This window comes from Wyeomyia smithii, chromosome 1 (assembly GCF_029784165.1).
Source record: "Wyeomyia smithii strain HCP4-BCI-WySm-NY-G18 chromosome 1, ASM2978416v1, whole genome shotgun sequence".
In the NCBI taxonomy this organism is placed as follows: Eukaryota; Metazoa; Arthropoda; class Insecta; order Diptera; family Culicidae; genus Wyeomyia; species Wyeomyia smithii.
This window is the reverse complement of record NC_073694.1, coordinates 33,865,159-34,002,471: the sequence shown is the minus strand read 5'-3', so window position 1 is coordinate 34,002,471 and position 137,313 is coordinate 33,865,159. Positions and strand designations below refer to the sequence as shown.

The 137,313-nt window shown below is 39.2% G+C and overlaps 1 protein-coding gene across 3 annotated transcripts; it reads right to left on the bottom strand.

Annotated features, from left to right (window-relative positions):
* Nucleotides 1-26,988: 26,988 nt before the first annotated feature.
* Nucleotides 26,989-126,305, bottom strand: LOC129724342 (uncharacterized). 3 transcript variants are annotated; one of them, XM_055679116.1, is made up of 6 exons: nucleotides 125,119-126,305; nucleotides 104,144-104,176; nucleotides 68,641-68,701; nucleotides 29,259-29,474; nucleotides 28,618-29,197; nucleotides 26,989-28,553 (listed from the first exon to the last, which is right to left on the bottom strand). In XM_055679116.1, the coding sequence occupies exons 4-6, from the start codon at nucleotides 29,305-29,307 to the stop codon at nucleotides 27,659-27,661; spliced, it is 1,524 nt and encodes a 507-aa protein (XP_055535091.1). In that variant the 5' UTR covers nucleotides 29,308-29,474; nucleotides 68,641-68,701; nucleotides 104,144-104,176; nucleotides 125,119-126,305; the 3' UTR covers nucleotides 26,989-27,658. The 3 variants fall into 3 exon arrangements, with proteins under 3 accessions (XP_055535091.1, XP_055535099.1, XP_055535108.1); XM_055679124.1 differs by lacking the exon at nucleotides 104,144-104,176; XM_055679133.1 differs by lacking the exons at nucleotides 104,144-104,176; nucleotides 125,119-126,305 and adding an exon at nucleotides 103,422-103,595.
* Nucleotides 126,306-137,313: the final 11,008 nt, after the last annotated feature.

Genomic DNA, 137,313 nt, shown 5'->3' with positions numbered 1-137,313 from the left:
GGCCGAATCGTTTCGAGGTCTCTGGGCAACATCCCCCCTTGGTTCGGCTGGATAGCGGTCGAAGGTCTTTTAAATTGTGGGGGGGACATCTCTACTTTTGTTTCAGAAAGTGAACTGTAAGTAAATAGCGTGCTTCACCTAGTGTTATGTATTTGTCCGCCCGCTGTTGTGCACCAAATTGGTTATCTTTGTGAGCTGCGGGCCAGAGTGCTTCAAAATTTACAGTCCTCAAGGAGATCACAATCTTGCATAAAGTTATAATCACGAGTCCCTTGTGTTCCATTCGGCGCATTGCATCAACATCATGGAGTCTGAGTATACTTAGGATGTTGTTTCGCAACGGCCCACATAGGAGTACGTAGAACAAAAACCTGGCCAAAATTATTTTAATGAGTTTTCAGATAGCAAATGTGTCTTGACGTGGTTTTATCTCTGTTAAGCTTCATAATTAGACATAAAAACTTATTATTAACAAGATTTCATCAAGATCTAATCACCTAGCAGTGATGTATCAACTTCCCTGTGCTATTACTCTGCAATTCTAAAAAGTACAAATATAGTAAGAGCTTGTTCTGGTCAATACTTTTTTGTCAATAATATCTATTATCTACTACTTTTAAAGCGTCTTTTCAATCACTCGCTTTCAAAGGATCGACTGATATGGTCTTAATAATGTTGGAGACCGCAGTGCTCCCAGTAGATCATTGAGTCATGGGACTGCGTAACTGAACTCATCCAATGGTACAATTTCTCGTTTGCGTTTTGCGTCTCTTGCTTCGATCACTGCCATCAATCCTTTGCTTGGACGACATGAATGCGAAGCTTCAGACCAACTTTACAACATTATGGTTAAGCTCAATGATGGTGATCGGCGATAAAATCGGCGATAAACATTCGATCTTTTTCAGCGTGTGAGTCAACCTTGTCTCTCAGTCGGTTCTAACATTTATCGTACGATATGCCAGTCCGAGTGTCCAATTCGGAGATTCGCTGAGATAATTCATTCTCTCTCAGAGATAGAATTTCCAATAGCTCTACAAACCGATGATTCACTCTTCGGTGATAGAATCCAAGTGTCAAAACAAAAGGGAAGAATCGCGAGACGATAATTATCGGAAAAGAGAAGCGATTGCGATCGCTTAAACAATTATCCCCCTTTCTTTCTGAGTCGCAAGTGTTGACAGTAAAATAGGTTTTTCATCGTATCACAAATTCATACCTACTGTTGTCATAGTCAACTCAATGTTCCTTTGTTCGTCGGTTTTATTTGCATCGAAGGTTTGTTCGCTGTTGTATGTTGGCCGATATCAAAGTTTTTCTTAAACAAGCAAATAACCTGCACAAATTTTGGAAAAAAAATCCGCAAATATAAATAGATTCGAAAAAAGCTTGCAAGCTATGCACAAAGTAACAACGAATATTTGCCATTTGAAAAAAAAAACGGCAACGGACTCTGAATATCTGCATTTCACAGAAAATTCTGTAAATCTGGTATCCCTGTTTTGTGCTGCCTTTTAGTTGGTCTAACGCTTGCAGTTTTTTTCCTCTCTGAGTTTTTGGTTTGCGATACAATTTTACGATTATCGGGACACTCTCACTCACAAGGTGATCCAAACCAAAGATTATCGTTCCACGGCTCGATCGAATCGGGAGGCGATAATGAATTACCTATTGAAACCGATGAGAGAATCGAGAAAGCGTATGAACAAGCGACGATAAACTTGCATACAGTTAACAGGCTATAAAGTTCACGGAGTATTCTTTCGGCAGTTTATTTGTCACACAAGTTCTCTTCTCGAGAGACTATACAAAACATCGCGTATTATGAGTGATCAGTATCCAATAGGATTCTCTCATGATAATTCTCTGATACGATTTTTACCATCCTTGATTAAGCTATAGGGGAAAGTAGGTAAAGACGGACACCCTAAGGTTTAATCTAAATAATTACTTAGGTATTGCTATTTAGATCGCAGTAGTCATACAAATTGAAACTTAAGGTCATTTGTTTTCATAATCATTTTTGGTATTAGTGAACTTCCTCCAAGTTTTATGTGTTTTGGGTCTTCAAAAATAAGACTACAAATTGCTGTTTTTTGACATGGTTGGGAAAGACGGACACTTGGGGTGGGTAAGATGGACACTACGAAGGTAACGGTGGACACTCACAAAAAAGATGTAGTACGTTAAGTATTCTTTTGATTTATGTGTTAAGTGATGGCCATACATTACTCTACGTTATTAGAGTCCATCTATACACCACGTGAACAGTTTGAGAGGATGGGTTTCGATGAAGGCGAAAATTCTCCGCCTATATGGCCTGTTCTAACTGCTAAGTGATTAATATCTGCTGGTTTCTCTCGCGGGTGTACTTTGTGAACATCTGTAGTACACAACAGATGCTGCATGTGAACATTCTTGGGAAATTTGTGTGTCCATCTTTCCCTGCCTTAGTGTGTCCGTCTTGCCCGACCTGGTTGTAAATTTTTCAAACGATCGTAGCTCTTCATCGGAACATCGAAAATCTGCTGGATTTTCACTAGAAAACCGAGGAAAGACTAATTTATCACTTTACTATTGTGAACGAATGAAAACACGTAAGTTTCACGAGTTTTTCACTATTTTTCGTGGAATAAAAATTACATGAAATTGCGCGTTCACGAAAATGTTCTTTGTTTTACTTACAAATTTGACAGTTTGCTTGCTGAAAACCGATAATGCAACTCAAAAGCATTAACACACTATAAAGACGGTATTCGCATCACTTAACTATCATAATACATTCTAGTTTGTGAAATATTAAAAGTGTCCATCTTACCCGCAGTGTCCGTCTTTACCTACTTTCCCCTACTAATTTTGTCATGTTTCGAAGCTGTCAATTTTATATAAACTAACTTTTGAAGCGACTCTGTTGACATCTTAAGATCGTGAGTTTCTTGGAGGGCATTTGGGTTTTTTGTGAGACTGTTACCACTCGGTCACTATTTTGATCTTTTGTGGTGACAATTGAGAGTTTCTTTAAGTTTTTCCTCCAGAATCAGGAACTTTTTAATTATCGAATGTTCATAGCATTGCGCAATCAACCCGAATAGGGTATTTCTCGGCAAGTTATCACAAAATCTGAAGAAACTAATCAAATTTTTACAATCGATGTAAGACAAAGGCATGATAAATGCACTCATTCAATAAAAATAAAAATTCAGCAAATCTGAATGTTCCAACTTCGCATTGGTCGCAATTACGAATGGGTGAGCATGGGGTAGATTTTTTTTCTGGTACTTATTAAGAAACACATAACTTTTCCAATGGTGGGTGAGTTTTTGCTGGGACTTGCCGGGAACCTAAACAAAAATCCTTTTTTGTAAAAAAAAAGTGTCGATCAAAAGAAACTGAAACACACGTGTATGGCATGGCCTTGTTTTTAACAAGTTTTTTCAACCTATACAACACATTACCGACACAAATTTACTTAACATACCTTCGTTGTTACCGACCATATTAAATTTACGCTCAAGAATCACTTTAAAGTTATAATGATATGAATGGAAGTTTATAGTGTTCGTACAACAATTTGTGACTTATTCATGGGCTCTAATTAATAACAAGGTTATAATAGTTACTGTAGTTTGTAAAAAACTCAGATACTTTCAAGATGGCCTGCATACGAAGTAGTAAGTATCAGTGACCCAAAAAGGATCAATAGCACGAAGAACACTTGAATATTTTTTTTTTCGTATTTTGGCCAGGTTTTCGACTGAAATACTCCTATGTGCGGCTTCGCACTGGGTTGCCATCACACTATTTCTTTGCAATGAACAGAGTTTTCAGCCTAGATCCGTCGATTTCCGTCTTTTTTCTAGTCCAGTGTACGGCACTCCTTTTTATGTGACCAGGCTTTTGGCCATGATTGTCTTCGAAACTGATTCCAAACGCATGATTGATTCGCCACGACTAGATTTTACGTTTCGTTACCATATATCGTGAGTTTTGCCTCCGGGTGACTCTCTAAAGTCATACATAGCGTTTCGAAAACCGCCGGCAGATTCCTGGAGCCAAGCACCGCCTAAAGATTTTCGTCCAACTCTCATTTCGCATTCTTCAACTGTTGAAATATGTCCTCAGTTTCGTGAATGCTCATATCGTTTTCATATTTTATTTATATATTTATTTATTAAAGTGACTTAGTCATACGTCATTCCTACTCCGTTTTTTTGTTATACATTAGAATGACAATACTTTTCAAGATCGATACCTTTTAGTGAGCGACGTCGTTAACCGGTACATTCGCCAGGGCGGAAGAAAACATGCGTGTAGGCTAATCGTCAGCCACCTCAGTACCTTCTTGGAGAACTTGGTGTGTGAAATGAACTTCACCTGGGAGCTCACTTTCTTCGCAGGGGAAGTAAAATAAGAAGTGCCCTGTCAGTCGTTGCCATCCAGAGTGAAATGGGTCTCGCCGTTCAACACTACCGCCAAGCCACGATTCGCCATTTCATTCAGCCGCTGCCGCTGCGTCATTGCCTGCAGCTCCTAGACCAGTGGACGGGACTGCCGCTTCCTGACATGTATGCCTATATCCACCAAGTACTTTTTCACTGCATCGATCTCCCGGCCAAGCGCACGAAACGTTGTAGACACTTTTTCGTTGGTCTTCCGACCGTTCGGAAACGGGTTTTCGATGCTATAATTGTTTTACAATAGTGCCAAGATGTTGTAGATGCAGGAACGGGCGTTCCTGGCATCCACAAAGTGCCGCACGATTTCCGTTTTCGACGCAGCAGCGTACCCGTTCTTTGATCGCACACACTTATGAACTGTTTTCGTCATCACGGTTTAAGTTTGACTGATAGAGCTGTCAATTTTTTCTGCTGTCTCATGGGTTACCATGATTGATGCTGCATGGGTAGTTTCATCAGTGAGTGTTAGAGTAAACCCATGAAAATTCGACAATTTTTGTCCATTTTTTTGATGCCAACATTGGTTATCGAAGGACTGCATTCTTCTAGATTCAGGCAACGGAAAACAAAAAAAAACTTGTTTGTTGCCTCTACATAGCACCATCTAGCAAATGATAGCTTGCTTATTCCTTGTTCGTCGCAATCTCCCACGGACTGGAATAGACTAGACCTAAGAGCAGAGCCTTTAGGCTTCCTCCTTTGCTTCTTTACTTTGTAATCTCTAATATTTTTTGGAATGATAACTGTTCCTCTTATTTTTTTTCCTTCACATAACATTTATTTGACACGGCACAAATACAATTTAATGTTTAACGGCGCCAATTATATCTGATGACTTAAAAACTAAAGCAAATTTTTTATCCTCGCTGCCGACTACGAGCTGAAATTAAGTCTAACTTAAAACTAGCATGGGATTTCCAATCAGTGTTTTGTTGTTCAATGGTCGTCTGATAATCGTCGAATGGCATGTATGGATTCGTTCTGCTGAGCCACGATGTCGTGAGTTGGGACAGAGGCTCGTAGTCCTTGGGTCCTGGTTCTGTTGTGCGGGGTCTGGTTGCTGGTTTTGTGCTTAAGGTTCAAACGTGTTCTTGTCGTTTTGTTGGGTGTAGACGGAGGGGAACGGGACTAGACTGGGGCGTGGATGGATTTCAGGAAAACGTATATAAGGGACATGTAGGATAGGTCCGGGTCGCCAAGACATCACGAACAGGAACAGCCGGCTGTCTACCCTCGGCCTGCAGGGAAGCTATTAATTTAGACCTGGCGTCACGGTGTACAGGGCATGACCAAACCACATGCTCTATGTCGTGATAACCTTCACCACAGGCACAGATACCACTTTCCCCGAGCCCAACACGACGGAGGAGCGCGTCAAATCTACTGTGATTGGACATAAGCCGGGACATCACGCAAATGAAATCCCGACCTACATCCAACCCCTTGAACCACGGGTTCGTCGATACTTTGGGGATTATGGAATGTAACCACCTTCCCAATTCCCCTCTGGTCCAAGCATTTTGCCAACTGATGATCGTATTCTGACGTACAAGTGCGAAAAATTCATTAAAGGCAATTGGTCTTTCATAAATATCACCGTTTGTTGCGCCCACCTTAGCCAAAGAGTCCGCTTTCTCATTACCCGGTATCGAGCAGTGAGAAGGGACCCACGCTAAGGTAATCTGAGTAGATTTTTCGGATAAAGCACTCAGATGTTCCCGTATTTTCCCCAGGAAATACGGAGAGTGCTTAACATCTTTCATCGATCGGAGAGCCTCAATGGAACTGAGACTGTCCGTAAAGATGAAATAATGGTCCGTGGGCATTTTTTCGATAATCCCTAGGGTGTACTGAATTGCAGCTAATTCTGCGACGTAAACAGAAGCAGGATTATCGAGCTTATGGGAGACGGTTAAATTGTTATTGAAGATACCGAAGCCAGTGGACCCATCAAGAAGTGATCCGTCAGTGTAGTACATATTGTCGCAGTTGATGTTACGATATTTATTGGAAAAAATTTTAGGGATCTGCTGCACGCGTAAATGATCCGGGATTCCACGAGTTTCTTCTATCATGGATGTATCGAAAAACACAGTAGAATCAGAAGTATTTGATAAGTCGACACGATTTGGAATATTCGAAGAAGGGTTAATATTTTGGGACATGTGATTGAAATACAATGTCATAAAACGGGTTTGAGAATTAAGTTCGATTAACCTTTCAAAATTTTCAATCACGGGACGGTTCAAGACCTCACATTTGATTAGAATACGAGAAGACAGGCTCCAGAAGCGGTTTTTCAATGGTAGTACTCCAGCTAAAACCTCCAAACTCATCGTATGGGTCGACTGCATGCAACCTAAGGCGATACGCAAACAACGATATTGTATTCGCTCCAGTTTGATAAAATGTGTGTTTGCTGCGGAGCGGAAGCAGAAACACCCGTATTCAATAACAGACAATATCGTTGTTTGGTAAAGCCTTATAAGGTCTCCTGGATGGGCTCCCCACCATTGTCCGGTTATTGTACGAAGAAAATTCACTCTTTGTTGACATTTTTTCATCAGATACCTCACGTGACAACCCCAGGTGCCTTTAGAGTCGAACCAGACACCAAGATATTTGTGTACCAAAACCTGAGAAATCGTTTTACCCATTAATTGTGTTTGAAGCTGAGCAGGTTCATGCTTCCTAGAAAAAACTACTATCTCAGTCTTCTCCGGAGAGAATTCGATACCTAGCTGTAAAGCCCAAGCAGACAAATTGTCCAAGGTATCTTGCAATGGTCCTTGCAAATCGGCAGCTTTGGCTCCTGTAACAGAGATTACACTGTCGTCTGCAAGTTGTCTTATCGTGCATGAATTTGCCAGACATTCGTCGATGTCATTTACATAAAAGTTGTAAAGAAGGGGGCTTAAACATGAGCCCTGGGGAAGACCCATGTAGCTAATGCGAAAAGTTGCCAGATCGCCATGCGTAAAATGCATGTGCTTTTCGGACAACAAGTTGTGCAAAAAATTGTTCAAAATTGGAGAAAATCCTTGTCGGTGAAGTTTACCCGAAAGAATGTCAATAGAAACGGAATCAAAAGCCCCCTTAATGTCCAAAAACGCAGACGCCATTTGTTCTTTACGAGCATACGCCAGCTGAATATCTGTTGAAAGCAACGCAAGACAATCATTCGTCCCTTTGGCACGGCGGAAGCCAAATTGAGTTTCTGATAGTAGACCATTTGATTCGACCCAGTGGTCTAAACGACGGAGTATCATTTTTTCCATCAATTTCCGGATACAGGATAGCATTGCAATCGGCCTATAAGAGTTGTGATTAGAAGCTGGTTTCCCTGGTTTTTGGATGGCGATCACCTTCACTTGCCTCCAATCCTGCGGTACAATGTTTTGCTCCAGGAACTTATTGAACAAGTTCAACAAGCGCCTCTTGGCATTGCCGGGTAGATTCTTCAACAAGTTGAATTTGATTCTATCTAATCCAGGCGCGTTATTGTTACAGGACAGGAGGGCAACTGAAAGTTCTGCCATCGTAAAAGGTGATTCTATCGCGTCGTGGCCCGGAGACGCATCGCGAACAATATTTTGCTCAGGAACAGAGTCCGGACATACTTTCCTGGCAAAATCAAATATCCACCTACTTGAAGACTCCTCGCTTTCGTTGACCGTTACGCGATTCCGCATTCTTCGGGCTGTGTTCCAAAGAGTGCTCATCGATGTCTCCCTCGACGTCTCGTTCACGAACCGACGCCAATATCCACGTTTCTTTGCTTTAGCCAAGCTTTTAAGCTTGGTATCAAGCTCCGAATACCGTAAATAGTCGCCAGGTATACCTCCCGTCTGGTAGGCCTTAAACGCGTCGGATCTTTGCGTGTAGACATCGGAGCACTCTTGGTCCCACCACGGAGTGGGAGGCCGTTCTTTGATCGTTACGCCGGGATATTTCTTCGTTTGGGCTTGCAACGCGGCGTCGAGAATCAAGCCCGCGAGGAGGTTGTATTCTTCAAGTGGTGAATGATGTTGAATCGACTCGACCGCTTTTGAAATCATTTCCTCGTATAACTTCCAATCGACATTTCGTGTGAGGTCATACGGAATGTCAATTGGTCGCATGCGAGTTGACCCGTTAGTAATTGAAATAAGAATAGGCAGATGGTCGCTACCGTGAGGATCGAGGATTACCTTCCATGTGCAATCCAACCGTAGCGACGTCGAACATAAGGATAGATCCAAAGCGCTTGGGCGCGCTGGAGGTTTCGGGATACGTGTCATTTCACCGTTGTTTAAAATAGTCATGTCGAAGTCATCGCAAAGGTTATAGATTAAAGAGGAGCGGTTATCATTGTATGGGGAACCCCAAGCCACGCCATGAGAGTTGAAGTCTCCCAAAATCAAACGTGGCGAGGGAAGAAGTTCTATTAAATCAAAGAGCAGCCGTTGCCCAACCTGTGCTCTGGGGGGAATATATATTGAGGCAATACAAAGCTCTTTACCTTGTATTGTCATTTGACATGCGACAACTTCGATGCCTGGAATCGAGGGGAGGTTAATACGATAGAAAGAATAGCACTTTTTAATCCCTAAAAGTACTCCTCCATATGGGGTGTCTCGATCAAGGCGAATAATATTAAAATCATGGAAGTTGAGATCAATATTTGAAGTAAGCCAAGTTTCACAAAGGGAAAATGCATCGCATTTGTTTTTATTTATCAAAACTTTAAACGAATCAATTTTTGGTAAAATACTTCTACAATTCCACTGTAAGACAGAGATAGAATCCTTCATATACGCAGTTGAATTAGGCATCGAAGGATACAATCGCTGCAAGGAGAGGCCATTGGGCAGTCAACTGCTTCAAAAATGATCTAACTGTTGGGAGGAATGCTGTAAAAAAAATTTTAATTGGATCGGGTACATTGAAAGTTTCAAAAATCCAGTCCACAATGTCAGAAAATTTCACTAATCCAGAGTTTGTTTCATCAACTGGGAGTGTAAAAGGAGCAACTGGGGTTTTAGATGTTCCTGGCAGTGCTGGGAACTCCTTCTGGGACTTTAAATTTGCCAGCCCAGGAGGAGTTTGCTTCGGTTTTTCCGCAGCACTGTTTGGTTTGTTTGTAACCTTCATTTCACTTTGAGAAATCTTAGGACCTTTTCTGGGAAGTTTAGGAGAGGAAACACTTTTCCTCTTTCTAGACTCCCCAGGATTGGCGTAAGATGCTCCCGCTGGTGAATCGTCAGAATCGGTTTCCTCAGAGGGCAACAGATCGAAGGGGTTCGAAGTAACGGGAGAAGTGGTAACGGTCTTCTTCAGCATGTCAGCGTAGGAACGCTTTGAACGCTCTTTGAGAGACCGTTTAATTTTATCCCTGCGCTGCATGTACACCGCACATGTCGAGAGCTCATGCAGACACTTTTCAGCGTTAACACTGCAAGAATCTTCCGCATGAGACTCCCCACACTTGCCACAACGTGCCTTATTGCAGCAGTAGGCGGCTGTATGGCCTAACTGCTTGCAATTCAGGCAGTTCATGACGCGGGGCACGTAGAGCCTCACAGGGAGACGAACCCGGTGGATCGAGACGTGGCTTGGTAGTGCAGACCCGGCGAACGTAACTCGAAACGAGTCTGACGGAGTGTATACTGTTTTGCCACCGATGATCGATGCTGACCGCAATTGCTTGCAGTCGAGCACCTTTACTTCGGGACACGTTTTGTTCTTAAAGCACCCTTTGGCACTTTGCAGTATACACTCGACGGACAGACTCGAATCGGTTATGACACCGTCGATCTCCACGTCTCGTGCGGGTATGTAAACGCGATACTCGCGTGTGAAGAGCTCAGAGCAAGCTATATCGTTGGCCTCTTTCAGGTTACCGACCACGACACGGAGCTTGTTAGGCCGGACCTTGGAAATTTCGGTCACGCCCTTGTACTCCTTCGTCAGGTCTTTAGAAATCTGCAAGAGGTTCAACTTTTTCGATTTCGGTCCTGCCTTTGGCCGAAAATAAACAGTATAGCTGCCCTGGGCTCCGTCTGGGTAAAGCCTGGGGCGAGGGGGGACTGAAGAATGAACAGGGGAGGGGGTAACAGAAGGGTCAGGGTCAGAGGGGTTCGGGGATGGTGGCGCGGGAGGCGAGGGATCTACATCCATCGCGCTATGTTTAGCGCACTAGCGCTGACAAGAACACGTACCTTTTTATTTCTCCCTTCCAGTAAGGTTGGTTGTCCGATCGTTCGAAGTAGCAGCCGTTACAGCCAGCAGCACCAATACAGCAGCACCAAACAGCCACCAGCAGCGAGCCAGGTGTGAGATCACTCCACACAGCGATACGACTCGCTGACACTGATGGCTTCTTCTTTTTCCTCGTTTGTGTCTCGTCCACTGCTGTAGCACAATCCAGCCAGCAGCCAAATCGGCTTACGCACCAGCTGGCAGTCACGATGCGAAACAGTTGCACAAAGGAACGACCTTGAACCCGGATTTATTTCACTCGACCAGGCAAACAATGCCAACACTTGTTCACACGTCTTTTGTTTTATACTCTATCGGACCGATCACCAAACACGTCCAGTACTGATGCGTGTTCGGCACAGAATGTACTGTTCCTCTTATGTATTGTAGAATTTTACGAAATTCTAAATATTGATACCCCATATCTCTAGCTTCCGCATTCTGGATAATTTTTCAGCATATTTTTTTTTCACTTTTAACTTATTAGCTCTTGGATGAATATTCGCAGTTTCCATGCGGTTTTTGTTTTTTTTTTTTTACCTTCATGTTCTAAAGATTTGAACTTCTTCAAATTTAGATTAATTATTGAACCACAGAATACAACACTTTGAACAAATATTCAATAAAATCGACGTTCGGATGATACCAGTACTTTACGATAGTAACACTAGCTGCCGTGTTCGCGCTGTCTCATGTTTTTCGATATCAGCGCTAACGTACGTACATGTGTCAAATTGGGAACCACAAAATATGTAAAAGATTACATGACAGCGCCCCAGACGGTGTTGTTGCGCAATGTCTGTTATTGGATTAGAAACCAAAAGAACCAAAGGTTTCAGTGCTACAATTGCTACTGTGCTTTAAATTAATTAAAGGCTAATATCCAACGGCCTTTTAATAAAAAAATCTTGAGTCTAAATAATTTATACACTCGCAAAAAATTCTGAGTTTACTGAATCAAACCCGTGAGAAAAGTTTCATTCAACTTCGATAAAAACTAAAATGATTTTTGTATCTCGAAATCTGTCTAAAAAAAAAATTCATACTCGAATTCAAAGTCTGGGGATTAGAAAACAGAAAAGCACCGACAGACGACGAAACACAGACAATTTCATATTTCATTAATCCTCCCCCGTGCTCCAGCAGCAGAGTGGGTGAAGCAAATCTTCAATTTTGAATTCTAATTTCACAACCAACGTTGACATGGATCGAGAAGCAGTTTCGGGGTAAAAATTCCTTCAGTTATGAATCCGAATATGGTATTTGGCGAAAAACTTCAACTCCTCTTCTGCAGCGTCTACGGTTCAGGTTGGATCGTTGGTTGATGGGAAATCTTTCCCTAGCTAATTTTCCCGTATGAACGCATCATCTCATCTTATCTTCTATGGGAAGGTGAGGAGTTTCGTTATTTCAAGAAAATTGTATGCGAATGTGTCAGGGAGAGTATTCTGCAAAAAGATTCGAAGCAAGATTCACATTTCCAGTCTGAAAATTTAGCTTCCTCGACGCGGGAGATTGGATTAACAAATTTTATACAATTTGCATAGAATACATCAAGACTGGGATATTGAATTGAAACAGAGTTTAGTGTCCACAAAACTATAATAATGAGAAATAAAAAGTCACACCAGTACGTGAATCAATACAAGCTACATCGTTTTTCAAAAAAAAAAAAAAAATAGACGCAGTACAGTGATGGAAACGAAACGAATATGATGCAATCGTCGTTTATTCATCATGTGTGCACTTTACGAAGAGTACAGGCCGCGACTAAACTCGAATCCTCTCAACCCATAATGAAATGATGATAGGGTGCATAGGTTTCTGGGAGAAAACAAACACATGACTAGACTACATCAGCTCTGAGAAGCGATTCGATCGTTGCGTTTGTCTCTCCATAGGCCGGTAGTTACGGGAAGAAAGGATAGCAACAGGAGAAAATCATGTCGCCTGAACAGCAGCAGAGGTGGGTGCGGTGAGAGGGAATGTGTGGGGGAAGGAACTACTTCGGCAGCGGTTGAGTTTAAGCGAAAGTAGGAGAGCATACACTGTCATTTTCTTTCTTTTTCTGACAAAAAATCATATTCATGAGTCAAAAGAATAAGGATATAACAAGTTCTGATCGCTCTCTGTAACAGAGACGAATAACTTCATATACCGAGTTGTGCACATTGAGAACTACGTAATGTGGTGTACACTAATGAATAGAAATATATCGTAAAGAGGAAAGCAAAAAGAGTGCACCAGCACCGATACTTTGTTTTTCGCATACTGACGACGATGTCAACGCATCCTGAGCTTGTTTTATATGTATTCATTAATCGCTAGAGGTGATTTTTTTCCTTCGCTGGACGCAGATTGGAATGGAATTTTTTTCTGCGACGGCGATGATTTTCGGTAGGCAGTATGAAGAATAGAGCTTTGTCGCAAAATTGCTTTCATACGGCTGCTTTTATACGGATTAAATGGAACTGTCCTGAAAATAATAAATTTTCTCCCTGGTTTTGATATCAGTGGAAAAAGATAGAAAGAAATTTGCTGGTTCTTATCTTCTGTCGGAATCCAGCCTTCTATACAGAGTAATCATTGAATCGGCTTTTTATTCTTGGGACCAGGCAAAAATTCAACTAAAAAAATATTTTAAGTTAATATAATTGCTTCTATCAGAAATGAAAAAATAGAAATAAACGGCAGAGTCAATCAATAAACGATGATATTGTACATTATTGGATTATTTGGACGTTGAAATTTAGTCATATGGGGAAAGAAATTTTTGTCTTTTTTTTACCAAGACAACGCTGCACCTCATTCGTGACTGTTTATAAATGACATTGATTATTTGAACAGCAAAACAGTAAAATGAAAATAATGAAATTTTTGTTAAATAAATCTGGACATGGTGATGTTGCAAGAATAAAAGTGTGGTATTTGGCAAAACTAAATTTTTAATTTTCAATCACTGATTTCGCTGGTTTCATCTCATCGCATTAAGAGTAAAGCAACAGCAGTCGTAAGTTTGAGCTTCTCTTAGAAGTTCATCAACAGTCGTATCTCAGATACGCATACGCAACTCGACCCTTCGTTGCCGTTGTCCTCCAATTCCATGCTCGCTCACACACACACACGCACGCAAGAAGATCGCATGAAATTAGGCGAAATGTGCACTCGCATTTGAATATATTTTCTACGAAATTTATTCTGATTGTTATTAGTTTTGTCTATTACGCTCTGCTAGCTCGAAACAAACGACACAAAACTGTATATAAATTCATTCCACCGGCAGCGAACGCATCTCGGAGGAGGGGTGGCGAAAGGAAATCCGACCGACTGTGTCGCTGTCGCTGAATTGCCACACAGGATCCGACCCGACCAGTATGTCCTCACACACAAGATGCTCGCTCGACCCAACCCCTCCTCGGTTGCTCTGGGTGCTATGCTCTGGGTAAGGTGGGCGGAAAAACTATACGAAATTGGATGACACCCACGGTGGGTTTTGTGTCGAAGGAAGCAAAGCAAGTAGAAGCATCCTTGCACGAATGCGTATGTAACACCGGGAAAGTGAATCTTGTATTCTGCGCCCGGAGCCAGCCGGAGATATCAGCAAATTTGTGTGCCATACAAAATTATACACTTCAATGGGTTTTCGCGTCTGCTGGCTCTTCCTATATCTCTAGTTCGTAGCACGTTTCCGAAAAAAGTACGGTGTTTCAAGGTGCGGACTTTGGGTGAAATCGATTCGAAAATATGTTCTAACGATTTTTACTAAGCAACAACCGCTGGGGGTGCCGTGTGCGACTGTCTATTTTTGTCGGGTCGATTGGTTAAGGCAGATTGCGTAGCACACATTTCCCATTTGTGCCAATCCTCTTAGTATTATTGGCGACAGAGGAACCCCGGAAGGATCGTAGAGAAATTGCTGCTTGATAAGGTTCAGGTCTCAAATGAAACAGAACGAAGGATGCTGCCACTGTTTTCCGGCGGTATGCTCCGATACACTCTTAGTAGGAGTAGGTAGATAGAGAAAAATAAATAGGTGATTGTTATAATTTAGCAAATGAGTCCGGTAAATGAAAGTAAAATGAGAGTTTATGAAATAGTGCACTTGGTGCAAATTTGCATTAGTCGTGCCTGGGTAGCTGCTGTTTGAAGTAAATAAGAAAGTAATGCGGTAAGACAATTCCATATATTCTAATACACAAATTAATAGCAACAATGATTTGTTTATGAGAAGGAATTTCTCTTGCTCGTGAGCAGCGACATGAAATTTGTATCATTTAGTGTCACGCACAAAGTCAAGCTACTTATTACAATAGCTTATATCTGTAACACTTGCAATTTTAATTATTTCAAAAATTGTTTTTTTTTTTGTGAAACATACTTCAAAATCGAACACCGACGTAACACTGGAACCTAGCTTCATTACCACAATAAACGATCATTTCAAATTTCCAATCAAATACCAGTCATCAGGGTTGCCACATTTAAATCTATATTTTCTTTTGAAAAAATCTGAGCATCTGTATCTGGAATATCTGTAAAAAAACTGTATTGTCTAAACATGAACAACTTTGCATTTTTCAAATTTTTATGATACATACACCCAACGCAAACGGGGAACATTTTATTACTTAAGGGCAATTTTTTATTACTTATTGTGTCTTATGACTGCGCATTATACACAAATAGTAATAACCGAAAAGTAACAAAAATTATGACGGGCACACGCTTGTATGTGTTTCTGCAGGAGAACATACAGCCAAGCACCGCAGTGCATGTGTTAGCAAGACTTCACTCGCTGCATTTGTATTGATGCAACGATCAGATTCATTTTTGCTTCCCTTCATCCTCACATAATGAGAATCTCACCCGTCAACCTCAAATGTCTAATTAGAAACACTTTCGTTTCGTCCCCCAGTGTTTACATGAAATGAAAATATGTCATACTCTCTGAACAGAGTTGCCGAAGTTGCGAATATTGTTCTGGATGGGCACGAGTTTTGTATTTTCAAACAGGTGCAAATGAGTTTCCATGAACCAATGAGTATGTGTTTTAAATAGCTTGAAAGAAAGCGAATGTTTTTGTTTTTCTCTAACGCAGTTTACAGATCGTGATGTCATTTAAAGACGCATTTCAAGTCTTTGAAATCATCAACGTTTGCATACTCTATGACGGGAAAAATGCTGCTTGGCAGCTCTTGTCATATTCTTCCTCTACCAAGGATGGAAAAAATCGTGTCACATAACAATCATTCAAGTATCATTTCTGAACTTGCTATTCATAAGCTTTCAATCCCAGCAAACCATCGCTATTAAAAGTTACACATTCTCACGCATGCAAGAGACAACTTATAGCAAAGAAATATATGGTAGCTACCTTTGATGATTTTGTTTCAGTATTGCCCGCTTTAGGTGGAGCTAACAACATATAGCGAGTGTTTCACGAAAGAATCGTAAACGATTGCACTCCAGCGATCGCAACGATTCTTTCAAATATTGGTTGCTTGCAGGCGTAATTCGGCTGCTCCACGTCGTGCTTTCACCGTGATATACCGCGATGTTTCCTAGTGATTTCAGATATCACATGCTAATGCACCATGCTACCATTTCCGTAAGCATTGATGATACCTACTTGCTCCGGTAAGCAAACAGTTGAACGTAATCTAACGTTCATTTGGATTCATAATTTTGTATCACTGGCGATAAAAGCTCAAAGATTCTCGCGATACCGTTGAATGCGAGTGAACTTGGACACAATAAATACTATCGTGTTTGTATCATTCAATCTCCTTCTATGGTATTCGGAACTTTTATAAGCGAAAAACAATCAGCAGCGTTTCTATGGAAAACTTGAACGCGAGTGGAAACAATTCAACGATACCTGATGAATCAAAGAACACATTTGCATGGAATATTACTAGTGAGTGAAAATTTCCATGCTTGTCCTCTACTCCGTATGCATACAACGAGCGAACTAATACACGCTCACCGGATGAATTGGAGATTGAAGAAACTTGTAACATGTGCAACATATGCGACGGTGTGTGATTTTTTTTTAACTTGAGATGGAAAGGGAGCAGTTTATGACAGAAAAAATCTTGCATGTGGTTGCACGACCATTATTAGATGGTCGTACTCCCGTAACACGGGCTAAATATATGATCATGTGTTGTTACTTGAATGGGGAAGAATTTTATTGCCTTTTTAGTAATAGGTTTGTTACCTTAAAGGCAATTTTGCGCTATTGCTTCTAAGGTAATAAGGAAAAGTTTTGCGTGTATGCAAATTCCATTGAGGTGAAATGTGTGAGGAATCGGAAAAATTCTCAATTTGCTTTATATTTAATGCATTAGAATTTTGAGTGTTCATAACAATTATTGTCAATTTGGAAAAATCTGTAAATCTGTATTTTTTGACGAAAAACTATATATCTGTATATTAGAGTGGCCATTTTTGTAACATCATGCGATGTCGATGAGCGCCGAGCGGAAAAAGTTTCCTTTTTACTGTAAAAATAAGCCATGAAAATTTGAAGTTGATCAGAGTTCATTTAATGGACCCACGAAAAATTATTTCTCATAAGAATTGCTGTTTTTTTTATCTCTTTATGAAGTTTTTTGCCTCAGTTTCTTAAAATAGATGTGTATTTTGCGTCGAAATACTTATTAATCATAAAACCATACCATTAGGGACATTCGCATGTTACGTAACGCTAAATTTTAGTAATTTTGAATACCTTCCATCCCTGAATAACACTATTTTGCATGAGGGCCTCGCACAATGGAACTCTTTATTGAATATTCCCTTCTTCTGAGTACGTTACGTAATAAATAAATGACCTCTTGTATTCGTTAGAGGATTTGAAGCTGCCATCCAATAATTATATCCCTAGTGAACCGTAACATTCGGATTGGTGAAAGAAAATTATTAAAGTCATTAAGAGCTTTTTGTATGGATTTAATGTTAGTTCTAGTATTATTATTATTATTATTTTTTCTATGGAACAGTGGAGCACTAGTTATCTAAATTCACTAGGATGGTTTTTTATTTAAAATATAGTCGGTAGATCTCATGTTGATCGATTTGCAATTCTTATGAGTTACGATGGAACAGCACGCGCTTAAAATTGATTCAAGCTCCGGCAAAAATATCGCCTAAGAAGTTCATAATACGCTAGTGGAATGGAATATTTCGGAAAAGTTTCGAAAACGAAATCATTCACAGCTTCAATGATCCAAAAGTTCGCTCGAAGTGGTTCGATGAAGATTGCAATCAAATCAAGCAATTTTAAGCAATCAAGTTCGCAGTGATTATGAAGTGCTCTTGGAGTTAGCATTCACATTTCTTGGTTGTAAAGTGACCCTTTTTCACTCATCACACGCAAGATTCATGGTAGAAAAAATTTTTTGCCTGAGAAAAATTTGCTCTGATCATTGACCCTAAATTGCATTCGAGACATGTCTTTTTTATAGTCAAACTTCACATTCAGATGTTTTTCGGGTGTACGAATGCTATCCAACGTATGATTCAAGTTTCAAATTATCTACGTGATGCTTTCGCATATATCAAAATTGAAAGTTGTTTCAGACGCTCTAACTGAAAAGATGAAGAATCGCTTGTGGCATTTAAGCGCAGAATAAGTTGGATTGGCTAGATATCCCGCTTGAAATTAAACAAAAAATGATCAGGCGATTAAAAGCGGATGGTTCTTAAAGTAAAACGGCATTGAAGCCACAAATAGCCAATTTCGAGCCACCACTTTGAATTTTTCAGAAGCAAAAGGCTCGGAAATAGATAACGCATTCCCTGTGAAAACGCTATTTTATGTTTGCTTCACCGCAGCAAACATAAAACAGCGTTTTCACAGATGACGCATAACTTGTTACCGAGTCTATGTGCTTTTGAAAATTCAAAGTGGTGGCTCGAAGTCGGACATTTTTGGTTTCAATACCGATTTGCCTTAAATAGCTGCTGTCGAATGTCGCAAGCATTAAAATCCTGAACATACATAACCAATGCTTTCTTTTCGAGTTTTGAATTTAATATTGATTTTTTCGACCGTGACCCAGCCGAATAGAAAAATAATGAGGAATAGCAAACTTCTGTCAATAATTATTCGCTATAAACGACGCCACAGAATATGGTGTTCAATTTATGGAAAATTCTAACCGTGTTCCAACACATAATGAAGACGAACTTCAGTTTATATTGCATGTTGTTGATTCATACCGTAAAAATATCCACCTCATTCAAAATCCGAACTTTTTAACAACCACCAAGAGCTTAAGATCATTTTAAACTTAAATTAGAGTAATAATATAACGGTTTTGTAAAAATACAAGTGTATTCGAATACGTTTATCGAGAGATATATGTTGAAAAAAGTAAAAACTCCGTACAATTTTCATGTAAATCGATTTCTAGAATATTAGCGCTTTGTGGGTCCATTAAATAAACTCCGATCAACTTCAAATTTTTATGGCTTATTCTAGAGGTCAAAAGAAAACTTTTTCAGCCCGGCGCTCACTAATATCGATAGTTTCAAAAACGGCCATATAAAATATGGCCACTCTACTGTATATACAAATTCTGTAACGTTACTTCGGCCCAAAAATCTGTAAAATACAGATTAATCTGTATATGTGGCTTCCCTGCCAGTCATCGCGCGACAACACTCCCTGGGGGGTTGTTATGCAATCTCATACATATGTTGTGGTTCCCAATTTGAAACATACTCTTATGCTAGCGCTGATGTCGAAATACAAGACGCAGCGCAAACATGACAGCAGATGGTGCTAGTGTCACTAACGTAGAGTACTGGTTTAATCCGAACAATGATTTTATTGAAAATTGGTTCAAAGTGTTATGTCTGTTAGTCTGTGATCAAAGAATCATCAATCACAAGCGAATCATGATATTGGCGATTCCAATATTTTGATGACTTGTACTGTTCCTTTCCAACTTTTTTGCGGAGATAAAAATAATAGACCACACGGTGCTCCCACGGACCGTTATTAGAAAACAAAATGCACCAAAGATTCTGAGCACACCATTTGATTTATTATGTCGTCCAGAATCTCTGGTCAAAATTTCAAAATCATCGTACGGTACATTTTTGAGTAGTTCCATTTTTAAGGTGGTAAAGTACAGAAAAGTGATAGAAAAACGTCGAAATACTCAATGTAAAGCACGTTTTCAACTACCATTTTATGAAATAATTTCCAAAATAGTTTCCATACATTCCAACTATTATATTGCAAGACCTTAACAATTGGTGAAAAGATTTATTCGGAAATCCCACAGTTCACAGTGGTCTAAATCCGAAAAATCGTGATCGCTTTAGATTTGACAGTGAAAAATTGATTTTATGTACTCAATGAAAATTGTTTCATAGTCAATGAAAATTGTTTCATAGAACAAGGTCTTACTTTTGGCGAAAAAATTATAGAGAAAAAACTGATTTTAAGGAGGGGTGTTCCACAAAAAACTCTATTTTGTCGTGTTCAACGTACAGATAGGACACCGCAGTATTCAGCAATTGTTTTTCTTTTAAAATTTTCCACAAATTGGCTGAAGGAAGCAATCCAGTATATTGAAAATTAGAAAAAGTATTTTTTTTATCTAACTGTTAGGTGGATTGATCGAAAAACCAAAAACGCCAAAAGTAAGGCCTTGTTCCATGAAACAATTTTGCTGGAGACATTGAATACATAAAATCAATTTTTCATAGTCAAATCTAGAACGATCACGATTTTTCAAATTTAGATCACTGTGCACTGTGGTATTTTCAAATAAATTCTCCCGCCAATTGTAAATGTCTTGAAATATAATACTTGGAGTGTGTAGAAACTATTTTGGAAGTTGTTTCATAAAATTATGGCTAAAAAACGTGCTTTACATTGAGTATTTCGTCGTTTTAATATCACTTTTTTGTACTTTACGACCTTCAAAAGGGCATTACTCAAAAATGTACCGTACGATGATTTTGAAATTTTGACCACAGATTCTGGACGTCATAACGAATCGAATGGTGTACTCTTATTCTTTGGTGCATTTTTTTTTTATAATAACGGTCTGTGGGAGCACCGTGAAATATATTTCACCGTGAAGTTATGCCCGTAATAAGTACCGCTTAATGAAATGAAATTGAGTGAAAATGAGAAAAAGACAAGTGAAATTAGATTCGCAGCTCGTAAATTTTTATGTCAATGAAAGTCGATTTATCCCGAATGTTTTTTTTTAGATAACACCAGATCTCGACGTTTTATGAATTTACAAGAGATTTGGCATTAAAAAAACAAATTTCGATCGACAATTGCCTGTGCCTTTCGTCATCAGTCGAACAAATGAAACTTTAATCGCTTTAAGGCACAACTTCCCTAAGTCCGATTGAGTTGAAATTTTGTATAAGGACGTTTTTCGAGAAGACGAAACTTTTGAGTCCTACCACTAAACGAAATTCAAAAATCAATTCTCCCATACGTTCGATTGGCCACAGTTAAAAATTGGTGTAAGTCCCGGAGTGTCGTTTTTTTTTTTCAAAAATAAATGATTCGTCATGTTACTGAACTAAAAATCCGAAAATTGGATTACAAATCAATCGATATTTATGCCTTTCCCGTCTTCGTGAAATGATTTCACCGTTCAAAGTTTTCGTGAAATAATTCCACGTGCAACGTCGCTTTTTTTCACTTCAGTGATATGACACTCATAATAACCTAAATTTCACGGAAGATGTCACTTTACGACGTCTTTCTCACTTACGTGAGTCCCGTAAAAGGACTTCATTCACTTTGCATTGATTTCACCGTGTGAGGACTCCCGTAATAAGCACCATTTTGTCCAAATTTTGGCTGAGATTTTCTCGAAAAGTTAACAGACTTTTGCCTGCGCGAGCGATTTTTGAAGTAAAATACTTCTCTCAGGAAGTTCGGCTGCATAGGGATGTGAAATGAAAATCTAAAACCGAAAAAAGTGAAAAATATGTCCAATTTCATATGCTAATAAATCGGTTAGTATTCGAAGGATTTCCTTCGTTCTTGCAGCAATTGATTGGAAAATCTTTTAAGATTCTTCCCAAAAGAAGATAATTGTAATTTTATTATTTACACTATTGTACTATTGAAAATAGTCAAGCCTTGTTAAAATAAAAAATTCGACCTCTGATTGGTCATTTTATGATTGCTTCCCAAGCACGGTCGACAGAATCATATACCTTGCAATTGAAAACATGCTATTTGGCCTATATAAGAGCCTGTTTTAGCCGAAGCCGCTAATAATAGTTCTAAACAGCGACAACTGCAGTCGTCCTCCCTTAGCAGCAGCACTAGCAGTGCAGTGGATACCAGCGATGGCGGAAAGCGGCCAAAGCTGTGACGTAGCAATGGATGCAGCGGATTCCAGCAACGATAGCAGCTGGGCCAGCTGATGCAGGGACAGTGGATATCAATGGCAGCGTATAGCGGCCACAACTGTGGCCGAACTAGTTACAGCGGATCTCAGCATCGATAGCGGCTGATGCAGTGAGGCACTTTAGTGGCACTAGTAAATGCATTCAATAAAAAGTTGACTCATTTTGACAACACGTGAGCCGTCTAGTTTTGAGTGTTATATCAGCATTTCATTGTTTACTTTATCACAAGGAATATTTTATTCGCCCTGTCAGTGATAACGCAAAGATGTGATCGGCATCTTATCCGATACTAAAATGAACAACAAATTGTCCTTTTTCAGGATGAAATGAAAACTTGATTGAAGAGTTAATATTTTCTAATGAGATAGTTCACATTTTTAAATTTGTAAAAGTTATAAATTTACTTCATCTCCGTGTCTCAAAACGTACTGAAATATTTTTTCCTTCAGTCATGAGCACGACATCCGAAAAAATTTCATCTCAAAATTTAAAAATTGTCAAGCCTTAACCATGACAAGCAACTTACTATATTATTGAAAATGGTCAATCCTTATTAAAGCGCAAAATTCGATTGGTCTGATTAGTCAACGTTTATTTACTAGAAAAAATGACTGACACGCAAGCAGCCGGGTTATCTTTCTTGTAAAAGTATTTTACTTCAACCTTGCGGTCGTGGATTTGCACACAACCCTCCTGTTTTTTTTTTCAAATTACGGATGAATGTTTGTTAGATTTCAAGCAAATTTTTCTCATTTTCCGAGCACTTGCAGACAATTTTTCAAAAACATCTGCTCCAAGATTTGAAATGCAACATGCTCTTTGAATTTAAGTCAAGTGATAGCACAAATTATTATTCTCTGCATATATAAAAATACTTCTCAACAAATTTTTCCGGTCATGTAAGGGAGCATCCATAAATGACGTTGCTTTTTTAAGGTTTTGATGACCCCCGCCTCCCCTATCGTACCATTTCGTTACAAAGTTGCAGACCCTACCCCTCCTCTAGATAATATCGTAGCTTTATACCACCCCTCTTTCTCCACGTGACCTTTTTTTACAAATTTTATTATCAAAACAACAATTTTATTATCAAAACAACGAGGTTAGCCGTGAGATAAAGAGGCGGATAGCAGCCGCAAACAGGGCCTTTTACGGACTACGTAACCAGCTAAGGTCCCGCAGTCTGCAAATCCGTACTAAACTTGCACTCTATAAAACACTGATTCTTCCGGTGGCTCTCTACGGCCATGATTCATGGACGCTGAAAGAGGCTGATCGGCGAGCTCTTGGTGTTTTTGAGCGTAGGATTTTGCGTTCAATCCTTGGCGGCAAACTAGAAAATGGTGTTTGGCGCAGACGCATGAACCATGAAGTGTACCAGGCATACAAATCGGTGGATATAGTCAAGTGGATAAAACGCGGCAGGCTTCAGTGGGCTGGGCATGTAGCGAGAATGCCGGATGAGCGTCGAGCGAAGGCTATATTTAGCAGGAATCCCGATAGAGGTCGACGACTTCGGGGTAGACCCCGCACTCGTTGGATGTGTGCTGTCGACGAGGATGCACGCGAAATAGGTGTTAGGGGCGATTGGAGGATAGCAGCCCAAGACCGAGGGACATGGCGACGTATTCTGGATTCGGCACTGGATCGATAACCGGTCTGTCGCCTTAAAAGTAAAAGTAAAGTAAGTATTATCAAAAGCATAGCGGTAATGAACAAGAGAAGACAAGTATTGCAAATGACCCAAAAAATTGTTTCTTCAGTGAAAAATGCAGTAACAGTTTTTTCTATTATATCTTTCAAACTTGAAATTTTATTTAGAATTTAATTTAATCAAAACCATACCTACTTCGAAGAAAATTTGCGATATCGATATAAATTCTTAAAAGATAAAATACAGGGCGTTAGGGAGCTCATTGAAAATCCTTTAAATGGTAATAGAGGTCCCTATTAGATGAAAAAAATCCTTCTACACATATGGCCAACATTTAACTACTGCAGTGTTATTCACAGTTCTTAAATTTTGGTTATGTTTGCCTTTAACGAAGGGTAGCACAAGAAGCATGATAGCTAGCTCAACTTTGTTGGTATCGTTGGAAAGCTAAGAAAATTTCTTAATTGATAGTGTCATAAAAACGTCGCATTAGAGGAAATAAGAAGCACTTAGAAAGGAACAAATGTGAAATCAAATGTTGAAATTTTCTCTCTGAAAGGTAAGATAAACATGCGTTTTGTTGTTAACCAAATTAAACCATTAAACATTAAAGTCTACTCTACAAGTTGTTCTTTGACACCAAACATCTAACTCTTTTAATTCAGTTGCTATTTCACTTTAGAAGCAAAAAGCTGCACCTTTATTTATTGTAGTAAGATTCAAAATTTCTGCTTCTGTGTTTACGTAAACGCGTCATTGACGTCTTGTACACAACATGCACTGTATACTAGATCAGTGATTGAAATATCTCTCGAGAAATGGAATTTAACCGATAGCATTTTCAACGCAATATTATCCACCCACGACCTCTGCCTGCCATTACTGCACAATATTAAAACTATATAAAATATCATCATCATGCCGCAGATCCATTCACAACTTCATTCTACAGATGGAACTGCATGTCTCTATGTTTCACCAAAAGAGAGCAGCACACCAGCCGCTGATCGCAGCGCTGTCTAGTGTGGTTTTCTTATCCATGTAATCAACTGTGGTAATAGCATGCGCCAAGGGGCGCTCAACAGCATTTGTTATACTGTCATTCGTGCAGACGAAAGTCGTTATTAGGGGTACGAGAAACTTTAATTCAAGTGATTGATATGAGTAAAATAATAATAACAAGTGAAATACTTATTTTCACTTTTTGATGATCAAACTTATAACTAAAGCGAATACTTTTAAAATGCTCCCGTTAACGATTTACGATAATGTGTTGTATGCGTCCGATGTTAAGGTATTCTATGCGCTTTAAAAATATTTTTTCTTTGCAAATTAATATCTTCCTAAGTATTAAACCTTAATTCGAAAAAAAAAAGATCTAGGCTTATGAGGAAAAATTATCAATCAAGTTTTAGAATTTTCCATTTCTGCAAACAAGTAGAGAAAATATCTAAGCGTTCCTTGAATTCCCGGTTATGTCTGAGTCAGTGCATTAGCACGCAAAACTTTACCGTTAATTTTTTCTTAATAGGAATGTAGAATATGAGCGACTAATAAATCATACTAACTTTTAATCCCAGAGAGGTTTTCTGAGCCTGTTATAGAATAAAAGTCATTTTTTTGCCAAGGGAAATAATACGTGCTTACAGAAAAGAATCAAAGCAAGCGTGAGCATGCGTTCGCGTTTTTGAAGAAAAAAACTAAATTCTGGAAGGCAAAGCAACTAAATATCGACAATGTACAGATTAATTTATTCAGTCATTTATATTGTGAGTGCCAAATGTGTATTTATATCGGAGGAATCCAAATTTGTTGTGAAAATAAGCCAGGAAAATTTCGACTGCTCTGACCATGTGAAGGAAGTAAGATTGTGGAAAAAAGGGTTAGATAAGACTTAGAGGGCAAATTTTGTTTCAAGTGGAGGGTAAGTATTCTTGTTTAAATTTTGTTTGTTCTCGCATATACTGGTAGTTTTTGCGTCGTTTGCATATAGTTTTTGCGTCAACAAGCAGGGGAACTGTGTATGAAATGCCCAGCCGCTCAATGATCGGAGACTGGAAAAAGACTTAAAATTTGTATGTCAATATTTTTGATGATCCGCGATTTTTGACACTCTTAGCATCTTTTTCGATTTCTAGCAGCACTTTGAATGTTGCTGTGACAGTTTAGTACTTGAGTTAATACTCAAGTTCCAACCGTAGCAGTTGAAGCGAGTAAAGGTGCTATATCCTTGGTTTCGAAACCCGAACATAAGAAAGAAATACATACTTATGTTCCATCTCAGAAGATTGGTCAACAAACCAGTGTACTTTCTTAGCTTGGTCACCCCAAACAAAATATATTGCTTCTTACATACGGATCGGTTGGTACGGAATGTCCCCGTTCTTAGATTATATTATGGGTATTCATGTCGAGCTCGTAAACAAATACCCAGCCGTAAAAATACTCACCTCAATTGACGAGTATTGGAAGATACACAGTTTACGGCTGGGTATTCGTATACGAGCTCGATGTGAAGACCCCTATTGTATTATATTTCGCTACGCAGTAGGCCAGGCCGTGGACAAGAAAAATGTATGGAAATCCCGCCAAACATGTGAAAAGGGCCCATGTGCCATATGTAAACAAGCCAAATTTTCTCGTTTTTTGATTAATACAAGCGAAATCTGCTTTTACCAATAAGCTTTATTGATAAAAGAATTTACTGTTAATCAAACAATCTTGTTTGTACGGGTAGATTAAGCTTGCATTTATTGAAAAACGTGAAATTGTGGCTTGTTTACATATGGCACATGGGCCCTTTTCACATGTTTGGCGAGAAATATTTTTTTTTAAATGGTGGATATCATTTTCGAGGATCCTTTCAAGTACTGGCTGTGTTAGCGTAGACTAGAGTAGACTAGGGAAATAGTACGTGCTTACAGGAGACGAGAGGGGGTGTATACTGAAAATTTATTAAGCACCCGAGATTATTGAGTGCGCAAGCACAAAATCGCACGAGAGCTTGCATGCAAGTTGACTTCTGTAAAGATTTCAAAATTTGTTAAAACTACTGAGCTGAAATAGATTGAAAATACAGCAATTTCCGGGAATGTATTGGTAGTGTAACAGCAAATGGAAAATCCTCAAGTTGATCAGGTTCTAGAACAAACCACTGAGCGATGTCAGAAAAGCAGTTAGTCTCTTAGGGAATTTGTTCACGTCAGAATGAACAAAACATGCCACCAATCCAATTCAGTGTGATGTTTATTTTCACAAAAAAAGAGTTAAGTAATTAGAAAGAGTTGTACAATTCTCATGACACAACGACAGTTGTAGCCGCGGTACTTCCTCTCCACTACACAAAAAGTACGCATTCTAAGTACTTTGATTTTATGATGTTTTGTTCACTGTTTTTTACTTACAATCGAATTTGAACCACATATGAGACGCAACAATTCACGCATTTACTCTTACTTTAGTCAGCTTTGCAAAGTCAGATATAAAAAATAAAAACCCTTCCTCCGGTTGTTTGCTGCCAATTCATACCTATAAATATATATGTGGGTGTTGCTGTTTTCCACTTCAATTTTAAGTCTACATCTCTATACCAACCGTGGATCACAACTTCAAACCGTTCTGTTCTGTCTTTTCTCCAGCACTTAAACGACCGGTTGGAATGTAAAGTTAAAACGAGGTAACCGAAAATGAAAGGAAACACATTTCTGCTGCTCTGAAAGTTGTCCATCACTAATGCTAAACTCAGTAACTAAGTGTTAATTATTATCTTCAATCACTATTAGGGACGGCTTACGATAGAACGATTGCAAAAAATTGTAATCTATAAATAACGTAGGTACTAAAGTGTGTAAAATATAATGTTCACAGTTTACAGATTATTTTGTTTTAGTCGAAAGCCTTACAACTTGGTATGTTTCACGTTATCGGTCCAGTAGTTCTGAATTGTCATTGCTTCGAGCGAGTTCAGGAAGGAATCGTTATCCAGGCTGTACATCTCGTCCGAATTGTCACGAATGGTGCTGTCGTCGATGTAGCCGCTCGAGTCCGGTTCGCTTAGGGTTTGCGGTTTGTTGATGTACAGATACCTCCGGTAGAGGATAATCAGCGCTGCCGATAAGCCGGACAGTACTCCCAACGAAGCCAAGCAGATGCCGGAAATGGCGCCCACATTCAACCGCTGCTGAGCCCGCGAGCTGCGCCGATAATCGTCATCCTCCAGAGGGTGATCCTGATCGTCAATTCCCTCCTGTAGGTTCTGGGTGGAAAACGCAATCGCTCTCGAGATGTAACTGCTGGCGTTCGGGTTGGTACCGCTGCCAATGAAGTCCCGAAAATCGGATGACAGAATTTTTCCAATCCGTCGATCGCTTGCACTCGGGACGCTGCCTGTCTCTCCTTCTCCTTCACTGCTCGTACTATCACTATGGCTAGCATCGGGAATATCCCGGTCACTATTGCTACTATCACTACTGCTACTAAAGCTACTATTACTACTACCAGTATTAAAGCTACTGCGGTTGTCCCTGGAGGACAGCGAGGGCGCGTCATCATCGATCGGTACGGACGGGAGGACCGCCAATGTCGCATTATCATCGTCGGGAGACTCGTCCGGGTTGTTAGTGACACGAACGATGGTACCGTTGCCGGTGTCCTCGTCCACCAACTCTACCCGTTCCGTTCCGTGCTCGAGGGTCAGTAGGGCGGCATCAGTGCTGTTATCGACGGCCGTCAGTAGCAGCGTTTCCACCAAACGGGTGCCACGGTCCGGTACGCGGGGCGGTTCCTTGAGATCACTAAAACGGAAATTAAGTGAGTCAGATATTCTTTTTTTTTTCAAACAGGTAAATTCACACTTACTCCCGTTCCATTCCTCGGTTGTAATTCTTCAGCTTAAGGGTTGTGATGTTCTGCTCATTACGGGTGAAAATTGTGCCGTTCTTCTTGAACCGCCGATCGGAACCGGTGACGACCGCAGCTGTGGCGGTCGTACTGGATACCACCGTTTCCTCGGTAACCCCGGCACTCGGTGCCGTACTGCTACCTGCTTCGGCATCTTTCCGCGTGTATGTCATGACACCCGGTGCGAAATCTGTACCAGCCAAGCTTCCACCGGCGAAAGTGTCATCGATGTCCGTTTGATGCTCCGGAACGAAAGCTTCGTCCGATACGATACTGTTGACGGTCGGTGCTGTCTGCGAGCCGCCATTGGAGGGCGAAGGCAGCACTCCACTGGAAGCGGCTGCCATCGGCGGAAGTGATGATATGAAATGAGGGCCAGGTCTCCCGCTGACATTTCCGCCGCCGCCTCCGGCGGTCATACTGGAGAACTCACCAGCCCGCTTCAGATATGTTGATTTGTTACTATTTTCCTCTAATTTGGCCAATTTGCTGGGATAGGAATCAATCGAACTGAGTGGGGTACATTCTATCAGGACCACTAAAATGACGAAAATATTAATGTTAAAAATCAATCACAATTAAAGGCCAGTTATACTCACCACCGCAGACGGTGATCCAGAACCAGTGATTCCACCAGTAGAGCGTCATTTTAATAGTGGAATATCTTTCCCGTTTTGTACCCACGATGATGCTCGGTTCGGTACCAGGATATTGTCTTCCTCGGGCTTTGTCGGCCTACCAAAGCTGTTCTAATTTATTGGCTGCCGCCTGTGCTGCTATCATTTCCGCTCATTTAAAAATGTTCCTCAGTCGATCTGCAACAAGAAACCGGAGATGAAAATCAGCGTTAGCGAAGGGTTTTTTTTCTTCTTTTTTTTTCTTTCTCCAGCTTGTCAAGCAAACGCGTAACAAGAAACGGAAACGAGTCAAATCGTGCAAGCTTTTCAATTTCCAGTGAATTCAATTATAATATAAAGCAAGACGCCCAAGATGTAGGGGAGGATTGTACAAAACGCACCAGTTAAGCATTTGCGCGATTTACAGCGCTTCAAATCATTTCAAAGCGACATTGAACGTGTAGGATGATTGTAGGATCTATTTATTGTATGTTTATGACGAAGGTTTTTATAGAATACTCGATTTCAATGTCTTTTTTGGTAAAACATACCATTGCCGCCAAACAAGCCCGTGATCAAAACGCACCACAACAAAGGTCAGTATGCTCCAAAGCAGTAGGCTAATATGCCACTAGCAGAAATCAGCACGCGAAGTGGTAGCGCTTGAAGTCTCGAAAGTAAAATCGAAAATAATGGAACATGCTCTAAGTTGTCAAGCAATCTCCTACAAGCTCTTCATAGTGCATTCTGCCCTAATTTTAATTTTGATTGTTTTTAGGTAAAAGTTGACGAAAGTTAGTGAAATAATTTGAAATACTCATAGTATTATAAACTCCGAAAGTTTAAAGGTTAGGGAAACCATAGTTTTTCGCTTAAATAAAATTCATGAATAATTACATGTTGGACAGAGCCACAGCCAATTGCACAGTATTTTGAGTATTTTAGTCATTACGGCACACTTTATTTATATGAGAACTGTAGAGAAGCTGGGTTTTTATGAGAAAAGCGAAAAATTTCGTCATAAAAAGCCACACGTGTAAGTATTTTGGGGAATTAATAGCATGAGCCATCTTACCCAACTGGTGCGTCTTTTACGGTTCTCCCCTACGGATTCTTATCCAGTCGTGTCTTCTGCTTGGGTCCGTGTGCTGCTCTATTCGTGATTCGGTTGTGTCAGAAAATAATTCTTCCGAATCACAATTCATACAAACTTTGATCATTAATTGTGGAAGCAGGGTCGCTAATTTTAGTATTTGATTGATGCTTTAATGATGAATTTTTACTTTTTTTACATGAAAACGTTTCGACAAGCAAACTGACTGACACTATAAACACAGAAAGTAAAAAGAAATATTTTCAATTTCAACTTTAAGAAAATCCAAAAAAAAATCTGCAGCATCAGGAAAAGCCAAAAACTACTATCAAAAATTTATCCCCAAATTAACCACAAAAACTTTAAAATGTCTCTAAAAGGTAGATAGAAAGCATACAAAAGTTTATGCAGAAAATCTTCCCCAAAATCCGGCAGAAGTAGAAAAAAAAATTGAATATAACTTCAAGTGGCACGTTGAGGAAAAAAACAAAAATTTTAAAAACGCATCGAAGGCAAGATAAATAAAAATTGAAAGAAATTATAAATTTTCGTCGAACCGGTTGAAACATTTTCTGAACAAATTGAAATTCTGAGTGTAGTAAAAAAAAAGAAATTACCTTTAAAAACTAGTTGAAACCAAAAATCAAAATAATCTTAAATTTGGTTCATATTAATAAAGTAGGGTATCGAACGTCTTCGTCAGTGGTTTTCTTCGGCCCCCTTTTGCATAAGATTGCTGCAGAAAAACTGCCGAAGAAAACCACTGCCGAAGACGTTCGATACCCTAGGTAATTCTAACGAGAGGAAAAATTCAAAAGGAAAATGATTCACATTTAAGCTTTTAAACGCTTCTAAATAAAACAAAAGAACAAAGCATAAATTGGATCCAAATTTGGCTAGAAGTGATTTTACAGATAGATGAGATTTGTTCCAAAACTTAATCCGAATATAGCTATGAGCTTAGTTGAAAGCGCCTGGATGAGTTAACACAAATAAAACTACCTTTGTTAACCCGAGAAAACAAGAAAAATCCTTATTTATGAAATGTTCTCAACCTGCCCTCAACATGTATGAATAATCTTTTTCAAAAAACGAAGAGGTCACGAATAGTTAGACTGATTTCAAATTTATCTCAAATATACCTGACAATGACTCTTAAATCCATATCTTGAAATTTTTTAATAGGCAATCCATCATTCCACAAGCGGTAATGGCGGAAAGTGCACGCAGCCCATTTTGACGTTTTCTGTAGGTCAGGGAAATTTCAATCGCAGTAACGGAGTAGAAAAAATAACAACGTCGTAACGTAGCATAGCAACTTCAACAAACAATGGGCGTTTTGTTGTTTCAATTTCGTCGTGCGCATGCACGAATCGAAATGAACAAAACTGTTTATTAAAGTTGCTATGCTACGTTGCAAAATTTTTATGTTTCCACTCCGTAAAAATGGGCTGCGTGCACTGTCCGCCATTACCGCTCGCGGAAAGCTGGATGTATTTTTTGGCAGATTTCCATTTTATTGGGAAAAACGAGTCCACGTGGACATCATCATTACCCTCCCTTCGTCTCCCGTGGACAAGCGTGTACATTTGTGTACCCCCTACCCCCTATGTTGTCCACGTGGAATGTGGACGGCCCCTAAAGCATTTTAACGAATCGACATACCATCATTACTCTTCAAACTGCAAACAAATTAACAAGGGTTGTGTGCGCAGCCACGACTAGGTTTACTAGGTATACAGTAGCGAACCTATACATTAGAGAAATGACAAGACACTCACCGTTAAGGAAACTGTCAACATCAAAACGGGCGAGCTGTATAAATTTGCATTGCCGTTATCCGTTTTGATGTTGACAGTTGCCTTAACGGTGAGTGTCTTGTCATTTCTCTAATGTATAGGTTCGCTAGTATACAGGGTGTTAGGTAGCTCACTTAAAATCCTTTAAGGGGTGATGGAGGACCCTATTTGATGAAAAAAATCCTCCTACGCATATGGTCCAAATTCAACTACTGCAGAGTTATTCACTTTTCCAGTTTTCGGTTATGTTTGCATTTAACAAGGTCTATCACAAAAAGTGTGGTAGCTAGCTCATTTCTGTTGATTTCGTTGGTAAGCTGAGAAAGTTTTGTAATCAATAGTGTCTTAAAAACGTCCAACTAGAGAAAGTAAGAAACACTTAGAGAATAACAAATGTGAAATCAAATGTTTTTTGAGAACTAAACTGCAATTTTTTCTCTGAAATGTGTGATAAACATGGATTTTGTTGTTAACTAAATTAAACATTGAAATCCACTCTACAAGTTGTTCTTAGACATTAAGCTTCTAGCTCTATTAGTTTAGCTACTATTTCACTTTAAAAGCAATAAGTCGCGCCTTCATTCAGTGTTGTAAGGACCACCATTTTCTGCTTCACCGTGTTAACGTAGACGCGTCGTTGAATGAAAAGCTTATTGCTTTTAAAGTGAAATAGCAGCTAAATTGAAAGAGTTAGGTGCTTGGTGTTAAAGAACAACTTGTAGAGTAAACTTCAATGTTCAATTTGGTCAACAACAAAACTCATGTTTATCACACATTTCAGAAAGAAAATTGCATTTCAGTTCTCAAAAAAACATTTGATTTCACATTTGTTCCTTTCTAAGTGCTTCTTTATTTCTTTAGTTTGACATTTTTAAGACGCTATTGATTACGAAATTTTCTCAAAATTCCATCGAAATCAACAGAAATAAGCAAGCTATCACACTTCTTTTGATAGACCTCGTTAAAGGCAAACATAACCGAATTAACTCTGCAGTAGTTGAATTTGGACCATTTGCGTAGAAGGATTTTTTCATCATTTTAAGATTTTAAGTGAGCTACCTAACACCCTGTTCTGAATGCGACCAATCAGAAGCCGAATTCTGCATTTTAAACAGGCTTGACAAATTTTCAATAGTACAATAGTTCGAGTAATCAAATCAGAATTTTCTGCATTTGGGCAAATGCATAAAAGATTTTCCAATCGATTGTTGCAAGAACGAAGGAAATCCATTGAAAACTAACCGACTTATTATCATTCAAAAATGGACATATTTCTCGCTTTTTCCGTTATTTCATTTAACATCTTTATGTAGCCGAATCTCCCAAATGGTCTCGAGGTACGATGCTGGCCTAACAAGCCAGTTGCCGTAGGTTCGAGTCTCGGCTCGGGAGAGACTGTTAGTGTCAGTAGGATCGTAGCGCTAACCCCGCAATTGTCTTGTACACTAAACAGCCGGCTGCGAAGTCTGTGCATGAAAAAAAAAATAGTACGAGGGTGGTATCCAAGATACGACCGCATGTTTGACGTAGGACTACGATAGTTTTATATTTTATTTAGAGAATTTAGACTTTGTTCGATTTGACCACGTTTCACTCTCGACACGGCACACAAAAGCCAAAAACGAGCGGTTATGTTTAATCATAATTTATAGTTTTCTTGTTTTGGTTTTAAACAATTCAAACTCAACAACCACCAAGAGAAAGGCATTTTGTCCATTATGTTGCCGAAACCGAAACCAAAATAGACATGATCAAAGCAATGCCGTGCTATACCTCTAATTACTCGGAAGGGTCATATCAAGTGTCTAGGTCGTTGAAGGCTTCATGCGGACGTTGCGTTCCGAATACTTTCAGATTATTGAGCCTTAATCCATCAAACGACACCTCTAACAACTTACAATCCTAAAACTAGTTCATTGGTGGCCACATATTGTTAAGGTCATATGCCACCAGAAAGTCATAAAAAGAAAAGCGTTTATTTTTAAAAATAATTTAGATTATTTGTTTGCAGACATCTATTTAAGAAGAAATAAACACTGTTTTTAACATTGATGAATACCTTTCATCCTAATGCAGTCAAATTTCTTCAACACGCGCAAAGGCAATTTTTTATATAGGTCTTAATTAAGAACGATTTAGTAGAAAGCAAACTTACTTTCATCTTCAATTGCGCCTGTAAAAGATAGCTCACTCACCGATTTCAAAGCAGTATCATTGTCAGTTTCATGCAACTGCTTAGCAAAGAAGTCACATGAAAAAATCCTGTATTTACAAGTTCGTTGGAAAAGTGACGATAAAGAGTTGCAGTTTTTAGTAGAAAATCTATATTCACAAAAATTTTGAAATTGACATTGGAATTTATGAGGATGTAACATGTCACAGTCATTTTTTTCATTTTTGGCCAATTGAAACATTTATTCATTAGGCAGAACCAGAAAAAAATTAATCAGTTTTATGATACCAATGAAAAAACAAACAACAAAATGCCATATTTAAAAGTCATCCGGCTGTTTCCTTCAAGAATAAACCTAGCTCGGTTTGATAAACAACATTAACCTCTCCAACTCCAATTACAAGTCTGGCAATGACAGGTTGTGTTCATATGTTTAGTATCTTTACACGGTTGTGTTTATATGTTGTGTTGTGCGACAGGTTGTCTTTATATGTTTAGTAATATTTTCTTGCAGATGCTGATGTAATATTTTTGTAATTGAAAAATACGAATATGAATGTTTGAAACCTAACGTCAAGATGCATATAATTTGGGTTTTCTCTATACCACAACCGCGTAATGCAACTAGGATTGTCATATTGAATTAAATTTATTTAACTGGAAAAATAAAACCATCAGTACAGCTTAAACGAGCTATCTGAACTATCTGTTTAAAAATCTCTACGAAGCATATTGGTTTTCTGTTGTCTTGCAAATAGACTATAGTTGGTCATTTAAATAAATCTGAGAAAAACAGAGTGTAGAATTCAAAAAGACAGCAACCCAATGCAACTTCTAATTTTAGGAATTTGAAAGAAGTTTTTATCATTAAACATGTATAAGAAAATCACTACGGTTGCAGTTCAAATGCCATCTACTCGTCACGACAACCAAAAGGAAACGAGCAACGGGGTAGCAAGCTTCTGATTAGTAGAATGTTAACACAACTTTTGTTGAAGAGATATTTTAATTATTATATAACAATCTTTCGCAATATTCTACCTGTCGATTAAGACATCGGTGTTTGAAATCTGTTCAGGGGTAGTAACACAATAAGCACTTTAAAACGATGACAAAACATCTGTTGCAGCTATATAAAGCGAGCTCGTGATTGGTTGAAAGCTGCGAAACTGAACTAGAAGTAGTGGATTTCAACTGAACTTTTTACTAATTTATGTTCATCGTACAATATACAATGATATGCCAATTATTGTATCACATGCTTTGGCAACCGTCGTCGTTCGATCAAGGTCAAAATCCGTTCAGTTGTAATCACATATTGGATGCAACATCCAATATCGTGATATACTGTTGCGTACAGAATTATTTTATCCCCGGTCGCACAGCGTAGTGTGCGAACACGCACCACTGTACGTCGACAGCAGCTACATTGTTTCCACTTGGCTTGACTGCACACAAATGGCAATCGAGTGCTACTGCACTGACGACGAGCGACCGTCTTCTCATACATGGCTCGGTGCAGTACTGTTGCCTGTGTATGAACTTTCCGAAAGAGCTTTACTTTCAAGACATCAAAATAGTCTAGGTTCATAGAAGCAAATATCAGTTGACCTGTTGGGACGGGGAGGTTCTGTCCAATTTTTTTTTGCCACTGAATAGAGGTTGTCATAGCAAGCAGTTGGTGTCCACTCATGAAGTCTGTGCCAGGAGTGCTCGCATGTGATTGGTACATTGTTCGTAAAAATACGACCTTGAAACTTTTCATCAAGTTTCACTGTTTAACAATTAAGTAACAATGATATATGAAGAATCACAAAATTGTCCATCATTTTATCAATCCAACGACATATTGATTATTGTGATCCATCATGTGGTTACATCAGTATTACCGTTTGAAATCTTTCATTCCGACGTTACATATTGGTTTTTAGTTTCCTCAGAATGTATCTCGATATAGTGCGGTTAGACGTAGTCCTACGTCAAAAAAAACAGAAGGGCAAGTTCCGAATCGGAATGAAGCACCAAGACTTTGCTTTATGTCGCCAAACTTCCCGAGAGACGTAGTTCTACGTCAGAACTGGATTGGTGTTTCACTTCTGTGTTGGCTCCAGTCATATCTAACAAATCACAAACAAATACTACGCTTTCAAAACACACTCTCATAACACATTGAAATGGCCTCTGAGGTGCCCCAGGGTTCGCATTTGGATCCATTTCTTTTTATGTTGTATGTAAAAAACATTTCCCTCATACTAAGAAAATTAAAATAATAATTTACGCAGATGACATGAAACTCTTCATGGAAATCAACAACTCTAGCGACACAGGAAAATTTCAGGAGGAAGTTAATTCTACATTTAATGCAACAAAAGCCTCCTTCAACTCAATGTCAAAAAATAATACGCAATAACATTAAATCGAAAAATTTAAACACCACATATTGTAATATCCCTAAGAAATTAAACTGTACGAATATGCAAGATTGTTAGGGACTTGGGAGTAATCCTAGGCACCAAGTAAATATTTGCAGCACACTATAACTCCATTTTAAGAAAAGATGGACTTCTTCTTATACTTTCGAAGGAACAAATTAAAAAATATCTGAAATACACTGTTAATAATGCTTAGAACGTAAGAAAAACATTGTAAACATTATAAGTAACAACTGTAACGAAATATTGTATGTAGTCTACATTTACGAAATAAATAAATAAATAAATAGATTTTTCAGTTTTTTTAATACATTTTGGACGCGACACCTTAATGACTGTTAGTGCTACCATCAGATGACTTAAATACACATTAAACTGAGATTAGTAGCAAAATCGATTTATCGTGCATAAGCCGCCAGATGAAAATGAAAATTGGATGACAGCACCGTACAAGGACATTGAAAATTTAATGGCAGCATCGTTCAACGGTATTGGAAAAAAATGCTTCACCATCCATCATCCATATTATGACTTTGTCATAATTCCAAAATTAACAGTGTACAAATTAGTTCGGCTTTCGTTCACGCGCAGCGACATTCGTGTCCGCTGCATATTACAAGAGTCACGTGTCCTGTACGAGTCATATTTGACAACAGCAAGCAGAGCAAATTTGACAGAATTCCAGCAACTAAGAAGAGAGAAGCAGGAGGGAAACCAGATTTTAGTTTTCCTACAAAAACTATGGAAAATGCGTCAATATCTCAATTAACATGAAACTTTTTCAAGACGTATAGAGAAAGGAATAAAATACATAATCTAGAACAGATTCAACTCACCAGAATCAAAATAACAGTTTTCACAGAGAGATAATAAAAATGAAGAATTAAAATTTCATTCTATTTGACAATATAAGTGAAATATATACTCTACTCTGGAAGGTCGGAAATTAATGCATGAATGAATGGATGAAGTGAATTTTCGTATTTTTTTCAGATGCTTGGAGTAAAGTGATGTGTTCGGGTATTGTGGCTATTGATTGAGGTATATTTGAAGATTTAGTTTGCATGTCCCAGGTACAAATATAATGAGTATTACGCTGTTGGCAGTGTTTTTCTCGAAAGCATGTTTTTCAACTAGTAGTACGTTTTTCTCAGCATCTACCGAGCCGACTTGGCTAAATTTTTTTTTAGCATGTAAAAATAGATTATTCAGCTTGTAACATATCTGTTTTGGAAAATTCCATAAATTGCCCAAATGGTGGCCTTTTACTAAAAAAAGTAATTTTTTTCATGAAAAATGACTGTAAAAAAATTCATACAACATTAAATAAATCAGATATAGGAAAACGGCTATGTTAGATAATCCATTCTTACATGCTGAAGTAAAAGTCAGCCAAATCGGTTCAGTAGATGCTGAGAAAAACGTACCACCAGTTGAAAAACATGGTTTCGAGAAAAACGCTGTCAACAGCGTAATATTCACTTAAATCCACGACATGCAAAATACATCTTCGAATATACCTGATTCAATAGCAAAAATACTCGAACACTTCATTTTACTCTAAACATCCGAAAAAAATCACGAAAAATTCATTATTTTTCGATCTGCCAGCGTAGGGTCCCCACTTAAACCAAATGAATTAAAAAGAATTATGTGCGAAAGACCCCTTTATTTTCAAATTAATAAAAAAATATTCAATAAACCGTTAAAGAGAGAAGGAGGAAAGTCAAACGAAAAATAAAATCAACAAAGTTGGTAAACGGTTTGGCAGACAGCTGTGTGGCATAAAATACAGGGTGCGGCGGAAAAAAATGCGAAAATTTCATATTTTATTCAAAGTACTTTTAGGCAATAATATCAACATTTCCGAATTTAGTTTTCTGTATAAGGTCCTAGCCAACAAATTTACTCCTCGCCTTTCGAACGTAGTCCTCCCGCATCGACCGCCATGTTCACGTTATGTTAGACTTTAGGGTGTTCATATTGGAGTGAGAAGTTTTGCAGGCTCTTGCTTCAATGTATGCCCAAATCGAATACTTCAACTGGTTAAGGTTCATGCTGCTAGGGGGCCACAAATATTTCGGCCTGAACTTCAAATTTTCCATTAGTGAGTGTTGTGTCCGATTAGACGTATGACGTATGTAGCACAACGTATTGATCCTCAGAGAAGCCTTCACTCAGGAGAGCACTCGGTCCTTCAAAATATCGATGTATACTTCGGAATTGATTTCAACACCAGAATTAATGAAAACTGGCGGCATTTTCAAATCGTTGGACGCTACCAAGCCAAGCATCATTACACCAGCTGGATGTTTGGTTTGGGACTTGAACTTTACTTTCCCACGAACATCCTCAACTTTTTTCGGTAAAATGTACCGCTTTGTGCGGTTGTTGGACACAGCATCGATCATATAACGTACCGGGTTGCAAGCGATCTTTGCACGGACCGGTTTGATCACGATTTGCATACGTGCAAAGTGAGGACATCCACTTTCTGACTTTCACTGCCAAAGACTATCCTGTATGGACTGTTTTATGCGATAAACTGTGGCCAAATGACATCCAACGGCCTCGGCAATCTCATCCGGTGCCTTTTGGGCGAACAATAAACTCGTTATCACTTCTTTGGCGCTCTTTTTCACTTATTTACAATAAATCGATTTCGAAGTTCTGTCGCAGGGTCGGACACTGGGCAGTCGACTTTTTGCAAAAGCCACAAGTACCCGCAAGCATCTCCGATGAAGCGAGTAGTGCCGCTCCCTTTATCCAAAATGCACTAATTCACCCATTGGGGCCGATGCCGGCAAGGTCCCAATTATGACAACTTGCAGAGTAGAAAACAGATTTGAGTCGGATCTGTGATGGCACCTGCATCGACAACAATATCGCACGATAGCCTTGGGGGCTACTGCGGTCTCGATCAACTAGATTAGTTGAGAGAATTTGTTATCGACATTGTTTTCGGCACGTTATGCGTAGTGTAGGATAAGTACAACGATACACCGTGTCCCAGTGCTGCGTCGAGAAAATTTCCAGCTCGAAAAGATCCTCAGCCTGATCGGGAATTTAATACGATATCACAACCATGTGGGAGAGCTAGCCGACCGACATCGCTAACCACAGAGCCACGGAGACCACCAAGGCATCTGCATCGAGCGCCTCTAGTAAAGTCGAGTAACATCGGCTTGAAACGTTGAGGAGGGTACCCGGGGGATCCCGTCCCGGTAAACCTGGCAGGCCTTCCAGTGCGTTCCGCGTTCATTGTCTGATGGGAATCAGGCAGAAGAAGGATCAGATTGTGGGAATCAGTTTTAGGACCAGATTCCCTTTCCTGACTTACACCGGGCGGGCTCATCTTAGTTGCTCATAAGCGCTATTGGCGACTTACCCTAGTGGCGGAAAGGCTAACACGCCGGTGTTCACACCGGATATAACGGTGGACGATCCCTTGCTAGTCAATCGGTAATCGAAAAGAGCAGGGACAAGCGGCCAGTGGTGGCAGCGCTTTCTGAACAGCTCGATGCGATTATCGAGTTATATCACTATGGATCTGAAGCTGAGCCTCCTCCTGCTTCGGATCACCATCGACGAAGCTCAAAACGAGGACGCCGGACATGTGGCTTGGGTTGAAGCCGAAAAGGAGGCAAGGACTAGGAGAGTAATTGAATCTAAGCAGGTTCAGATCGATGCCTCCTCATTCGCTGCGATCGCTTCTACGGGACAGGTCAGTAAACGAATGAAACAGTCTTGGGGGGAAGCGGCCCCCGACAACGTGGGAAACCGGTTGGTAGAACTATCCAGTGCCGGAACGTCGACCTGAGCGGCAACTGTGGGAAACCCATGGGTTACCGTAGTTGGAAAAAGACGCCAGAAAGAAAAAAAGCACCAAGACGGAGCGGCGTTTGACGCCCACCAAAGGTCAACAAGGCACAAAGCGGGGGGACGCCCTTGTACTCAAGACTGAAGGGTCTGAAGTCTTGAAAAAATGAGGAGCGAACCCCAACTCAAAGCTTTAGAGGCGGATGTGCGGATCATCTGTCGATCTCGCACTGGCGTGATGATTCTTGAGCTCCGAAAGGATACGAAGAACAAAAACGCTTCCTACAAGGCGGTAGCCGAGCAGGTCCTAGGCAAAGGTGTGCAGCTTAGGGCACTTATCTCGGAAGTGACTCTTGTATGTATAACCAATTTCTAGATTCCACTGTCTGGCAGCGATAAAGTGAAAAAAAAGACAATGCTGTTGATTCTAGTTTCTGCGGCTGTCTTGTTTTAGGAACCTAGAAGGTGTTAGCTCTACCGACCTTCCAAAGACCCTTTGCAGAATGACTGAATACTTGCAGCGCATTCCGGAACTTATCTCGGAAGTGACTCTTCAGCTTAAAAAACTGGATGAAATCACTAAGGGGTGCGATGTTGCGCAAGTCCGTAAAAAAGAATTGCCACTGAACCACCGAGTTGGCCACTGAGTTAATCCGCTTCCGAAAGGATACAGCGTCGCCTCCGAAAGGACTAGCGTCGGCAGATGCGAACCTGGCCTTGAAGTAAGGCAAGCTCGAAGTCGACTGGTCAGTATGCCCTCTGGGTATACTCTAGAAACCGGTCGTTTGCTTCAGATGCTTTGAGGGAATACATAAGTCCTGGACCTGCAATGGCAGTTATACAGGCGTTACGGTGGTGCAGGTCATAAAGCAAAAGATTGCGGGTAGTCTCTTAAGTGCATGGTATGTTTCAGAAAACGGGAGGCTAAATGTTTTTTGGGAGGCCCTAGGTGCCTAATTGGCAAGCCAGCGATCGATAGGAGCCAGTAATGCAGGCGTTGCGGTGGTGCAGGCCATAAAGCGAAGGATTGCCTCTCAAGTGCATGGTATGTTCTGGTAAACGGGAGGCCCCAGGTGCCCAGCCGACAAGGCAGCTGGGAGACTGCGAGCGTAACGTGACGCAACTGAACCTAAATCACTGTTACGCTGCTCAGCAGCTGCTATACCAAGCAGCCACTGAGTCACTGTCGAACATCGCCATCGTATTGGACCTTTAATGTATTTCTCACGGAAACGGTAATTTGGTTACAGGTTCCCGGTTCAGGAGTTTATTTCAACCTCAAAAGAAAGGTACGTGGTTGTCAAGGTAATCAGAGTTTCCTACTGCAGAGTTTCGTACTATGCTCCGCCACGTTAATCTACCGAAAGGTTCACCCAGATGGTCGACCTGTTACCCATGGAGCTGACGGGCGACTTTAACGCTTGGGCTGTCGATTGGGGAAGACACTCTATGACGCGAGTGACAGGTAGGGCCAACACTCCGACCGTCTGCGGGTGGAAAACAACTCATTTCGATGCCGAGGTATTCGAAGAGGCAATGAAAAGAGAACGCAATAGGGATAGTAGGCTCCGCCCGACTACTGAACAACTAATTGTCATAATGACGCGGGTGTGTGACGTCACTATGCCTATAACTCGCCAACCCAGGAATGTGAAGTCACCGGTGTACTGGTGGACAGACGCGATAGCGGTCCTGAGCAATACGTGCCTCCGTGCAAGGCGGAGGACGCAGCGTAGGCGGACAGACAAACAGAGGATTTAGCGCTACGCAGTATTCGGTTCTGCAAAATTGGCGTTAAAGAATGGGGGGCGCCTGCTTCGATAGCCTATGCGCGAGTGCCAATACGAATTCGTGGGGTGACGCCTACAGGATCGTAATGGCCAAGACCTAAGGTGCGCTGGCGCTTGCAGAGCGATCACCTGCGATGCTGAAGCGTATCATCGGTGGACTCTTCCCAAGCCACGAGCCAAGTACTTGGCCTCCGGTAGTCGAGTCTCACGTCCGACGTTCCAGTATCTTAGACACAGACCAGGAATAGTCGGCCAACCTGCCGAACATCCAATTCGTGAGTGACGACAGCCGTGTCGAGATCGAGGGAGAGTTAAGGGTTACGAATGAGGAACTGATCGGGATCGCCAACTCCCTAAAGGTGAGCAAGGCACCGGGACCGGAGGGAATCCCTAACCTGGCAATCAGGCTGTCGATAAAAATGGCCCCTGGGTTGTTTTGGGCAGTCATGCAGAGGAGCCTGGATAACTTTCCGGAGAGGTGGAAACGGCAGAGATTGGTTTTACTGCCGAAGGCTGGGAAGTCGCCAGGGGACCCATCGGTATATAGTTCTCTCACGCTTGACGTGACGAATGCGTTCAATAGCATCAATATCGCTTGCGCTAAGAAGCATTCAAGAACTGGTGTCGCTGCACAAGATTCTTGAAAATTACTTCCAGAATTGAGACTTTGTTTATAACACGAAGGAGGGTCAGAAGTGCGTCCCAATCACCGCAGGAGTTCTGCAATGTCATGTATGACATTGTGTTGAAACTCAAGTTCCCTGTAGGAGTTGTGATCGTCGGTTTTGCAGGCGACATAATGCTAGAGGTCTATGGCGATTCGATCAAGGAGATCAAGTTGACGGCCGCGGGCTGCATAAGCAAGGTCGAAGACTAAATGCGCTCTAGGAAACTAGAGCTAGCGCATCATAAAACGGAAGACTGGAACAACAGGCAGTGGTCAAAGCCGGAGACTGCACCGTCACCTCAAACAAATCTCTGAAGCTCTTGAGAGCCAAGTCAAGCGCACGTTTGAAAGCAACGTCGATTATGCCTGTAAGATGGCTTCGCGGGCTATCGCAGCACTATCGCGTATGATGTCCAATAACTCAGCGGTGTATGGTAGCCAGCGAAAACTTCTTGCCAGTGTGGTCCAGAGCTCTAAAGTCTAGGTACTAAAAGTTGCCGTGGTAAACTGAAAAGTTCCTACAGGCTCATGTGCCTGAGGGTTGCGAGTGCGAATTGTATAGTATTATACGACGCAATCTGTGTCTTAATCAGCATGATCAATATAAGCATCATCATTAAAGAGGACAAAGAATGCTTCAACGAACGTGACACAAGGGGCATACAAGGAACCACAAGGTCATTCGCGATGTCCCGATGGCAGCGAGAATGGTCCAATTCCACGAAGGGTAAATGGATGCACCTACTCATTGCGGAGTTATTCGGTTGAGTCGGGACGCACAATGTTGAAGTGAGCTTTCACCTGATCTACATCCTGTCAGACCATGTTTGCTTTAAGCAATATCTGCACAAGTTCGGACATAGCGGATCCCCCATGTTTCCCAAGTGCGTGGATGTAGAAAAGACTGCTGAGCACGTCTGCTTCGCATGCCCAGGTACCTCTCCGCAACGGGTGGCGGGTCAACCACCAACACGCCAGTGGTAGCTAATTGTCAGTCTCCAGGTAGTCAGCTGGGAGGTTATAAGAGTATAGAGGGTGCATCAAACACGAAAGCCACTCCCCGACCTAATACCTAACTGTCGTCCCGGGAAGATCAGGGCTGGAGAGGTTTTAGTGGGTTCGGAGCAGGCCCCGTAGGTGTCTGGGAGAGTGTAACTATCCTAGCATCACTCTCCTAATTCAAGAAGTCTCTACATTTTTCAATAGTACAACAGTTAACATCACAAAAACATCATTTCTGACAAGTAGGTTTAAATCCCTCCGAACGATAAGTTCTAATTGCGAAAGCAAACAAATCCTAACAATCAAAATTACAAGTTCCTAACAGTGTTCAGATGTCACCATTTGTGATTGGACACACATACTCATTACTTACTAATATTTATCATAAATACTTAAGCTACTACTATCCCACTACTATTGTCCCTATATATGTTGCAGTGGACGTAGTTTTACGTTAAAATATAACGTGTTATTTACTACGTTCGAAAAAATGACAGACGCTTGAAACAGTGAACCAGGGTCTGACAACAATAAAACACAATTCAGGTATAAAATCTCTAGTGAGTTTGCTATCCAAAATTTTACGATTAATGCCCATAGCCTTGAATGTTTTACGACGACCGGGTTAACGTCATTATTAGTGATGAAGGCAGAGGGAAACAGTATCTTCCTTATTGGACCTGCTTTTATCCACAACGGAAGCCTGGTGGTAAAACTAAAATATAAGTATACTGAATTCTTGAATCAATTAGTTTTATTGTTGGTGTTAAAATAGAATGCAGCAGATTGAGCATTATACATATAAAACTTTGGCATTTTTGAATCTGAAGGCAATTTTAGTGAAGCTTAGTTGAGCTCCACTACTCGTGAGTATACACTCAACATAACGTTTGCGAAGAGCTTTCTCAATCCAACTTAACCTTAAACGCCACAATGTGGCGTTCAAGTTCACTCCAACACTCGTCTTCCGCTTACCGGAAACGAAGGCCAACTGCCATGCGGTGCCGGTCATCGGAGTCGTCGTCTTTGCTGCTGCTTGCTGTGCTCCAGCAACTCAGCAGCAATAGTGACCCCACGGTCAGTGCTTAATCGTGACCTATAAATGTGTCTCGGTGATTGCTTTCTTGCTCTTCACGGTTCGATTTTACTGACCTCGACTCGACACACCGGAAGTCAATACACTGACTTGCACCATCGGCATCTGGGTCGACTGGGCGTTGAGGGGGCGTAACATAAAGCTGCTGCTGCGACGATTCATCACATCACCTACTTGAATTACTGCCCTTCTAAACTAATTGAGAGTCCAAATTGAATTGCGATTGCGGACTGCTAGCGAGGGCAGTACAGCCATACTTTAAACCAGCAACCAACATTCACTTTCGCCTGTTAAAGCTCTAAAAACGCGTCTACAACAGCCTTGATCAATTCCTGCACGGAACGGTAGTCTTATTATTAAATTACAAGCCATTATTATTTCTTCTTCTCTGCTTCGAACGCGCTTCCTTTCCAACGAAAGCAAAATGTATCGGTATGTTATAAGTTTTTCATTTTGTTTTTGTTTTCAAACATTCATACTGTTAATTTTTTTATGGCGTACGCTACAAAACGCGGGACTCGAGGCAAAACCAATTGCACTACCACCAGTATCACCCAACTGCAGAGGGGGGATTTCCTTTAAAGTGCTCTAATCGAAACGAAACTGAAAACGTTAACACAATCGCAAACAGTCGACAGTATATTATATTGTTGAATTCAATGGCATAAGATCTCGACCGGGAAATCAATTTTGGAGCCATGGCATGGCAAGTCGATTCGATCATTCATTGTGAGAGTAGAGAGTTCAACAATGGAAGTGGGTTTTTCTTGGCTCAGTTCAGAATTGGAAATAATTATACACTCTCAATTTTCATTCAAACTAGTGAAAAATGTTGATGTCAGAATAAACGAAATTATGCTCTGACTTTATTTCAGTTCTGAAATAAACTGAAATAAACGATACTCAAGCTTTATTATCACTTGTTCTCTTGCTTGGTTTAGCCGGTTCGTGTTACTTCGCTGCACAAGAGGAGGTGTTGAAAATTCTTGTCAGCAATATTGTCTATGCTTTAGATTCAACCCAAGCATGAATTTTTGTTCGATTTCCACAGTGGCATAATTAAGGACCAAACAAACTCTACACAAAAATTATACTTATGTTTCAGATGACACAACAAGAGCTCCGGTTTTGCGAAAAAAAAAACCGGGCTCCACTCAAAGTTAGCTTCTGAAAAACACAATCCAGCTGACAAGCAACTCCTAACGCGCCAACTAAAAACTATTGTTTTGCCATGGGAATTTGGTCCACTGAGGAGGCTGCGAAATGGCTTGGGTTGTCACGAGAGGAAACTTTTCGCAACTGGTTGCGATAAACAGCGGCTTACGTCAGATGTGTTGTGCGCCTGTGACAGACTGTAGCACAAGTAGACTCGCCTCTGTTTACACCGTTCCGTGTGTCACATGTTAGGCCATCATTAGCTCACGGCTAAAACCTTTAACTCAGAAGATCTGCTGCAAAACAATCGGTACTTTGTATGAGCTTTTTGTTTCTATATTTTAATATATTTCGCTGTTAGTATAAAAATACCGACAGGTAAAAATGGAGTCCTCCGATCCCCAATTAGCCTAATTAGACAGTACGGATCTTTCCGGAGCACACCAACTATGGCTACCTGTCCCCCATTTCGGTTCGGTGAATCTGACAGAACAACAACAAACCAGCGGTCAGCGTCGGTCAGTCAGTCTTTGTTTTGGCACACTTTTCTCGCCTCCTCCAGAAGAATCTCCATTTTCGGATTAACTTTGGGTGGCACAGAAAGTGTACCAGCCTGAAGCATGCATAAAAAATAACCATTTTTCTTCTAGAAAGAGCTTAAATCAAACAAAAGTTGATCAGCGTTCCGTGGCTGTAGGTGTGACCTTGTTTTTTTCTGCTAACCGGTTTGCAGGAAGGGGTAGGAGAATTGTTCGTCTCAAGAAGACACGGATGGTCTCGGGGAGAGTGCCGCCATCGCCGTTCCTTTCGGGTGAATCCTTTGTCTGTGTTGCGTTTGGTGATGTGACAGTCCAGCGAAGCGAATAATTCCGCCGGCTCGGCTGTTGAAGACTGCGAAAAGAGTACCTTTTCGAGTGGGATTTGTTTCGTTTGGGGCACGGGTTGGAATAAATTTGGCGCTGTTCAAAGATTTCAAAGCTATTATTCGTGCTTCAAGTGCGCACGAACTGTTTCGATCGAGATTAGATGGAAAATCTTTTCAATTGTTGCCTTTAAATAAAGACTGCACTGTGAACAACTGTTGTTCGATCTGAGGCTGAAGAAGAAAACAGCTGTAAGAGCGTTATTGATACCCAAGTCACTGTTTATAAATCGTCAAAAGGGGCAATAAATTGAATTGGTTGAATACTAGAAGTGATACGTGCATTTTCCCGGGTACCGATGCATGAAAACTTTATAATCAGGAGCTATGAATAAAAAAAAATCAAGATTCGACAGGGTTCTAAGAGCTATAAATTTGCAGTTTTTTATGACACTGGTTTGGAAGATTTTCATAGTAAACCACGATCTCATAATAAAAAGAAATGTATAAAATTTTACCAGTGCTTGCTTAACATTTCTAGGAGGAAAGTATTATACACTTTTTGGCATGATCAATCAATCAATTTGTCTCGGATCAAACAATTTTATTTATCTGATAGAAGGATTTGAAAAATCAAAATTTCAACGTTTTTTATGTCAATGGAGAAGTGTTCATTTCAATCCGATTTCTCTACTTGGGTGTTCACCTCAGTTGCTCTGCAGTGCAAAGCTAAAAATCAATCCTTTTAAGTGCAAATTCTGAACAGCACAGAGAAAAATCACGTCCTGATTGTTGTTCGTCTTCTCGCTTTCTCATTTCGCTTAGACACGACGTCAAACCAAATAATAGTTTTTTTTTTATAAAGGGGGGATTTGTTAGTAGCTTAAGTATTTATGATAAATATTAGTAAATAATGAGTATGTGTGTCCAATCACAAATGGTGACTTCTCAACACTGTTAGAAATTTGTAATTTTTCCAAATAATAGTAATCATCATCACGGTTCTCTGGACGTCAGTCTCGGCATCGTCGTCGGTGTGATGCAGTTGGCTAAGCGAAAAAAATAAAAATAATAATCGTACATGTTCATTATGCAAAATCCAATTACCGATGCGGTTGTGCAATATCGGCTGCGGAAGAGTGCTGCTGTATGCTGTTTTGTTCCTAATAAAATATGTGTTACCCATTATGTTATGATCAACTCATCAACGGTGCTGCTGAAACAACAAGCAAGCAAGCCTTCAAGCGCGAATCCATAACCGGCGGGCACTTCAACCCTCTGTGTGTTGACGTGTTCGCCCAATTATGACCGCTTGCATTGTGGTGGGAAGTGGGAGTAATTTTCGGTCCATTAGGCTGCATATGCAGGTACTAGTACCTAACATACTTTGTTTGGTTGATAGTCACGTTGCTGGCAAATGTTTGGAAAAGCTGTTTTTTTGTTATGGAATATGGAATGGGTTGAATATAGAATGGGTTAGAATATGGAATGGGTGCGGTGTGTGCAGCAGCTGCTGTGTGGTTTTGGATGACCCAAAAAAGTGGAAAGTTAAAACAAGTGATAAATTACTGTTGTACAAAATGAGTCGGCGAATTTCGAGCTAATTTTAAAGTTTGGTTATGTAGTTCTACACGTAGGTGTTTCGCAACCCACGAACGGCACCAGTTTTTGGTATATCTATAAAAGGTTGGCATATTTCATGGGATACTCTTTTGACTATTGAGGAAAATTACGGGTTTGGCACTGTTTGCCATAACCAAAAAGGAATTTATAAACCAATTGTTCTCTAGTTCTGAACAGCCATTTTAGACGACCTAAAGTTTTGTTTGACCGTACTTTTTCTTCACACGTCAGTGGTTATTTTGATTCAAGATTCTTTCCATGCCTTAGTTTTTCCTGCTTTAAAGTGCTTCTAAGCATGTCATAGACTAAACCTGGAAAAGCGTACTCCGGAATGAACCGTCATTTGAAATGACACTTTGTATTTTTTTTTTTTTGAGATCACTTTGTTCGTTGCTTTCCTTTTGTCTTTTCTAGCACTAAATAGCATTCGATCAGGCCCAATATCTTGTACGGATTTTCTTACTTTGAAAATCATTGTTTTCTAACGATTATTGGTCTAAATTTGGCCTTTACTAATCTTCAATAAATTTTTCGGTAACTCTTTGAGGCCACATTGAATGTGGCTACGAGAGACATCCAGGAGACATCTTTTTACAAGGACTTTGTTTACGTATTTCCAAAAAAGTTTAGCAAGCAAAAAAAAAATGAGAAGATGAACTACTTTTCCTTAATTTTTTTCCACTGCCAATCAAACTGCAGATTGCAACAAATGTCATCGCGTATGGTAAAACAGTTGCAAATGCTTTTAATGAGTAGTACTGTAACATTGGACTCTAGTTGACCTCGACGATTAATAGTTTCCGAGATATCAACAAATTTGCCAGTCTATCCCCGTTAAATAACTTCATTTTCCTGAGCAAGAAAATGAAGGATTTTGGCACACACAAAATCCGCGAACCGGATGAAATTTCAGAATTCTTTCTCAAGCTACATCACAATGTATTCTTCATTTTATCGCAAGATGTCTTCATCCAGTTGATCATTACGGGCAATTTTCCTGATTTTCGAAAGATTGCGAAGGTTATTCCAATGAACAAGGGTGATGATACAGCACAGGTTATTAACTACAGACCCAATTCTTTTTATCTGTCCTAAGCAAAACACTTGGAAAAAAATTGGCGATCAGAATGAACGAGTTTTCCAAAAGTCATGGAGTCTTATGCAGTCATCAGTATGGTTTCTGCGGAGGATTTAGCACATCAATTGCAGCCTGTGAATTAGAACTTTCCTTAGATTACGAAAAGCCGTTCGATACGATTGACCGCGAAACTATGTTACGTAAGCTTGAGTATTATGGTATTCAAGATTCCACAAACGACTTAACACGAAGCTACCTTTCGTCGAGAGCCCATTCTGTTGTTGGTGTACCTCAAGGTAGTAACTTGGGGCCTTTACTTTTCTTGATGCATATCAATGACCTGCGAAAAAAATTACAAACTCTTAAAAAGAGTTGTTCAAAAGCGGTTTACCGAGTTTACCTCGTTTCTGTTCGACCATGGGGTTGTTTAAGGAAGCAGCCAGTCTTGCCAGTAGACTTCAACTTTCAGAATTCTTACGTTCTTGAACCCAGATTATGAATGCTATTGTACTAACATTCCTTCAAAGAGAATCAAATCTCCAAATTAGTTTAGTTACTATGACGTTATGTTTTCAATAAACCAAAGTCCAAAGCCCGTTAATCTATCATTAATTTATTTATTTATTTATTTTTTTATTTATTTATTTATTTGTTAATTAAATAATTAATTAATTAATTAATAAATAAATAAATAAATTAATTAATTAATTTATTTATTTCTTTGATAATATACATCATCTGACAGTTGTTTTATTGAATCGAAAGTTAAAAATAGCTAAGCCTAGCAATTTTCTGTTTGGTTCGCCGAAGTTGAAAACTTGTTCAACACTTGTGAAAGTTCTGATCATGTACGCAGCAGGCTCGAAGTAACCGTAGTTCGTACGGTGGAACGGATTTTGTAGCATTGAAGTTGAAGTTTACCTCAGCATGCGTTGTGAAGCTCAAAAATTAATTGTAGACAGCAATTTCGGAGAATCTATTCCGCAACGAATAATGCATGCTGTATCTTGTGGCGACGTTCAAGCGTATCAATTCCAAGCAAACGACAGCGATCCGAATAAGAAGGGAGATTAGCTGGATCACGCCAGGGTAAGTCTCTTAAGGGCAAACGGATAAATCTTCTTTGCACACGCTCCAATCTCAAATTCCAAGATAGCTGATACGGAGTCCAAACCATGCATGCATTTCCTAGTATGGGACGTACTAATCAGCAATATAACGCTTTCAAGCAATGGGGGTCCTTGAAATCACGTCCAATGTTTGCGATCAAACCGAGTTGTCTAGAAGCTTTAGAAACTATCGCCATACGGTGGCTCTCAAAAGTCAGTATTTGGTCCAAGATAACGCAAAGATCATTTACGTGATCGACTCTTTTTAGCTGATGCCCGTCAATGGCGTACATAAAAATTATCGGTGATTGAGCCCGGTGAAATGTGATCACTTCATATTTTCTTTCAGTGTCAAGGCATTTAGTTCACACCACGTCACAAAGCAGTCCAGTAGCGACTGTAAACGGTAACAATCTTCGATATTACGAATCGTCATATAAATTTTTAAATCATCGGCTTAAACAAGTCTGCAGCCTAGGGCACTAGCAGCGCCGTTGAAAAAAAATTATGAAAAGTAGTTGCCCAATATTACTACCCTGCGGTACACCAACACACAAAAAAGATGAGTGTTGAGAAACGTATTTCAGCGATTCCAAGGTAAAATAACATTTTTGATGTAGAATTACGTTTTACGGCAACATATCTAGGGGTACAAATTGAAAAACCGAAAATATCGGAAGCGTTTCAAATGATTAAAAGTCATTCAGTTTCCCACCGATTTTCTTCATTTTTAAAGCATTCGATTAAAAAATCATCTATTCTCCGCCCAAATGCAAAAAATACTGTAGTTTGATTATTTGAACATTGTTATTAAAAATTGTCAAGCCTTGTTGAAACACTTTTTTCGACTTCTGAATGGTAGCTTTACCCTTTTTTTTAACGTTTATTGTTTTCAACATATTTAATTTAATTTATTTTAGATATTTTTCACTTGAATAGCTAGAATAGCTTTCAGTGAGCATCTGCTGTTTGAAGGAAGTGCGATATGTTGTTGTGACTTGATGTTGAAGCTGGTGATGATACTTGTCGACAATTGTGGGGTGGTGCTGGTGGCACGCGTGTTGATAGCGTTGCTCTGGCAGATTGTTGCGATTGTAGTGACGGCGAAGGTATTGGTCAGTAGTGTTTTGTGGTATTCAGGTAGAGTCCAGAATATCGCTAGGTACTGTGGTATTTTCGTTTTGATGATAACTCGCAAACGACGCTTGAAGATATATGTTATAGGGGCATTTTTACATGATGGGGGAGGTCGTTAAGCAATTTGCTAGCAATGTATGAAATTTTTTTTGCGACCGTATTCCGTGTTGAATCGTGGCAAATATAGATGACTTGTTTGTCTGCTTGAGCGGTTCTCGTGCATTCTTCTTGTGATAAGGACGGTTGAAGTGATAGTATTGCGCAAGTGGATAAACATTTGATACTTCTTGAGAGCACGGATTGGTAGGATTGAGTTTCTGGGATATTCGTATAGTAGATAAGTGGGATACAGATGAAGTTTCCGGAACACGGCTTTTAAGCTTCTGTTTTGTATCACCTGCAGCTTTCGTAAAGAAGATTTGCAAGCCTGTACCCACGTTGCAACTAGGTACTGGAGTCGTGAGTGGATTAGTGAGAAGCATAGTGTTTTCATAGTCGCCAGAGGCAAACATGATGAAACCTTCCTTAGTATACCACAGAGTGATGTTAGCTGTCACTTAAGAGACTCAAAATGGGCCTTCCAGTTTATTCATCATCTAGCGTTAAGCCGAAAAATGGGTATTCATATGATTCGATGACACGGTTGGCGATTGTAATTGGCTCACGCGCTGGGAGTTCTCTGCGGAACGAGTAAATCAGCATGTACTTGGTGTTCGATAGGTTCATTGACATCAAATTAGTTCGAAATTAGTCATTTAGCAAAAGAAGGTTCTTTTCGATTTGAAGCTGGATAGCAGTGCATTCAGTTCCTTGATAGAAGATTGGCGTATCGTCAGCAAAGAGACGTAATTTTCCATGCAGTTCTAACATGGCCAGGTCACTAATAAACAACAAAATAAGAATTGGAACAAAGTTACTACCTTGGGGCACACCAGTCGACACAACCCCGAAAGAGCTTTTGAAGTCCCCGCTTGATACGAACTGGAATTTGTTAGAGAGATAGCTCCTTATTAGTGATTTCGCTATTCCTCTTCCATAAGATTCCAGTTTATCAACAAGCATTTTGTGGTTTATTGTATCGAAGGCCTTTTTCAGATCGACAGAGACGCTTCTATTTGTCGGTTGTCTAGCAAATCAAGGTCACAAGACGCATTAAGCGTGCTACAGGCTTGATGCAGCTAGGCGGCGCTGACCGGAAATAATTCAACAAACTTTTGTCTTACTTTTCCAGCACGGCCGTCTAAGATAATAATGTCTCCAGCAGGGCACCCAGTCTTCTCCAATTTTAACACAAATTTAGGCACCATTAGCATGTATTACGACTACGAGACGTGGTTAAATACGGGGGTCAAAATTACCGACAAGAAACTCAACAGTGTTGCCAAACTTGCTAGCTTTCCCTAACACGATCGACAAAATATTATACCTAGTTAACCGAGAATGCCCAACTTGGTTTACATGAGAACCTGGTTCTGCTCAAACTAACCACTTTACCAGCCTTTTCTCAGTTTTTCATTTTTTTCCCAATAGTTAAAGTAGCCTTCGTGCTACATTCCGATTCGAAACTTGACCTTTCTGTTTGTTATACACTAGGGTGGGATTTGTTATATGGAAAAAAAACGAAACTTGATAGCAGAAAGCCAGAACCAAATTTTTTTTTGTTCTATTTAGAGCCCCAAAGAGTCCTGAATTTATTGGAAGTCGATTGGTTTTGTCTCCGCTTGGCGCATTGCATTTTAAGTTTATATGGAGATTTGTATGGATAAACCAACTTTCTTGCATTTTCCATTCTAAAGAGCTCAGAATGGCTCAAACCATAGGTTTAATGACTTCAAACGGTAGGTTTTTTGATGCCAAACAACTTGGCCGAAGACAATAAAGAGCTAGGGTGTGCCAAAAAAAATACTAGAGCTGTTCAAAGTTGAGTATGTCGAAATTTATGTTGTGAACAAACTACAGTGTCTTCTGCAAAATTGTTGGGCATCTAAAATACTATACTTTAACATAATGTAGTGCATTATTGGATCATTATTGAGCTCTCTAGAGAGGTAAATGCAAAAAAGTAGGTTTTCCCATATAAATTTTCATACAAATTTGAAATGCAATTCGCCAAGCGGAGACAAAACCAATCGACTACAGGTAAGTTTAGGATTGTTTGTGATCCCAAAAGGAACCAAAAAAAATTGGTTCTGCAAAATCGATCACTTTTCCCCACCCTATTATACACAAACTTCGCAGCCAACTGTTTGGTGTACTGGATAATTGCGAGGCTAGCGTTACGATCTTACTGACACTAACAGTCTCTCCCGAACCGAGACTCGAACCTACGACGACTGGCTTGTTAGACCAGCATCGTACCACAAGACCATCTGGGAGATTTGCTCAATATCTACAAGCCTTGAAGAAGGACATCCAAATGCGGATCAGCTCTAACATTTAAAAATATTGAAACGAAAAATCAAAGGACATGTATAATCGAATAAAAAGTTCTAATGGAGAATCTCTATTGCAAATAAAAGCATTCCATGGTGCTTCGCGAATCGATCCTGATCGACCGTTTCCGAGTTCGCCGAAACTTTTCACAGTTGTGTCTGCAGCAAAGTAATAAAATTGCGGTTCCAGAAAAAAATATGTACAGTGTGAAAAGATTTTTTTTCTGTGTCAAATTTTCCAAGTTGTCACCAACTATTAAATATCTCAGAAAGTATTTTTTTTTTAATTTAAATTTATTTTAACTTTCAACGCATATTCAATTTCAACAGGGCCAGTATAAAAATGATCCATAATGGTACAAAAACAGCGCGTTGGTTTGGTATAATCATAAATTTCTAACATTGTAATGGGTAGTTAGAAAAAAAAAAACACTGAAAAACAAGTTCAGAGTGGAAATGTCAAAATACTCAATCGTCAATCGTTCATAATTTTTTTTTGTTTTTCATTTTACCATCACCAAATTTGACAGATAGTAGTGCATATTGTCAAAAAAGAATAAAAAAGGTACTTTATTGCGATATTTAATATTTAGTGACGATTTGTAAATTTTGGCACAGAAACAAATTTGATGATAAAAAATGCTAATCAAAATATGTATATTGCTCTTACAACACTAGGCAATGTTAACGTGCCCTTAAACGCAACTTTTGCATGATTCACATACCTGTCAAAGTTAACCCTTGCATGCCCGGTGCAATTTTTCATATTTTCGAAAAATTCTTCTAACTCAGTCATAACTCAATCAAATTTGATCAAACAAGTTTCCAAATAAAAAAAAGTATTGAATTTACTTAAAGGAATCTTAGTTGAGGGTTAATTACGTTAAATTTGGAGAAGTGAGTAAAGTTTGATAAAAGCTCAAAAAACGTAATTTTCAACAATGATCATTCCATACCATTTTTTTTTTGTTAGGGAATTAGAATTACGTTGTCCATTGATGTGAACTTTTGTAATATATATCCCAGTCAATTGCTATACGTGTCCCCTTGCAAAATACAATGACCACTATTGTTGAGTGATCAGGTACCTGCACCGACACGCTCCCAGTCAGGTGAAATATGGTTTATGAAGCCAATCACCTTCCCCGGATTCAAAGACCAAATCTCTTTGGGCTGTAAACAGCCACTGCCAAGAAAACTTGATCTGCGTTTAAATAATGCACCACAACTGCACAGCAGATGTTCCGATGTCTCGCTTTCCATATTACAAAAGCGACAGATATCATCCTGAACCCGGCCAATGTTCTTTAAATGATATCTACTCGGACAGTGCCCCGTTACTAGGCCGACGTATGTACAAAGAGCTCTTTTGTTGAGCTCTAGGAGCTTTTTCGAATGATTCTCGTTTGGTGTGATAAATCTTTTAGATTGGGAACACTTTTTGACATCAAACCAATTGGTTATCACCTTTTGTTCCTCCCAGCGTTTAAGCTCCATTTTCACTGCACAGTTTGATATACCGCAGAAAGGTTCTGGGCCGATAAACTGTGAGTTAGATCCTTGTTTTGCAAGTTCGTCTGCTTTTTCATTCCCACCAATGCCACAATGTCCTGGAACCCAATACAAATTTACTGAGTTTGTTTGACATAGCTGTCGCAATGTGAGAATACATTCCCAGACAATCTTGGATGTACATTTATAAGCATCAAGTGCTTTCAGTGCTGCTTGACTGTCAGAGAAAATACAAATATTTGCATGTATGTATTTCCTAGTCAGACATACATTCGCACATTCAAGGATTGCAAAAATCTCTGCTTGAAACACTGTTGGCCAGTGTCCCATTGCCACTGAAATATTAATTCCAGGGCCGAAGATTCCTGCACCAGTTTTGGTACCTATTTTTGAGCCATCTGTGAAAAATATCGTTGAACCGGGACGGACATCAGGAACTCCGACTTCCCAGTCTGCACGCGACGTTTCGCATACCTTGTAGGAAATATCATGGTTATCCTGAGGTGCCATCCAGTCTCCATTCATACTCATCACTGGCCCTCTTTTGAAAAAGTCCAGTATTGTCAGGTGACCCACAAGATCACCTGACAATATAGTTTTTGTTCTTTTTAGCTTCAAGGCACTCTTTTCTGCTTCTAGTTACACGTATACGTACAACGGCAGCAGATGAAGAATTGCATCAAGAGCTTTAGACGGGGTGCTTTTCATTGCTCCTGTTATAGCAATGCACGCAAGTCGTTGAACTTTATCTAGCTTTGTTCTAGCGGTGGACTCTTTGGTTTTTGGCCACCACACTAACGCAGCGTAGGTCAGTTTTGGACGTATAATAGATGTGAATATCCACATTACCATTTTCGATCTCAAGCCCCACTTTCTCCCAACGGTTTTGGAGCACAACCATAATGCACTGACCGCCCTGTTGATTGCATAGTCAAGATGTGCATTCCAGTTTAGCTTGGCATCAAGGATAACTCCTAAGTATTTAACCTGTTCACTGAATGGAATTGCTACTCCTCCAAGCTTGAGAGTTTTTAGATTGAATTTCCTCTTTCTAGTGAAAGGTACGATTACAGCTTTTGTCGAATTAATGCTGAGACCCTCCTTTATACACCAAGACTGGGTATACTCCAGAGCCTCCTGCATTCTTTCCGAAACTATGTTGTCGAACTTTCCTCTTACCAAGATGACTATGTCATCTGCAAAGCCCACAACTTCGAAACCTTTTGCTTCTAAGCTTTTGAGAAGATCGTCCACCACCAAAGACCACATAAGTGGCGAAAGAACACCTCCTTGCGGACATCCTTTCGTTGCCCTTATCGTGATAGACGAGCCTCCCAACTCAGAAGTGATTTCTCTTTTTGCAAGCATGGTATGAATCCAGTTAACAATGCTCGTGTGAAATCCTTTGTTCTTCATTGCACTAGACATTGAAGAATAGGACGCATTATCAAAAGCACCTTCAATATCCAAGAAAGAGCACAGAGCAATTTCTTTAGCTGAAAGTGACTTTTCAATTTTCATGACCAGCGTATGAAGCGCTATGATAGTGGATTTTCCAGTTTGATAGGCAAACTGGAACTTTGAAAGCGGTTTTGTTTGCATGTAAGATGTATAAATGAAATCATTCAGCACTTTTTCCATTGTCTTCAACAAAACCGAAGAAAGACTAATGGGTCTGAATGATTTAGGATGCGTCCTATCACGCTTCCCAGTTTTAGGTATAAAGATTACTCTCACTACCCTCCATTTTGATGGAATATGATTCAACCTTAAACTGGCCTTGAAAATCTCAATGAGAGAAGGAATTAGTATTGCTTCACCTTTTTGAAGCAATGCTGGAAATATTCCATCTACACTTGCAGACTTAAAAGGCTCAAAGGATCTCATAGCACTTTCCACCCTGGTTCTCGTAAAAATTTCATCCGCCACATCTGATACAGGATTTTCCGTTCTAGCAGACCAAGAGCTAGTCTGCGTAGAACAAATTTCAACTAAATCAGAGATGGCTGAATCCGTCTTTTCAATAGAACCGGGAAAATGCGTTTCCATCATTAGATTTAAGGTATCACGAGGACCACTAGTATAGATTCCGTCGTGACGCTTTAGATTGCCAAGCTCAACGGTATGATCTTTGGCAAGAGTCTTTTGTAATCTAGAAACAACTGGAGTTTTTTCTATAGATTCACACATTTGAACCCAAGACCTTCTTTTAGATTTCCGGATTTCATTGCTATAGTCAGTTAAGGCTCTTCTATATTGAGCCCAGTCTGAAGTACGCTTTGCTTTATTAAAAAGTTTCCGACTATTTTTTCGAAGACTTTCAAGCTTCTTGTTCCACCATGGCATGTCCCTACTTGAGGACGATTGTTTGGCGGGACAACTTTTATTGTATGCATTTATCACCATTTCATTTAGCTGAATTGTCATAGATTCCAATTCTGAAACTGTTTCAATTCTGCTACAATTTAAAGGTGAATCTTTTCGCAAATATTGTGCATATTGATCCCAGTCTGTTTTTTTAGGATCTCTGTAAGTAACAGATGATGGTTTCCCACCAATCCATTCAAAAAAAATGTGCTTGTGATCAGATAGTGAGGTGTCATCCGATACATGCCAGTTAGCAATTTTTTCAGAAATTGCTGGACTGCATAGCGTCAGATCCAAAACTTCACCTCTGATAGCGTTTGTAAATGTTGGTTTGTTACCTTTATTGCATATATCCATATTATTTGACGAGAGAAACTCCAATAGGCACTCACCACGACCATTAACGCCCTTACTCCCCCAAACTGTATGGTGAGCGTTGGCATCACAGCCTATGATGAATGCCCTATTATTGTCTCTGCAAAATTTGACAAACGAAGCAATCTCAGGAAGAGGCGCCTCATTTATTTCACCTGGAAAATAAGCCGAAGCAACAATTACCTCAGTATTCCCCCTGGTGGTTGGCACCTGAACCATGACCGCTACAATATCTCGTTTTACAAATTCTGTCACAGGATAGCATTTTACTGCTTTTTTCACTAGAAGTGCAGCTCTTGGCGAACTCTGTGAATCGTCGTAATATAGTTTGCCAGAATTCATTTGAATCCCTAATATTTTACCTTTATTGCACCATGGTTCTTGAATAAGAACCATGTCTAGCTCCTCCTTTTTGAATCTCCTACTAAGGACTGCCGATGCGCCTTTAGCGTGGTGGAGATTCACTTGTAGAAACTTAGCAGATTGCATTTTTGGAAAATATATCTCGTTCGGTTTGATTACCGAGAGATTTTTCCAGCGACATTTTATCAACCTTATTTAAGATTGATTTTAATAATTTCCGTTTTATTGTGAGACCAATTTATTTCTTAAATTCAATTTTAAATTTAAATTATGTTTTAATTAATTTATTTATATATTTAAAAATATTTTTTTTTCATCGTTTTTAGTAAATTGGCCCACTGTGTGGTAGTGCGCACACAAGTCACAGTTGCGCAAGTTTTTTTCAGTTGCATACAAGTTTTTTGCAAGCTGAAAGTTTATAGCCTTATAATCTCATGCTAGATTAGTATAGTAGCATGCAGTTTCTGCCACTCACCAGTTATAAGCTGTTCGTTTGTTTACCTTAATGGAACACTTGTCACAAGAGAAAACCACTTAAATTATTAGCTTTTCAAGCACTTCTTGATTATCGCGCACTATTTCGGAACACTGTGCTCTTGTAATTTTCCACAGAGACCAAAAGCACTGATAAACTTTGTCAATTTAACTTAGGTATTGCAAAATAACTACGGACCACAAAGGAAGTTGATCCGCAGCTCAAGAAGTGCAACCAGACTGTTGTGTTCCATACCATTAAAGCAATACTGATGAATTCGCAGGAAACCACAAAGATTTTAATTTCAGAGCTAGTTTTGGAGCTTTTTCAACAAACCGAATTGAAATCGGTCTAACGACGATCAAATAAGAGCAAACTTAGCAACAAGCAGCTCGTGAATCTAAATAAATAAGTTTTAACCTGAAATATCGTTATTTTCGTTCCCAAACTAGCTGTAAGTGATATTTTTCAGGACAGAAATCATCATTTATCTTTAACATATCGAAAAAAAGCACATTGCCAAAAGAATGTATGGATTTCAATGGTGATCAATTTCACCCTGATTTACCTTATAGTACCTTATAGAATTATCGAATTCATTTCATGAGATAGACGATAGAAATTTCACCACGAGCCATAGAGGTTTACTGGAGCACAAACCAGTGCTTGTTTCAAAATTATACTATTTCGAGAAAAATGTACATGAAGCTAGTTAATTGGAAATAGTTATAAACGTTGATCAATTTCACCCCGTTCCAGGGTACATTTTTTTTTCTAAAGTCACAGTCTCTCTTGAACCTTTAACGCGAGCAGACGTTCGGAGATTAGCTCATCGATATTGTTTTACTTAACAAAGGATTTAGTTTTTTTGTGTCACACTAGATTTGTGATTGCAACTGTTCAGCCACTCGATTAAAATGGAAGCAATGGCAGACCGTAGTTATACGAGAAAAAACACTTTCATCATCGATTTTACGAATATTCCCAAACAAATTCGTGATACGGAAATAGTGTCTTTCTTAGAGGAGAAATTGTGTATGACACATGAGCAAATGATTTCATTGCAACCGAAAAGAAATCGTATCTATATCGAAACGACCAGCTCAGAAATCGCTCAAGGTTATGTCGAGACCCATGACGCGAAACACGCGATCAACGTTGAGAACCACGAATACGCTATTCGTCTGACAATGGAAGATGGCGGAGTAAATGTAAAAGTTCGTGATATTCCGCCGCAATGGAGCAATGATGTAATTATGAACAATTTGAAGCAGTATGGACAAGTATTAAGCATCAAAGACGACGAGTGGGATCTGGGTATATTGAAGGGAAAAAAGAACGGTACACGTACGGTTAGAATGGTGATTCGAAAGCAAATTCCTTCTTATGTGAGGATAATGAATGAACTCGCTTTCATCACGTATCCAAATCAGCAGCATACCTGTAAATCATGTCAACAACCTATTCATCCGACAAAGAAGTGCTCTGAAGTCGCACAGAACAAGAATCAAATCTCGAAACGTTTTCAAACAGTTCAGGATCCATCTGAGGATCAAAGCCTGTACGAGCACCACACCTCCACCCCCTCGTCGCTGTTCCCCAATACGTACGCCAACTCAGTAATTTTAGGAAGAAGTGCGATAAATCTGAACCGGCTAAACCAGACTCATCGCGATTCAGCAGCAGCTGTAATGGTAGCACAAAAACGTGGACGAGACAGTCTTGAAACATCAAACGAGGGAGGACAAAATTTGACGCTCTTGGATGTTGTAAGGAAGATGGCTCCACCCGCCGAGAAAACACTGCGCCAAGAAAAACAGGACGGGAACGATATCGAAATGTAATATTTTTCGAATATCAGTTTTTAAAATGACTTCTTCAATGGACAACGTTGACGATCTTCGTACATATACAATAGCAACTATCAACCTAAATGGGATATCTACAACGAATAAAATACAAGCTTTGAATACTTTTGTTAGATTGTTAGACATTGATGTAGTATTAATGCAAGAGGTAGAATCCAAAAGAATTGATTTATACGGATATAACATGGTTTTCAATAAAGATGAAAGACGACGAGGAACGGCAATTGCGGTTAAAAGACATTTTAAAATTTCTAACACTGAGCGAAGTTTAGACGGTAGAATTTTGACAACACAATTTGAGGGACATGCGACTTTGTGTAACATATACGCCCATTCCGGGACTGTTAATTATTCCGATCGAGAAGCATTTTTCAGCAATCGTTTACCCTTTTTCATGAGATCGGCTTCTGAATATGTAATTTTTGGTGAAGACTTCAATTCTGTTATACGTTCTGTTATACGTGCCCATCACTGAAAAGACTAATTGATTCTTTGCAGTTAGTGGACACTTGGTTAGCTAAAAATACAGGTTTAAACGAATATAGTTACATTAGAAATCGTCCTTTCTCGCGCATAGATAGAATCTATGTAAATAAGCAGTTGAAAGATAAAATATCTGCGGCTCATTTTCAAGTTGCTGCGGTCTCTGACCATAAAGTGTATGTCATAAGATTGAATTTGCCCAGAACCCCAATAAAATATTGTCAAGGAATATGGGCTTTGAAAAATATTGCTTTAACAGTCGAGAACTTGAATGACTTTGCTTTTAACTGGCAGTACTGGATTAGACAAAAAAGACATTATAATTCATGGATAAATTGATGGGTTGAGTATGCTAAACCGAAAATAGGTTCATTTTTCAAGTATAAGATTAAAACGATACACGACACCTTTAGATTTAACATAGAATTCTTATATAGTAGTTTAAGAAATGCATACGATGATTATATGACAAATCCCAATGTTCTGACTAAGATAAATGGAATCAAAGGAAAAATGTTGAAACAACAGAGAGAATTTTCCAGTTTTTACTACAGACCAAACCCTTTGTTTAATGAGAATGAAACTATTAGTACATGTCAACTACAAGTCTCAAACACAAGAAGAAAAAAATACTGCTATGGATTACATAAGAATAGGCGAAAGAATTATTAAAGATCCAGTTGAACGCGTCAATATAATAGTCCAGCATTTCGAGAAGCTTTATTCCAGTACTGTAAATTTGTTTCCAAATACTGATTTATACCACAAAAAACAATTGACATGCAATTACCCGAAAATATAATGTTAATGCAAGATATAACAGAGGAAGAAATAAATATAGCTATAAAACAAAGTCAATCAAAAAAATCCTCCGGATTAGATGGTTTAACACGAGATTTTTACGTTAAAGCCTGGCCAATAATAAAAACAGAATTTTCTTTTGTTTTGAACGATGCAATAAATTGTAACATTCCAAAGAAGTTTTCAGATGGTATTATTATACCAATCATGAAGAAAACTACAGTTGATAGCTTGGATGGTTTTAGGCCAATTTCGCTTCTTAATTTTGATTATAAGTGTTTCACGAAAATAATGAAAAATAGACTGATAAAAGTAACGCCCTTTTTAATGACAGAATATCAAAAGTGCAAAAATAAAACAGTTCATGAAGGGCTCTGTGCAATAAGAGATGAGATAACCAATTCAATTTTTAAAAAAAGACCAGCTGCAGTAATATCTTTCGATTAAGCTCAAGCCTTCGACAGAGTAGAACCAAGATACGTAGAAGATATAATATTGAAGATGGGATTGAATCCTAGATTTATAAACTTATATAAATCACTAACTGGAAATTGTTATTCAAGAATATTAATCATTGGTAATCTGTCTGACGAAATTAAAATATCTCGTTCTGTGAGACAAGGAGATCCTCTCTCAATGATTTTATTTGTGCTACAGCTAGAACCCTTTATACAAAAACTAGGATCAATATGTAACGGTCAAAATGAAATATTGACAGTATTTTCCGATGACATAACCTGTATAATTGATAATGCTAGAAAATATGGCGAGATAATAGAAACATTTAAAAAATTTGAAAAAGTGTCGGAAGCAAAATTAAATTTGAATAAATCAGAGTATTTATCACTAGGAGTAGTATTAGAGGGCATTGAAAAGAAAGAAAATATCCGAATTCTAGGTATAGATTTTGACAAAAAATTTAACAATTTACTCAAATCGAATTGGGAAAAAAAACAAGAAACCTGAAGTTGTGTTTGACTGCGCACTCTCCAAGATTATTAAACATTGAACAGAAAATCAGTTTTGTTAACCAATTTGCTCTCACAAAAATTTGGTATACTAGCTCAATAATAGCATTGCCGAATAATTATTTAGTCAAGATAAAGTCTTGTATAGGTTCTTTCATTTGGAAAAGAAGGAGAATAAGAATACCTATCAATCAGTTATATATTAAAAAAGGATTAGGTGGCATGAGTTTACACGCACCTGAAATTCGATGTGAAAAGTTATTAATCAAGAATCGCTTAAAATATTCGTTACAAACAGATTTGTTTAAAGAGCTTATTTTGCCAAATATCTGTAATCCTCCAAATCGTAAATTAGCAGTTAGACTTCCTCACATTTATCCTCCATTAATGGAATTAGCTTATAAACAAACATTGACACAACCAGGATTAATCTATAAATGATACGCCGAAAAACTACAATTGCTACCAAAACCTACTGTAGAATTGAAAGAGCAGAGAAACTGGCGTAAAATTTGGTTGAATATATCATCGAAGAAACTGAGTTCAAATCAAAGATCAATTTTATATTTATTTGTAAATAGAAAAATTAATAACAAGGCTCATTTGTTCAGGAATGGAATAGTTGATGATCCAAATTGTCAACTTTGCGGTTTTCTTGAAGATTTGGAACATATTTTTTGTAAATGTTTCGCAGTAAACCAAACATGGAACTTTTTTATAAGGGATTTAAGAAGAAGATTTGATTCACGAAAAGCTCGCTATTTGACCTTTAAAAATTTGATTGCTCCTGATTTAATTAAATTCAATCGAGACGAGAAATCTAACATTCTGAAGAATCTAGCCACTTTTGTTCAATACATCATTGATACAGATGAGAATGAAATTTCAGTTTCCAGTTATAAATTTTTCCTCGAAGTTAATAAGTAGGTGTAGAGTTAAGAATGATTTGTAAATATTTACAAACCTTGACCAGAAATAAAAATTTTATAAAAAAAAAACCGCAATTTTATTACCTACAACTTTGCTGAAGACACCATTTCAATGAAACAAGCCGTTTTCCTGATATACAAATTTTTATCCATCAGTCTTCATTTTGGTTAGGCCCTTTTGAAACAGCAGTCGCGAATCAACATGAACAGCGGATCTCATAAACTGGCTTTATTATCAAAAAAGAACAAGTCTGAAAAGCTTCAGCGAAATCCAATTTTCCATTGTATACCTCAGTACATCTTGTATTCGAAAAATACAACTTTTTCTTGTGTGTATAACTATTCATCGCGTGAGTAAAAATCAATGCAATTTTCGGAAAGTGATTATCTCGATAACCAAAAAAGTGCTTCAACAAAAAATCTTTGGTGAGGTCGTAGAAAATCCAAGCCAGTCCCACAGGTGGATCGTGAAACATTTGGCAATTGACCATTCGAACATTCAGCAGCCGAAAAAATGTGTAGACGACCGACCTCGTGAAGGCAGGGTAGGTGAGGAATTATTTCAAGCACAATCCCAACCTTTCGCTTCGGTACGTGGTCAATAAGGTCAACTCTTCCGTCTGGTTAGTTCAGCAGACAATGAAATATGTCTTTTAAAGTTTGCTTTAGAAACTATCGAGGAGCAGTGGAGATTGAAGTTCAGCATCACACGATCAACTTTGCGCAGCGTAACGTTGTTTATAGAGTGGTTATACGTCATCATTGCACACTTTGAAATACAAAAGCTGAAGACGAAAGCAATCCTCGATCAAGTAAACTACAACATCCAATGTCGGGTCATCTGCATGAATGCGCTTCCATCTAAATCCCAACAGAGCAGCCACATCGTTGAAGAATAACATGAATAGAAGTGAGCCCAAGTTGCATCCTTGTGGTACCTAGGATGAATTGATGAACGCTGAAGAGACACATGAGCCAAGTCGGAGCATCCGATGGCTGTTCTCAATTAAATACGAGTTTATCCATGTTTTCAGCTTAGCTGCTCGGACGCTACAAATCGCGAGAGCTTGCCTAGCAGAATTTTATGGTCGATCATATTGATTTTTGCTTTCAGCTCCGCATATATTACGTACACTTGTGCTTTCTCCTCTAGTGCAATACATGTCCTAGCAAAATCTAAACAAACTAGTAGTCTAGTGTCCTAGCAAAATCTAAACAAACTAGTTGTTAACGAGCGCCCTGGAAGAATCCATGTTGGTTACTTGAAATGTAGTTTTAAGAGCGATCACCGCCGAGAGACTGGTGATACTATGACAGTTTCCTGTATCCCGCTGGTCCCCAGCCTTAAATACATGAAACAAAAATGGTTGCTTATATAATGATAAAAATTTACCTTTGTTAAATTTTGCTGTTATAGGATCGGCTAAGGCAGCTGAGCATCGACAGCACACCACTGCCGGAACCCCAAACTAATTCTTGAGTCTTCTTGCTACTGAAAGCACTATACCTGGATAAACTATGGAAGCGGACAGATCCAAGAGGTCAGCAAGAGTATCAGATGCCGCGCATTCCGCATATTTTGACGCAAAAACAAATTTCCCCGAGTTTGAACACATTTCATCTGAAGGGATAACAGTGGCACCATTTTGAATTTTTTTGAAATCGTAAATTTTCAAAGTTTCTTCGACGTCATTTTGTTTTAAAGCCAAATATCAAAATGTTAAGAGTTTGTCCAAAGTTACAATAAGAATTTGCCTCCACATGATCCTCCCCTTTTCGCGGGCAGGAAGTTGCATTTAATTTCATCGAAGACGCGATGATTCTGTCTCATAGCTGAAGCGAATTTTACATGTTCTGACCGGTTCTGGCCAAAAATGCGACCCCCTCCCCGCAGAAAGAGGAGGATCACGTAAAGATAAATGGTTATTTCGCTTACATAAATGATATTTAAGTAAACAGATTTCAAATAAGTTTATCTAACGTCGGGTAAACCTATTTTAGTGTTGTAGGGAAATTGGGGTAAAATTGAAAAAAAAAATTAAGTAAAAAAACTAAATTTTAAGTAACTTTTATGTTAAATACTCTGTAACTCTATACCCAATGAAGATAGGAATTTTGTTTATTCAGCAAAGTTTACTGTTTTAACATGTTCTAAAACTTCGCCAAACCAACTATTCCTTTATCTCTTAACACAAAAAAGTCAGTGTTTCTATTGTATGAAAACCTACTGTGAAATATGCTCGCCATACTCAAATATGGGTGAATTGAGACAATTCGAACCTACAGCATTTTGTAGTACTTGAGCTAAACTTTAAGGAAAAGTATTGACATCATGTTTCACTTGCCCCTATTTACCCTATACATTCTTCAAATTAACAACAAAAAATAGGCTGAAATATGCTAAAACTTCGTAGGGAAAAGTCCTAGAGATGTGTAATCTCTGGCAAAAATATATGTTCTATGTGTCACAACAATAGCACCGAACATCATTTTCTTGTAAAATGCAACTAACGAAAGTTAACTACGAAAAACTAAATTTTAGATTAATTCTATACACAGTAAAAAAATTACATTTGTTCAAATGCACATAAATGGAGCATTGGAAACCATGTCATATTCCGTGTGGCATTAACAAAAAGTTAGCTTTTCTATTTTTAATACAGTACACTTTTCATAACTTTTGACAATTTGAGATTATGCGGGTCATTTATACAAACAGTTGTTCCCAAGACATCATTTAGCTAGGATAAAAGTAAAAAGCGCTATGGAGTTAAGTTTCACTATTTGCCTTTTTGGACCACTGTGCAGTGAATTCAGTAACAATGATCCAGTTTTGATTTATTAGAAATTGCAGTTGGTAGAGAAGAGGCGTAGTAGTCAAGTTGCCTTGTTTTATCATTCGCGTATTGCGGTATGCAGGATGGGCAGCCTTGAGGTACAGCAAGTGACCTCTAGAGGCGACTGAGAAGGATGGTAACACGGAGAACTCATCTAGTTCAAGTTCGTTGCTGCAGAGTACGATTGGGTGGATTCCAGACTATACTTCGTTGATTGAGATTGAGCAACCAGGGTATATTACCAAAAAAGAATAACTTTGCTGTCATGGGTCACACGCTGGTTATAATCACCGCAAACAAAAACTTTAACCTTCAATAGCAAAGGCAATGTGAACGTGAATTACTTCAATATCGCCGCTTCGATCAGGTGAGATTTACACAGTTTTATTGCTGCTCCTCGCGTTAGTATTACAACGAAAAACTTTTAGCCATGTTCAACTACATCGAGCTAATACAGTCGTCGAGTCTGGCTTCGGTCAATATGTTAATATCAATCTCGCAATCAGCAAAAACCTTAAAATAATCCACAATTTTCGTTCGAGTTCCACGTACATTCCGATAGTACACCCAGAAGTAATTACCAATTGAGCTTGCCTCTTGTTGATGTTCGATTTATGCAACTCCATTTCTAAACCCAAGATGCTGAATAGTGCTTCTAAAAATGTTTTTTAAGGCTAAACTGTGTTGGTGCCATAAATGCCTGACTTCGAATTTCCAAAGGCACATCATCCCATCATTTTTAGCTAAGATTCGGATAAATTTTCACAGGTGATGCAATAACCGTTTTCGAGTCTTGTACCTTTCAAAATGTGAAGTTAGTCAAAAGGCGGCTCAAACACAGTTCCACCTTAGAACCGGAGCATAAGGGAGATGATGCAGCAAGTTCTGGATAGATCCTCATTTGATAAAATATTTCAATACTCCCGATGGCCAATCCAAATTGAAAAAAAGGTGAATAAAACAAGTAGACACATAGTGGGAATGTTTGATGAGTAACCATTCGAGTGTATTAAAAAAAGACCCCGGCTGAGTCCGTCTAATTCGTGACAGACCCTGTTGGATGTCGCAAATATTAAAACTGTTTCAGTTGCAACCAATTCCAGTGCTAACTTATCATACCTAATTAGTGCTGGTACTGCTTCTGCCACCAGGTCCTAAGTCCACGTCAGCTCTGCCACACCTGAAAGGAAACAACAATAACGTTTGTTAGCAGATTATGACACTCCGCTTTCGCTTGATTCAGTTTCGACAAGAAGGTAAAACCGATGCAACCCATGACAAGCACGTCCTCAATGCATTCTCCGATCACCGTAGGCGCCACCGCGCTGCTAACTGACGAAAGAAGTCTCGATTAAAACCGAAAAAATACGTAATTGAACGCTAAGGAGAATCAAACAATCAACCCATCAATCGAGTTTTCCTGAATACCGATCGATCACGGGTTGCCACAGTAAGAATCACCGAAGAAAAGGCGCTTTGTTCGAACCTATACCGGGGAGCCACCGCCGCCGAGGACGTCGATCCACTATTTCGGTTTCAACAGATTTCTGCATCGTTTCGACTGAGTCGCCACGATGGACGCGATCGTGGAGCTGCCAGCAGCTGAGTAGTAGTAAGGACTGACTGGTGGCTAACAAATTGGCAATCAAAAATCGCCCAAGCAATTGGTTATTACGCGAAATTGTCCGCTTGTGTCGGCAATTATCCGTAACTTTCGAATTATACTCGAGGCAGAAAGATTTCCGTCACTTCGTGTGCTGTGCTTTTGGTTGTGCAGCTGTCAGAGCTAAAAATACCTGGCCAACTTCAATGGCGAAAACACGGTTCGGCCCTAATTTGTTAACAAGAGATTGCACTCTCGACAGAACGATGAAAATATAAATTAAGGACACGAAAGTAAAACGAGCTTCAGAATGAAACATTAGGTTCAGCCAATGACAAGCCATTTTTCATGCAAATTAGAGAAATTTCCTAGACGGTAACGAGCCGCGACCGACTTACGCACGCAAGCAGTCAGGTAGAGACCGCAGGCAGAGGTCCTCACACCCATCAGATCCGCTGTAACCATGAGTCATTACCTTCGTGAGTAATCGCTAACCTGCCCACCTGTCGACACAAACGACAACAGACAGAGACACTGTTTCGAGGCAATGTACCGAAAAAATCTTTTCCCATTTCGTATCCGGAGAGAAATAATTTTACGGCCATCACAGAAACCGAAATTGGCCGTCGACCTTTTCGCGGTATGACTGCAAGTTTATTTTATACCTTCATATGTGAAGAACATATTGTTCGAGACACACAGAAAGAGAGAGAGAGAGAGAGAGAGAGAGAGAGACACAATGAAGGTTAAGCTTTTACGCGCTTTACGTGGCCAAAGGGGCTAAATTTTACGCTCGAGTGCGACCTGACGCGCTTGTAAATCGTGTGAAAAGTGAGAAAAAATTATCCGCAAGTACTTTCCTGGTAGTAGATATCCGTTAGGGTTTTGTTGTTAACTTTTTTTCGTCGGTTTATTGCAGCTTATATGAGGCTTTCCGGCGGTTCCGCATAAGAGCTGCTTCAAATGGTTGCAAAATGGGTATTAAGGGTCTAATGTTGTGTCGTGGTAAGCACGGCTTGTTGGTTGTTTGATACTGCTCTAGTTTATATTTTTTGTTGAAAATTAAAGCTTGGTTTTGAATTGTAAACGCAGCTACTTGAAACTACTAATGTTATTTATTCGGCACTTTTTGAATGGAGTTTTGAAAAGGCAACCAAACATTTATCATTGACCTTCCAGATATAAATCTCCCATCAGCTGTAGATTCCATTGATTAACGGCAGCTATTATAATTCAATCAAAAGTTACGTTACACCGTCGGGCTCGTGCTTCATCGGCGGCTAAAATTGACTGTTTTGCAGTCGGCTTTCCCAAGCCAAACCAAACGAGCGGTGAACGGGCCGTGGAAATCCATGGCGAGTTGCATAGTAGTACATACACATTTTCTTCTTTCAGCCGTAGCTACATGTAGCATCTTTCATCTGCTTAGTATCACATCAGCATAATCGCCATGCATCCGCCGTTTCTTTTTTCCATTTTCCGCTCTTTGCAGCGCTGCAGCTTTATGTAGGTACATATAGCTGTAGGAGACGATTGGATGCGAAAGCACGTGCGCGCTCATCTGATTGTGCCGGGGCGGAGGGGCACATGCTGACGGTCGGAGTCGGAGTTAATCAAATCGCTTGCATCATCCCCATTTGCCATCTGTGCGGGGCGGGCCTCATATTGAAATTGAAGGCCATTTTCGCGCGCTGAAGCGGTTATGAAATATAGTTTATGAAGAAAGTTGCACCAAGGCAGAAGAATAGGATCATCGCGAAAAATTGGTTTGATATTTACGTACACCAGAGGCTCATGTGATTTTTACGGATATACGGTACTTCAACTCGGTGGGATCCTTTTTGCTTTGAATTAGTTATTTGGCACCTTATGCATGGTAGTTATCGATAAAAACCTCGACGTAAAACATTTTAGAACGTATTTCACAATTCAAGTACTTCGAACACTCACTATTAAACGTAGAAGCGACGAACCCGGCGAACAATTACTCTGTGGCTTTTTGAAATACACAAAAAATGTATAACTGAATTGATTTTCTTACAATCGCAAAGTCCTAAAATCTCAAAATTCTAATATCTTAAAAATTTTAAATCTTTAAATGCTATAATTAAATCTTAATATCACTAAATCCCCAAAAACAGAGATGCTTAGATATCGAATTTTACAAACACAAAATATTAAAATCCCAAATCCTATAACTTTCAAACCCTAAAATCACCAAATCCATTCTACAGCCTCAATATTAATATCTCAAAATCTCTCATCTTTGAGAGTATAGTATCTCAAAACACCTATACCGTAGAATCCCAAAACCCAAAAGTTCTCAAAAAACTCAGAATCCTTACACCCCTCAAACAGAACCAAAAAATCCTACCTCATAATATCCAAAAATCTTAAAATAATAAAACCCCGAAGTGCCAAAAATCTTATTTATTTAGTTCTGAAATCCTTAAATTTTCAAATCCATAAATCACAAAATCTTGAAATCCAGAAATTGTTAAATCAATTTTGAAATTGTTAAATTCCAAAACGCTTAAGTCCATAGTTCCTAATTTCCTAAAAAAATCGGAATTCGCGGGTGTGTTGGCCTTAAATGCGAACATAAATGGAACATGGCGAGTGATCAGACAGAACACTTAATGCTCTCACAAATTTAAAAAGACAACATATCAATTTTATTTTACCTCCCGTTTACGGACTACATATTGTCCACCGACAGAACAGGATCCCATGTCCTAGACGTAAGTTGAAGATTAGTTTATCTCCGTTGTCGAGTGAAAGAAAATTGAGTTTTTGGCGCATTGTTGTCGTTCGGATCATCTCAGATCGCTTTACATATGAGCAAAATCATTTTAAATCGCCTGGAAATACGCGAAAATTTAATCGACCATTTTTGATTTGAATGAAACTTTGCACACGTATTTGGCTCAGCAAACTGAGCATTTTCCACCGATGGAGTGATTTTTTACACCCATGAGTTACATTCTAAAGGGGCGTATGCCTTTTGGCATAGGTTTTATTCGAAGCATGGTAGCCCGAAACCGTTGGTTGTATAGAAAAACTGTCTGAGAATGAGTTGCAGGGAATTAAAAATGCATCATAAAAAAACATACACTGTACAAAAAAAAATTTGTTTTGACCAAAATAAAATTAAAAAAAAAACATTAAATTTCAATTTAAAAAAAAAAGAGTTGAATTTTTTTTTTAATTTTTTTTTAAAAGAAACTTGACGTTAATACGCAACTTTGAAAAAAAAGTCCAGGATGGAGAAATGAAAAATATTTTTTTTATGGTAGATTAATTTTTTTATGAAAATTTTAATTCAAACATTTTTCAAAATATTTTTATTCTGATGATTTCAAAAGATGCAGAGAGTCATTTTAAATCAAAAAACTTTTGCTAGTTAACATTCTAAAGGCATTAGTTTTCGAGTTATTTCTAATTTAAGCTCAAACAATTATTAAAATTTAGGAAAATAAACGTTTTTCTTAATTTGTCCATGGTTCTCCAGCAAAAGCCATACGTTCATTGGAATACTTGATCAAAAATATACAATTCATTCTTTGACAACAAAACGATTGGGCGAACGGTTCTCAAGGAAAGAGTTAAATGTTCTAAGTGATATAAATATATATATATATATATATATATATATATATATATATATATATATATATATATATATATATATATATATATATATATATATATATATATATATATATATATATATATATATAAGAATCAAATATTTATTTTCGAGTTTTATTATCTTAGGGACATATTTTTTTATGAAATAGATACTTTACAGAACTAGTTTCACCTTGTATTTTATATACATCATAAGTAAATGATTCGTCATCTTTTGAAAACAGCTTCGTTGGTATCTTATTTTCTGAAATCGGAACAAACGAGTGATACTTTTGTGTGCCAGCTATTATTTTAGTTCTTTTGAAAATATTGCTCCATTCTGTTACTCCTTGTTCATATTCTTCATATGATACCCAACTAAATGACATTTTTGATGAATTTTCATTACTTTTCTGATTAGCCCAATCATACAATTCTTTTGCGCTTGTAATGGGATGTTCATGTTCTTTAGCTAAACTTGCATTTCTTGCCATTCGCTTTAATGTGCCACCAATTGCATCGCATGGGCCTTTACCATGAGAAGTCGCAAAAAAAGCCACTCTGCATCGACGTTATATCTTGTTTTGAACTTGCAAAGTTTTTTCTATTTTTGTATTGTGAGGCAGCTCCATCAGACATCAATATCGCTTTTTTCAACTGTTTTTTTGTTTTCAAAAAACTCATTAATTCGGCAATGAACACCTGAACCGCAACAGTATCATGATGGAGTACTTTCGATATTATGATGAAGCTGATATTTTAAGTGTTCCAGATTCTGAATAGTAAACATCGAAGGGATGAATGGTGGCTTGACTATTATTCCAATAACTACTTTGAGCGGCATCTTGAAGAACAAATGAATAGTTTTCTGAGAAATCACACACTATAACAACTTCACCATCTTTCAAAGAAGCAAAAAATGCTTCTCTCATGTAAGTCGACTGTTCAGTCGAATGGAGCAATATTTTCGAAAAATCTAAAATAATAGCTGGCACACAAAACTATCACTCGATTGTTCCGATTTCAGAAAATAAGATACAAACGAAGCTGTTTTCAAAAGATGACGAATCATTTACTCATGATGTATATAAAATATAAGGTGAAACTAGTTCTGTAAAGTATCTATGTCATAAAAAAATATGTTCCTAAGATAATAAAACTCGAAAATAAATATTTGATTCTTATATATATTTATATCACTTAGAACACTTAACTCTTTTCTTGAGAACCGTTCGCCCAATCGTTTTGTTGTCAAAGAATGAATTGTATATTTTTGATGAAGCATTCCAATGAACGTATGGTTTTTGCTGGAGAACCATGGACAAATTAAAAAATACGTGTATTTTCCGAAATATTAATAATTTATTGAGCTTAAATTTAAAATAACTCGAAAACGGATGCCTTTAGAATGTTTACTACCAAGAGCTTTTTGATTCAAAATGACTTTCTGCATCTTTTAAGATCATCAGAATACAAATATTTTGAAAAATGTTTAAATTAGAATTTTTATAAAAAAATTAATCTACCATAAAAAAATTATTTTTCATTTCTCCATCCTTGACTTTTTTTAAAAAGTTCCGTATTAACTTCAAGTTCCTTTAAAATAAAATAAAAAAAAATTCAACACTCTTTTTAAAATTGTAATTTTATGTTTATTTTAATTTTTTTTGGTCAAAAAAATTTTTTTTTGTACAGTGTGTATTTTTTTATGATGCATTTTTAATTCCCTGCAACTCATTCTCAGACAGTTTTTCTATACTACCAACGGTTTCTGGGCTAAAATGCTTCGAATAAAACCTATGCCAAAAGGCATACGCCCCTGTGGAAAATGCTCAGTTTGCTGAGCCAAATACGTGTGCAAAGTTTCATTCAAATCAAAAATGGTCGATATTCGACCATCGGTGATTTGGCGCGATCTTGCTATATAGAATAAAATGGAATGTCTCGGTTAAAACAGTTGTCTCGTTTTGGAGAAAAGTCTTTGACCATAGAAGAAAAAATACGTTTTCTATTATCACCTGAGCACCGGATGCTAAGTATTGTTCATAACCTGCACAGGCTGACAATTAAAATTAGAAAAAGAAAAAAAACATTTCCAGTATAACAAAATTCTAATACGATGGAATCTAAAAAAAAAATCACGTGCTACAATCCTTATAGGTCAGGTTGTGGGGATTATCGCATTTGGCAAGCGATTTTTTTTATTTCCAGTACCAACTCCAGTTGCAGCCAAACTGTTGTCAATAACTTTCTTCATTCGCTCGGTTTCGACCTCCGAAGTGGACCGTGAATTTTGTCAGTTTCAGCACCCCAAAGCATAGGCTTAGTTGGTAAACAGCTATCTGGCATCTCTTTCTTACTTGCTCGTAAATCGCAGTAGAATAAAGAAACTCTTTATAACCTACATATGAATTGAATTGGTAAAGTATGACGAAAGCGAACAGATTATTTCCCTATTTTAAATTTTGACATCTTTGTAGTCGTGTTCTTTATTAGTCTATACTCGAATAGTTAAAAACTGTTTGCTTTAATAACTTGAGTGCTTCAAATCTTTACACTCGCTAACGCTTACAAGCTAGAAGGGGTAGTTTTACAATATAGTTTAATAATTTTTTATTCACGCGCGACAAGTATTCGATCGCATCGCCTGTCATGGTAAGTCCTAACCGGTCGGTTACGGTCATTTCACCCAGTTCTATGCTCTTCTCCGCTCTCACTTTGATTCGTCAACTACAGCGTCATTGTAAAAGTTTTCAACGACTCCTTGCCACAAAACGGAAGATTTCAACATTGCCTAGCTTACTATGCAAAAAGTATCACGGAAAAAGTAAAAATAACTTCGTTATTAATCGAAGAAAAAGTAAACAAAGAGAGTCTCTCAATGTTACTTAGGTCCTTTTGGAACGCAACGCGAGAAATTAATACACATAAACATTTTTTATTCAATTATGCTGAAATTGTTTTGGTTGGCGTTCTTGGTTATGGAGGTATGGAACTTTGCCAGTTTTTGTACTCAGTAGTTGTATTAGTTTATTCATTTGGCAAGCAAGAGAGAACACGCGTCTGCGTCAGTTGGAGGGAATGAAGCGGCCACGCATAATGTCTCGATGTAAACGCAGCTTTCATTCGCATTGGATTGCGGTGTTTGACAAGAAAGATACTCATCGTTCGTTTTCATAGTCAACTAGCTTTACGTGAAACATCGTTCGATTCCATCAATTACCACGGAAACATGACAATACATACCTTGCTTTCCGTCGCAGAAGTGGAGATTTCAAAATAGTATCGTGTTTAACCCAATGGCTACGCAATGAGTTCGCCGTGTCTATCGAAGTGCGTTTCTGCGTTTCTGGTACTCTGGATTAGTAGTAGACTTAGAGTGGTGGATGGATTCTGCGCGCTCCGCTCGCATACATTCGCGGTGTTTGACAAAAAAGATACTCTTTGCACGCAACATAGTTCGATTCCGCCACTTACCGCAAAGACACAGCCCTTCCTTTCCGTCACAGTCGTAGAGATGCAGAGGTAAACTCGGACTCCCACAATAACGACTATTACACCTCCTTCCTCACAAGCCCCTTGAAGTTGTTAAATCAATTCCAAGTTGTCATATACGTGGTTCTTCACCAACTCAGATCCATCACGGAGGAGTCAAGCTCAAGCTCTTTGTTGTCATTCAGATCTCATCATTTTCTGGTGTGAAAGAGTTAGCATCTTATTTATATACCAATTCGTATTATCCCTTAGCGTTGTTACGTTGTGGACTGCAAATGGAAAACGGAACGTGGGGAAGGCGAATGAACCACGAACTGCAGGAGGTGCTAGGGGAGCAATCTATCATCCACATCGCTAAGATCGGTGATTGCGGTGAGCTGGACAGGTCGTAAGGATGTCGGACGACAGCCTGGTGAAGAAGGTTCTTGAAACCAAGCCAAGGTGGCTCGATCAAATTGGAAACGAGCTACGGACCCTACGCAGACTGCTGAGCTGGCGTACTGCATCCATGGACCGAGTGGAATGGAAACGACTCTTACGAATAGCAAAGGCCACACCACGGCTTGGGACTGTTTTGTAAGGTAAGTTACCCAGCCAGCTCGGTTCTAACCCTACAGCAGGATCTACTTCGTAAAAATCCCAACTGTCCCAAAACTCATTGACCCAACTCTTAAATTTTCATTAATTGATGATGAGGTTCATTGTCAACATTCCCTAAACTTTTTCTCCTTACCCAAGAATCCTATTGAAATGGATCCAGGAAATCAACTTCAGATGCCATTTTAAATTCATTTAGTTCATCTAAGAAGTTTCTATAAAACGTCCCAAAATGGCCAGGGTCGGGATAATGCCCAGGGGCCGGATATCAAATCCAGATGTAATTTTTTATCGAAAATGGCGATTTCTGGTTTTTGAAAAACTGTCTAGAATGGCCAGATACCATTCAGTGCGGGCCTTTGCCGGGTTTGGGAACAAACTTCAGGCGCCATTTTAAAATATAAGATGGCGACTTCCGTTATCTGGAAAATAATCCAAAGTGATCGGATATACGGGAATTCGTAGCATCAGAATAAAGCTCTGAAACCCCGGACCAATTCAAGAAAAAAATGAAATCAATTTACGGTGTCTATAAACCGCCTTGATTGATCAAATACCACACCACAGTAAATCTAAGTACTGGTGTACGAAGTACGCAGTGTTCAATGTCCCAAACAAGGGGGATCAAATACCACCCAAGCTGCTATTATGAAATCCAAGATGATGAAAAAAAAACAGAAAATTACAAAAATAAACACAGATATAACAAAAATGGTGGAAAGAACTAATATGATATTTTGATCAAATTGTCAAAAAAAAGTAGAAATAACACCAGTGGCAAAGTTATAAATAATAATTTTGTTGTTCCGAAAAATGTATTAATCTCAGTGAGCTCATTTTTCAAAATCCCACTTTTTCATAAAAACCAACTAAACATTGATGGTTGTCTAAAGCAATGGAAAAAGTTAAAAATTTCTGAAAACAAGAAAGAAATCACAGCAAGAATGGTTTGGTTAATTGGAATGATTAACAAGTCTTCGGCAAAGTTGTAACCAATAATGTTGTCCTTCCAGAAAAAATATACACTAAAGACAAAAAAATAGAAAATCACAAAAATATTATAATAAATCAAATATCTCAGAACACCTAGTTTTAAAACATCTGATTTTTTTCTACGAAAACTACTGCACCAATTTAACCAATCAAACCGTTTTGGCCCTAAAAATATTTTTATCATTAATAAGCACTCGGATCAGAAAACTCTCCCAAAGTTTAATACCCGTTAGCACTATGAACATTGTGCTGAAATAAAAATAATATTTGCTGCGCCGAGTGCCTAATAATGATAAAATCATTTTAGAGCCAAACGGCTGTCAACGTTTTCATTGGTAAATGACTACCACACTTTTCAACGTAGAGTTCCAACAAGTAAATGAAAGTTAGAATATAGGCACAATTAAAAAAAAACCACATCGGACGCGCCATGTAGCCGTAGAAAAGGCACTTTGACAGAGATATTTGCTGTGTGGTCTGGGTTACCACTTATGCATATTTATCTACAAAATATATTTCTGTTTTCTTACAGATTTTTCACAAAATCTACAAATTAAGCTGAGGCATCCCGGTGTGTGATGCTGTTCTTCATTCATTGTGTGCCGAGCCGAAGAGGAGCATCAAACAACGATCGCTTGTTACTCACCTCCGAGCTGTGGGTGCTTTATCAAGTTCGTTGTTGCCTATACCAGCATGTTTTCTTACAAGACATCAGTTTTATTAACATTTTCACAGCATACGATCTGTTGAAGCCAGTTGGTATCTGCTCGTGACGTCCGTACTAAGCATGCTTGCACGGGATTGGTTAATTGTTCGCGGAAAATCATTTTTCGAATGAAGAATCGCACTCTGATAACAGTTGATAATTTAAATGCGATTTGCAAATACGTTTACTGCCAATTTATATGTTAATCAACACAAACGAATTTATTTCAGTTAACTGACAGAACAATAGAGCAATATTTATGAAATGAACCAAATTATTAAAATTTGTCTAAAACCCCTCCCTAAGCTTGAAAAAATGCTTTACACACAAACTGAACCCTGAATTGCTATACAATATGGACACTTAGAGTAACAAAATCGGCTCCGAAATTAACTGCAATAATTATTTCTGCTGTGAGCTGCTCCATCGACGCCCAAAACGCATTTCAGGTCGCCTCCGTGGGTTCGCGCTCCGACGGTTTAATCATTTCCCACTTGCAAACACAAGCGTATCACGGTCGTTTGGCGCTTTTTTTGTTTCTGTTTGCATGAATAAATTTACATAATTTTCTATTAAAACACCCACCTTCCTTGCTGTCACGAAGCCACTACCAAAGCGGCAACATCGAAAACAATGCAAGCGATGATGGTGCAGTTGGTGGCTTAGTGTGTTGCAATTTACACATTTTGCGCTGCGTGATTTTAATTTATGAACCTTATACATTGCGCGGAGTTTCCACGCGATAACGGGGGTGCGCAAATCAAAAATGAAATTGAAAACTTCTTAGCCGATGCGTGTCACGCGCCGAAAATTGCAACATAGCGTGCCGTGTCACCGCCCTGGGAAGGTGCGAAGGCCCTCCCCGGCAGTGTTGTTGTGCGAAAGTGAAACAGCGAATTCCGATGAAATCGAAGAAACGAAACCCTCGGCGCGTATCAAAATTGGTTGACTACACTGGGGTCTTTTTTACGCGGTTGATCTTATCGCTTTTTAAAGGTTAGATTAGATATACTTAAACTAAACTTATTTGATACCGAGTACCACCTAAGAATAATCCGCGTTATTGTAAAAAAATCGCGTTTAGTAAAACGCATAAAAACGAACCGCCTAAAAAAAGACCCCAGTGTAGCTGTCATGAATATGCAATTTGATGATGACGATGATTTTACCGCCTCGTGAAAATTCCCACGCGTTAGCGATAGGATCGCACTCAAAAATGTGCGGGACTTTACCAACCAGAGTAGAGTAATTCAAATCAATTATTATCAGTTGTCGACTCATCGTAATGGAATTTTTTTTCATCTGCAACGTTTAACCACAATCAAGTTAAGCTGTGATAATCCTATCAACCGGCAACAGTAATCGATTTAGTGAGCAAGTGTACCGATGTACCGTAAGTTTATTTCATAGTGCTCCGCCATGCGTCGACTGATATACAGGCTAGGGAGAGAATTGGGCCAAACTCGCGGTAAGCAGCAGCAACTAAGGGCGAAAACAAGATAATCCGTTTGTTTCAATTAACTCAACGCTTCGACAGCACCATTTTGGTGCCGTTGTTTGTTGTTATAATTAATTCTCACGGACCGCGTCGATTCAACCGACCGATTATGATGGAATTGCAATATCTGGGGAAGTTTGGGCTTGAACCACAGCGTAGCAGACGACTCAGACGTGGGTGGGGTTTTTTTGTGTTAAAATACACTAAATTCGTCTATTGGTGTTGTAATTATAGACTGAGGAGAAAAAAAATTCCTGCAAGAACATGGAAAGCATTGTTCTCTAACCATATACAATTTGTTGATCACTGGTTTCAGTTTATCTAGATAATATCTTTTCTTGGGAAAATGGACTACCTTAAGTGCTCTCCTTCAAGTCAAATTTTATCTGTGCTTATAAGGCTGCACAATTTTTACTGCAGATTTCTCATTAAAGTGCATGTGTTCAAGTTTATTTTCCGCAGGTTTTTACTGTTCAGTGTTGTAAAGTTTTCATATTATTTTACGTGAGTTTTATATGCCATCAAAACGATTTTGTCTTGATATAGATCAATCGTAGAGAGTATTTAATCAGGTTACGAATGGCAATAGTTTCACATCTGCAAAATTAATTATAAGACAGAAAGAAACAGCAATAGTAACGACTTTACGACACTCTTCCAAAAAGAACAGAGAATTACAAAATTCACAAAATTACAAGAACGACACGAATGAGAAAACTACTAAAATAATCAAATCAAAAGATGAACAAAAAAAAAATAAAATGTCAAAAAAGTAAAAACCAAACTTCTTATAGCCAAATATATATTTTTTATTTTAATTCCACTTTGCACACAAAATCGATCAAAGCGAACTGTGCGGATGTGTTGAAATGATTCTTTAGAAATACATTCAGGAATATCTAAAAATTACTCAAATGCAACATCGCCCACATTAGGTATTCCTGAGATATCAAAAAACTAATAAATATCGAAAGAATCAACGGTGATTAACTTTGTGTGAGCAATCCCGGAAAATGTCGATTCACTTCTAATAGAAACCTTTTTCTTTAAAAAGTGTTCAGTACAAATGGTGTGTCAAATTTGTATGCACCATCCCATGTCAATCTCTTAGGTATCATTTTGTAGCATCTGGGTGTCACCCTGCTTACGAAAACACCGGTATTTGAGCGTCATCGGACTCCAGTAAACTGAAAGTTAGCATTATGGGCTTCAAAATTATATCGGAAATCAATTTTCAATTTGTAGAGTATATCAATACTTTTTTGTTTCACACAGTGATACAGCCATTGGCATGTCAGATGAAACGGATTTTTTCATAGAGCTACGGATTTTTTTTTGTGTGGACCCCACTGCGACCAGTAGTTGTTTGATATATTGTGGCATTGTCCGGACGTTTTTGCTGTTTGCACATTTCTGTTTTTTTTTTACCATTTTGCAGTGCTACTTATTGAGAAGTAACCTGCTCCGTGTTATAGTGCTTTTTGTCTTCTCCTTCAGACTTAGTAACCTACTACCTTCCTTATCGACCTTATCATATCCTCCTGCAGGCTATCACTCTAAAAGCATATACCGTGCTATAGTCTATGATATTATCGAAGCTTTAGATCAGTGGTTATTAGGTCTGGAGGGAAGTTATAGTACTTTTTGTCTTCTCATTCAGATTTAGTAATCTACTTTCTTCCTTATCGATTCTATCATATCCTCCTGCAAGCTATCACTCTAACAGCGTAGACGTGCTATATTATCGAAGCTTTAGACGAGAGGTTATTAAATCTGAAGAGAAGATTTTGTGTGGAAGAGCCTGAGAATAAACTCATACTTAAAGTCCTTTTTGCGAACGAATGGTTTGGTTCTACAAAGATTCGAACCTATCACCATTCGCTTGTCAAAGCGGACTCTGTAACCTTGCGGCTACGAAGCTCGACGAGCTACGGATTAGTTTTACTACGGATTAGTTTTACTTCTATGGATGTACTGTATATACAGGTAAATCCGTAGAAATCCGTAGAATCTTGAAGTAACAAGAAAACATTTTGTCATCTCTGGACACAGCTTTACAGGAACGGGAAGCCGTGATTTGGATTTCTTAGTTTTAAATGTAGAAAAACAATCATAACCTGCTTCTAAACTTTTGGATATCAATTCTAGGTTTTAATACGTCCCTGGAAGCCATTTAATCTTTAAAATGCCGATTTTCTTACAAATGTTTTCCACAGTTTTTCACAGAACCAGAAGCTTTTCAGAAACCAGAAGTCACCACCTTTTGGCCTCTAAACATGATCGAGGACCCAAAAATCATCGAATTCATCCAGTATATTTCAATAATGCACGAAACATCATAACTACTTTATCATCAAGAAAGGGGTTACCCCTCTCGCATTCAAATACATCTCTGGCCACCCCCTTTGAAAAAGAAACTCGTATATTCATCAACCACCTCCAAAGTATCTATACCCATCACCACCGCATTACCAACGCCCGTAGGACTACCACGTCACCATGCATTTTGTTTTGGCTGCGTTTATGGTAAGTCCAATTCTTGCAGCTTCCCTTTTGGGAGACGCAAAGGCCTTCTCCCCAGTTCAACGATTAAGGCCGATGATATTGATGTCGTCTGCGAAACCTTTCATACAGCACCTTACAGGGCTATGTTGAACAGACCATCCAACGTCATAAACACGTCCGGGATTTCACCCCCACTTTCCACGACTCAGCTTAAGCAGTTTAGTGTTGGGAACCAAGCATAATCTGCGACAACTCCTTGCATTTCACTGAGTCGAACATCGCTTTGAAGTCTATAAACGGGTGATGTGTCTGCAAGTTGTGCATTCGAAGCTCGCTCCCAGCTTTGTAAAGTTCGACCGGTAAGCCGCCCTTCCCAGTGGCTTTGTGAACTGAGGAACAAGCTCTCTGCAAGTTTTATTCACCTTTTATTCACCGTTAAGCATCACTTTGAAGTGTAGATTTAATAACCTAAAAATGAATTACGTCAATTACAATTTCCAAAAACTCTAAAATCTTCAACATAAATAAAAAATCTTTCAATCCCAAAATCTCGAAAACCTTAATTTTAAAATGTTTAAAATCTTGACCTCAAAATCCCCAAACTATAAAAATTCAAAATCCTTGCTTTCTAAAATTTATGAACTAAACACGATTTCCACACGATATATACGTAAATTCCGTAAATTTCTTCGACCGCGTAAAAAATAGGTAAGTTCGAAAATTAGCTTAATGCAAAACTTTACTTGCAAAAAGATTTTGAGATTCTAGGATTTCAGTACTCAAAGTTTTTTAATATTTAAGGATTGTATAACTTTAGAATTTTTGGATTTTCTAATTTGGCAATTTCTATGAAGTTTGAGGTTTTGATATCTAAAAGTTTTGTTTTCCTTAGAATTAAGAATTTTTGCATTTAAAGGTTTTATAATTTTTGGGATTTTGGGATTTTGAGACTTTGAGACTCCGATTTTCGGGTATTGGGATTAAGGAATTATAGAGCTTTGTGATTTTGAAATTTTATTATTTTGTGCTCTTCAAAATTTTAAGGGCTAAGCATTTTACAGACTTCAAAATTTTGGAGTTTAATTTTTTGATGGTTTTAGGCTTCTAGAATTTAAGTGATGTAGGATTTCAGAATTTGGTACATGGCTGGGCACGTGTAACTTGAGATTCTAATGTAGTCACTCATTTCTGTCCAGCAACTCCTATCCAAATCTTCACGAGGTGCCGACCGGGATACGAGTGAAAACTTTGGTCGTATGCTGACTGGGAAAGGGGTACGCGACTATATCCCTATGTTAGGGACGGCGTACAAGAGCGTCTGACCCGGAGCGGCGGCTGAATCATGAAATCCTGTATCCCACCAGCTACACCTGAGATGGCAGAGCTGTATGTCTGACAGAGCAGCACACCACCGCGGGTCGACGTATGGCGATCTTCGAGGGTGCACAATACAGGTGTGACCACTGACAGTACCTAACAGTCCCGGACCAGCAGCGGAAGGTCGCCTAGGGGTGGTGATTGTCGAACCAGGGACAGTCGGCTCCTCGCAAAAGCCACAAGTACCCGGACGCACATCTGACGGAGCGAATAGTGCCGCTTCCATCACCCAAAAGCACTAACCCGCCCATTGGGACCAATGCCAGTGAGGTCCCGATCATGGCAACTAGCAGTGAGTGAACAAATGTAAGCTGGATCTCGTAATGGTACCGCGTCCTCGGGCTGGCACCTGCATCGAGCACCCTTAGTAAAGTCGTGTGACAACGGCTTGAAACGGCGAGGTGGTACCCGGTGCAAGGGAGGTTCCTGACTTGCGCCGGTCGGTGGAGTCATATTTGCTAATAAGGCTATTAGGGACGAATGACCGTTTGGGGTTAATGTCCCTTCAAAAGAAATCAATCCATTTATCATAAGGCTATATGACTGCTTACCCTAGCCATGACATCACTGCTTCGGTATAGTCCACCATGGGACCACATAGGCGACTACTCCACCATGGACAAGGATAGGGTAGCTGCGTAGCCGCAAGGTCACAGAGTCCGCTTTGTCAAGCGGAAGGTCGTGGGTTCGAATCTTAGTAGAACCAGGCCATCCGTTGTCAAAAAAGGACTTAAACATGGGTTTATTCTCAGGCTCCCCACCAGTTACCCTTCCTTTACGCTGAAATCTACAAATACCTTTGCGTGACTTCCTCTTAACAAAAAATAAGTCCATCTTATCAATAAAACTGGCCAGAAGGACGCACGACGAAACTTCTCCAGGGAATTATAATGGGTGGTATTTGGCAAGAGGAACGAGTATCGGTATAGTAGAACAGTAAGCGTGTAAGGAAGAGTAGCACATTACACACAAGCACTGATGAACAATAATAATAACTTCTCAATAGAGGTATTGCTATTAACAGAAGTGCGGGATACAGCAGACACCCGGGCATATCTCACAATAAATCTACGATTCTGGTCGCAGTGAGGAAGCCCATACTAAAAAAAAATGGACAAGGATAGCGGCTGGAAGGGGGACCCACCCATTTAACCAAAACATGAGTTCACAAAAACAAAAAGGGACGGGTGCGGAGGGATTACCTATTCCCTTCGCACGAGGTGGCATCCAACGGTCTCCGCAGAAGAAGGCGGAGACGGATGCGGCAAAGCCTGGAGGTGGAAAAACGGGGAATCCGTCCGTGTCCACACCATACATCTCGGTAGACGGTCCCTTGCTTGTCAAGGCCGTCGAAAGATGCATGGACACGCGGCCTAGAGTAACGGCGTTGTCTAAATAACTCGACGCCATAATCGAGTTCTCGGCGAATAGGCGGAATATCGCTGGCGACCTGAAGCAGAGCCACCTCCTGCTTCGGAGTACCATTGATGAAGCCAGAAAGGAGCACGAAGAACTCGTAGCTCGGGTGAAAGTGGCTGAGAAAGCGGCCAGGACCAGGAGGGCGACTGCATCCAAAGAGGTGCAGACAGACGCCCCCTCGTTCGCGGCGGTCTGCTCTACGGGGCAGGTCGCTAAGCGAACGAGGCAGTCCCCGGGGTGCTACTCCTACGGGAGAACACACCAACCGGTTCAAGGTCCACCGGGAAACCGGCACAGGTGGAGGCGACGGGCAACCCTTGCTAGAGGGTAGGAAGCGTCAAGAAGGTGCGACGCGCCAAGATGGTGGAGAGGCCAGAGGACCAAAAAAGATCAAAAGGCGCGGAGTAGAGGGGATGCCCTCATACTCAAAACGAACGGGTCCAAGTACTCAGAAGTCTTGAAGAAGATAATAGGGGAAACCTAGCTCAAGGATCTGAGGGCGGATATGCGGAGTATCCGCGGATTCCGCACTGGCGAGATGATACTTGAGCTTTGGTAGGACGCCAAGAACCAGGGAGCTACCTACAAAACGGTAGCGGAAAAGGTTCTAGGCAAGGAGGTGCAAGTGCGGGCACTCACCTTAGAGGTGACTCTCTAGCTTAAAAACCTGCATGAAATCACCGAGGGGTGCGACATTGCACAAGCCATCAAAGCGAAGTGCGGGGTGGAGGTGGCTAAAGAGTCGATCCGCCTCCGCAAAAGTCTGGCGGGAAGCCAGGTAGCTACCTGCCGACCACCGTCAGCGGACGCTAACCTGGCTCTGAAAGAAAGCAAGTTGAAGGTCGGCTGGTCTGTATGCTCTCTGAGCATACTACAGCAACCGGACATTTGCTTGCGGTGCTTTGAGGGAGCACATAAGTCCTGGACTTGCAAAGGGCCCGATAGGAGCCAGTTGTGCAACCGATGTGAAAGTTCAGGCCATAAAGCGAAGGACTGTGGGGAGTCTCCCAAGTGTATGGTATGTTCCGGGAAACGGGACGCCAAACACTTTATGGGAGGCCCCAGGTACCTAGCCGGTAAGCCGACTCCGAAACCATTGCTTCGCGGCCCAGCAGCTGCTACACCAAGCAGCCACTGAGTCGTTGTCGGACATTGCCATCATATCGGACTCCTACCGCATTCCTCCCGGAAACCTCGGAAAAGGGTACGTAGTTGCCAAGGTGAACGGAGTGTTCTACTGCAGTTGCTATGGTCCGCCGCGTTGGTCTACCGAAAGGTTCATCCAGATGGTCGACCTCTTATCCATGGAGCTAACGGGCCTAACGCCGTTGGTGGTGGCGGGCGACTTCGACGCTTGGGCTGTTGAGTGGGGAAGTCGCTCCACGAACCAGAGGGGTCAGATCTTGTTGGAGAACCCAGGACTGATCAAGAACTGGAGGATAGACGATGGCTACACTAATAGCGACCACTTACCGGTCTGCTATAGTGCAGACAACAAAGAGAGGCGGCAAGCGACGGGTAGAGCCAACACTCCGACCGTCCGTGGGTGGAAGACATCGCACTTCGATGCCGAGGTATTCGAAGAGGTAATGAGCAGAGAGCGCGACTGCTGACCAACTAGTTGCCATGCTATCGCGGGCGTGTGACACCACCATGCCAAGGACTCGCCAACCTAGGAATGGAAAGCCACCGGTTTACTGGTGGACATGGACGCGATAGCCGACCTTCACAGTGCGTGCCTCCGTGCGAGACGGAGGATGCAGCGTGCGCGAAACGAAGTAGAGAGGACAGAGCACCACGCAGCAATCGATTCTGCAAGATTTATGCTGAAGAGTGCCGTAAAGGCTAGCAAGAGGGCCTGCTTCGATAGGCTATGCACGAGTGCCAGCACGAATCCGTGGGGTGACGCCTGGCCAAGACTAAAGGCGCGCTGGCACCTGCAGAGCGATCACCAGCGATGCTGGAGCGTATCATCGAGGGAATCTTTCCGCGCTTATGTACCGGAGTCGCTGTACAAGATTCTGGAAAATTACTTCCAGAATCAAGTACTTGTTTACAACACGGAGGATGGTCAGAAGTGCGTCCCAATCACCGCAGGAGTTCCGCAAGGTTCTATCCTGGGTCTGGTGTTGTGAAATGTCATGTATGACGAAGTGTTGAAACTCAAGTTCCCTGTAGGGGTTGTAATCGTCGGCTTTGCAGACGACATAACGCTGGAGGTTTACGGCGAGTCAATCGAGGAGGTCGAGTTGACGGCCGCGCACTGTATACGCAAGGTCCTCCCTAACTGGAGCTCGCGCATCTGTAGACGGAGGTCACGGTTGTGAACAATCGTAAATCGGAGAAACAGGCGGTGGTCAGAGTCGGAGTCTGCACCATCACCTCAAAGCGATCTCTGAAGCTCTTGGGGGTTATGGTGGACGACAAGCTCACGTTCGTGAGTCACGTCGACTATGCCTGTAAGAGGGCCTTATGGGTAATTGGATTGTTTAGCTGTTCACGGATTTTCGATTTTTATATATCATCTGAAAGAGTGTAAATTTCTGAACAAAACGTGATGTTTTGAAACTTTATATCATTATCCTTCGATTTTTAAATGAAGAATTAAAATTCGCTCCAAATCGCTACAATGACAGTTGGTATATGGGCGAACTGTCATTGTAGCGATTTCGAGTAAATTTCGAGCAGTTTTAAATCTTGATTTAAAAAGCGAAGGACAACGATAGAAAAAAAATTTAACTCAAGTTTTACTCAGAAAATGCAGATCTTTCAGATGACATGAAAAACTGATATAGCTAAACAACCCAATTGCAGCACTATCTCGTGCATCACGCACAAAAGCTACTCCCCGACGTAATACTTAACCGTCGTTCCGGGAAGACCAGGGCTGGAGACTGGAGGGGTTTAAGTGGGTCGGGACAGGGATCAGCAGGTGCCTGGGGGAGAGGTACTACCCCTGCATCTCTCCCCTAGTCTCATCCCCACACCCTGAGTTCCCTTCTCAGGTGTCTGTCCAAAGATTTTCCCGCCACCTTAAAAAAAACACCTAAGATGGTAGCCCCATTAGCAACCGCAACTTCTCCTAACCACGCACAACGAAATTAAAAATACGGAACGGAACAATCGGCCATTGAAGGAAGCTGATCGACGAATGATCGGAGTATTTGAGCGTAATGTTCTGCGATCGATACTTGGCGGTAAATAGGAAAATGGAGTTTGGCACAGACGCATGAATCACGAGTTGTACATGGTATACAAACATGCTGATATAGTGAAGGTAATACAGCGGGCCAGGCATCAGTGGGCTGAACATGTAACCAGGATACCTGACAGGAGAGCCACCAAAACTATATTCAGCAGAGAACCAGGAAGAGGCTCCGTGGTAGACCTCGCACTTGGTGGATGTGCGCACGATCTGCTGGTGATTGTAGAACGGCTGCCCAAGATAAAAGAAGCTGGACATCTCTGATTCTTTTCGGCTTAAACAGTGTAAATGGTCCGTCGGCCAACAAAGTAAAGTAAGTAAATAAGTAAGGATTTCAGAATATTTTGTATTGTTGAATTCAAAGGTTCAAAGATTTTGAAAAGTTCTGACCTTAGAAATAAGAATTTTATGGTTTGTTTTAAAGTAATTTCAAAATTGGGATTTGAAGTTTAAGGAGTTTCTTACTTTTGAATTTTTAGCATCTTGAAAGTTTATTTTAGATTCTAAGTGTTAGCCGTTGGATGTAATTTTTTTTAAATCCATTTTTATGATATAATTTATTTATTTTTTTTTTATATATTACCTTCAATTAAAACAGTCCTTCCTATTTGTTCATTATTCAGTCACAGTCGCTTACCCAATCTCACTATTAAAGCATTCTATGACACTAATAGCCTTCCACACGGTCTCGAAATACTACGCTGGCCTAACAAGCAAGTCGTCGTAGGTTCGAGTCTCGGCTCGGATTAGTGTCAGTAGGATCGTATCGCTAGCCCCGAAATTGTCCTGTACACTAAACACTAAGCTGCATAGTATATGTATAAATAAAACAGAAGTTTAGTTCCGAATCGGAATGTAGCACCAAGGCTTTGCTTTGCTATGACACTAACAGCATTCAAAATATTACTAACATTTGGCTCGTCCTCTGGAAACGATTTCGACCTTCAAAACCCTCTTGTGCGCACGGCTATGAATATCATATATCTTTTCTAGTGGATAATCACGAGTTAAAAGAACTGTTCAGATTTTGCTGACTGAGCAAAATATGGCAGACTGAAGCACATTTGAATCGCTTATCGTTTTTACGTAAGATAGGAAACGCTGTCCTCAAAACCCTCTTTTCCCTCTTATTTTTTTTTTCAGCTGAATCACATCGATGTATGTAATCGGTGGAAGATTTCATCACAGCCGCTGGCCCAGTAAGCAGACCACACAAAGCTTCAACCTGGAGTCGACTCACAGTGGATGTTGTTATCGGTTATCTGCGCGGAAAAGCGCTTCATAATGTGACGAAAGATTTGCGTCAAACGCCCTGAAGTTCCGCACCGGAGGGTGACAAAAGACTGCTTGCCATGCCGGCCGGTGGTCCCAATAGATAATAGACATATCTCGGAATTTGGGGCAACTGTTTCGACCGTCAACTGATTAGTCTGACCAGCGAAGTAGCCGAGGTTGAACTTTCCCGCTGGGGGGCCTTTCTATCGAATCGATTCACCGGTTTCGACTCAAGTGATACCTCCCTTGAAATCACACCGTATCACTCGCTCGTTACTCAACAGCATCCGATGAAAGATGCCAATCAAACTATTGAAAACTGAAATGATACGTGAACATGCGAGTGAACATACCCCGAAATGGCTACTTAGTGGCGACCGAAAGCGATGCGAATGAATGGCCAATTATTATGGCTTAATTCCCGCGCATATTGCTAATCATGAGTAGATATGTTTTTTTTCTTCTTCCATCATTTTTCCGCCCGAATGCTAGCCAATCAACGAAGACAACGACGACGACGGCGGCGGCGGGTCGATGGCCCCCTCGTTGGTCAAATATTTTTTTCCACGTGCCGCCTTTTGTTTTTCCCCCTGGTTGTCATCACCGAGGGTGCTTGCGTGTGAGCTTTATTGTGCTGCGGTTCGAAGAAATAATGGGTACCGTGTCCGAAATTCGAAGATATTATCAAGAGGCAGTGAAAGGCGACGAGCAGAGAAATGTGATTGTTTTTAGTTGCAGAAAAAACTCAAAGGTTTACTAAGTCACTCATTAGTGTTGATTTTTGCTTGAAGAACCAGCGTTATGAAGCTAAATGATCTATTGTTGTGTGTTAGGCAATAGCATAAATTGAAGTTTTCGTTAAAGATCTTTGTATTATGATTCTCAGGGTCGATATATTTTACGTTAACGATTGACAAAATTTCGTTATGCACATAAATATTATCAGTTTTATTATTCATTTCAAGGAAGAGGAACCAACCTCAATAAATTAACACCCTCAGGGGGCCATACGTTTAGCCCTCGAAACAAGTATCGAAATGACTTTCAACGGGAAGGCACCTAGCCCCGAAAAGTCGCTAAATCAAATCAAACTTCCATTATTATCTCGATGGGCAGCCGCACGTGAACAACATCAGCAGCAGCAGTGTTGTAATGATGGCGACGGGATGAAAAACAATTTCCATAAATTTCAACATTTTCCGCCTCAATAGCTTCGGGGACATTATTTACGCTTTCTAGATTGACCGTATCGGATGGATGGATTGTTACCGGCGACAAAACTGAACTACGCAGAACGGTCATAAAACTTTTTTTTTTGCTCTCTCGTTCTCGAGTGTGTCACAACGACGCTTAGCACGCTGCCACCCCGAGGGCTCACGTGAGTTCGATGGTTCTTGTGGTATTGCAAGGAACCAAGCAGAAGATGAACTGTGTGCTCTTAAAAGTTTGCTCATTAAAAAGATTCAACCCGAAAATATGTTATCTTCCGGGACCGGGAAACTTGGAAAGTTATCGATGGCCATTAAACTCTGTTCCGAACGGAACGGAACGAGTTGTGAATAAATATTGAAAGCTCCCCAGGGATCACATTGCTCGCATAATTTACCAACAAGAGTGGTTAAGTTTTTCCTCTGACGCAAATAACAATCGCAAAGGATTGGACTCTCAGGTGCTCATTTGTTTCACCTCACTGGCTCGAATTAGTCACTCGATACGAGCGAAGATCATTGTTACCAGCTTAGGTCAAAGTCAGGTGAGTAGATCAAGCGTTAAAACGAGCGCAAATAACTCAAAACCGGCAGCCATGGCCGCCTCATACAACAATGGAAAGATCACGAGCGCGGCACGCACGGAGTCGAAAACAGTAATGTTTTTATGCTTCGTCGAGCATTTCGACTGACAACCGTACGAAGCAAACACACGGATGAGATGGATCCATGGATCGAAGTTGGAAAGAAAAGCCACCCGCACCGATTGTGAAGATGTGGAAAAAATGAAAATAAAATCTAGATCTGCGTCACGAAACGGCATCAGTGGGCACTAATTGAAAGAGTTGCAAAGGAACAGATTACTTTTCACCAGTGATTGGAGTCACAGCCGTGGGCAGGATTTCTATTCAGGTAGGAGAGGTTTTCCACTACTTCCCAAGAAACAAATTTTGCTCTACTGGCATTTGATTTGTGTAATTGTTGATTGGACGCGGGGAAAATAAATTTATACAATGTTTATTCAACTCGTATTTCAGCATTATGTTTATTTTGTATCGATTGTCCGCCACACAGCAATTAATATAACATTTCTTAACCGCTGCCAAATTGTTCCCCGAGTGTCATCTTATCTTCAGTTCAGACAAATCTGCGCAATTTTGACATGGTCTTTTGCATTATACATTTTTTTTAATTAAAAACTGATTAGACAAGCTGTTCTGACTGTAATATTCTAAACATTTATTTAACGTTTTGCTCTGACAAATTTGCATCATTAGCCTCTAACTTGTTATTTTCGTTGTATTGAAGAACCGAGTTTTTACATGGACGGATCTAAGTGCAAAGTAATGGAGCTCAGTAACCGCAAGTATGATATTGGCAGAAGGAACAAGATTTTGGAAAGACTCCTTCCTCTGGACAAAATAACAATACTTCTTAGAACAAAATTGATCCGAGATATAGCTGTCCTTTTCAGGAAATTGTTACTGTGGTGCGGTATTGGTAAAATGAACGAGGTTTCAATGAGAGACCAGTCATTGTATTCAATCATGATTTGCATGATTCTGAAAGATATTTGGAAACACATTCATAATAAGTTGCTCGTTCGTCGATATTATGTGACAAAAATATTGCGGGACTGTTACTGTTTTTCAGAAACTGGCAGACGCCATCTTGGGATTCAAAATAGCGTCTGGGATCAGATTTCTGCTTTTGAATATTATCGCGATCCCGGAAATACACATACTGGATGGTATTCGTCTATTTTAGACTGCTTTTCAGAAGTCGGAAATCACCATCTTGGATTCAAAACTGACGACTTGAGTTAATTCCTAAAATGCTTGTTTCAGAAACCGCAAAGTGGGCATCATTCCGGTTTCAAATATAGTGTTTTGTCATTCGACACTCCAATACATCTTAGAAACAAATGAAAACCAATAATAATTACGGAGTTTCGCAGTTATATATAAAATATTCTACTTTTTTAGTATGTTTATTTGTTTTTGTTTTGTGTCATTCCAGTGTCATCTTTCATTTTGTTTTTATATTTCATACTAATTTTGGTGTTTGGTTTCTGTAGTTTCTTATCTTTGTTGAATAAAAAAAAATTAAGTATGATATATTCATATTAGCGCCGTCACTTCGTAGAGATTCGAATTAAAAAAGTAATTGTTGGGCAAGTGTCTACTTAATTGCAGGTTTCGTTTTGCTCATCTTGATCTTGCAGAGAAAACAAATTTCTGCTTTCTTAACAACTGTGAGCTTACATTCAAAGTGCATTATATCGGAGAATTACGTCACTGTTCTCATCACCCTGGGGTGCGATAAAAAAAATGTAAAATCGAACGTTCCGCAGAATATGTACTTGCTTGCTTTCCTGGTAAAATATCCCTCAGGATTTCACCTGCGTTACAATGTTACGCCAACATCTTCAGTCCATAGCAGCTTGTCTCCAGTTTCTTGAGAGTCCCACACTTCCAAGATCTTGCTCAACTTGATCCAACCACCTAACCGGCCGGATTCAAGACGAACACCATTTTTTCGGGATTGCTGTCCGGCATTCTTACAACATATTCCGCCCGTTGTACCCTTCCAGCTTTCGCGATTTTCTGGATACTGGGTTCGCCGTAGAGTTGCGCCAGCTCATGGTTCATCCTTCGCCTCCATATATCATCCACACATACTCCGCCGAAGATAGTCATAAGCACACGTCGTTCGGCCAGTGCTTGCAAGTCCTCCTCGAGCATTGTCTATGTCTCGTGCCCATAGAGGACTACTGGTCTTACAAGCCCTATCGCGCTCGGTTCCTTCTGCTAGCAGATACTCAGTCTTTGACGTATTCACTTTCAATCCAACCTTTTCTGCTTCACGTTTTAGTTTGGTGTACTATTCAGCAACCGCCTGGAACGTCCTTGCGACAAAGTCCACGTCGTCAGCGAAGCAGATGAGCTGACTGGATTTATAGAAGATCGTGCCCCGCATGTTAAAATCCGCACGTTTTATCACACCTTTAAGCGTAATGTTGAACAGGAGGCAGGAAAGACCGTCGCCTTGTCGAAGTCCCTTGCGTGTTTCAAACAGGCTCGAAAACGCACCCGAAATCTACACACAGCACTGTACATCATCCATCTTGGCCTTGATCTGTTTTGTTAGTTTCGCAGGGAAACCATTTCCGTCCATGATTTTCCATAGCTCTACACGGTCGATAGTATCGTAGGCGGCCTTGAAATCGATGAATAGGTGGTGCGTGGGGACTTGTTATTCGCGACACATTTGGAGGATCTGTCGCAGCGTGAAGATTTGGTCCGTTGTCGATCGCCCACCCACAAAACCGGCTTGATAACTTCTAACAAACATCCCTGCTAGCGGCGAGAGACGGTGAAAGACGATCTGAGAGAGCACTTTGTAGATTGCGTTGAGAATCGTGATCGCTCTATAGTTCTCACATTCCAACTTATCGCCCCTTGTATATTGGGCAGATTACTCCCTCCTTCCACTTATTCGGTAGCTGTTCTGTATCCCAGATCCTGACTATCACCTGGTGCAGACAGGAAGCCAACCTAGCCGAGCCCAGTTTGATAAGCTCTGCTGCGATGCCATCTTTTCCAACTGATTTGTTGCTCTTGAGCTGCTTAATGGCATCCTTAACTTCACCTATCGTAGGGGTCGGAATGTCTCCCTCATCTGCTGTGCTGACGAAGTCGTTCCTCCAGCCGTCTTGGTCCTCTGCCTCTGCGCCATTCAGGTGTTCATTGGAGTGCTGCTTCCTCCTGTCGATCACCTCGCGTTCATCCGTCAAGATTCCTTCATCCCCGGCGCGGGATGCGTTCAGTTTCTTGTAGAATTTACGTGTTTCTTGCGAACGATACAGCTGCTCTATTTCCTCACACTCCATGTCTTCCAGGCGTTGCTTTTTGTCCCGGAACAAATGGGTCTGCTGTCTTCGCTTCAGTTTATATCGCATCACGTTTTGACGGTTCCCTTTCTGCAGCATTAATGCCCGCGCTGCATTCTTCTCGTCTAGAATCGTCTGACGCTCCTCGTCGAATCAGCCGTTACGTCGATTCCTCTCGACGAACCCTATGGCACCTTCCGCTGCGCTGTTAATGACTGCTTTTACATAACTCCAGCAGTCCTATAGAGGGGCTTCGATGAGTTCCCCTTCTTCCGGTAGTGCTGCTTCAAAGCTTTACACGCATTAAGTAACGACTTCGGGGGATTGGAGTCGTTCCAGGTCAGGTGTACCCTTGGTGAATTCTTAATCTTCCTATAATATCACATTCGTAATCTGTTAGGATGTGGCATCAATATGAACCTACATGCTTCGTTCTTTGGGCAACTTTTCTTTTTGTAACTGAGAAGCTAACAAAAACTGCTTCCTATTAAACTAAGAGAGAAAAGCGCACGATGATTGTGAGTAAAAATGAACTCTGTGACTGAAATATTCTACGACTAAATATGAATAGTTACTCACTCTGTCGGAGAGAAAGTTTAGTTCTCCAAGACGTTTGACAGGTAGAGAAGGAAATGTGAGCAAAAATCAAGAGAATGGATAAAGCCTGTCTGTACCAGAGTGCATTGCGAACCCTGCTATGTACAGAATGGTACGGCAGAGAGGATCACAAAAACCTAACATACCTGTACGAGTCTCTTGATAGACGTCAACTGACACAATTCCCACAACCGAATGCGCTTCATATTTTTTGTTGTGATTGTGTACAGGATGGTACTGACGAGTGAGTCTCGGTTTTCGGTTCTGTACGGGTAAACTCGAAATAACTCTGCAGTACGATGGATAGCAAACAAACTGCTTTAAGAACCTTAAATGCCTGTACGGGTTGCCGGGGAAACGCCAACTGACAATTGGAACCATATGCCAATTTGCTGTTATAATCCATAAACCTAATGGTGGTTCGGCCTTGTTAGTAAATAGGTATAAAAGTTACGCTTGAAATCGCGTTCTTTACCTTTTTGATATCGGCGTTGAAGAAAAGCGCTAATCGTATGGAAAGTCTATGAAAATATTCGATTCGAGACTTTCCCGCAACTAAGATATCATTGACAATCTTTACAATATAGCTATCCAACGACACATCGAATCTTTCATTCTGTACAGTTTTATGAAATTTATAGGCCTTTGAGAATGTCTCCTCCTAAAGATTCATTTTCAATTTAGGTTACACAATGTACCCCAGTGTAAACGTAGTCGTACGTCAAAATTTAACCGTTTGCGTTTACGTTTATATACTAGAGTATCCTTCTGACCGTTCCACTTTTACTTGTTGTACGTTTTTTAATTCTAGTCATTTTTTCCTAAGTAAATATTTAAATTTTTTATTTTGAATTTTTGACGTAGAGTTACGTCTTGGGGCAATATTTAGGGGTGCAGATTGAAACACCAAAAACATCGAGAGTGTCACATCGATTTCGTAGCAATCGATTGAATAATTTGCTATGCATCCATCGAAATGCGGAAAATTTTGATTTTGTGACAATAGCTAACATTGTAGCTTATTTTGAACGCAAATTTCGACCAATCAGAACTGGTAATTTTATAACCGATATGACCCCGAAATTGACCTTAGATGCCATTGAAAATGTACTGAAAGTGACGTCCGGTTTAGAAAAAAACTGGCTAAAATGGTTTAATACCACCTAATATGGATATTTTCCATATTTCCATATTCGACCGAAAATCAAATTTAGACGCCATTTTTTAGTGCAATATGGTGACTTCCGGTTTCTTGAAAACAGATTAGATACCACCTAATGGGGTATTTCCCGAAACTAGGGCCATAAAAAAAAACATCAGACGCTGTTTTGAAATCCATGGTTGCAACTTCTGGAAATCTGCATAAAACAACGAAATATCACCTAGTATGGATATTCTTGGAATCAGAGTGAGGTCCAGAATCCGCAAATCGACTCCAGGTGTTATTTTGGAATCCAAGATTGTGTCTTTTAGATAACGTAAAACAGACTAAAATAGTCAAATCAGTCACCTATTATTTTATTCTACTATATTGTCGAAATTCAGTTACCAGTCATTGAAAAATTAGAGTTGGAAGAGAGTGAGAGGACCAAAATTTCTTGCTCTATATTATTAAATTGAATAATCACAGTCGAATGTATTCCCTAACCTATCACCAGAAATACAAGTCTTATGTCCGATGCCTCGTGTCCCAAAAACCGGTCATTCTGTTATGCATGAATTAATCCCAAATTCAAATTTAATAATAATCGTATTGGACCACACTGCAAATTAGAAACTTAAATGAAGATCTAACTAAATGAGAAATGCAAAGGAATAAATTATTTAATATCACATTAGCTTATTTAGATTTTTTTCTGGCTTCTGTTGGATTTTTATCTGCATGTCAATCATATTTTATTCTATAACGGATTATCTTCGTTTTCGTGGCTATCGATTGGAATATAAGCCATGCGGATAGTTGTACTATCATGATTTTAATTATTGCACTTCTGAACAATGTTGAGCCTTATTTTGAACTCATAGCTGAAAACGAAGTGAAATATCATCCATTACCGAATCGGAAATATATCCAGAGGACGGAAATCGACCCCTGATGCCATTTTGAATATTTTCAGTGCTACCACATCATTTCGAGAAATCAATTTTTGCACTGTTCGATAATAGTTTTTGACATGAAGGTATTGATACAAGTTAGTTAATCGAGTCGGAATACAGCGGTCGTGCTTAATGCTCTGGTGTAAACGTGTCTTCGGCCCGGGTGAGTTTTGTTTATCTCAAGCGGTTCGAATGTAGTGACTTTGCGAAGTGTAACGAGATATTTATTCATGTCTCACGGTGACCGTAAAATTGAAGCCGTTTCCAGTCGTTTGCTCTGAAAAATGGCAAGTCACAAATCGGAGTAGGTTTCGTTCGGTCGATAAATATCGTGATTAATCTAATGATTACGCGATGTATGCCTTTCAAAAAACCGCTTCTGCGTTTGCTTTCTCAATGGTAGGAGATAGGAGGCTTTCTCAAAGGAGTAGGTTTCGTTCGGTCGATAAATATCGTGATTAATCTAATGATAACGCGATGTATGCCTTTCAAAAAACCGCTTCTGTGTTTGCTTTCTCAAAGGTATTCAGGATTGGTAATAGATAACACAGTGCAACAATTTTTTTGCCTTGGCTCCTATGTATGATTTTTTGATGAAGATTGATGCGAAAATAAATTTCCCTGAGTTTGAACATATTTCAACTTAAGGGGCAACAATGGCGCCATTTTAAATTTTTGAGAAACTGGAAATTTTTGAGGTTTTTTCGACGCCATTTTGTTTTCAGACCAAATATCAAAATTCTAAGAGTTTGTCCACATATTAGCATCCTTTTGCCCATCTTTTGAAAAAAAAAAACAGATCTTAAATCGGACAAAAACTGAGCTTAAAACGGTGATTTTGTCAGCAAAATGTCGGTTTTGACCCAATTCCCCTACATTACTAAAATAGGTTTATCTGCTGACATTTTACGTAGATCAGACACCTACCATTCGATTTCTGAGACTTTTTTACTCAAAATAAGATATAATTTAACTATCACTTTAATATATTAGCAAACTACCATTAATGCTTAGAAATAATCGATATTATTTTGCTTTGTGAAATATACTAAAACTATGCCAAACCCGGTTTCGTAGAATCACCGTTTTTAACTCAGTTTTTGTCCAATTTCAGATCTGATTTTTTTTTTTCAAAAGATGGGTAAAAAGATGCTAATATGGGGACAAACTCTTAGAATTTTGATATTTGGCTTCAAAACAAAATGGCGTCGCAAAAACCACAAAAATTACCGGTTTCTCAAAAATTCAAAATGGTGCCATTGTTGCCCCTTAAGTTGAAATATGTTCAAACTCGGGAAGATTTAGTTTTGCATAAAAATACACAAAAAAATTATATATAGAAGCCAAGGCAGAAAAAAGTCAATTTTTGTTGCACTGTGTAATCAATTGAATGTACTTAGATGCTTCGAGTGGTGGATGATTTTCACCCGCGTCGATCGCATAGGTTCGCGGTATTTGATATGACAAATACTCAATGTTCGTCTTCGTAATGAGTAGCTCCGCGCGCAACATCGTTCGATTCCATCACTTAGCAGAGAGCTAAGTTAACACAAAACTTCCTTTCCGCCGCAGTCGTGGAAATACAAAGATGACCTCGATCTTGACCTAGCTTTTTAGTGGGAGATTGCACGCGCGTTGCTTTTATGAACGTGTCGCAAATCCCAAGCAACATTTTTTATTACATATGAGTGTCAGTAAGCATTATGTGACAAATTAAAAAAATCATGTGCGATCTCTGCAACAAACTTCATTACTACTATGTAACCTGAAAAGCGCAAAATTGAAGTTTATATGCAACTATCCAGTTGTTACTAATGATGTTTCTGTTTAACCATTAGGTAACATGATTTGTAACATATCGATGGCAGTGAAACAAATAAAAAACTTGTTTCATGTTACATTGTGCATATCATGAAACTTTTTTCGGTCAAATTTTAGTTTCGATTTAAGAAACTTCTCAGACAATTTGTCTAGCTTTTACTCAGTACAGATGCCTCAAAATGCCAAGCGACATATTTGAAAATATAACCAGCATGTTCATGTCATAAATAAGTCTCCCAGCTGGTCTCGAGGTACGATGCTGGCCTAACCAGCCAGTCGTCGTAGGCTCGAGTCCCGGCTCAGGAGAGACTGTTAGTGTCAGTAGGATCGTAGCGCTAGCCTCGCAATTGTCCTGTACACTTAAGAGTTGGCTGCGAAGTCTGTGTATAATAAACAGAAGGTCGAGTTCCGATACGGAATGTAGCACCAAGGCTTTGCTTTGTTCATGTCATATTAATGTGAGTGGTTTTCTGTGCTTATACATGAATTTGACATGCATGGATTTTAATCCATGGTGAAACTGACGATTTTGCTCACATAAAAAGCACGCGCCCCAAAAATGTTGGGGCATTTAACAACTTTATTACTTTTATTCATCATTCTGGATACTCGTTAAAAATATTTTCCAATGCCGGAACAAATCATATATCTAAAAGTAGTTTAATTATCAGCAAAAATTAACAGTTTATCCCTCTCTTATTGTTAACAGTCTGTGTCTGGGTAACATTGTTGCAGGATATTTTTATATGAAGCAGAAATAATTTGTTTATTTACTCAAAACAATCGCCATTTCTATCATCTCACTCGAATTTACATTGCCGGTCAAAAGAGTGGCTATATCTTTGTTGGAACCAAACACACATATTTTTTAAAGACAAAACAAGTGATCTGAGAGTAGCGCTAGTTGAAACGAGTCAGTTTAAATGAAGCATAATGAGAGAAAACACTCAGGTTTTTTCAGATGTTTTTCTTTCGCGCATTTTCAACAATAGCGAATTTTCGAATCAGTGCGGTTTTTCCACGCGGCTTTTCGAATTAATGATTTTTTAGTGGATTCTCGGATTAACGTGTATTTTTGCGCGGAATTTTGAATCAGCGCGCATTTTTAAATTAACTTGTTTTTTTTTTCACGCGGATTTTCGTGTTTAAGCGGTTACCATGTAAATTGTTACGGAAATCTTTTTGTTTAAAAAAAATTTTAATGTTACTTTTAGATCTTTCCTGTTAAGATTTTTGTTGCAAAAGGATCAAATTTTTACCAAATATTTGCAATGGTCTCCCAAATAAAAAATTAATATGGCATTTTGAGATAAAGTGTACAAAAACTTTCAGTCGGTAGTAGAATAAATCTGACGTTGTATTCGGAAATCATAATTCGGTCACAATTATCAGCCGTAACTACTATTAAACTTCGGCATGTTTATGTGTCACTTGTTTATCGTCCAAATTTGTTTCACTGAAACAACGGCATTTCAAATGTTGCCAGTGTATTATCATGTAACAATAGCTTGACAAATCTTGTCAAGAAGTAACTTATTCTGCCCATGAATCTAGTTATAATGTAACGAAGCGGTTCGCATTGGGAAACCACGGACGAGACGGTCATATTTTTTATCTATTTATTAATAATTTTCGACATGTACTAATACTTTCCATAAAATAATAACAATTAAATCATTCTGATAGCGGGGGCCTGGTGTGGTTGGTAACGTCTCCGCCAACCACGCTCGACGCCTGGGTTCGAATCCCACCGCCGACATAGGTGTCGATGGTTGTGAGGTGGCGTGATCCACTCACAACCAACCCAACTGGTCTAGATGCAATCCTAGCCGACGCCGGGAGATTTTCTGAGGCGAAAAATCTCTGGGATCACGCCTTCCATCGCCTGAGAAAGTAAAGCCGTTGGCGCCGGTCCGTTAATAAACAGGTCGTGAGTTAGGGTCCTGGGTGTGAAGTCTCCTCCCTGGGCGTCGGTGATTGGCCACAACAGTGGCGGAAAATAAGCGAGAATTAAAAAAAAAATCATTCTGATAATTTCAAAAATTATAACTTTTGAAAGTCCTAAAGCCGCAATATCTTGAATTAGACACGGCGAATACTACATAAGTTAGCTGCGCTGATGAGAGGCATTGATTCCAATCATTTCTTGAATATGTAAAAGTTCAAAATCATCATAACACAACTGGCATTAAAATATCAATAGTCGCACATAGAAATGAGCAATGGTCCGTCTTGTTCTAGTTTTCCGATGTAATGTTTTTATCGTGAAGAGTTTGAAAACAAAGCAGCGATGTCGTTTTGTCTGCACAACGCAACTGCAGATACTGATAACTAAAAAACCCTACCAACTATGAGCATGCGGTGGTGCAGGCAAACTGGGTGGAGAAAAAAAAATGTTAACGACCATCCAACAACACGATCAGTTTGATAAAAAATTACGAGCTGCTCCGGATAAGTATAGCTGTCCATGTTTTTGCTCAGCTAAGCAAATCAAATCTGCGATGTAACCTTTCAAAATATGTATATTGCACACCAGTTGTCGACTAGTGACAATGTAATAAGATTTCTGCAATCTCCACATATCAGTTGTATGTAAACAAAATTGTAATAAATAATGATTGATCGAAGTTACTGTGCGGTAAAGAAGTTACACTACCCACTGTGTAACATTTATGTATCTTGGTGAGATAAAAAGTCAATTCACGACAGATATGTTACGTTTTCTTTCTTTATGTGACCTAATTTATTTCATAGTAACTAAAATAAGATCACTGTGTGACTTTTCATTTAATTCCGTTTTCAAATAGATGTTACAAATGTTGCTTGGGATCGGAGTAGGTTTCGTCGAAAAATATCGAGATAAATATAAAGACTAAGCAATGGATACCTTTCGATGAACCGCGTCTGCCGAAGTGCATTTGCTTTTTCAAAGGAATTCGGGAATGGTAACAAAAACCTATTCAAATACTTAAATGTTTCGGGCGACGAATGGTTTACGGATGGAGAAATACTCATCGTTCGTCTTTGTAATGTGTTAACTTCGCGCGTAACATTGTTTGTTTCTGCCACTTACCACGGTGACACAACCCTTCCTTTCCATCGCAGTCGTGGAGATGCAGAGGTAAACTCGGTCTCCAACAACAACGACTGTCACACTTCCTTCCTTACCCTAACGATCGTAAGGATGTGGCCGGCGCCGTTAGCGATCCATACAAAGCGGCAGCTACTGAACTGTTGTACACGGAAGATGGCAAACTATTCCCGAGTAGCCATATACGTGGTTCCTTGTGCAACTTCACTAGCTCAGATAGATTCCGAAGGAACAACTACGAAATGTGCTCAAAATAGCTCAAGCTAAAGGTATTGATACAAAATAGTTTATCGTAATCTTAGCTTCTAAAAGTTTAAAAGTTTGTTTCAAAGGAGGAGTTTGCAATGCAAATAACGTAACAAAAAGCCTAAAGTAGTTCTACGTCAACATTGTTTTCGTAGGTTTGCATCTTTAAATGTTTTATTTGTAATTCCTAACTCAATATCATTCTCAGGCTTTCTTAATGTTTTTCTCATCTTTCTGAGATTATTCGAACTTTAAATTTTCTACTCCTGACTGGGTTAACGTCGGAACTATTTTTGGAAATCGTTTTCAACATGTTCATTACTTTGATATTTGTTTTAAGTTTCAAACTTCAGATTGTTCACGCACTACTAATCCAAATTGCAGTTTTTATCTGTTTGTACAGGTTGATTTTCAAGTTTGTACATATTTTTGTCACAAAAAACAATGTGGGAAAACAAATTTCACCTGTAAGCACCGTTATTACTTTTCTCCTCCTCCCAAAACTATCCCCATGTGCACGACTATGTGGTTGAAGTAGCAAGTGACGGCTCAAAAAGTGTTTCGAAAGTAAGTGCCACCTACGCTGCCAGGCTATAGTGTGAGCACCCTATGTCCGAGTGGGTAAAAAGATGTGCAAATATTTACCTATTCATCCGATGATGACGCACTCGGTAAAGAGTCAAACACGGTGATGCGAATAAGGGGGATAATTGAGGTACCTATACACCCACAGCAATCCGTTTATTTTTGCTTCCGTTCACGGGGGCTTTTGGATGAACGGCTATTTGATGGATTTGATTTTAGGCTGTCACTGTTGTTGTACGTACACAAGTTTTGTATAGTTTAAGAGTCGAAAGAATGACACAGTTTTGGAGCGTCTTCACGGAGATCATAACGCCTACGAGGGCAAGCAACAACTGCACTCGAAACCAGTTTCCATTTTAAAATGATCGAATCGCGATGAATACAAGTTTCATTACATTAATGTGACGTACAAAAAAGTACACTATAGAGATAAGCTAATGTGGATGCACTCGAGTAACCCCCTAACAACGAGAAGTTCAAAGCTCTTAAGTCATTTGTTTTCTTTATAGAGAATAAACCATCATTGTCATTTGCCACACATGGGCGCTCAACTGACGCTTGAAGGAAAAAGTCGTGAGATTACTTGAGCTGCAGAAGCAAGAGGCAAACTAGCAGCCGCCCCAGTGGGTGGATTCGATCGCCAAGCTTCTGGTGTAGGGTTTTAATCAAAGCTACAAAAACTAAACCGCACCCAGCTTTGATGCCACTCTGTTCGGCTCGACTTGGGTTACGCTCGAGCGCCACCGGATATGTTTAATGTTCCCCTGCTAAATGATACTTACGGCAATTGGATGGATGTCAACGCAAAGCGGGTTCTGTGAAGAAAAAACGAGAAGAAAAAAATTTTTTGAGCACTTCACCACTGGAAAAAAAACTGAAAGAAACGGATTTACGATTGATGTTCCAGCCCCATATGGTTTGGTTCGCTAACGCGAGAAGGGTTGAAAAATCTGCTTTTGAACTCAAGTTGAACCGTGAGATGAAAGCCCATTTTCCTACGCGATGGAGAACATTTTCACGCCGTTCGTTCTACAAGACCGAGTTTTTAGTTTGTTTGAACCCGGGGAGTGAGGATAACAGAATTGTAGTTTTTTGTTGTTGTTTTTGCAAGCACGTTCTGGTTTTGTTTCGATGTTATACTCATTATAATCATTATAAAATGTTTTTTTCTCTGCTTGGGCAATGAAACCACGTTTGTTGATTACAATTCCCCGGTTATGTCATTCATTCATTCTAGCGTCTCCTTGAAGAAAACGTGACGACTTGCTTCAAGTTATTGGAGTACGAAAATACACAAAAATATGATATTTGATGCGTTGAAACTTCCAGGGTTAGTGCAGTAATTTATTTGAAAAGGCACTGTGTAAAAAAAACGAACCACAAATAAACCATTAACCTTGGAAGGCACCATAGACAAATCGACATTACAATGCATTAGTCCCGTGATCGGTCGGAGAATTATTGAAGCGCATTTAATTCGCCGAACGTTTTACACTTGCCCGCACAGCTGTCCCGCATTGACCACCACACCACCACCGCTACCGGGAAGACTAAGCTGACGGGTAAAGAATTCGAGTTTGCTGCTCTTTTGTGATGGCTATTTCCAGTACACTCGCAGTACCCTCATCATTCATCAAGAGCGAAATAATCCTATTTGCGTTGACAGCCAGGCAGGAGGAAGCGTTTTCCACCCACCACAGTGGCTTTTGTTTTTTTCGTAGATTGAAGAAGGTTGCTCAGCCCTCGTACTATTTACACCTAATAAATAAAACTTGAAAGCAAGCTTGTAGCTCCGTCAGCGAAGCACCGAGGCTTCGTCATCCGTCAACTGTCAGCAGCGTTTGGGGTCGCTTTACGATGATGTAATTTGGCTTTTTCTTAGACGATTAATATTATACATTGTCTTAAACAATATCTCGTTTTTGTGTTAACTACATCGGATCGAGAAGAACCCGGAGAGTCTGGTGCATAGGTCTGATCGAATTTTTTAAAATCTATTTTTAATTTAGTGCTAACCTTTCATTAGCACTTTGAACTGGGAGCTTTTTCCTAGAATATAATAATCAAAATCAACTTATTTTCAGTCCCTACAGTAAAACTTCCGCAAATTACCCTGGCAAGTTTATGATTGGCATGCTGTCAGGGCCCAGCCCGCATTATAAACTTTTGTGTTATTTCTGCACCAAACTGGCCAGCTAGTGGTAGAACAGTATTCCCACCAAGGCTTAAAAACTTCGATCAAATGTAAATGCAATTATCGAAACCGCAGATGTCGTTAGCGAACTATATACACAACAAAATCCGATCCGAGCCTGCAGCCCTTATTCCCCGTAACGCAGTTGGATAATCCATTTAATAGTGAGCCCCAATCTGCTTTGCTTGGCTAGAAAATGGTTTAAACCGTGAGAATACCGTGACTGGTTCCATTGGTTGGTTGGTCTCACTGTGTAAAGCCGGATTCTGTTCTAGTGCACAGCTGTTTCGAGTCGTGTTGGAAAAGTTTTTTTTCCACGGATTCAGACCAAGTTCGATCGGGAATTGTGCAGCTGCAGGGTTGCAGTGTTTATACTTGCAGAGCCGGAGGCGCCTTGTAAAAGTTTCAGCAGCACTGCACAAAACCTTGGCTGGTTGTCACGACAAAGCGGGAGGGCTTTGCTGGTCTAGTTTTTTAAGGGACTACCAGTTGTGTGTATGCAAAAGTACCATCGAAACCTTCTGGTGTAAGGAATTTAATAGTGATTTACGAATGTTGACTGTCTCAGTTTGGTTTTAAAGTTTTTTTCTAGTCCCATCTAGAAGACCATCTGAAGTCCAAGAAAAATGTGTGTATCAGAGCGGCACACAACTGGTAACTGGGTAACAGTGTTGCTTCCGATAACACTTGTGGTGTCCATAAGCCGAGCCCGCGGTCAGGGACGTGGTTCGCACTTGACTGACTGACTTGGGTTGAAACAAAACCTGCAGAAAAAACTAAACAAGTAACCACAACGGAAACACTGATTGTCGGTACTAAGTGCTGCATAGTGAGTGACGTTGGAAAATGTACAAGAAAGAAAAAACAACAACATTCAAACCGTTTCCGCCATGTTATGTGACACAACCGGGGCTGGATGATGATATCCAGCCAAGATATCGATTAAATCGTAGGGAGCGAAGAAATGGGACTAATTTATTCCGTTCCCGCTCTGTTGATATTTCCTCCTCAAACCACTTGTCAGATACAGTCGATTTCCGGCCCCTCTCGGTTGATTGTTGTCGATGGGTGTAGGTTGGTATAAACGGCAATCGGAAGTCAATCAGCAAAGGTCAAATTTACTTTGCGGATATTGAGCTCACTGATCCACAGATTTTCGACGTCATCCGGGATTGAATCGCTTTGGTTGGAATTACAGTAACCAACCGTACTGATGATTTTCACGCTATCTTTTCTACGTTCCATGAAGCTACTGGTGATATTGGTAGCTTAAGCAAACTTCTTTTCGGAACATTTTTACTTTACGGAAACTTTATAATTTTTCAACCAAAAAATAATACCTTGGAATTTGTTTAATTTTTTAGAGACGGAGAATGTTACAGAAGAAAAGTTTAGTATAAAGTTTCGCATGTTTTTGCAAGTATTTTTTTCGAAAATAATGCACCAAGTTTGAAAACAATGAGATTTTGATCCAAATGTAGACGAAAACTCATCCGAATTTGGTAATCTTTTTGCGGAATTCTTTCAGAAAGTTTACATTTCATTCATTGAAGAACTATCAACTATCGTTACGTGAAAACTAAACTAAAATCTGCCAATTTTCCCTCTATAATGCATCTTGACGAAAATGTCGGGGATAACTCGGAAAGGATTTGCTATCTGTTGCGAAATTTTTCCATGAAGTCTATACAACAATTTTCTGAAGAGGATCGCGACCACGATAAATTTGCATTTTATCCAAACTTCTCGAGGGATATTGGTGTAAACCAAATTTATGTGCAGGATATTTTTCAGGCGTTGAATAGCTTAGATGCCTCAAAAGGTCCTGGACCTGACGGAATTCCGCCAGTATTTATGAAAAATCTTGCAACGGAACTTACAGCTCCATTGTTCTGGCTCTTCAACATGTCATTGGAATATGGCTGCTTTCCATCAAAATGGAAAAGCTCGTTTCTAGTGGCTATTTTCAAAACAGGCCGGAAATCCGACATACGTAATTATCGTGGAATAGCCCTCATTTCTTGCATTCCTAAACTATTCGAAGCAATTGTAAATGAAAAACTATTTTCCCAAATTAAAAACTGAATAACTGAGAAGCAACATGGCTTCTTCAAGGGCCGTTCAACATCGTCCAATTTACTTGAATTTATAAATTATTCATTGAATGCAATGGATAATGGAAACCATGTAGAAGCTCTTTACACAGATTTCAGTAAGGCATTTGATCGCATAGACATACCAATGCTACTTTTCAAATTGCAAAAAATGGGACTTGAGCCAGCACTCCTGAAGTGGCTCGAATCATATTAAACCAATCGCCAACAAATAGTTAAATTTAACGGACGACACTGAAATCCGATTCTAGTCACTTCTGGTGTCTCCCAAGGCTCTCATTTAGGACCTCTTATTTTCATCTTGTACGTTAACGACATTTCCTTTATTCTCGAAAAACCAAAAGTGTTAATTTATGCCGACGATATGAACTCTTTTTGGAAATAAGAAATGAAGAAGACATCAATGCATTCCAGAATGAAATATACATATTCTACACATGGTTTAAAAAAAAGCTTACTAGAGTTAAATGTAAAACAATGCAGCCACATATCATTCTGTCGAAAATGAACAACACCAAACATTAGAATATCATGAGGAAACCAAACTGTAGCAAATTGTGAAAGAGTAAGGGGCTTAGGAATTGTCTTAGACTTCAAACTAACCTTCATTGCCCACTACAACACAATAATCCACAAAGCTAATAACATGCTAGGATTTATAAAGCGCTTTTGTTACAACTTTCAGGATCCGTATACCATCAAAACATTATATATAGCCTATGTAAGATCGATACTGGAATACTGCAGCATTGTATGGTTACCCTATACAATCACACACGAAGAAAGAATAGAATCAGTACAAAAGCAATTTCTATTGTATGCTCTTCGTAAATTAGGTTGGACATCATTTCCTCTTCCATCATATGAAGCTCGTTGCATGGTCATAAACATACAACCATTGAAAGAGCGTCGTGAATTCGCAATAGTGTCATTTGTAAACGACATCGTTTCGCAGCGCACTGATTCAGCTACACTTTTATCTAAGCTAAATTTCTACGCACCTCTTACACAACTTCGAAATCGAAACACGTTTGCCACCAATCATTACCGCACAAATTATGCAAAATTCGTACCCTTGAATCGTATGATGGCCACTTACAATCAACACTGCGAAACCATTGACTTTACAATGTCTCGGCATGAACTTAAACACTTTTTTAGCTCAATACGCAATCGCAACGCTTATTGATAAAAAAAAATAGTTTGTAAGTAAACATTGTATTAGAATATTAGAATATTGTATATTGTTTACTTCTGATTGACGAAATGAATAAAGACTATCGTTAAAATTGCCATTATTTTTTGCATTCCAAAACTTTCTGAAAAGACGCAGACAAAGCACCTTATCACTAGTGAACAGCATGGCTTTTCAAAGGTCGCTCATCAACCTCGAATCTTTTGGAGTTCGTAACATTTATGCTTAACGCAATGGAAAATGGTGGACTGATTCAAGGAAGAATTTGACCGAGCCGTATTGCTCTTCAATATGCGAAAAATTGGATTGGCGTCTTAACTTCTGTGTTGCCTCCAGCAAACAAATAGTACTTAGGAGAGATTCTAGACACCAAGCCAACATCATAAGTGAAGCAAAACGTTTGCTGAGCTTTAATTTCTTTCAAACGCGTTTCGCAACTTGAGTTGGACTGCATTTCCTCTGCCATCATATGATGCACGTTGCAGGCTCAATAATCTGCAAATACCTAAGCAACGTAGCGGATTTGCAATGCTTTTCTTCATCAGTGGCATTATTTCAAATAGTATAGACTCAGCTGCATTATTGTCACAACTTAGCTGTTATATTTTTTACGGCAATTTAGAAATAGAAAACTTTTTACAAAACATATCTTTTCGAGAAAAGTTACATTTAACAAATTGATCACCATAATCAACCGATTAAAACGATCACGAGACAATTATTCTTGAAAAATATTGAAAAGGTAATAAATATGATAAAATATTCATTCCTTCAGCCTGGGCTTGATGTCAAAATTTTTGTTATAACTTCAAGTTTCCATAAAAAAATGTAAAGTTATAATTGAATTCCGTTCTTGAGTTATTTTAAGCTTGCAGTTTATTTTGAGTTTAATATTTTTCCCTAGCGTATATATTTTTACCAAACATTATCATTCCACTACAGCTCGTTTTCAATAGTTTTTTTCATAGCACCAGGGATAACTTGGTTGAAATGCCTCAAATAAAGTGTATGCTCAAATATATACGCCCCTGAAGAAAATTACTCTTAAGTATAAAAAGCTCCCCCACTGATGAGAAATAATCTGCTTTCTGAGTTACATACGTGTACAATGTTTTCTTTAAATCGGGCCTCTGCCAAATGAACCATAGTTCATCGTTCAAATATTGACGTGGGAATACTTCTTTTTCTACTATAATGGGAAACATTCTGTGAAAACTGAAATGGACACCACGGTGCTCCCACAGACCGTTATCATAATAAAAATGCACCAAAGAATCTGAGTGCACCATTCGATTCGTTATGACGTCCAGAATCTCTGGTCAAAATTTCAAAACCATCGTACGGTACATTTTTGAGTAACGCCCTTTTGAAGGTCGTAAAGTACAAAAAAGTGATATAAAAACGACGAAATACTTATTGTAAAGCACGTTTTTCAACCACCATTTTATATAATAACTTCCAAAATAGTTTCTGCACATTCCAAGGGTTACATTTCAAGACATTAACAATTGGTGAAAAGATTTAGTTGAAAATCCCACAATCCACAGTGGTCTTCACCATGCTTGTCATTCTCCTTAGTATGTGGGAAAAGCGGAGAAAAAAATCACCGCGCACTTCCCTTTCAGTATGTGCCTGCGCGTAGCAAATGCTTTCACCACACTGCTTCTTTCTCCACTCCAAAGTGTCTCAACCAGCTTACAGAGAGACAAACACTTTTCCAGCTCACCCCACATCTGATAGAAACAAGAGGGGTGAATTACTCTACAGAGAAAACGCAAAAGTACACAACAGTGTCCACTGGCGAGTAGTCCGGAAAGTGAAAAAAAAAAACCTACCGGGCAAAGGTGTAGTTTTCGTGTTTTTTTTATATTCTCGCTGATTTTCCGACGGTCTAGTTCCGCCACTGTTGTTGTGCCAATCACCCGCGTACACCGCGAAAACGTATTCGACCAGAGTGAACACGACCGGCACGAGCAACGCAGTCAATTTTTTTTTGTCCCAATCTCTTTTTCTCTTCTGCCATGCTCAAGAAACAAACTGTGAAACGCACCGCAGATAGCTCTGCTGTGTAATTATTGTGCGTGATGTCCTTGCGTGTGAGAAAGTACACCATAGTTCATTGTCTCGCAAGAGAGAGATTTCAGATTTCACCGCGGTGCCCTCAGGAAACTCAGCAGATAAAAATCGTCTGTCGCTCTCTTCTAGCATGTGCGTTGATTTGCTCTTTAGTGTGAGAGCAGTTGTTTTCGTGCAAGATGTTCTCCTGCACTCTAGAGGTTTCCTAAGGAGAAAAGACAAGTATGGTCTCCTCTCGAAAAATCGTGATCGTTCTAGAGTTGACTGTGAAAAACGCATTTTATATACTCAATGTCTTCAGCAAAATTGTTTCATAGAACAAGGCCTTACTAAAACTAAAAACGCCATTTTTTTATCAATCCACCTAACAGTTAGATAAAAAAAAATTTTTCTTATTTTCAATATACCAGCTTGCTTTCTTCAGCAAAGTTGTGGAAAATTTTGGAAGAAAAACAATTGCTGGATATTGCGATGTCCTATCTGTATGTTGGACACAACAAAATAGACTTTTTTTGGAGAGCCCTCCCCCCCTCAGTTTTTTGTCTGTCAAAACAATGCAAAATGTTCCAAGATTTTTTCCATTCAACTAAGATTATCTCAAAACTTTGTAAAATTTATTGTTTTAACAATCATAGACAAAAATATAGACAAAAAATTGATTTAAAAGAGGGGTGTTTTACAAAAAACTCTATTTTGTTGAGTCCAACGTACAGATAGGACAACGCAGTATTCAGCAATTATTTATCTTTAAAAATTCTCCACAACTTTGCTGAAGGAAGCAAGCAAAATATTTTTTCTATCTGACTACTAGGTGGATTGATGGAAAAACTAAAAATGCCAAATGTAAGGTCTTATTCAATGAAATAATTTTGCTAAAGACATTGAGTACATAAAATCAATTTTCTCCAGTCAAATCTAGAACGATCACGATTTTTCGAGTTTAGACCACTGTGCACTGTGAGATTTTCAACTAAATCTTTTCGCCAATTGTTACTGTCTTGAAATGTAACCCTTGGAATGTGTAGAAAACATTTTGGTAGTTTTATCACTGTTTTGTACTTTACAAATTAAATTATTTGTTTTGTTTGACGAGCTGCAGTTTGCTAAATTTTCTCTCATTTGATCATCGTTATATTGATTTCAATTCGGTTTGTTGCAAAAGCTCAAAAACTAATTTTTAAATCAAAATCTCTGTGGTTTCCTACGAATTCATCAGTAATACTATAATGGTATGGAAGAATCATTTTTGAAAATTATACTTTTAAGCGTTTATCAAACTTTACTCACTTCTCCAAATTTAACGTAAATAACCCCTAATTAAGATTACTTTTAGTAAATTCAATCCTTTTTTTTTGTTATTTGGAATCTTGTTTGATAAAATTTTAATGTGTTTTGACTGAGTTAGAAGAATTTTTCAAAAATATGTAGAATTGCACCGGCCATGCGAGGGTAGGTGTAATGGGGGAAATGTAAAGATTTTCGATGAGCACCATGACAAAAAAGAAAATTTAATGTATAATCTACAGGACGAAAAATAAATATATTTTGGGAGTATTTAAGAGAATATTCCGTTTTTTTCATAAGAGCTTACAATAACTTTAAATTACTTCTAATCGGAAATGGAACTACAGAAGATTTGACTTGCCAACTAAAAAACATATAACTTTATCACAAATCTCCTACGAAAATATATTACTTATGTACCTATGATAACGCAATCTTATTCATACAAAGTTTATAAAAAACATGGAAGTTAATGAACAACAAAAAGCTAACCGGTCCAATAATGGACCGACAGAAGTCCACCACGAAAATACGGATAGCAGGAAATAAAAAATGTATTCTATTAGGAAACCCGCGATAAGAAATACGAAACAGCAGAATTCAAGCCAGAAAAAAACGAGATCAAAATGCATGAGCGTAGCCAGAATTTCAAAAAGGGGGGGGGGGCAAGCTTTTAAAAATTTTAGAAGTACAAAAATGGTACACTAAGGTCGCTTTTTACGCGGCTTTTTCTTTGTAGATTCCGGAATTTACGCGGATTTCGAAATTTACGCGTTTTTTTGCGCGGATTCCGGAATTTACGCGTTTATTTTGCGGCACGTATCCCCCGCGTAAAAAGCGACTTTAGTGTGTTTTGAAAAATAGGAATTAATACACTGTTCCTTCGCTAACTGGGCTGAGGGCCTAGCCCAGTTAACGAATGTCGCACGCTAACTGGGCTGACATTTCAAATGTCGTCAAATATCGAGGGGGATTTCGATGTAATGGCGCTAGGCAAAACTCTCAGCAAAAATTGTAAAATGTTTTAAACAAATACACTAAAAATCCTGATTGATGAACAGATAATCAGAAAAAATAAATTGTTAGCCTTGCGTGTGCTTTATTTGCACTAACCGTTGCCTGGAAACATGTTGTTTTCATAAAACATTTATTTGACCTGGAAACAAATAGATGAATATCTAATGGATCGCATGTGTGATGACAACCAGAATCCATTGAACTGAAAAAAACCAATCTCAATTTACTATTCATGTGCCCCTATCTCGTTTTGACAGGAACATGCCAAACGCTGATTTTTGACGTTCATCTGCTTTTTAACTGGGCTATAGACCTTTTTACGTACGAATGTATTAGAGCCACTAGTTGAGGAAAATATTTACAAATAGCTGTTTTGTTTACAATGCTATGTTTTAAGCAGCTGGACAAATATTCAGTTGAACACTCGTTATATGTTTTGAACCTGTTTTTGAATGATTTTTTTCATTCGTGATCGGAAGAAGCTGCTGAATATAATCGACAAAAAATGTTAAAAAGTGATAAAAGTCGAAACAACGAGATGCGATGATTTACAGTTTGGAGGAAACAAAAGCAAATTTACACGGGTTTACATGTTTCGTAGTGTGCGTGGGTGAAATGTCACTTATCTCTATAGCCCAGTTAGCGAACGCCCAGTTAAAAAGCAGCCCAGTTAAACAGCTCCCAGTTAGCGAACAGTTACTGTACTAGTCTTTAGTGATTGTTACATCAAGGCAACCAGTGAAAAGTTGTCCTTGACATCAGAGTGGAATATCTGATTATTCTCTGTCCAAGCCGCAATCGGGAATTCAAGATATGATTCACAAGATGGCTCAAATTTTACAGCGGATAGCGGTCCAGCATCAGCAGCGTCAGTATCAAACCCCGGAGCAGATTTTGGAGTCTCTCTCTTCGAACATCATAGAGTTTGTCTTCGACGAAGAAAACAGAGTTACGTTCGGACGTTGTTGTTTAACCGCTACCAGGACCTTTTCAAAGCTTCCCAAGGACGTGAAGATTGAAGACACAGTCAAGATTCTCAATAAAATCTTCGAGCATCAAACGTCAAACGTTCCGGAAGCGGTTCATGTGTCTTTTCACGATTGTTGTTGACCATCTGCCGATGAACACTCAGCAAGCAGAGAGCACTCAACCGCTGTTCAACCTGCCTCCCTCTGGCTACGCCTATGTCAAAATGTGACTGTTGTGAGTTTACAGATAACACTACTGCTTTTGACTCGTCAACTAGCGATGCTCTAACATGCTGATTCCGAATGTAAAAAGAATATAACAATCCTTTAGAAAGAAGTCGATGCGAAGTAAAAATATAGGATCAGCGAAAACGAATCGATCAAACGCAAATTTATAAGAGAATTTTTCTCAGCGAAAAGAATGTCTTAATATCTGAATTCCCAGAAAAGTACATCAGAATTAATTAGCAAAACAAGACTCAGTCCAATAGATGAAGAAATTTTATCCAATACATTGGACGAAGTTGAGCAGAACTCATCTCATTCGACATTATTAGAGTTCAGTCCAATCGCTTCATCTACGCCATCTGCACGAAAAATAAATGATTGTTTCCAATAAAATAATTCATACCTTGATTGATGCTAAATCAGATGAAACAACCAAGTCAAAAATATGTTAAAAATTAACCAACTCGAAACTAAGCACAATAATCGAAGAAAGTTTGTGCAATGAAAATAATTCTCAATGTTACACAGACATCAAAACAGATGGATGCAAAATTTGACCGAAGTCACCAGAGACATCCGCCTTTCTTGGTTTTACACAAGAATATTTTAATGGTTTCGAAATAGTTCGTGATAATCATCTTATGGACAATATTGCATATTATACCAAAAATAGGTGCGACATATATGGCTTATTGAAAATTATTTGGAAAAATGACAAATATTTAGAATATGGTGACATGAAGACAATATAGAGCGATAATTTCGAAGGATGGTTAACTTATCTTTTACTTGAATTTTGCTTATTCTTTTAAAGTTCTCAAAATTTTAATATTATTACGGTTTTATGTGATCACATATATATATATATATATATATATATATATATATATATATATATATATATATATATATATATATATATATATATATATATATATATATATATATATATATATATATTTATATATATATATATATATATATATATATATATATATATATATAAATATATATATATATATATATATATATATATATATATATATATATATATATATATATATATATATATATATATATATATATATATATATATATATATATTATTTGGATATCACCGTGTTTCTTTTCCTACTGAGTTCCTCAACAATATTATTTCAAAAAATTTACCAATCCGAACTTTACATAAGAAATGCTATATTTCAGATTGCCAGTCTAGCGGCGATTATTTAGTGGAATAACCGGAACCCACATTTTCACTAAATAATCACCGCTGGACTAACAACCTGATATATAGCATTTCTCATGAAAAATTGCTCAATAAATCGATTGGTGATCGTTTCATTTTGTGCAGGGCACGGAAAATGCTCTATTTTGCCCCTTTTCACCCTATTTTTGTGTTTTTTTGCAAATATAGACAATTTTTACTAAATGATTATCTAAAATCTTGCGGAAGTCGTTACACCGAACAAATGAACCGTTCTGGCTCTAAACGTATTTGTTATCACCAATACTTTTTTTATGTGAACCCATCTCAAAAGCTAGTGATGCTAAACAAATGCATTGCAAATAACACGAAATGATATTTATATGCAGTGCTTGAGAAAAATGAAAATCAACAATTAAAAAAATATTACAATTGTGAAATTGTTCATGGAATTGTTCCAATGCAATAAATGAAACATTTGTATACAAATTTGCACGGAAATCAAATAAACAATTTTAAAGTTAAGAGAAAAAACCTCCTCTTGATCATACTCATAAAGTAGGGCTCAGAAGTAAGAGGTGCCTCAAAGCAGTCAAAAATTCGCTTTTTTGACCGATGAAAAAATGCACGAAATCTTAGAAATCGAGTATTTATTTTGATGCCAAATGGCTAAGAAATGCACGAAACGTCGTGATCTGTTGTAATCCTAAGTTTATTTATTCGTTAATTCTCAGCTAATTTATCTCGAATAGAAACAATTCGTAATATTTGAAAATTTCACAGCAACATCGCATTTGTATATTCCTGATATAATCGAACAGTTTCTAACATGTGTATAAAACTTGATTTATAGAGAGATGCTTGCTAGTTTTCACTAAAAATAAACAAGCTTGGCTCATTTCATTGCGCATTACACTGGTTGACAAAAGCAAAATGATTACAACTTTTTATCCATACCTGTGGATTTTGGAGCCTATAGCAGATGCAGAAGGGTGTCAAAATGCCGCACAGTAAATGCTCGCCGGGTTCGTAGCTTCTACGTTGGCTCACGGGAAAACTCATTCAGGTCTTTGCAAAAGATATCTTTGCTAGGGAACGCAAAATACACAGGAATATGTAAAAATCTACAATCTTTCATTTTTTTTTTCAGTTTGAGCTCTCGGGCAACACCTGTGTTTACCAGTGTCATCGTTAAATCCCTTTTTATTAAATTCCTTGGTTGGCATTTTCAGGTTGACGTGCTTCTCTTGAATACGTGGGTCATGTGCATTGCTGTCATTGCATTTTTCTTTTCTTTTTGCACAGCACGAACACGGCTCTGTATACAAATGCTTTCAACCTCCAATTTCCATTCACATATCTGCTGTCAGACATTCAACACATCAAAGTTCATATACACCTGTGAGCCCACAGTGTGAATGTTCCAATCCACACCAACCCTCCGAGCGCGAGCTGAAAAGTCGCTTCGGAATGGAAAAGCGCACATCTCGTTTCACAGTTCCACTCTACAGGGAAACAAAACAATGATTTTTCCAGCCAGTTTTCTCACCTCTCGCTCGGGCCAAGATTGTATGTTCATCGGCCGGGCTTATTCGCTTTTATCGTTCCTGCCATCAACGGAATGGGCTCCGGTGTTGACTGACTGATAGCGGCATTGCCGATGCAAAAGTGCAAAATACCGATTGTTAGACAATAGAATCAGTTTACTCACCCACCTCCCGCTCTGGCTGCATCTTACGGTCACAGTCAGGTCTTCGGCTTTTTTTTCTCTTCGGTGGAAAGTGAAAACAGTGAAAATGCTTTTTCCCACCAATGGGACCTAGCTGCGGCACTAGCACGTACCATGTTATGAATGGCGTGACGTTCGTCCGGAATCGATAATGGTTTTCCCAGAGGCGCCCGAGGCGGTTGCCGCTCGGTAGCGAAATGAAAGGCGTATGTTATTCAGTGGAAATGTAAACAATTACTGTATCAGTTGCCGGGTTTAAATCGGATAGCTTCTTTGTTTTATATACGAACTTGAAGTTATTTTAAAAGTCAAATCGATGACCTAAATAGGGAAGTACTGCTAAACGTTCAACATCCAACCAAAAAAATGTTTAGTAAAAACCAGCGGCACTGAGCGGTTTGCCAAAACTGGAAGGCTCTTTTTGCCTTCAATAGGTCGACAGTGTATAACATAAACATACCTAGAAGCAGACAACATTCAAGAAATCAATGCCCGATGCTCAGCGGAACCTCTTTTGGCAGCAAACTTCAAGCAAACACATATATGTACGTCGATATACGTATGATGGAAGTGGAAGCCGTATTGGCACCATGCCCTTATATGAGAGTGGGAACCAATGCCAAGGTAGGCTTGGGGCCAGCAGCGGTAATGAAAAACGTGTTCTCGTAAATAAATCGATACCTGAACGAAACAACGACAGCGAGGAAGTAATTTGCGATAGTGACAGACGGAGCTCAGGTTCAAGATTCGCTCAAAGGTGCAATCAAAGGTTACCAAAGGTTAGTTCGCTTTGGGCGGGTATTTTGTTCGTTATTTTTTCAATTCCCTTGGTAAACATAGCTCTGAGAATATTCGAAAAAAATATCATATAGGGTATCTGCTCTATTATCGTCAGTTTTGTTCAATTATCGTCAGGGGGGAAATTATCTCCTAGAACGTTTATTTCTTGCTTTATTAGCAAAGATTTTTTCTCTTTATTTATTTTTTTCACCCCCCAGACGATAATAGGCCAAAGCTGACAATAGATCCGTTACCCTATTTTACCTTTCGAACAACTCGGTAGATTGACCCAAATAAGTTTTCCGAAACGATGCAATTTAGTGTCTTCAGGACTGTGTACAAAGCCGTATGCAGGAACATTTTTTTGGGTAAAAGAAATGTACCGTCAGCCAGGGTGAGATTGTGCCATCCAACCCGTGACTTGTCAGCCATCTCTTCCGGGTCTGAACACTAGTCTTTCTTGGTTAAGCATTTGAGGTAACTTATTCAAGAAAGTTTGATCTCGTGATCGCTATAATATGGCAGACGAACAATGAGTTTGTATGGCATAATCTCATCCCGGCTTACGGTATAAACATTGTTCTATGCCAATTGTCAATATCAATGTCAATTTTTCAAAAATATCATACACTGTTAATTAGAAAAATTGCGGCATCGTTCAGCAGAATTTTCCGCATCTAATATAATCTGATAAAAAAATATCTTAGATCAAAGTTTATGACATTTCGCATAGATAAGAATGAACACAGTGCAAAGTTCGAGTATCTCTGGATTGTAACTTTTTAATTTGGGCTACAGCAATTTTTATCTTTTTGTCTCAACGCTGTTGTAAGTATTATTAATTTCAGACTTAGAGCGTCAGCAGTCGACTTGTTATAAGGTTTTTTTTTATAAATCGGTTCAATGGGCAACACAAATCAATTGAAAATTGCAAAGTAATTGCTTGCATTTGGATAATTAAAAATGTTAAAAAAAATGAAAATGCGAATCCTTTACCTTAATAACCGATTTTCTTTCCTTGATCAAACAAATATGAATAAAACCCGTTGATTGAAAACTCAACATTTATTATTTTTGTTCACCAAAAATGCATTTCAACTACAATTTTTAATTTATTTTGAATTTGAAGGAAACAACACTTGCAAAACTTGATGCATTTAATGTTCTGCATTTTAGATGCAAGTTAATGCGAACTATCTGTTGCAGAACTTGAGTTATTCAATTAAATTTCTAATTTTTAATTCATTGTAGTACGAAATGCTGATTTATTTGGGTTATGCATTGTTACCTTTTTTCCAATTCAGAAGAGTAGTGATTTTTAATTTATTTTCTCACAAAAAAAGTGCAAGCTTTTATGTAAGGAAAGCACTAAAATGATAAAAAATGCAACTCACATATCCTAAAACCTTAAACCCCTAAATTTTAAACTAATTGTCATGAAACAGAATTATAAAATAATGATATCTTCATATCTTCAAAACCCAAAGTTTCAAAATCCTGCAACTCTTCAATCACAAAACCTTAATAGCCACACAGATATATTAAAATACATAAATCCATGAATCCTAATAACTTTGAATCGTTAAATCCTAAATTGCTAAAATAAAGAAATAAAATTTCTACCTGATATTCTAAAATCCTTTAATCGCAAAGTTCGATACTCTTAAAGTCCTCGCATCTTCAACAACCTTTACATCCCAAAATCTTACAAACCCTAAGTCCGGAATGCTAAAAACTCTTAAATCTCGAAATTCCAGTGTTTCCTCAGATTCAAATTCGAATTCTAGAGGCCCAATGCTGACAAACTAAAATGATGAAGAAAAACATTTTGAACTCCTACAGTTTTGAATTCTGAAATTCCAAAAGCCTAAAATATCTCACATCCTCAAATCCTAAAATGTTGCAATCCTTCAATTGGAAATTTTTTGAAACTCCAGAAATCCCAAAAGAATTAGGCTGTGAAAGCCTTTCCTAAAATCCTATTTCATTGAGATCCTAAAATACTAAAGTCTGGAAATTCTGAAATCCTGCGATCTTTAAATTCGAATTTTAAATCGCAAAATCCTACAATCCAAAAATTGGGTGATCGAAAAATCCTTCAATCTCAACATACCCTAGAATCGTATTATTTTCAAATTTTGAAATACTACAATTTTGAAAACTGAAGAAATAAAAACTTTAATGTTATGAAATTTTAGGACCTTGAGAACCCAAAATTTTAATTTCTCTAAGCCACAAAATCCGGAAGTCTACAAATGCTGAGATCGCAAGATGCTATAACTCTAACATCCCAAAATCCCAAGCCCAGGAATTTTGAAATAACGAAGTCTTGAAAATTAAAGTCATAAAATCCCTAAATATTAAAATCGTAAAATCTCTCATTTCTAAGATCTTATAATACATAAACTCCAAATCCCAAAATCCAGCATCCTAAAATAAAATCTTAAGATCCAAACTTCTAGAGCGCTACTAAGTCCTAAAATTGTTAAGCTCTTAAGTCCTAAAATTGTTAAGCAAAGGGAGCTACCACTAAAATCCTTTGATATTATAAAATACTGAGATTCCACGATGGTAAAATCCTAAAATACTGCACCACCAGATACAGTAGAATCCCTTTAAAGCGACATCGCAAGGGACTGTCGTTATAGCGAACTGTCGCAATAATACGAAGATACAAAGCAATGTGTAGAACAGAAGGTACCGTTGAGAATGTCGTTAAAAATTTAGCAATGTCGTTATAGAGAGATTCGACTGTACTATTGTCGCAATAAAGAATGACAAGTATGAGTTTTGGTATGCCGTTATAGAGGAAGGTCGTAATAGCGAAATGTCGCAATAAAACGAAGAATTTTAGTATAAAAAGGAGGGAACTTTGAGAATGTCGCTTTAGCGAGATTTGTCGTTATAACAAATGTCGTATTAGAGGGATTCAACTGTATCAAAAAACTTCAAATACTGAGATTGCATTCCTGAATCCTAAAATACTTAACTCCACAGTCCTGCAATTCTTCAACAACAAAATTTTAAAACTCTTGGAATCTGAAAAAAAAAAACTGGACCTTTTTGTAATCTCTGTTTCTTAAGATGCTTAAGTTCAGGACTTTAGAGAAGCTTAAGGAGTTTAAGGAAACTAATTTGTTTTTAAGATCCTGAAATACTGAATATTGAAAAATTTCAAGATGTGTGTATGTGTATATATGAATGTGTGTATGTATGCGTTAGGGTGGGGAAAAATGATCGATTTGCCAGAACCAAGTTTTTTTGGTTCCTTTTGGGATCCCAAACACCCCTAAACTTATCTAAAGTCGATTGGTCTTGTCTCCGCTTGGCGCATTGCATTTCAAATATGTATAAAAATTTATATGGGAAAACCTACTTTTTTGCATTTACCTTTCTAGAGAGCTCAATAATGATCTAACAATGCACTACATTATGTTAAAGTATAGTATTTTAGATGCCTAACAACTTTGTAGAAGACACAAAAGAGCTAAGATGTCCCTAAGAAGAGCTATAGCTGTTCAAATTTGAGTATGTCGATTTGAATGCAGAAAATCTTCTTTTCTGCCAACATTACCAATGTACCGGCGCCAGTAGGACTCCCATCAGAAATAACCTGTCGTAACGAGTTTATACACTCAGCTGGATCAAGTAAACAAATTTAGGTCAATATTCTAGACGTAGATAGAATCTACAACGTGTTTCGGAGGTAACTTCTGATGGAAATCTGACTGACGCCGGTACACTGGCAGTGTTGGCAGAAAAAATGGTTTGCAACATAAATTTCGACATACTCAACTTTGAACAGCTCTAGTATTTTTTTGGCTCACCCTAGCTCTTTAGTGTCTTCGGCCAAGTTGTTAGGCATCAAAAAACCTACCGTTTGAAGTCATGAAACCTATGGTTTGAGCCATTTTGAGCTCTTTAGAATGAAAAATGCAAAAAAGTTGGTTTTTCCATATAAATCTCCATATAAATTTAAAATGCAATGCGCCAAGCGGAGACAAAACCAATCGACTTCCAATAAATTCAGGATTGTTTGGGGCCCCAAACAGAACAAAAAAACTTGGTTCTGGCTTTCTACTATCAAATTTCGTTTTATTTTTTTTATATAACGATTCCCCACCCTAGTATGCGTATATGAGTGTATATGTGTGTATGTAAGTCTGTATGTATGTATGTACATGTGTATGTATGGATGTGTGTATTAAGCTGGGGCAGTGATCGATTTTCTAGAATCAAGTTTTTTGGTTCCATTTGGGGTCCCAAGCAATCCTAAACTTATCGGAAGTTGGTTTGGTTTTGTCTCCACTTGGCGTATTGCATTTCGAATTTGTATGAAAATTGATCCATTTTGAGCTCCCTAGAAAGAAAAAAGCAAAAAGCAGGTTTTCCTATACAAAGACAATATCGGAGACAAAATCAATCGAATTCCGATAAATTTAGGATTGTTTGAAAACTTGGATTAGGCTTTGCGTTATCAAGTTTTTTTTTTCATATAACGACTAACTCACTACACAACACAATTTCGAATAATGAAAATGAAATTAAACATTTCGAGCAGTCATTTCGATTCAAACAGTTCATTTTCATTTAATTCCTTTTGGCTTAAAAGCAAAGCAAAGCCTTAGTGCAACATTTCGATTCTGAACTCGACCATCTGTTTATTGATACACAGCCTTCGCAGTCAACTGTTAAGTGTAGAGGTCAATTGCGTGGCTAGCGCTACGATTCTACCGACACTAACAGCAACACATCATATCAAGAAGACTGGCATCTCTGGACCGATCACATACAAATGACAAGCGTCAAATCAAACTGCGCACTCTATCTATTAACCCTGAAAGATGAACATATTTCGATGTGCGTAAATAGATAATCAAGCGTCAAATTGACTCCCGATTTTTTAATGATAGAAAATGCAACGCAGCTGTTTCTTTTTGTTTATAAAAAATCGATGAATGGTCATTGCGGAGTTAACACATCGATGAACAACAAATACAAGGGTATAGGATTTAATATTTCTTTATTGATTAATAAAAAACGACAAAAAACTGACGCACTGTTTGAAGAAAAAAGCGCCATATTGCCGGAAGCGAGTAGTAAAATTTACGCAGACTATTTTTACATGGTTAAAGGTAGAACCTGGTTATGAAGGTGGTGGTAATTACATCGCTGCGAAAACATTGTGTGCGTATGTGAAGATCCTGCCTTTGCGTTCGGATTGCATGGCGATACGAGCACACACACTAGCATCCGTCAGTTCCACTTTTAATCAAAAGACTGCGCTGCCAAAACTGTCGCCCGATTTCAGGCAGAGTTCCCAGTCTTCTCATATCATCATATCAGTTTTTTCTAATAGTCTTTCCCGAGGCGAAACTCGAACCTACTGCTGGTTCGTTAGGCCAGCATCGCTCCATCTGAGTTTAGTCGCGGCCTGTACTCTTCGTAAAGTGCACACATGATGAATAAACGACGATTGCATCATATTCGTTTCGTTTCCATCACTGCTGGGAAGTTGCAATTTTTAAAATTTTGTTTTCCATCAAGACATCAGTTTTTGCTAAATTCCACAAGCAAATTATTATATGAGATTAGAAAATAGAATGTAATATTGGAGCAGTTTTTACCTGCAGGACATCAAATTAATCCAAGCTCATAAAAGCAGAAAGCAGTTCACTTGTTGAGAAAGGAATAAAGTATGTCACAGTAGGTACGCGATGTCTACTGTCATGGTGTGGTTGTACTTGGCTGATTTATTTGGTGCGAAATGTCGACCTTCAATTTTTTTCCTTAATTTCTCTGATAAGCAGCGAAAACTAAGTTGATTTGACAGAATTTTTGAAAATAATAGTTGTTTTTCAAAAAAACAAGCAACAATTGTTTTACTTAATGAGTAAACGACAATTAAAAGGTATAGTTCATGGTTTCTTTGCATTATGAACCAAAAGCACATGTAGTGACAAATTGTCTTCAGTCAGATTCGGACTTCGGTAGTTAATAATCATGTTGTACTGGTTTACGCTGCGTCCTGCGTCTACCGGGTATCCGGAAATCAATAATTATTTAATAGTCAACCAGAAAAGTTCAGGAAAACTTCCGCGATTCGAAGACCACAATGTTAGTGGCTCCACACTTTCGGGTATTTCTGAAACTACTCGCTTGTGCGCTCTGCTACTCGTTCGACTTGCATTCCATCGCGCTGGTAATTTTGGAGTTTTATACCAAATATATGATTGCTGTGACGAGAGGCTGAATCCAGTTTTATAAATGTGAGCATATTATTCATTTAATTCGCTTTGCCATTTCGAATTTTGCTGGCAGCTGCTTGCAAATGAAGCTTTGCATTTTTTGAACACCTGGAACAGAGCCATCGTCCAGAAGAAATTTAGTCTCTTCTCATTCAGCAAACGAAGTTGGAAGGCTTCGCAATTAGGTTATCATAATTTCATAAATTCCAACGGCTGATAGTCGTCAGGCACAAAACCTTCAACAATGATTTTTGCTTTTTCCTCAGACTTATCGAAGTCCTGTAGTAATCCATACGCGTTCTCTAACTTGTAATGTATCGTACGAAGTTATCAAACGAACGTTGACGAAAAATTCAATTCAATGTTCCACAGTGCTCTAAGAAATTTTTCATTTATTAGTCATTTTGGTAACCCAGGAAAGGTTCAGAATGGTTCTTGAAGCTGACCCAAAGAACCAAAAGGAAGAAGTGAATTAAATTCCGACAAACCACACAACATTGACCAGAATTTAGGCTCACAACAACCGGTTACTCGCGACCGCTACTCCACCACCGTCGAAGACGGTTGTTTCCCTAGTGATTCAGGGTTCCGTTCCGGGCACAGAACGTCACAGAATGGATCTCCACGTAACCGCTCGCTCAGTCCGAACGCTCAGCTGTTTCTAACCGTTTTTGATGAATTTATAATACAACAACAAAACAGTTGGCTCAATTATACCTGCCTGTACGGTATTCAGCTCCGGCCTGCTGGAGAATCCGCCCGTCTGTTGGGTAAGTTTTCAAGCCTTCCGCCAAACTGTCATTGACAGCATCCACCGAATGTTTTTGTAGCGTGTTATTGTACAGGAATAGTACCGTTTAAATGCACCGTTTTACTCACAATTGAATCGCCTGCGGTTGATGTTTGCTTCCATTTATGCAATTTCACTCGCGTGGATTGTCAGCATTTATATTTTTTCATTTGCACTAGCAACTTTTTGATACGCATCACGCTATAAAGTAGTTTGATGGGCCCAACTTTTTCTCTTCTTTCTTCTGCTGTCTGCTGGGCACACAAACCTACGGCAGCCTTTTGTATCGTGTTTTGGGAGTCAATTCGCGATATTTTGCACTATTGCTGCTGCTGCTGTTGCAATTTTAATTCACTTTCTCATCGGAATGATGAATTGCCCAATGTTTTGGTTGAGCAATTTTATTTTTTTCAATTTTCACACTAGCAGGAATGTGTGGCAAATGACGGCGACAAGCGCTGCGAAGTCAAAATGTCAATAAACTCTCGATGCTGTTTGCTGCTGCTGCTGCGTGCTATGCTGCGGCTGTGCTTTCCGTGTGCCAGTTTTTCACTCACACACTAACGGAAAAGGGCAGTTTTGCACAATATTCTTCTCGTGACGCAGAAACGCGAGGGAGTGCAGCGATGCGAGGGGTTCCTTCCAGAAATCAGATTATCTGCTGCGTATTTTGTGTATAAATAAACACACTTTGGATGTCGTAACCTGCTGTAGGTTTTTGATCTTGCTGCTCTCAAACATTCTCAAGCACTCGCGTTTGAATCGCTCTTGTTTCACGATAATCTCATTCACTCGGATATTTGCTTGAATTGCAATAAATTAACATCGGCAAACAAGGAAGGTTTTATTATATTCACATTGGATTCAATAGAAACAAAAACCACTCGACTGGAAGAATCCGAGAATCATCCCAGCACACACACTCGTGCTTCAACTCGATCTGTTATTATTATTCACATCGCACACGGATCGCACCCGCAAGTTAGTCGCCAGTCCAGAGACCAATAATAGGGCTCAGGTGTGTAAAATCGAATGAACAACCGACGGAAACGCAGAAACTTACGTCCATTCAGGGGCAAGCGTGACTACCGTTTGGTCCGTCTGTTGATCGCGTCGTTTAGCAACGGTAGAAAGAGGGTAAAGTCGAACGGCTGTTCGCTCTGCTCTCGCTCTCTGCCGTTGCTATTGTTGCTGCTGCGGGTGTATTTCCTATTCTCACAGTGGCAAATCTCACAGGTGAGCGCTGTTTACTGTTTACTCACCGCGCGTGGTTTCGCTGTAGTTGTAGTGTCAGTCGCTGTCAGATTTTTACCATTCATCGGTGCTTGTTTTGGTCACGTTGCTGCAGGAGGTGAAAGATGAATCATTCAACGATGAGTCGGCGCGAGAGAAGCGCACAGTGGGATTTTTATGCTAATCATATCTACTCTGAAATGTGTGAGACGTTGTAAATTATAATAGAAATAAAAGGGTATCCTAGTACTCGTAAATTTAAATTCTCTTACACAACTTTGGAATTCCTATCCACTTTTGAATGCTTTAGCAAGAAAGGATTCCAACGGATGCAAATTGATTTAACTTATCTAAATTCTATTCTTTTTTAAATTTTATCGTTACTAATTATGAATATGTGCTGCCTTCTTTACGAGCATTTTTTGACGTAGAACTACGCTTCGGCTACCTTTTGGTTTCGGCTACCTTTTCCGTTAGAAGATAGTATTACTCAAATAAATCTTCGAAAGGAGGTTTACTGCTATTATTTGCTCTTTTATTCAATCTTGTTCTTACGATTGCATAGGATTGCATTGAGGTTAAATCACAAATAACTCAACTTTATCATTCAAATATACATTTTAGGGCACTGACTAATTACAGCTTGTTTGACTGAATTATGCACATCGTTTGCGGATAGATCCAAACAAACCTTGCTTCCGACTAGCAGCCGGATCTCACGGTGTAAACCTAACACAACAACGATAAAAATGGCCATAAAATGCGGTTATTACATAGATATTGCTGCCGAATCTGTCCGCAGCTAATGAATCGCATCTCTGATTGTAAACCCATTGTTCGGACCTGTACAATTCTGACCCAAGATTTCCTTATTTCCACTATTTTCTCTTGCATTCCGCATTCCAAAAATTCAAGCAGCACTGTTGCATCCCATTTATGTAACAACGTGTCATCTTGAGCGGAGAACAATGCACGCGATTAAAACCGCGTCACAAAATCACGTAACTAGCCACCAGTACGACATAATATGAGCCTGTGAAACGAGGGAAAACAGCCATTTCCCTCGCCGCGGCTTCTATTGACCATGAGGTGGAATGCAAACCGCATAATGCTACTACACTGTATCTACATCAAACCTGACCGGCTTGGTGGCACCATATGGCAGCCAAGCGGACTATGTAATGTCACCCGGCGGTAGGCAGACTGCAGTGCACAATGCAAAAAAAGTAAAAGTAATTGTTACGGTCGCCGCCGCCGCATCGGAACGTCATCACGACGACCGCGGCCACCTTGGGTGCTTGTGGGAGGTTCGGAACAATAGCCTTTTCCCGCCTGAGTTGCATCGAGCAAACATCTATTCTCATAGGTGTTAAAAAACTCAGTTCAATTCATTTCCAGGGTTGCGTGACGCGGAGAAACCTAAACGTATAGATTACGCGTCTCGGCTGTTGGTTTCTACAGCGAAGATTTGCAAGGAAAGGAAAAAGTGCAAGCCATAAAGTGTTTTTCTTTTGCTTTTCATTTTATTTTGCAATCAGTGAAAACAATGGATTCGACTAAATCAATTATATCAGGACGCGATCTGTCAACTAACGGTTTCTCTGCTATTCGTAAACGGTCATTAAGGTGAAACGGGATTGTGGCCTCTTTCTATACAATTTTGAGGTTAGAGTTCTTTTTACTTCTGTATTTTGATCGTAAAAAATTCGGCTTCCACTAAATAAACAGCACTCAAATTGCTACTTCAGACATGCAACAGTTGTGAAAACAATTGATCAAAGTTTCATGTACGTAGTCTTCATAAATCAAAAAAAATTAGATAGCAAAATTCGAGTTGATCGCGACCACGTCCCGATTCACCTTAAGTTCATTATTGTTCTCCTCACAGCTGTCATGGGTGGTATAAGTGTAACATAGTCGACTCTTGCAAAACGATGCTGGTTAAGAAGCATGCAGTTTTATTTTGCTGCTTTAGCTCCAACACAGATACTAACGAATAGGGAGATTCATTGTCTCCCTCAACGGTCCGTTGCTCATGGATCTTGACACTCATTGACACCCTGCAAGCTCTATTGCGCATGGCCGTCGCAAATGACATTTGATTGTTGACAGCCGCGATTCTGCCATTAGACTTTCCAAACATGTATTTGTTCGTTTGCCAATTGATAAATGTTTCGTCTTAAAGGGCTTTCCAGAAACGAGAGCTTCACTGCTGTGAGCAAGAGATAATGAATCACCTGGCTAAACATTTGGTTCTGTAGTTGTGGGTTGCGCGAGGGTGTGTGAGATCTGAGATCTGAGATCAGGGATGGTGAGAGGTGAGACAAACAGCAACACGGTGGTCGAAATGGTGAGCACAATGTAATCTAAATACCCAAAGTGGCACATATACCGTTTCGTTTAGAGTCTTTTCTTGGTTCAATAGTATTCACATTCATTAGGAGCCAGTTCGCGAGAGCCGCAACCACCTTTCTGAGGGACGTTGTTTTGATGTTCTCCGGTTGAGCTGAAATTTTCAGTGTTTGTTTGTCTATTTTAGGTAGGAAGTTTTGCTAAACTTCCCTTTTTTTTTTTCATTGAGGTTAAGTGGGGTAAAATGGCCCTTGGAAATGATATGTCCAAAAACGTTCAAATATGGATTGATGGATTTTTCTAAAAATTTGTGGTATTATTTTGCACTAAGAGTACTTCAAAACGGACGGTCACAATATATGACAAAGAGGTGACATGACGAAAAAAAATCATTTTTCTTTTAAAAATTGTCAATTTTCAGGGCCATCATATTCTTCTCAACATCGCTAGAAAAAAATATCTGTTTATAGCGTTTTGTAGATCAACTCAAGAACTTCAATGTCATGTGTAAGCCAAAATAGGGTAAAACGGCCCTGGAATGTTTTTTTTTTTTTTTTTTTCAAAAAACTGTCAACATCACTAAGATCATTATATTTCCTGCTAGACTAAATAGATTGAAGAAATGGATGGATGACCACTCTACCTTACCAGAACTACCTACTTTACCAGAAGATACGTCATTTGGGGTAAAACGTTACTTGAAGAATTTTTTTCGAAAAATGCCGTCAAAATCACCAAAATTGCAAGAACTCGGCTTAAACTTAACTTGACTGTTTTCTGTTGAGAAAATAGCACCCTGAAATTAGCAAAGTATTTTTCAAAAAAAAGGTTTTTTTCGTATGTATATCTATTTGTCACTTTTGTCACCCTACCCTTAGGTTCGTATCTAACTAGAGTGATAATCTAAATTTTCAGTAAATCTATGAAATCTAACCCGAGTTCTTGCAGTTTTGGTGAAATTTTTCAAGTAACGTTTTACCTCGAATTGCGTTTCTTTTGATACAGTGATAATTCAAATTTTTAGTAAAATCTTTTAAGTCTAGCAGGAACTATAGTGATTTTAGTGATTTTAACGGTTTCTTGAAAAAAACCTTCTAGGGCTGTTTTACCCCATTTGGCACAATTGGCTTGTACATGACATTTAACCTCTTGAGTTGCTCTACAAAACGCCATATTCAGATATTTTTTCTAGCGATGTTGAAAAGAGCAAGATGACCCTGAAAATTGACAAATTTTTAAAATAAAAATGCGTTTTTCTCGTCATTTTACCTCTTTGCCATATATTGTGACCATGCGATTTGAAGTACTCTAGTGTACCACAAATTTTTAGAAAAATCCATCAAGTCTAGCAGGAGTTATTGCACTTTTTAGTATTTAGACGTTTTTGGACTTATCATTTTCAAGGGCCGTTTTACCCCACTTAACCTCAATGAAAAAAATTGAAATTTTGCAAAACATCCTACCTTGAACAAACGCTGAAAATTTCAGCCCAATCGGAGAACATCAAAACAACATGCGGTTGCGCCTCTCGCGAACTGGCTCTTGAACATGAGTTGAAAAAATGATTTATTAATATGAATTCAAAATCATAAAGTAGGTAAGTTTGAGCAAGTTGTCTTTAATCTGACTTTCAATTAAAATTCACAATTGAATTGAAAAAATGGACCTCATGTAACTGCCAGTTTGAAATAATAATAAGTATCATGTTCATAAGCATTATGTAACATGAACAACTAAATTATAAGTGATCAGTATCAAAATAGAGCTCTTTACTTTATTAACCTAAATTTTGCTGAGTTTTCGACTGTTGAGATGTGGTGTACTTATATAACACCCCGTTAAGCATACAGACGCGAGGCATACGGACGCGAGGCATAGTACGCCAGGCATAATGGACGGCAGGCATACGGACACGAGGCATATGGACGCGAGGCCGAATGGACGCGAGGCCGAATGGACGCGAGGCCGAATGGACGCGAGGCCGAATGGACGCGACGCCGAATGGACGCGAGGCCGAATGGACGCGACGCCGAATGGACGCGAGGCCGAATGGACGCGAGGCCGAATAGATACAAGGCCGAAAGGACACAGGGCCAAGGGAAGTGATGCGGAATATGTTATTATCGTCATCATCATCACAGCATTCAATAACATGTATTTCGCTTCAAACTGTCATTTGGAAAGCAATACACTCGCGGCCTTCGGCCGACTCGCTGTTCGAGTGAATGCTGTCCTTACTCGCTACCGCTCGTTCGGACTTAACTAAGGGAAGAAAACTCTGTTTGAGTAGACCTAGCGAACCAGTAGATCAGTCGTTTGGGTGCGAGAGGCCGCCGCTTCCGACGGCGGGTTGGCGGCCGGCTCGGACTGCGGAAACCACGGCGGCTTAGTGCCGCCTCGTTTTCTTGCCCTCGATTCTGCGTCTTCGCCGCATGATTTCAAAAAAGTATTATACCCAACTTAAACTGTTTAGAAATATAATAACACCTGAACTACATAATTGGATCTCATGCGATCGTACAACATCGCATTCGGCCTCGCGTCCGTTCGGCCTTGCGTCCATTCGGCCTCGCGTCCATTCGGCCTCGCGTCCATTATGCCTTTTGGCAGTATGCCTCGTATCCATTATGCCTCACATCCATTATGCCTCGCGTCTGTATGCCTAGCATACTATGCCTAACATCCATATGCCTAGCGTCCATATGCCTCGTGTCCCGTCCCCGTGTACTTATGTTATACTTTCGGCTGAGCAGTCACAAAAAATTAGAACGACTAATTACATGATTAGAGGCTTTTAACATAGTTCAATGATTAACAAATAGTTATAGTCGAGCTCATTGTCTGTGGTTATTGTGTCTGTGACTGACACTGATTGGGGCGATTTATGATACATTCTATGGTTTTGGTGGTAACAAAATTTTTTATAAAATTATTTTCGAAAAACCAATATTTAGATTAGCTTACAACTCTGTTTGCTGTGGACCTATTGCGGTGGCGGATGGGAGCTGATGGGTAGTAGTTTGGATTTGAAAGGAGTAGGACTTCGATGTTGCTGATGGGAAGATTAAAAAATAGAGAAAGAACTAATTGGCTGGCAGTGTTGGAATTGTCAGCAAAATTTCAGTTTCCAATGCGATACGTTTTCGCCTCTGAACATTCTGTCGCTCGTTTCACACGCTGATAAATCCCGATTGAACTTTGAGGTGCGTGAAAACGAGCTTGCATGAACTCGATTTGCCGCAACTCACCGATGCAAGGATACGGAAACAATCAGATCAGATCGTTTTTTCTTTCTATCTCTTTACATCACATTCTTTCATGATATACCGAGAGCACATATCGTAAATGAAATAGCATGAAATGATTCGTGATATTGTTCGACGAAACATCGATCTTTACCCGCTCTTCAGCCAGATAACTGATTATACATTTCATTTACGACAAGTGCAATGAAGGTGCTGATGGGTGGTTCCAATATAGGGCTTTCTAGTAGTTGCATATGACAGCCTAAGCAGATAGCGAATTTCTTTATTCCACTGCATCAGGGCAAATATGTCGAGGAGTAAAAAAACGACATCGCGATTTACAACGCAAGTATGAAAAAGATTCCAAATAATTATTTACGAATTAAGCACTGGCGGTGCTAGCTTGAAACTGACAAATTTCACAATGCACTTCGGGCAGCACGCCAGATCAATACTGGGTCAAAATCGAGCGAAAAAAGAAGGGTTTTGAAAGCAGTTAGGTTGTTTTCACGTCAAAACGAGGTGAGCTGGTAGAATGAACTCGACTCATTTTTAAGAAGCTGCTTTGAAAATGCTATTTTGGGAATTACTTAATCAATTGTGTCAAATGTGCATATAGTAATAAAAGTTCGAGAGCCATTTCTGTCCGCTGGAATAGGGTTAATTATCTATCAAACAGATGAAAAGAAGAAATGTTTTTTCCTAGCAAAGCATTTATATGCTAAAACAACAGCAGCTTAAAAAGGTTAATGAAATGCACGGCAATTCAATGGCATGAGTTATCATTCTTTTCTACAGTTTTTTTCGATTTTAAACCGTTTACATTGGTTTCGATTATTATCCATTCCTCAAAAACTCGCATCCAATTGCTGTCACAGCCGTAAATGCACGTCGAATCTGCAAGACTTCCAAACAACTACTAACAAAATCCTCACCCGAGCCGCTCGGGCCGGGCGGTTGAGTGAAACGAAAAATATCAAAACCGAATATCAATATGAGTTCGCGCGTTCGTTGATATAGGCTACCTATTCTTAATGATGCCACTAAAGTTTGAATAAAATCTGGCAAAACGAAAATAAAAAGTCTGGCCAAAAATCTGTCACTCATTTTTTGATAAAATTCCTGGCAGAATTGAAAGTGATGACCTTTTTTTGGTAGGTAAAGGCCAGGTACGGCCCATCTCGCAGTTATGACTTTTTTGCGAGACGACGCGGATGAAATCTGGCAAATATCTGGCCCATTTACAAACAACTGGCAGATTCTGAGGTTTATCTGTTTGTCTGGCGCGCAAACAGAAATCCGGCAAAATCCAGATTTATCTGGCACAATGGCAACGCTGCCTATTCTCAACGTAGAAAAAGCACGAAGGCGACACGGTGTTCGAATGATTCGAATCCCGAGTACGTTTCGCTCGCATGTGAGATGGTGACAAAAGTATCCTCTACGATGCCAGCTGAAACTGATTCTCGTATGGTGTTTTCATGAACTTTTCAATCGAATGTCCTTGATGATCTTCTTGTCCGAAGTTCTCTGGCGATTTTTCATTGCATTGAGCGGTGAGTGAACTTTTTTTTATCATGATTATTCCAACACTGTTGGCTGGAGTGTTTGTGTTGGGCATGATACTTGACAGAACTGCTGCGTGAGCTGTGCTAAGTCCGTCGAGATCAACTAGTTTGTTGACTGTGTTGGGTGTGTTGTGTATATGGCACATTTCTAGGAAGTTTTCCCTGAAGATGTCACTGACCAGTGACGAAACGTCGGATAGTATAAAATAAGTCGTTCTAATTTTTTGTGACTGCTCAGCCGAAAGTATAACATAAGAACACTTCCTTAACCTATAGTGGACCACTCGCTAGATTAACTAAGTTTCGAGAAACATCTTATCCAGCCAATTTGCGTCAGAATCACGAGAAACGTTTATAAATCCCGGTTCAGTTTTAAGAAAAAATGAGTTAATCTGATGAGTGGTCTACTATAAGAAAGGGGGCCACTATATGTTAATTTACCTAATTACAATATATTTCTTGTTGTAAAATTTTGAGTTGATCCCTCAAAGCAAAGTTGTTGCCTTCGAATGAACAGTTATTAAAACGCTAATAAACACACGATTCATTTGTCAATTTGTTTGATTTCTGAGATTACTGCTGAAATATTTTTGTCAAAAAAAATTCGTCCTTCAAATTACTAGTTTTGTAGGTTTAGTTTTTTTTTAACTTTTATAGTATTTGGATGGAAAATTTCATACCTCCTCTCTTCATAATTTCGCACCACTTCAATAGAAGATTTTGTGCATACATGTGTGACTTCGCCTGTGATGATTGATTCCCAGACACTGACGGAGCTTGTGGAGTACCTGGCGCCCTTCATAGTACTTTGGACTCAACACGGCCGCAGCCCCTAAGTCACATCATGCTGCTATCAATCGGCTCTTCCAATCACAACGGTAAAGACAGAAGAACAATAGACTGTTAAGGCAAGGTCACTCACGTGAGGAGGCCAAAAGCTTAGTTCTTCAAGCAGTCAACCAGACTGACCGATTAGTTTGAGATAGCGTCACCAAACACAAGCGCCAACAGCTTGATTATTAAAAAGCCTCGAAATCAGGCCTAAGTTTCGGAGCTCCCGACTAAAAACGACTTCCTACAACTTGACTGAGTCGATAACAACACAATTAAATAGCTGAAGATCCCAGTGTCTCCTCTCAAACCGTGAAAGGGAGCACATCTTTAAGTCTTTCACATCGTTCCAGGACCTGCCAAAGGCCTTAAAATTTATAGGGCACTTCCAGCAAAATATCGCAAACAGAAGTCTGCTCGAAAAACCAGACGGACGGTTTCTCCACACGTGCGTGGCGAGTATGGCACGGCAACATTATAGAAAAAACTGTTGAATTGACAGTGGGCTTGGATCAAAAGTCTGCTACCCTAATAGCAACACAGAGTTATCTCCTGAACTGTTCTTTTATGCCTGAAGGATACTGGGACTAAGACAGCTATTGCGACCATCTCGAAGATTATCTTCTGGAGCTGGACCGATTGTGGTACAAAGATTACGAGGTACCCGCACTTATTGATGAAGCAAGGTTGGTCGGTAGTAATCAGGGCCGGATTTAGGTGCTAGGGAGTTGCGAGACAGATGTTTTCGTGGGGCCCTCATTTCTCAAAAAATTTAGAGGTAAGATAAATTTAATTTTGAAATGACTTAACGCTTCGCTGAAAGGTGGCGAGCAAAAAATAGGTCCTCGTATCGGAAGACCCGGAACATTTTCCCCCTTCGATTCTGGAATTTCATATATGTAAATGCGGACTTCAATAAACAGAGGTATGTGTCAAGAATGAAGCGCACTAACGAGAAAAAGAGGGCTCGCAAGCAGTGTGGGACACATAAGCTACCGGTTGATAAGACTCTGTAGTTGCTTGCAGTCTTCTAGACACCGTACAGCAAGGAAATTTTCTAAATCAGACGCATATTGTAGTTTATATCCAGGTAGAATTACAAAACAAACATCATTCAAAAGATTAGGAAAAGCAATGGACCTAAGTTACTTCCTAAGTTGTGGAACACCAGACTGATTGCAGAAGGTATGAAACTCAGCGGAACAAATCTTTGCTGAGAGGCCGTGATTTGTCAAGTAACTATATAGCCAATGAAAAAATAGTCAGAAGCGCCACGACGGCTTAGCTATCGTAACATTTTGTGATGATTAATGCGCTCAAAAGCTGCCTAAAGATCAGTGTGCGCTGTTGTCACTTGAGCATTTGCCTCAATTTTTCCAATGCAAAATTAACTGAATTGGAACGGGCTCATGGTAATTGAGTATTTGGAAAAGAAATCGTGTTCCTCCGTCGTGATGTACAATTTTACTTTTTTAAACAGAAATTGACTCACGAGAATCTTCAACAATTTTCATGTGGCACACAGAGAGGTGATACCGCGGTAGTTCGTAAAATTACGTTCTTTTTTATATACTGGGGAGATATTGGGTTTTTCCAAGAATTTGAAAGTGAAAGTGACATATTGCAAATTTTGTGTAATGGCATGCATAAAATATAAGACCAATGAACCAATTATGGTTTCGATCCCCAGGTTTTACCAAACAATGTGCTGCAGACCCAAATCACCCTTGCAACAATTTTGACTGCGTAGTCAATTTCAGCAGTGCAGTTCAGCTCACTTTCCAAAATTATACCGAGGTAGTCAACTTCTTTGAAGAAGCTCAGTAAAAACCCATTCAGTGAAGGAGAAGAACGAGCGTGCTTCCTCTGCTTGTTGAAAGGTACAATAACTATTTTGGCAGGATTTATGTTTAGCTTCTCCTGAGTGTACCAACCCAGGATAATGTGAAGTTCGGCATTATATTTTACGCGAACTCCTCAACGTCCTCATAGGACTTATAGTCAACAATCTCCAAGAAGAGGACTGCCCCTTGTGTAAACTTTTTTGTCGATTAGATCGTAATGGAAGCATCCCTCAATGTAGCTGTGATTTTCCTACTCAATCGTAGCGTAGAATGAATTATCGAAAGCTCCTTCAACATCAAGAACTGCGCATAGCGACGTCTCTTGATAATTCAGCCACTTTTGAAAAAGAGTCACTATACCATGAAGAACAGTTTCCGTCGATTTACCAGGTTGGTTAGCGTGCTGAAGCGTGTAGTCCTTGAGGAACTCATTGTGGATATGGCTATCTACAGTCGTCGTGAGTTTGAATGAGCTTATAGATTCTAATATCATCAGCGTACAATAGATTCATGCCTGAAGGCAATACTCGGGTTACATCGTTTAAAAATAAGGAAAATAAGAGAGGTACAAAAATACTGCCTTGGGGCACTCCGGAGTTACTACAGAACCTAGATTGCGATGTCCCAGTTTAACGAAGTTTTGCGACCATGAAGATAGGAACTAATCCATGCAATCATCTCAGTTGAAGCACCTAATTTATCGCATATACGGCATAATATTTTGTGATCGACGCGATCGAATGTAGCTATTAGGTTCATACAGACCGCATCAACTTGAAAATTTTGATCCATACCTCGTAAGTAATATGATGTGAATTCCAGAAGGTTTAGTCGTCACGGATCGGCCGGAGTGCTGAGCAGTGGAAATGTATTGTAATGTTTTTTACGCGAAATATTAGATGATCGTAAACTACGGCCTCCTACGGCGCAGAGGGATGAAAACAGACTTTAATATTCCACATTACATTTATCGCCATTTTTGAAAACTAGGACCATGTAGCATTCTTTCCAGCTGGGGGGCAGAATTGTGGACATTGCAGAGAAATGTA

Coding starts and splice junctions, on each gene's coding strand:
- LOC129724342 (XM_055679116.1), bottom strand. CDS start 29,307: ATGACGCTCTACTGGTGGAATCACTGGTTCTGGATCACCGTCTGCGGT. Junction 29,198..29,258: donor CTGGATCACCGTCTGCGGTG/GTGAGTATAACT, acceptor TCGTCATTTTAG/TGGTCCTGATAGAATGTACC. Junction 28,554..28,617: donor AACCGAGGAATGGAACGGGA/GTAAGTGTGAAT, acceptor TTTCCGTTTTAG/TGATCTCAAGGAACCGCCCC.